The sequence below is a fragment of the Monodon monoceros genome, unplaced genomic scaffold (assembly GCF_005190385.1).
Source record: "Monodon monoceros isolate NGI ecotype Baffin Bay Population unplaced genomic scaffold, NGI_Narwhal_1 Super_Scaffold_20, whole genome shotgun sequence".
Taxonomy (NCBI): domain Eukaryota; kingdom Metazoa; phylum Chordata; class Mammalia; order Artiodactyla; family Monodontidae; genus Monodon; species Monodon monoceros.
This window is the reverse complement of record NW_021703777.1, coordinates 23,037,368-23,181,546: the sequence shown is the minus strand read 5'-3', so window position 1 is coordinate 23,181,546 and position 144,179 is coordinate 23,037,368. Positions and strand designations below refer to the sequence as shown.

At 38.0% G+C, this 144,179-nt stretch overlaps 1 pseudogene; it reads right to left on the bottom strand.

Annotated features, from left to right (window-relative positions):
* Positions 1 to 3,651: 3,651 nt before the first annotated feature.
* LOC114902356 lies at positions 3,652 to 5,268 on the bottom strand (annotated as a pseudogene).
* Positions 5,269 to 144,179: the final 138,911 nt, after the last annotated feature.

The window sequence follows — 144,179 nt, the reverse complement described above, 5'->3', positions numbered from 1 at the left end:
CTATGTTCGTCAGTGATATTGGCCTATAATTTTCTTTTTTTGTGGTATCTTTTTCTGTTTTTGTTATCAGGCTGATGGTGGCTTTGTAGAATGAATTTGGGAGTGTTTCTCCCTCTGCAATTTTCTGGAAGAGTTTGAGAAGGATCAGTGTTAGCTCTTCTCTAAATGTTTGATAGAATTCACCAGTGAAGCCATCTGGTCCTGGAGTTTTGTTTGTTGGAAGATTTCTAATTACAGTTTCAATTTCATTACGTGTGATAGGTCTGTTTGTATTTTCTAATTCTTCCTGGTTCAGTCTTGGAAAGTTGTACCTTTCCAAGAATTTGTCCATTTCTTCATGGTTGTCCATTTTATTGGCATATAGTTGTTTGTAGTAATCTCTTATAATCCTTTGTATTTCTGCAGTGTCAGTTGTGATTTTCCCTTTTCATTTCTAATTTTATTGATTTGTGTCCTCTCATTTTTTTTCTTGATGAGTCTGGCTAAGGGTTTATCAATTTTGTTTATCTTTTCAAAGAACCAGCTTTTAGTTTTATTGATCTTTGCTATCGTTTTCTTCATTTCTATTTTATTTATTTCTGCTCTGATCTTTATGCTTTCTTTCCTTCTACTGACTTTGGGTTTTCTTTGTTCTTCTTTCTCTAGTTGTTTTAAGTGTAGGGTTAGATTATTTATTTGAGATTTTTCTTGTTTCTTGAGGTGAGATTGAATTGCTATGAACTTCCATCTTAGAACTGCTTTTGCTGTGTCCCATAGGTTTTGGGTCGTCGTGTTTTTGTTGTCATTTGTTTCAATGTATTTTTTATTTCTTCTTTGATTCCTTCAGTAATCTCTTGGTTATTTAGTAGTGCACTGTTTAGCCTCCATGTATTTGTGATTTTTACCATATTTTTCCTGTAATTGATTTCCAGTCTCATAGCATTGTGGTCAGGAAAGATGCTTGATGTGATTTCAATTTTCTTAAATTTATTTAGGCTTGTTTTGTGACCCAGGGTGTGATCTATCCTGGAGAATGTTCCACGTGCACTTGAGAAGAAAGTGTATTCTGCTACTTTTGGGTGGAAGTTTTATAAATGTCAATTAGATCTACCTGGTCTATTGTGCCATTTAAAGCTTGTGTTTCCTTATTAATTTTCTGTTTGGATGACCTGTCCATTGGTGTAAGTGGGGTGTTAAAGTCCCCTACTATTATTGTGTTACTGTCAATTTCTCCGTTCATGGTTGTTAGCATTTGCCATACGTATTGAGGTGCTCCTGTGTTGGGTGCATAAACAGTTATAATTGTTATATCTTCTTCTTGGATTGATCCTTTGATCACTATGTAGTGTCCCTCCTTATCTCTTGTAACAGTCTTTATTTTAAAGTCTATTTTATGTGATATAAGTATTGCTACTCCAACTTTCTTTTGATTTCCATTTGCATGGAATATCTTTTCCATCCCTTCACTTTCAGTCCTTATGTGTCCCTAGGTCTGAAGTGGGTCTCTTGTAAACAGCATATATATGGATCTTGTTTTTGTATCCATTCAGCCAGTCTGTGTCTTTTGGTTTGGGCATTTAATCCATTTACAGTCAAGGTTATTAAATTCAATATGTATGTTCTTATTACCATTTTCTTAATTGTTTTTGGTTTGTTTTTGTGAATCTTTGTTTTCTCCTGTGTTTCCTGCTTAGAGAAGTTTCTTTAGCATTTGTTGTGAAGCTGGTTTGGTGGTGCTGAATTCTCTTAGCTTTTGCTTGTCTGAAAAGCTTTCAACTTCTCCACTGAATCTGAATGAGATCCTTGCTGGATAGAATAATCTTGGTTGTAGGTTTTTCTCTTTTATCACTTTAAGTGTATCCTGCCACTCCCTTCTGGCCTTCAGAGTTTCCGTTGAAAAATCAGCTGATAACCTTATGGGGATTTCTTTGTATGTTACTTTTTGTTTTTCCCTTGCTGCTTTTAATATTTTTTCTTTGAATTATTTTTTGTTAGTTTGATTAATATATGTCTTGGTGTGTTTTTCCTAGGGTTTATCCTGTTTGGAACTCTCTCTGCTTCCTGGACTTGGGTGACTATTTCCTTTCCCATGTTAGGGAAGTTTTCAACTATAATCTCTTCAGATATTTTCTCAGACCCTTTCTTTTTCTCTTCTTCTTCTGGAACCCCTATAGTTTGATTGTTGGTGTGTTTAGTGTTGTCCCAGAGGTCTCTGAGGTGGTCTTCAGTTCTTTTCATTCCTTTTTCTTTATTCTACGCATCAGCAGTTATTTCCACCATTTTGTCTTCCAGCTCACTTATTCGTCCTTCTGCCTCAATTATCCTGTTATTGACTCCTTCTAGTTTATGTTTCATTTCAGTTATTGTGTTGTTCATCTCTGTTTGTTCTTTAGTTCTTCTAGATCTTTGTTAAACATTTCTTGTATTTTCTCAATCCATACCTCCGTTCTATTTCCAAGATTCTGGATCATCTTTACTGTCATTGTCTGAATTCCTTTTTGCATAGATTGCCTATTTCCTCTTCATTTATTTGGTCTTGTAGGTTTTTACCTTGCTCCTTCATCTGTGACATTTTTTTGCCGTCTCTTTTTTTTTTTTTTTATGAGTGGGATGGAACCATTGTTATGTTTCCAGGTGGAAGCATTCTTCTCTTTGAAACTAAGACTTCTACAGCAGCAGAGCATAAGGTCACAGGAACAGGGAGCAAACATTTTGCAAAAAAGGTCACTAGGAGAAATAGCGAGTGGTACCCTTCCCATTTCTATCCCTTGGTTTCTGGACCTGTGAATCCTGGCTATGAGAGAAATAGCACCATGTATTGGATGCTGATTCAGAGCATATACAGCATTCTGGAGAACTTTGCTACAGTCCTGCAAGTTCTAGTCACCTAGTGGCACCGTAACTGAGTCTTTAAAAGGCTATTCCACCATTCTGTGAAGCCATCTGCTTCAGGATAGTGGGATACATGGTAAGATCAGTGAATTTCATGAGCGTGGGTCCATTACCTCACTTCATTTGCTGTGAAGTGAGTTCCTTGATCAGAAGCAATGCTGTGTAGAATACTGTGATGGTGGATAAAGTATTCTGTAAGTTCATGGATGGTAGTTTTGGCAAAAGCATTGTGTGCAGGGGAGACAAATTTATATCCAGAGTAAATGTTTATTCCAGTAAGAACAAAATATTCCCCCTTCCATGATGGAAGGAGTCCAGTGTAATCAATCTGCCACCAGGTAGCTGGCTACCACCCAAGGAACTCGTGCCATGGTGTTGGTCTCTGCTGTTGACAGGTTGGGCACTCAGCAGTGGCCATAGCCAGGCCTTGGTAAGTGGAAGTCCATGTTGCTGAGCCTATGCATAACCTCCATCCCTGTCAGCATGACCACTTTGTCCATGAGAACATTGGGTGAATACAGGGGTGGCTGGGGAAAAAGTGATTCAGTATGTAATCATATGTCTGGCCATTTCTCCTTCCAATGAAAGTGAACAACCAGGTTCACTGCTTGAAGTTCACCTGCTGGGAGGAGTTCCTTCACTACTGTCCTTCAGGGATGTCCCAGAACAAGGGGCTGTAGTGCTATAGCCATCCACTTTTGGGTGGTGCTTGCATATTGTCGAAAACCATCTGTAAACCAGTCCAGAGTCTTCTCTTCCTCTGTCAACTGATTTAGGGAACTCCCTATGAGGCCACAGATGCAGATTTATTTCTCACTGTGGCATGCAAATGTCTTACCATTAAGTCTAGAGTAGTTCCTATTCCAGGTCCATCTTTTGCTCACCAGGTCCAATCCGTATACTGTCATCAATGTACTGGAGCAGTGTGATGTCTTGTGGAAGAGAAAGGCAATCAAGATACTTGTGAATTAAATAATGATCCCCTAAGTGAGGACTGGAGAGTTTAGTCCCCTGAGACAGGAAAGTGAAGGTGTATTGCTGCTGGCCTTGCTAGCTGGAAACAAACTGCTTCTGGTGGTCCTACCAATAGGTATAGAGAAAAAACATTTGTCAGATCAGTAGCTGCATACCAGGTACCAAGGAATGTGTTAATTTGCTCAAGCACTGAAACTACATCTGGTAGAGTAACTGTAGTTGGAGTCTCCACCTGGTTAAGCTTACGATAGTCCACGGTCATTCTCCGAGATCCATCTGTCTTCTGAACAGGTTAAACAGGTGAGTTGAATGGGGACGTGGTGGGAATCACCACTCCTGCATCTTTCAAGTCCTTGATTGTGACACTAATCTCTGCAGTCTTTCCAGGAATGTGGTAGTGCTTTTGGTTTACTGTTTTCCTAGGTAGAGGCAGTTCTAATGGATTCCGCTTGGCCTTTTCCACTTGAATAGCCCTCACTACACAGGTCAAGGAACCTTTGTGGGGATTCTGCTAGTTGCTGATTATATCTGTTGCAATAATTAACTCTGGTATTGGGGAAATAACTACAGAATGGGTTAGGGGACCCACTGGGCTCACTCCCTGTGAGACAGACTTGAGCTAAAATTCCATTGATCGCTTGACCCTCATACGTTCCTGCTCTAACTGGTAGATCATAATGATGTTTTTGATCTGGAATTAGTGTCAGTTCTGAGTCAGAGTCCAGTAGCCCCCCAAATCTCTGAGTATTTCCTTTTGCCCAATCACAGTTATCCTGGCAAAAAGCTGTAGGTTACTTTGGGGAAGGCTGGGAGAAAGATTAACAGTATAAATTTTTGGCAGTTCATCCAAGGGGTTCTGGGTCTACAAACTGGCTCAAGTCTGGGAACTAAATGAAGGACCATGACTCTTTCTTTTCATGACTCAGGTTAGACTTGTCTTCATTTGGCCTAGAACTTTCCTGCTTATACAGATAAGTAAGAATTTAGTAGGCTTCCTATCTATTTCATTTCTAGGAACACCATGATCCACTAGCCAGTGCCTTAGGTCTATGCAAGTCAGACTTTTCTGGTTGCTATGTCTCTGCTGTCCATTATGGTAACCAGAGCACCTTGCCTTTGGCAGTGCCACTTGATCCCTGCTCTCTGAGATTCAATCACTCCCATTGCATTTAGCTTTTCCAATTCAGTGACTGCAGTCCCTGCTATAAGGCCTGGCCTATAAAGAAGAGCGATCACAGAGTTCTTCAGAGATGTTGGGGCTCCTCTCACAAGTTTATTTCTCACGGTAGTGGTGAAAGATATGTTTTCTGTACCCTTCTGATATGGATACATAGGTCTTAAATGACAAATCCACTCTAACATTCCAATCTCCTTAAGCCTTTGAATCCCTTCCTCCATATTAAACTGAGGCAGGTCTAGCATTTCTAATTTGCCCACTTGTGGATGATTGAGATCACTAAGGGAATTAGTGTAGATGGGAGAAGAGAAATAGCTCTAAGTTGGGCTCTATAGTATTAAGATATTTGGAAGGCTATGAAGAAGCAACAGAAGGGGCTATGAAGAAGCTACTAGTGTGGTGGAAAGAAAACCAAGTATCCTGGTATCCTGCAAGAAGAAAACAATTAGCTACATTATATATTGCTAAATATTATAATAAGATGAGGATTGCTACTGGAATTAACAATGTAAAGATAAGCAGTTGGATGGAGTGGTGTGGTGAGCGTTAAAGCCTGTAGGAGACTGAAGAGAAAATGGGAAAGAAATTGATGACAGCAAGAATAAACAACTCTTTCAAGGAGGTTTGCTAACAAGAAGGGAAAAAATGGGGTGGTAGCTATAACGCAGAGCAGGGTAAAGCGAAATTTTAAGAAAAGAGAAAAAGCATGTTTGTTCATTAATGGCAAAAAAATCTAGGAAAGGAGATTTTTGATACTGGAGAGAGAAGGAAGAATTGCTGAGACAATGACTTTGAGTAAGTGGGAAAGGATCTAGTGCACAAATGGAAGGGTTTCCCTTTGCTAGGAGCATGAACGAGTTCACTCAGTAACAGGAGAGACAGCAGCTGCAGGTAGGTGGGTGAATGTCGTTGTGGGAGTCTGCAGAAATTCTCATCTGATTGTTTCTATTTTATCAGTAAAATAGAAAGCAAGGTCATCAGTTGAGAGTGAGACTGAAAGAAGAGTTGGAGGTTTTAGGAGAGAGGTAAAGCCATGTAATAGTTGTTTAGTGTTGAGGAGAATGGAAATACAGTATGATTCCAGGCAGCATTAGGGGCCCATTGAAGTTAGAGGTCATGAATATAAGTGAAACCAGTCAGTTTGTTTATTTGTTTCCTCCAGCCATGTGTACATGCACAAGTACAACCATGGAATAGGCAGAGAGTTGGACATTACCAGGGTTGTGGTTTAGCCATGTACAGGGAGACAAGAAAAGGGCAGGAGAGTGAAGAGTGTATGCAAAGGAGTGATTATTATTGAGCGTGCAATTTAAGCTGGACAAGGACAGAAGTTAAGATATGAGGGGTGGGAGACGAGAAAAAGACGTTAGAATCAATGAACTGTAGGTTCTGGTGGGGTCAGAGGATTGTTGGATTTTTCCAGATTCTAAGTAGAGGTGGTGAGCTGGAAAAATAGGAGATGATAGTCAAAATGAGATAATCTCAAATTGAGATGATCAAGAGGCAATACAGTCGTCCTTTGGTATCTGAGGAGGTTGTTTCCCAGTGCCTCATGGATACCAAAATCCATGGATGCTCAATCCCTTATATAAAATGGCATTGGGTTTGTATATATCCTGTGCGCATCCTCCCATATACTTTAAGTCATCTCTAGATTGCTTATAATATCTAATACAATGTACAGCTGACCCTTGAGCAGTGTGGGAGTTAGGGGCGCTGACCCTTTGTGCAGTGGAAAAATCCGTGTTTAACTTTACAGTCGGCCCTCTGTATCCTCGGTTCCACACTCACAGATTCAACCAACCGTGGATCACGCAGTACTGTAGTATTTAGTGAAAAAAACCCACGTGTAAGGACCTGCACTGTCCATGTTGTTCAAGGGTCAACTGTAAATGCTATATAAATACAACGTAAATGCCGTGTAGATAGTTGCCAGTGCGCAGCAAATTCAAGTTTTGCCTTTTGAAACTTTCTGGATTTTTTTTTTCCTGAATATTTTTAATCCACGACTGGTTGAATTAGAGGATGTGGAACCCCACAGATATGGAGGGCTGATGGTAGTTATTGGGAAAGAGGAGGATTGAGGTATGGCCATGCGAGTAAGTAGCTGAGGTAAGGTGGAGAATAAAAAATCAGTGGAGGAGAGGAGGTCAAGGCACTGAGTGACAATGTATTGGGTAGATCGTCTATGTGGACACTGAAGCCCGCTGAGAATTATGACAGGAATGCGGTTTAAGACAGTGTTAGGGAGTTAAGAACTAAAATCTCCAAGGAATGGGGTGGAGAGAGACTAGCCTGGGGATTGTTTGAGAACCGCAGCAGGGAGAGGGAGCAGGGAGAGGGAGTTCGTGCGGTCGTTTGATGTCATAAAATTTAAATGGGCAGCTTTTGGAGGAGGGAAGAAGAGTGGTCTGGAAGGAACTGCAGGGAGCAGGAATGTCATCCTCTCCACCTCCAGGCTTCATAGTGGTGGAGTTTGGGAGTCTGGGCTGCAGAGGAGAGGGCTGATCAGGTTTTAAAGCAAAAAAGTGAAGGAAATGTTTAGAGAAGGTGATTTTGCTGATGACTGAGTCTCAGAGGGCCCAGTGGAAAGTTTTCAGGTGTCCGACAGGGATAAGAAATGGGTCAGAAAAGGAGATGTTCAGAGTCTTATAGGAATTAAGAGTCCTGAAGATGAGAGTTAACTTTGGCTTTTTGTGGCAACTAAAATCAACAGGCATGAGGTGCATAGTGAGATTCATCTTGATGAAAGTCTTTGAAAAAAGCTTTAAGTTCAGAAAGGAAACTATAATTAAACAAATGTGCAACCTCAGTGCCTATTCAAGGATAATCTTGGGCTTGGATTAGTCATGAGTGAAATGCCTGTTGGCCAAATGTCTGCCTTGTAAAGGGTACAGGGTGGTCTTTGGGGTTAGGAAGGAATCTGAAGACCTTGGAGATAATCAGGTTTACTATTCATTACCTTCAATTTACAAGATACAGTAATTATTGCTGCTATCTCAAAGACTTTCATCATCATAAGAGGATCTTTCTCAAAATCTAGGCAGTAAGTTTCTGCCCTCTTGTCTGAGGGGAGTTGGAATATCAGTATCATCTTGTTGATTTATAGACATTTTACCTGTTGTTACATTCAAACAAAAATTGAAACTTGAAATTTGATGTTTTAAAAATCCCAAAAGATCAAAACAGGCATAACTGGCTGAACATGAATTCAAAATAAAGAAATGGTGGGAAGATTCCAAACCTAGAAAATGGACATAAATATTTATAGGCACATGAAAAACTGTAACAGTTTTTCCTCTTCTGCCTAAAATAATCAACATGTGCTACAGGAAAAAACACTGTGTGGGATTATTAATTTTTATCTAATTCTTATTTTGGTCAACTCACTTATCTTCTCCCTAAGACTAGATCTGTGTGTCTCTTCTTCACTTATTTATAACAAGAATTCACAACTATCATTGCTACTTTTTAACGTTGAGAGGTGGAAAATTTTCTGGTCGGGGACAACCAAGGCTTTGACTGGCTCAGAGAGGGCCATGTAATCACAGGGTGATGTAAGTAGGAATGAGGTGGAGAGCAAGAAAGTAAATGGCTATGGCATAGCTGCAGTTTTACTTGTTATGTGATTGGGGTGTTTACAGAGTCTGAAAACTCAAGTTTGCTAAGAAGGGGAGAGGGCTGGAATGGATAATTATGCAGTGTTTGTGTACAGGTTTAAGATTTAGATGGAAGGCAGGACAGAGAACTTTATCATTTACTGTTTAGGTTCTTTTTAAAGTTTCTGCTGTGACAGTCAGTGTGCAAGACACACTTTGGCTTGGCAAATTGTAGAAGGAATAAAACCACGGCCCACAAATAGCTACCTCATAATTTTGTTGAAAGAGTAAATTAAATGAAATATGCAAGGTACAGAGCCCAGTGCTTGGCTTAAGTTGCATCTCCTTTCTTAAAAGTTTTCTGGAAATTATCTCATTAGTTTTGGAATGTTTTACAGAAATGAAATAACAACTTCTGGTTGCAAAAAACCTCTGTAGTTATTTAGATAAGCTCTTTAACCTTGTGCTAGCTATACACATATGTGTGTGTGTGTGTGTGTTTAATCATAGTAGATCTTCCCTGCTGTGGTCCTTTTCCTCAAGTATCACTAACTCATTCTTTCAGATCTCAATTTAAATGTCCTATCTTCAGGGGAGATTTTACCTAACTTCACAAAATAGATCAAGTATTCTATAAAATATCCTCAGAGTATCCTATTACTCTCTAACACCTATCACAATTATAATTATTTTTTCTGTAATTTTTGAACGTCTGTCTTCTACCTGAGGAGCTAAGTTCTTTGAGGCTAGGCATCATGTTTCTGTTTCTTCCTGTTCCTTGCCCAGCACCCAGCACAATGTCTCCCAGTACTCAATAATTATTAATAAATTATTAATCATTATTAGTGAATCTTGGTTTTAGTAAAAATCCTTTTGGGGATATGCTCATTTGGCATATATCAATATTTTTAAAGAGAAATTTGACAGGAAATAAGTTCTTTAGCGGTATCATAAATCTTTAGGGATTATGCATGTTAGCTTCCTCTACTGTAACTGGAAAAAATATATATAAAATGTTATATATATTATTATATATATGTTGAAGAGTTTTCTTAAGGTGATATGGACATTGCCAACCTGTAGATTATTAAATGTTTCAAGTAATGTTTTATTGCCTTACTTCTGAGGCTTTGTACATACTCTTTCTCAAAGATGTATCACCAGGGAATTTTATTTCTTAGATGAAACAAGATGTGAGTCTTTTATAGACTTCAATGTAGAAGAAATTATTTGCATTTTAGGAAGATAGTGCTTAAGTCAGCTTTAGTTATAAAGCATTTTCACATGAAGAGCAATCTAGAATGTTTATTTGAAGTGGCCCTTTTAGCTCTAAAAAGTAGACTGTTGTGGTAGCAAACAAAGAACCAGAGAATTGGTAACAAAGCAGGCCAAATAATCTTTCTGGTTTTTAATATGTTGTATGCTTTTTATTTTCAGTTGCAGATTAGTGAAGAAGAAATATTAACTGTTTTTCAAAACAGACCTAAGTAGATTGACTGTACCTCCCTCTTTTATGTTGTGGCCTTGGGTGAGGTAAATACTTGGACCTCAGCTTTCCCATCTGCAAAATGAGAATATCACTTTATTGCCAGGGATGTTCTATGGATTAAATAATCTAGTGTATATCAGATGTCTCGCAAATAATGGCACACAACAAATACTTCTTTCCCCTCATTGCTGGTGTTAAAGAGAAAAATCACAGGCCCAAAATGGTGTCACTTGTGCTAACATTTATGATACCAAACCTAGATTTAATATCTAACCTCATTACAGTTTTGCCCTTAATCTTAGTCAACCAGTCTGGAACTTTCTGGTCAGCACCAATTTGACCAGAGGTAATCTGCCACTGTGGGCCTTCTCCATCCCCCAGAGGAAGAGAGGCAATCTGCGTGATAAAACCCTTATAGTTCCCTTTCCCCCAAAAGATGTCCTCCAGCCTAAAGTAATCCCTTCCTTTCTTTTGCTAATAGCTCCTTTGCCCCACCCTTCTTCCTGTAAAAACCTTCCATTTTATACAACCCCTTGAAGGGCCCTTCTAGTTGCTAGATGGGATGCTACTTGATTCATGACTTACCTAATAAAGCCAATTAGATCTTCAAATTTATTTGGTTGAATTTTTGTTTTTTAACAGTTTTTAGGCTGAGAAAAAACAGCCTAAAAACTTTTATCTTTTAACATATCCTCTGACACTTCAAACCAGCCCCCTCCTTCCCTCCCTTCCTGTTTTTCTTCTTTCCTTTTTTTTTTTTTTTTTCAATAGAAAAGGAAAAGGTTGTAGTTTGGATTGTCATTTGTAATTATGATAAAGTTCTTTAGGGGATGAGGAGAATGGAGGGTATATACTTTCTCAACTCTCTATGTCTGGATCTTGGATTGGGTTTGAAAACTCAGAAAACTGGGGAGTTGTGTAAGTTTATTGGGAAGAAAATGTCTAATAAAAGCATTGAAGAAAACAGGTGAAGGATTATTAAATATATTTATTATTCTTGACTTCATAATATAGATGTAAATACTACTTACAGAGTTTCTGTATTACAAAGGGGCCCATGAAAAGAAGTGTGGTATTGGTAGGAAAGCTAGAAATTGTTTTTTGGCTGTTTATTGGCTTGTTTGAAGTGAAAGGATAACAAGGTATTTTTTTCTAAGCTTTTAATGGTAACTGAATGCAATCCACAAGTCTGTTGTCCCAAAGCTAAAGAAAGCCTGTTCCCTTTTAATGGCATTTATAGAGTAAAGTCAGTGCTACTGTATTTGTCTAACTCCAGATTTTTCTGTCTTAATGTATCTCATAATTAGGTCCCATATTATGACTCTGGTCAAATCATCTGGGAGTGATGGATCACCAAGATAAATTACCAATCTATCTAGTTTAGCTCGTAGCAGATGCAAATTCTAGTTATTTAAATGATTCATTTGTTCTACTCTAAGGTTTCTTGATTCTTACCAATGATATATACCACAGTAGCTTGAACTCTGTAGATTTTTGTAAGATTAATAAAAGATCTTCCTTACAGAAAGGAAAGAGTTTCAACTAATCAGTAGTCATCGGCCACAGGCATTACCTAGTTAAGTTAAATTTTTATAGTTGGATTCTAGTGCTGGGTCAGCACTATAATTCAATTCTCTTACTCTAGTTTCCCAATTGCTGAAATATTATTAAGAGTAAGTCAGGAAACCAGACTAATTGATTTTACTGCTAATTCATGTTATCCACCCTCAGTGGTGCCATTACTGTTGTTAAACAAGTTTCATATTCATCTCTAAATATTTCATATACCCCCAGAACCCAAGCATCCTATCCCTGCCTCTCCTTGGTAACATTGTTCATTCTAACTCCACTAGGAAGATTGAGGACTATCACGTCAACTCTCTTAATTTCTCTCTTCACTGGAAAAAAAAAAACAGTTTTTGTATATTAACACACATTTCCCATCTTCCTTCTAATCTCAGAGAAGAAAATGTCTTTCTCCTTTTTAATTTTGATGCTCATACCTTTCATCCTTTCTCACCTTTTGCGATATTTTGCTTCATCTATTACATCCTTATATTATCAATCAATTGCTTTACCTCAAAAGGCAGACATGTTCCTTTCCTCAATCTTATCATCTTATCTATTTGCCCTTTAGTAACTCACAATATTTTAATAACACTTCATAAAATAGATGCCTTACACTATTTAAACTGTATGTAAAAGAATGTTCATTTGACTCTCGTAACTCAGGAGTCCTGCCTTAGTTAGCGTCAGTGAGAATTACTAGCTAAGCTAGCCTTAACTATGTGGTTCACTTTGGCATATATGCTTTCAAATTGTCATAAAAAGGTTTTATTAATTACTTATATGATCAAAAGTATGATCTAATTTTAGTAATTGAACATCAAAATTATTTTCCTATAATCACATTTTAATCAGATTTTAAAGAGATGATATTGTTCAGGAAAAATTGGATATCATTATTCTTGCTGGGAGAACTACCTCCTCTTGGGTACTTTTGTATCTTCCTGGGTTCATAATATTCTACCCTGAAAAATCACTCTCATTATTTCAGTGACTATTTTTCAGTTATACATCTACTGAAATACTTTGCTATCCCAGGAACTAATAAAGGCCAACCCTACCCTACCAAATCTAGAAAGAATAGCAATATAACCTTTTGAAAAACAGTTTTTAAAAAAACCCTCAAATTGCTCACATCACTTTTAAATACCATGGTGCCATAATGAAATAGCCAAATAACTATCTTTTCATTACATGGCAGAAGTATCTGTCTCATGAGATTATGTTTGTTTAATAGAACTGTTATGATTAAAATACATCACTAATACAATCAGCAAAGCATTATTACCAAAGGCCATTTGTTGATGTATAGGAACAGCATCATTATATAGAACCAGATAGTAAATATATTTGTACCTAAATGTGTACTTTCAAGAGTTAGAGAAATAAATGTACAAAAGATACATAGTAATAAAATTCAAATGATATACGTGAAATCTAACATGAATGTTAGATTTGTAATACAATTTATATTATTGTTTGAGGCATTTTGTGGGAAAAAAATCTATAAAGTTACTAAATGTTGAAAACACATTATAGAGAATTCTGGGAAGATGGTGGAATAGGAAGTGCCAGGAACCTGTCTCTCCATCTAAACAACAATTGCACTGGCAGAATCTGTCTGATGTAACTGTTTTGGAACTCTGGAATCTATTGAAGTCTTGCAATTTCCAGGGGAAATATTGGATGGTAAATGCAGTTAATTTGGTCAATTTCAGCTCTTAGCACAGGAGCAAATACCTATTCCCCACCCCCAGCCACATGGCAGGCAGATGTGCACATGCTCCTGGAGAACCTTGCACACAGCTTGGGGGAACCAAAGTGGGTTAACAAAAAGGCTCTGTCCTCAAAATGTTGAGATCTGATTGCAGAAATGCAGAAAAAGAGGTGGGTGGTCATTGTTGTTACACCTCCCATTGTTGTAAGCCCCTCCCCCTCAAGTGACTTCCAGAAGATTTAAAGGACTGACCCTTTTTCTCTCCCATCCATTTCTCTCTTTTTACCCTTTTGGAAGCCAGACATTAAAAACTAGGACATTCAAAAACAACTGTATATACGGGGAAAGTTAGAAAATGACTATGCATGCTCAGGGGCAGGCTCAGAAAAGACCTGGGAAGACCTTAAGTTTACACCTCAGACTCATTTTGGCATAGAGACAACCTACAGCAATCAAGAAAACAAAAACAATAAACAAAAATCACAAAAACAAAACAGCAAACCCTGGGGAATGGGGAGAATTGGATTTTTAGAGTTGCCACATTATTAGATTAAAATATTTAGTTTTCAACCATAACAAAAAAAAATCAAAAGGCCTACAAGGAAGCAGGAGAATATGACCCATTCAAAGGGGAAAAAAAATGAACAGAAACTGTCCCTGAAAAACACCTGATAGCAAAAACAAACAAACAAAAAACTGCCCTAAAGATGCTCAACTCAAGAAAATGACATACGAACAAAATGGAAAAATCAATGAAAATATAGAAAACCTAAAGAAAAATTCTGGGCCTGAAGAGTACAGTTATTGAAATGAAAATTCAATAGAGGGATTCAAAGGCAGATTTGAGCAGGAAGAAGAATCAGCAAACCTGAAGATAGGACAATGGAAATTATTGAGACTGAGGAATTGAAGGAAAAACATTAAAAGTGAGCAGAACCTAAGGAACCTGTGTGACATGATCAAATGGATCAACATATGCATTGTGGGAATCCAGTTGGAGAAGAAAGGGGCAGAGAGAACATTTGAAGAAATAATGGCTGAAAACTCCCCAAATTTGATGAAAGACATGAATATAAACATCTAAGAAGCTCAGTGAACTTGAAGTAAGATGAACTTACTTGAATTCATGAACTTAAGATGAACTCAAGAGACCTATGCTGAGACACATTATAATCAAACTTTCAAAAGCCAAAGACAATGAGAGAACCTTGAAAGCAGCGAGAGAGAAGCAACATGTCACAAGGATCCACAATAAGATTATTTTTCATCAGAAACTTGGGGGACCAGAAGGCAGTGGGCTGATATATCCAGAGTGCTGAAAGAAAAAAAAAAACCTTTCAACCATGAAGCCTATATCTGGCAAAACTTCCTCAAAAGTGAGGATAATTTAAGACTTTCTCAGATAAATAAAACAAACACTGAGAGTTTATCACCACCAGACCTACCTGCAAGAAATGCTCAAGTGAGTCCTGCAGGGTCAAATAAAAGATACAAGACAGTAACTGAAAACCATATGAAGAAATAGTGATTGCAATAAAGGTAAATATATGGGCAATTAGAAAATTTAGTATTATTGTAACAACAGTTTGTAAATCCATTTTTTTTTTGTTTTCTACATGATTTAAGAGACTAATACATTAAAAGAGCTAGTATTATTGTAACTTTGGTTTGTAATTCCACATATTTTCTACATAATTTCAAAGACTAATGTATTTAAAAGAATTATTACTTTATGTTTTGGGGCACATGATGTATGAAGAAGTAATTGTGTGACAAACCAAAAGGGGTGAGGATGGAGGTGTAAAGGAGGACAGTTTTATATGTTATTGCAGTTAAGCTGATACAAAATCAAATTAGAATGTAACTTTAGGATGTTAAATGTAATCCCTATGATAACCACAAAATAGGTAGAGAATATACACAAAAGGAAATGAGAAAGAAATTTAAGCACTTCACTACAAAAAAACAAATCACAAAAGAAGACAGTAATACAGGAAATGTGGGACAAAAAAGCTGTGAGACATAGAAAATGGAACAATATGACAGAAGTACAACCTACCAAGTCTGAAACATGAAGACATAGAAAATTTGAACAGACAAGTAAGGAGATTGAATCAGTAATCAGATACTTCCCAGTCAAAGCCCAGGACAAGATGGCTTCAGTGGTGAAATCTACCATTTAAAGAAGAACTAATGCCAATCCTTCTCAAACTCTTCCAAAAAAATTTAAGAGGAGTGAACACTCCCAAAATTCATTTTATGAGGCCATCATTACACTGATGCCAAAGCCAAGAGAAGAAAACTACAGGACAATATCTCTGATGACTGTGGGTGCAAAAATTCTCAACAAAATCAGAACAAATCAAGTGTAACAGCACCATAAAGGGATCACGCACAGTGATCAAATGGTTTTTAGCCCTGGGATGGAAGTATGGCTCAATATACACAAATTAATAAATGTAATACACCACATTAATAGAATGAGAGACAAAAGTCATATGATCACCTCATTAGATGCAGAAAGAGCATTTGACAAAATTCATTTTTTTCATGATAAAAACTCTCAAAAAAACAGTATAGAAGGAACGTATCTTGGGAATTCCCTGGTGGTCCAGTGATTAGGACTCTGTGCTTTCACTGCTGAGGGCCCAGGTTCAATCCCTCATTGGGGAGCTAAGATCCCACAAGCCATGCAGCTCAGTCAAAAAAAAAAAAAAAAAGAAGGAACACATATCAATAAAGGCTGTACATGACAAACCACAGCTAACATCATACTCAATGGTGAGAGATAAAAAAATTTCCCTATAAGATGAGGAACAGAACAAGGATGACCACTGTCACCATTCCTATTCAATATAGTACTGGAAATACTAGCCAGAGCAATTAGGCAAAAAAAGAACTAAAAGGTATCCATATTGGGAAGGAAGAAATAAAATTGTCTGTTTGCTGGTGACATCATCTTGTATATAGAAAATCCTAAAGACTCCACTGAAAAACTTTTAGAACTAATAAATGAATTCAGTAAAGTTGCAGAATACAAAATCAAAATACAAAACTTAGTTGTGCTTCTATACTCTAACAATGCAATATCTGAAAAAGAAAACAATCCCATTTGTGACAGCATCAAAAACAATAACATACTTAGGAATAAATTTAATCAGGGAAGTGAAAGATCTATACACCAAAAACTATAAGACATTGATCAAAGAAATCGAAGAAGACACAGGGAGACCGTCAAGATGGCGGAGGAGTAAGATGTGGAGATCACCTTCCTCCCCACAAATACATCAGCAATACATCTACATGTGGAACAACTCCTACAGAACACCTACTGAAGGCTGGCAGAAGACCTCAGACTTCCCAAAAGGCAAGAAACTCCCCCATGTACCTGGGTAGGGCAAAAGAAAAAAGAAAAAACACAAAAGAATAGGGACAGGACCTGCACCTCTGGGAGGGAGCTGTGAAGGAGGAAAAGTTTCCACACACTAGGAAGGCCCTTCACTGGCAGGGCTGGGGGAGGGGAAGCTTCAGAGCCACGGAGGAGAGTGCAGCAACAGGAGTGCAGAGGGCAAAGCGGAGAGATTCCCGCACAGAGTATCGGTGCCGACCAGCACTCACCAGCCCGAGAGGCTTGTCTGCTCACCCGCCGGGGCGAGTGGGGGCTGGGAGCCGGCCTCGGAGTTCAGACCCCAGGGAGAGGACTGGGGTTGGCTGTGTGAAGTCAGCCTGAAGGGGGCTAGTGCACCACAGGTAGCCAGGAGGGAGTCCGGGAAAAAGTCTGGACCTGCCTAAGAAGCAAGAGACCATTGTTTCAGGGTGCGTGAGGAGAGGGGCTTCAGAGCACCACCTAAATGAACTCCAGAGATGGGCACGAGGTGTGACTATCAGCACAGACACCAGAGACGGGCATGAAACGCTAAGGCTGCTGTTGCAGCCACCAAGAAGCCTGTTTGCAAGCACAGGTCACTATACAAGCCTCCCCTCCTGGGAGCCTGTGCAGCCCACAATTGCCAGGGTCCCGTGATCCAGGGATAACTTCCCCGGGAGAATGCACAGTGCATCTCAGGCTGGTGCAACGTCACGCTGGCCTCTACCACCACAGGCTCGCCCTGCGTTCCGCATCCGTACCTACCCCCCGCCCCCGCCTGAGTGAGCCACAGCCTGCTAATCAGCTGCTACTTTAACCGTGTCCTGTCTGAGCGAAGAACAGATGCCCTCAGGTGACCTACATGGAGAGGCGGGGCCAAATCCAAAGCTGAAGCCCAGGAGCTGTGCGAACAAAGAAGAGAAAAGGAAATCTCTCCCAGCAGCCTCAGGGGCAGCAGATTAAAGCTCCACAATCAACTTGATGTACCCTGCATATGTGGAATACCTGAAGAGACAATGAATCATCCCAAAATCAAAGTGGTGGGCTTTGGTAGCAACTTTAGACTTGGGGTTTGCTTTCTGAATCTAATTTATTTCTGTTTTTATGTTTATCTTAGTTTAGTATTTAGAGTTTATTATTATTGGTAGATTTGTTTATTGATTTGGTTGCTCTCTTCCTGTTTATATATATATATATATATATATATATATATATATATGTTTCCTTTTTCTCTTTTTGTGAGTGTGTATGTGTATGGTTCTTTGTGTGATTTTGTCTGTGTAGCTTTTACCATTTGCCTAGGGTTCTGTCCGTCTTTTTTTTTTTTTGGATAGTTTTTAGTGCTTATTATCATTGGTGGATTTGTTTTTTGGTTTGGTTGCTGTCTTCTTTCTTTCTTACTTTTTTTTAAATTACTTTAAAATTTTTTATTATTAATAATTTTTATGTATTTTTATTTTATTTTTTTCTTTCTTTCTTTATTTTTTTCTCCCTTTTTCTGAGCTGTGTGGCTGACAGAGTCTTGGTGCTCTGGGCGGGTGTCAGGCCTGTGCCTCTTAGGTGGGAGAGCCAAGTTCCGGACATTGGTGCACCAGCGACCCCCAGCTCCACGTAATATCAAATGGCGAAAGCTCTCTCAGAGATCTGCATCTCAATGCTAACAGCCAGCTCCATGCAACGACCGGCAAGCTACAGTGCTGGACACCCTATGCCAAACAACTAGCAAGACAGGAAAATAACCCCAGCCATAGCAGAGAGGCTGCCTAAAATCATAATAAGATCACAGACACCCCAAAACAGACCACTGGACACAGTCCTGCCCACCAGAAAGACAAGATCCAGCTTTATCCACCAGAACACAGGCACCAGTCCCCTCCACCAGGAAGCCTATGCAACCCACTGAACCAACCTTAGCCACTGAGGGCAGACACCAAAAAAACCAGAAACTACGAACTTGCAGCCTGTGAAAAAGAGACCCCAAACACAGTAAGTTAAGCAAAATAATAAGACAGAGAAATACACAGAGATGAGAGAGCAAGGTAAGCTTTCCCTTCCCCCTCCCATAGCAGGGGACTTTAACACCCCACTTTCACCAATGGACAGAAATGAAAATAAATGAGGAAATAAATAAGGAAACACAAGCTTTAAAAGATACATTAAACAAGACGCACTTAATTGATATTTATAGGACGTTCCATCCAAAAACAACAGAATACACTTTCTTCTCAAGTGCTCATAGAACATTCTCCAGGATGGATCATATCTTGGGTCACAAATGAAGCCTTGGTAATTTTAAGAAAATTGAAATCCTATCAAGTATCTTTTCCAACCACAATGCTGTGAGACTAGATATGAATTACAGGAAAAAAGTCTGTAAAAAATGCAAGCACATGGAAGGTAAACAATGCACTACTAAATAACCAAGAGATCACTGAAGAAATCAAAGAGGAAATCAAAAAATACCTAGAAACAAATGACAGTGAAAACATGACAACCCAAAGCCTATGGGATGCAGACAAAGCAGTTCTAAGAGGGAAGTTTATAGCAATACAATCCTACCTTAAGAAACAAGAAACATCTCAAATAAACAACCTAACCTTACACCTAAAGCAATTAGAGAAAGAAGAACAAAAAAACCCCAGAGTTAGCAGAAGGAAAGAAATCATAAAGATCAGCTCAGAAATAAATGAAAAAGAAATGAAGAAAACTATAGCAAACATCAATAAAACTAAAAGCTGGGCTTCCCTCTTGGCGCAGTGGTTGAGAGTCCACCTGCCGATGCAAGGGACACAGGTTTGTGCCCCGGTCCGGGAAGATCCCACATGCTGAGGAGGAGCTAGGCCCGTGAGCCATGGCCACTGAGTCTGCGCGTCTGGAGCCTGTGCTCCGCAACGGGAGAGGCCACAACAGTGAGAGGCCTGCGTACCACAAAAAAAAAAAAAAAAAAAAAGGCTAAAGTAAGTCAGAAAGAGAAACACAAGTACCATATGCTAACACATGTATATGGAATCTACAAAAAAAAGAAAAGGTTCTGAAGAACCTAGGTGCAGGACAGGAATAAAGACACAGACGTAGAAAATGGACTTGAGGACTTGGGGAGCGGGAAGGGTTAGCTGGGACAAAGTGAGAGAGTGGCATGTACATATATACACTACCAAATGTAAAATAGATAACTAGTGGGAAGCAGCTGCATAGCACAGGGAGTTCAGCTTGATGCTTTGTGACCACCTAGAGGGGTTGGATAGGGAGGTTGGGAGAAATATGCAAGAGGGAGGAGATACAGGGATATATGTATATGTATAGATGATTCACTTTGTTATAAAGCAGAAACTAACACCATTGTAAAGCAATTATACTCCAATAAAGATGTAAAAAAAAAAAAAAGAAAGAAATGGAAGAAGACACAAGTAAACGGAAAGATAGCCTGTGCTCATGGATCTAAACAGTTAATATTATCGAAATGGCTCCAGTACCTAAACCATCTATAGATCCAGTGCAATCTCTATCAAAATTCCAATGGCATTTTTCAGAGAAATAAAAGGAACTCTCCCAGATTTCATATGGAATCACAAAGACCTCAAATAGCCAAAGCAGTCTTAGAAAGCTGGAGGCATCACACTTCCAGATTTCAAATTATATCAGAAATTTATAGTAATAAACACAGTATGGTACTCGTATAAAACAGACACATAGACCAATGGAGCAGGATTGAGAGCCCAGAAATAAACTCTTGCATACCGCCAACTAGGGAGCCAAGAATACCCAATGGGGAAATGATAGTTTTTTCAGTAAATGATATTGGGAGAACTGGATATTTATTTGCCAAAGAATGAAACTACACCCTCATTTTACGTCACTCACAAAATGTAACTCAAAATGAATTTAGGACTTCAACATGAGTCCTGAACTTATAAAACTTTTAGAGAAATATATAGAGAAATAGCTCATTGACATAGGTGTTGGCAATGATTTTTTTGGATATGAACCCCAAAACACAAGCAACAAAAGCAAATATCAACAAGCATTACTACATTAAACTAAAAATCTTCTGCACAGCAGAAGAAACAATCAGTGAAATGATAAGGCAATTAATGGAATGGGTAAAAATATTTGCAAACCATATATCTGATAAGGGGTTAATACCCAAAATACATACAGAACTCAACAGCAAAAACCCAAACAATTCAATTTAAAAATGGGCAAAAGACGTGAATAGACATTTTTTCCAAAGAAGACATACAAATGGCCAACAAGTACATGAAAAGGAGCTCTATATCACTGACCATCAGGGAAATGCAAATCAAAACCACAACGAGATACTATTTCACATCTGTTAGCATGAGTATTCTCAAAAAGACAAACAATAAATGCTGACAAGGATGTGTAGAAAAGGAAATCAGGTGCACTGTTGGTGGGAATGTAAATTTGTATCGCCACTATTGGAAAAGTATAGAGAGTTCTCAAAAAATTAAAAATACAACTATAATATGATTCAGCAATCCTACTGATGGGCATATATTGAAAGGAAATGAAATCACTATCTCAAAGGTATATCTGCACCTCCATGTTTACTATAGCATTCTTCACAACAGTCAAGACATGGAAATAACTTAAGTGTCCATTGACAGATGAATGAATAAAGAAAATGAAGTATACTTATAGAATGGAATATTATTTATCCAGATAAAAGAAGGAAATCTTGCCATTTGTGACAACATGGATGGACCTTGAAGGCATTTTGCTAAATGAAATAAACCAGAGAGAGAAAGACAGATGCTTTATGAACTCACGTGTGGAATCTAAAAATATGAAACTCATAGAAACAAAAAGTAGTATGGTGGTTGCCAGGGGCTGAGGGATGGGGAAAATGGGGAGATTTTGGTCAAACAGTACAAGCTTACAGTTAGAAGATGAACAACTTCTGGGGATCTAAGGTACTGCATGGTGACTCTAGTTAACATTATTGTATTGTACACTAGGAAGTTGCTATGAGAGTAGAGTTTTAACATTCTCACACTAACAACAACAAAGTTAATTATGTGAGATAAGGAATGTTTTAATCTTATTTCAGTTAATATTTCACAATATATATGTGTATCAAACAATCACATTGTACACTTTAAACCTACACAATGTTATGTCAATTATATTTCAATAAAGCTGGAAAAAAGTGACAGAAGTCCCTCCTTATTAGTACTTATATGTGAATGACAAACAAGAGACAGGTTAGAGGAATGGATTAAAAACATATGATCCAACTATAAGAGGTTCACTTTAGATCCAAAGGTGCAAATAGATTGAAAGTGAAGGAATGGCGATAGATATTCCATGAAAATAGTAACCAAAAGACAGCAAGGGTTGTTATTCTTCTATCAGACAAAATAGACATTAAATCCAAAAAAAAGATTACAAGAGACAAAGAAGAACATTTATAAAAGTTTAAATACATCAAGGAGATATAACAAACATTTATGCACCTAATGACATCATCAAAATATATGAAGCAAAAACAGACAGAACTAAAGTGAGCTATACATAATACTAAGTGGAATAAGAGAAAGAAAAAACTGTATGGTTTCATTTATATGTGGAATCTAAAAAACAGACTCATAGAAACAGAGAACAGATTGGTAGTTGCCAGAGACAGGGGGTGAGAGGTAGAGAAAATGGGTGAAGGGAGTTTAGAGGTACAAACTTCCAGTATAAGGTAAGTTCTAGGGATGTAATGTACAGCATGGTGAATACAGTTAACAATACCATATTGTATATTTGAAAGTTGCTAAGTTTTCATCATAAGGAAAAAATTGTAACTATATGAAGTGATGGATATTAACTACACATACTATCATAATCATTTAGCAATACATATGTCATTATGCTATACACCTTAAACTAATACAGTGTTGTATGTCAATTATAAAACCAGAAAAAAATAAAGGGAGAAACAGTTCTATAATAATCATTGAAGGACCTCAATACAGTCTCAATAATGGATAGAACAGGGACTTCCCTTGTGGCACAGTGGTAAAGAATCTGCCTGCCAATGCAGGGGACATGGGTTCAAGCCCTGGTCCAGTAAGGTCCCACATGCCATGGAGCAACTAAGCCCCTGCACCACAACTACTGAGCCTGTGCTCTAGAGCCTGTGAGCCACAACTATTGAGCCCGTTTGGCACAACTACTGAAGCCTTCACGCGTAGAGCCCGTGCTCTGGAACAAGAGAAGCTGCCATAATGGGAACCCCTCATACCACACTGAAGAGTGCCCCTGCTCTCCGAAACTAGAGAAAGCCCATGCATAGCAATGAAGACCCAATGCAGCCATAAGTAAGTAAGTAAGTAAATAAATAAGTAAATAAAATAATGGATAGAACAGACAGAGGTAAGGAAATAGAAGACAACACAGTATACTAACTAGATCATATATATATATATATATATATATATATATATATATATATATACAGAACACTGTACCCAACAACAATAGCACACACATTTTACTCAAGGTCACATGGGACATTTTCTAGGATAGACTGTATGTTAGACAACACATTAAGTCTCAGTAGTTTCAAACAGATATCATACAAGTATCTTCTCTGATCACAAAGGACTAAAATTAAAAAGAAATGAGAGATTGGGTTCAAGATGGTAGAGTAGAAGGATGTGCTCTCACTCCCTCTTTCGAGAACACTGGAATCACAACTAACTGCTGAATAATCATCGACAGGAAGACACTGGAACTCACCAAAAAAGATACCCCACATCCAAAGACAAAGGAGAAGCTACAATAAGATGGTAGGAGGGGCACAATCACAATAAAATCAAATCCCATAACTGCTGGGTGGGTGACTCACAAACTGGAGAACACTTATACCACAGAAGTCCACCCACTGGAGTGAAGGTCCTGAGCCCCACGTCAGGCTTTCCAACCTGGGGGTCCGGCAATGGGAGGAGGAATTCCTAGAGAATCAGACTTTGAAGGCTAGTGGGATTTGATTGCAGGACTTCGACAGGACTGGGGGAAACAGAGACTCCACTCTTGGAGGGCACACACAAAGTAGTGTGTGCATTGGGACTCCAGGGAAGGAGCAGTGACCCCAGGGGAGACTGAACCAGACCTACCTGCTAGTGTTGGAGGGTCTCCTGCAGACGCAGGGGGTGGCTGTGTCTCATCGTGAGGAGAAGGGCACTGGCAGCAGAAATTCTGGGAAGTACTCCTTGGCGTGAGCCCTCCCAGAGTCTGCCGTTAGCCCCACCTAAGAGCCTGGGTAGGCTCCAGTGTTGGCTGGCCTCAGGCCAAACAACCAACAGGGAGGGAACACAGCCCCACCCATCAGCAGACAAGTGGATTAAAGTTTTACTGAGCTCTGCCCACCAGAGCAACAGCCAGCTCTACCCACCACCAGTCCCTCCCATCAGGAAACTTGCTCAAGCCTCTTAGATAGACTCATCCACCAGAGGGAAGACAGCAGAAGCAAGAAGAACTACAATCCTGCAGCCTGTGGAACAAAAACCACATTCACAGAAAGATAGACAAGATGAAAAGGCAGAGGGCTATGTATATGTACCAGATGAAGGAACAAGATAAAACCCCAGAAAACAACCAAACAAAGTGGAGATAGGCAACCTTCCAGAAAAAGAATTCGGAATAATGAGAGCGAACATGATCCAGGACCTCAGAAAAAGAACAGAGGCAAAGATTGAGAAGATGCAAGAAATGTTTAACAAGGACCTAGAAGAATTAAAGAAGAAACAAACAGATGAACAATACAATAACTGAAATGAAAAATACACTAGATGGAATCAATAGCAGAATAAGTGAGGCAGAAGAACGGATAAGTGACCTGGAAGACAGAATGGTGGAATTCACTGCTGTGGAACAGAATAAAGAAAAAAGAATGAAAAGTAATGAAGACAGCCTAAGAGACCTCTGGGACAACATTAAACGTAACAACATTCGCATGATAGGGGTCCCAGAAGGAGAAGAGAGAGAGAAAGAACCCAAGAAAATATTTGAAGAGATTATAGTTGAAAACTTCCCTAACATGGGAAAGGAAATAGCTAACAAAGTCCAGGAAGTGCAGAGAGTTCCATACAGGATAAACCCAAGGAGAAACACGTTGAGACACATAGTAATCAAAGTGGCAAAAATTAAAGACAAAGAAAAATTATTGAAAGCAGCAAGGGAAAAACGACAAATAACATACAACCCATAAGGTTAACAGCTGATTTCTCAGCAGAAACTCTACAAGCCAGAAGGGAGTGGCATGATATACATAAAGTGATGAAAGGGAAGAACCTACAACCAAGATTACTCTACCCAGCAAGGATCTCATTCAGATTCCATGGGGAAATCAAAAGCTTTACAGACAATCAAAAGCTAAGAGAATTCAGCACCACCAAACCAGCTCTATAACAAATGCTAAAGGAACTTCTTTAAGTGGGAAACACAAGAGAAGAAAAGGACCTACAAAAACAAACCCAAAACAATTAAGAAAATGGTCATAGGAACATACATATCAATAATTACCTTAAACATGAATGAATTAAATGCTCCAACCAAAAGACACAAGCTTGCTGAAAAAAAACAAGACCCACATATATGCTGTCTACAAGAGACCCACTTCAGACCTAGGGACACATACAGACTGAAAGTGAGGGAAGGGAAAAAGATATTCCATGCAAATGGAAATCAAAAGAAAGCTGGAGTAGCAATACTCATATCAGATAAAATAGACTTTAAAATAAAGAATGTTACAAGGGACAAGGAAGGACACTACATAATGATCAAGGACCAATCCAAGAAGAAGATATAACAATTATAAATATATATGCACCCAACATAGGAGCACCTCAATACATAAGGCAACTGCTAACAGCTATAAAAGAGGAAATCGACAGTAACACAATAATAGTGGGGGACTTTAACACCTCACTTGACCCAGCAATCCCACTACTGGGCATATACCCAGAGAAAACCATAATTCAAAAAGACACATGCACTCCAATGTTCCTTGCAGCACTATTTACAATAGCCAGGTCATGGAAGCAACCTAAATGCCCATCGACAGAGAAATGGATAAAGAAGTTGTGGTACATATATACAATGGAATATTACTCTGCCATAAAAAGGAACGGAATTGGGTCATTTGTAGAGACGTGGATGGATCTAGAGACTGTCATACAGAGTGAAGTAAGTCAGAAAGAGAAAAACAAATATCGCATATTAACGTATATATGTGGAACTTAAAAAATGGTACAGATGAACCAGTTTGCAGGGCAGAAATAAAGACAGATGTAGAGAACAAACGTATGGACACCAAGGGGGGAAAGCCGTGGCGGGGGTGTGTGTGTGGTGGTGTGATGAATTGGGAGATTGGGATTTACATGTATACACTGATGGGTATAAAATGGATGACTAATAAGAACCTGCTGTATAAAAAAATAAAAGTAAAAAAAAAAAAAAGAGCCATCAAGCCATGGAAAGACATGGAGAAAAATGCATATTGCTAAGTGAAAGAATCGAGTCTCAAAAGGCTACATGTTTTATATTTTATGATCTCCACTATATGACATTCTGGAAAAGGCAAAACTAAAGAGAGAGTAAAAAAAAAAAAAAAAATCAGTGTTTTCCAGGGGTTTAGGGGAAGAGGGGATGAATAAGTAGAGCACAGGGAATTTTTATGGTGGTGAAACTATATGATACTATAATAATAGACACATGACATTATGCATTTATTAAACCCACAGAATGTAGGACACAGAGTAAACCCTAATGTATCAATATTGTTTCATCAACTGTAACAAATGTACCACTCTAAGTTATTAATAATAGGGTAAAATTGGGGGTGGAGGAATATGAAAATTCTTTAAACTTTCTGGGGAATTTTTCTCTAAGCCTTAAACTGCTCTAAAAAATAAACCCTATTTTTGAAACCCGAATGCATTATGAAAGATGTTATTCACCTATTCTGGAATCTGGAATCTTTATTATAGGGTCAAGCAGGGTTTTTCAGTTCCAGGATTTGATTTTACCATGCTTGCAAGCTAATAAATTAGCCTGTTACTGTTTCATCAATTCGTGAGCATCAGTATGTTTGCATTGGTTCCCCTTGCCCCTCATTTACATGGGGGTACACAGAGGGCCTAGTTGGGAGCCTGCACATGCAGTCAGTTATATTCTAACTGAATTTGGGAATCCACTGTTTTTATAGCAAGCAGTAAGCAAGCCTGCTCTTTATTTGTGATGGTTGCATTACCTTTTCTCTCAAGATTGCTCTCTGCAAGGACAAATTTCAGAAATGGCCTGGGCAGAGAGTGGTCAGGGCTTTGCTTTCATGGCACACCCTGCAAAAATGTGCAGTATGATAACTGCCCATGGCAGATTGTCTCTCCCAACAGGTCCTTTCAGTTCTGGTATCTCCAACAATACTTAAGGAAAGAAATTATTCATATTGGGGTTTCTAAAAACAACATGCATTTTTATGTACAGTTGACTTGCATATGTGTATAAAATTAAATATGAATTCTTCACAAATGGGATACTGATGTCAATTTCCATTTCCTTCTTAATAAGCATTCTTCTCTGTTCTGTTCCAATCTAGATTTCTTTTTTTTTTTAACATCTTTATTGGAGTATAATTCCTTTACAATAGTGTGTTAGTTTCTGCTTTATAACAAAGTGAATCAGCTATACATATACATATATTCCCATATCTCTTCCCTCTTGCGTCTCCCTCCCTCCCATCCTCCCTATCCCACCCCTCTAGCTGGTCACAAAGCACCGATTTTCTTTCAAGTCCTGCTGATCTTACTTTGGAGGGTTCCATTCAAATCTGCCATAGAATGGTGACATTTTTTGTATCAAAGCCTTTATAACTATTTGCAGAAATTTCTTTACCTATGCATCTGAAGTTCCTAGAGCTTACTTTAAATATGGCCTTTTCCTCATTTGGCTGCTGTGTACCTTGTTCTCTTTGCCATGCCGTTTTCTTCAAGGCTAGGGTCTGCTTCCTTTAGCAGGAAAAATTGCTTCCTGTTTGATACCTAGACTGAAAACAACCACAATGGGCAGGAACATGGCTACCATAATGCTTCTTGGGTAACATTAGATAATCTTCCGCCTTCCTGTGTCAGTGCCGGGGACACTGTTGTTTAATTATTTTATTCTCAGTATTGTGTGGGTTGTAAAAATCCATGGAAATATGATTTCATATCCAATCTATTGTGTTGTTATAAAAAAAGAATGTCCTTAATGAATAAAATAAGACTAAACTGAGTGCCCATAGTTTATAACTATCATTTATGTAATAAAGGCTGTGGAATACCAATGCCATTTCTAAATATAATTTCAAATCAAATCAAATCAATACTCTTTTACCCTCCAAAATAACATTTTAGCCATATATGTTAATTATTGCTATTAGCAAAATTGATAGAGTTAACTTATATCTCTTCTTTTGCTTTGCTTATCCCAATTGTTGTTTATAAGACGGCAATAAGGAGATAAAATAGCTTGTATAGTATGAGCACAGAGAGAAACTCACCAGATCTCTTGCTAATTTTCCTAAAACTCCAGTTTTATTTTATTGTCTCATAACTGACCATCCCTATGCCTCTTTTGGGGGCAGCACAGGGGGGTTGTGCTCGGTGGAATATCAGAGGGTCATTACATTTTGAGAAATGGAGTAAAAATAATAGTTCTTTCTGCTTTTACTTCTCCTGAGGTAACTCCCTCAGTAGGAGTCACATATATTTAGAAAGTGCATTAACATTTTAAGGCCATTTTGATGCTCGTTAATAAATTATGCTTTCATCATACTAAAATAGCACCTGGATGGACATTCCAGTGGGCTTTCAGAGACAGGGTGTAACAAGGCACTGTTATTTGGAATTAGGAATGAGAGCTCAACTGGAGAGTTAGACTGCCTGGGTGTAAAACCTAGTGCCACAATTTACTAGCTATATGACTTTGGGAAAACTAATCTCCAGGCTTTAGGCTTCTTATATAATGGTAATAAACATACAACATAGACTTTTTTGATGATTAAAGGAGATAATCCGCAGAAGACACTTAAGTGCCTTTCACATAATATTCACTCTATAAATGATAGCTCTTACTCTTTCTTGGCATTATAATAATATATTATTAATAATAGCCAACTTAATGAGTGCTTGCTACAAGCTTGGCACTGCATTTTCACAAGCATTGACTCATTTAATCCTCACCAGTGTCCTCTGTGTTAATCTTAACACAATAAGATTGCATTATCAAGTCAGACAGGAATCAGAGATCTCACTGGCATCATTGGGTGCAATGATGATTTGGCACAATTAACTTTGCTTCAAGTTTGCCAGGAGGTTTGTCATTAGCATGTTCATAAGGAAATTTAACTAGGTCAACTTCCTTCTTTTCTAGGGGCCTCCTTTCAGTCAAGGGAGAGAATGGATTATAGAAATATGCTAGCTAGTTTCTTCCCAGGCAGGCACTAGTATTTCCTTTTTAAGGCTGAAGAAATTGGGACACAGAGAGGCTTAGTTAGTTGCTTCAAGTCTAGTAATAATGGAGGCTGGATGAAAAGGATTATGGCTTATGGAATACCCCCCCACACACACAAGGCACTAAATTGTATACAACCAGACTCACATTTAACCAAACTCAATCAAACTCACATTTCATTTCTAAATAACTTAAAATTTGAAAGAATATATTCTGATAGGTACATAAAATATACAAATATACAGTAATACACTGAGGGAATATTATACAAACCTGGTCTTCTAGTTTTCCCTTTCTCAGGAATGGCACCACCATCTAACTATGCAAACCAGAAATGTAGGAGTTGTCCAAGACACTTTCCCCCTTTCCTCTTCTTCACCTTCATATCCAATACCCCATAACAAATTCTGTTGTTTTGACCTCCTAAATAGGTCTATAAGTAATTTACTTTGCTCCACTTTTTCTGCTTCCCCTAGTCTAAGTACTATCTTCTGTCTTCTGAACTACCACAATAATAAATTTCCAGGTAAGAAAATAGCCTATACCAGCACACTCTTAAAATATTGTCTCCACACCACTTGCAAATTAATCTTTGAACATGCAAATCTGATTATGTCATTCCTCTACTTAAATGTATTAAAGCTCCCCGTTCTTAAAGTAAGAACAGAAGTTTTTATTATGGTCTATGGGGCACAACAGGTCTAGCTCTCAACCATATCTCTAGCCTCTGTTCACACTATGCTTCCCCACGTTCTTTGTATTCCACCCACAGTGGCCATTTTGCAAACTCTTCTAATTTCAGTGCTTCATCCTTTCAAATAGTTTTTGCTTATGCTTTTCCCTTTGTTTCCTCCCCCTTTTGCTTGGTGGTTCTTAAAGTTTGTCCTACTGACCTTAGTTCAGTTATTTTTTTCCTCAGTGAAGCCTTCTCTCACCTGGTTGACAAGGCCAAACTCCCCAGTTCTAAAGCATGGACTTTAGGTAATTTCAATGAAAAACAGTTAACTTAGGGTCAGTTCCATGAATTACAGATTTGCTAAAAACAAAGTTGGCAAAAGCCAACTTACAGGAGACCAGTTCATCACCCTGGTCTAGGGTAGGTTCTCTGCAGCAATCTTTCTGGAAGAGGCTTAAGTCTAAAGACAGTAAACTGCATTTAAGGAGAAGCCCACCATTTGCTTACATTGGAGTACTGGATCATTGGGCTTTAGAGAAGGACTTGGCATCTAAAATGTGAAAACATGAAATTGATATCCAGCCCAGACAGACAGTCAAATTTGGAGTTAAAGAGCTGTCATGAAAGGACTGCATTGCAACATCTGTGAAATGAAGTCTTTGAAAAATCCTTAATAATTCAGTAAAGTAGTCATTTGATGAAATGATAATTTGGCAGACTACTTTTCATCAAATTGATTTTCTAGAAATTGGTTTTTGGTGAACTAGCTTTCAGTGATTTGTCTGTTAGGGAATTCAGTGAATCAGTCATTTGGAAAATTGACTTTTGGCAAATTGGCTTTCTGCAAACTGATTTTTGGCAAATTGACCTTCTTACAGCATCATGTACCTCACCTTGCAACATTTTTCATACTTAATGTTTTCCATTTGTTTTATGATTATTGGATTGGTGGTGCCCTCCCCCACTGTATGTAACCATCACCAGGGGAGGGGCTATATCTGTTTTCATTCACTGCTTTATTCTTAGCTCCTGGCACAGTGTCTCGCACATAGTAAGTACTCAATAAATATATGTACAATGAATTACAAAATAACACATTGCTATAGATCAAAATGGAATAAAAATGGATTTTAAAATACTATTTTCCTTTTTGTTCTCTAAAAAAAAAAAAGGATTTTGGGCATTACTCAGTGGGGCTTTATGACCAAATATCTAGATGAACTGATTATGAGGCAGTGCTTTTATTTTTTAAACTTTTTATTAGGGTATAATTGATTTACAATGTTGTGTTAGTTTCACGTGTACAGCAAAGTGAATCTGTTATACAAATACATACATCCACTCTTTTTCAGAGGCAGTCACTTTTAGATAAGTGCCTATAGGAATGCTGTATATATAAGATGGTACCATTTTAACTTAGCAATAGTAATAGCTAACCTTTATATATCACTAACTTCACAGCAAACTTTACAGTGATTAACTCATTCTGTCCTTGCCACAATTCATGGGATAGATTTTACTACTGTTATCCTCATCTTGTAGATGAGGAAGCTGACACATAGAGAGGATAAGAAACTTGCCCAGTGTCACACACCTGCTAGAACATAGGCAGTCTGGCTCCAGCACTAGCCGTATATTGCAGTTTTCTTGACTGAAATTTTGGTCAAAGTTAGGTGATGAGCAATGAGCAGTTTGTAACTTTGAATATTTCTTAGGATAGGCATGGAGCAATGAATCGGTTATAAGAAAGGAAGAGTATTTCAGGTGTAGTTACTAATGTGATCTAAGAATTTTGAAACGTGTCATGGAGGGTAATGTTTGACGATGGGCTAAGCGATGGCTGGACACAATAGGAGAAGGCGGATTTTTAAGGTCTTTTGTATCTCCATCGGCCTCCTGAAAACTCCCCAAACAGGCAGCATATATAAAAACAGGGTGCTTGCTTTGTATGCACAGCATCAATGCAAAAATCCCTCTATTTACTGGAACCAAAACAGTGTCCTTGCTGTGCAAATTCAGCTTCAAGACAATTTTTCTAATGTCTCTTTCTTACCAGATTTTTGCCCCTAGTTCCTTCTATATAGTAATTCTGGAGCTGACTCCAGTTCTTATAGGGTCACCTGGGTAGGAATGAAAGCAGCAGGGGTGGGAAATGGATCAGTGATAACTATGGACTGCAGGGAGTGAAATTAAGTAATTCATGGAGGCCTTGTCATCATTATTAAAATAGTAATACAAAGTATGACCTTGCTCTTCAGAAAGATAGAGAGAATGAGAACTTACTGCTTTAATGTAAGCCTTCATATCTATCATTTGGTGGGGAGGGGTACTCTGTATATATACTACATTTAATTTTTACAACTTTGCAAATGAAGTATTCTTCCTATTTTCCAGATGATGAAACAGATTCAGGGTGAGAAATTTTGCCAAGGACGTATGTCTAGTAAGTGATCTTGGGATTCTAACCAAGATCTGCCTTATTTCAAACTTCATGTAATTTCCACTACACCACACTGCCCTTGTAGGATATTGTAAGGTAGAGACAATAATGATGGTGTTGATAATTGGATGTTTGTTCTCAAGCACCTATTGCACAGAATGTGAAGAAAAGCAAAGTTTATGCTAAAGAATGAGTGTTGGTGAATGATACAAAGGAAAGACTTAGATGCATTGATGAATAGGGCCTGTTTAACTAAATTGAGTAATATGACTTCCTCCTATGGGAGATGAGGATATAGCTCTCAGATGTCCCCCTCTGTTACCCACTGCAATCCCAGCCACAGATACACACATTCCCCCTCTCTCCTTCCCATACACCCATATCATAATTTTTGTGTAAATGAACAGTAACTGTGTACATAGTTATAAACATGTCAATATTGTTCATAACTAAGCCATGTTTATATTACTTTTCTTGGACAATTTTTATCTTTCATGGAATCACTTGCTTTATTTAAAAAGTTTTACTTTGTTTTCTGCATTCCTTTTATTAATTTAGCCCCCAAATTTCCCATAGAAGTGTGAAATTCTTCTTAGAATAGTCAAATACATTGATAATTTGTCAGATTTATATTTTCCCTGCTGACACCCCTCTCAGAGCACTTGTTGATCTGCAGTTAGGGTCAACTGCTCTGTAGACCTGTTGTGACACCCCTTCAGCATCATGCTGGGAATCCTGTCTGCCTCTGCCTTCATCTGTGTCCTGCTTTCCATGTCTTCCTCCTACTTGGTTTATCCCCTTATTTTAGTGCAGCACATTCTCCAGTAGATGCCTAAGAAATGGTGAATTGGAGTAAAATTGTTGAGAACTTGCATGTCATAAAATATCTTCGCTCTTTTTTTTTTAACATCTTTATTGGAGTATAATTGCTTTACAATGCTGTGTTAGTTTCTGCTGTATAACAAGGTGAATCAGCTATGCATATACATATATCCCCATATCGCCTCCCTCTTGTGCCTCCCTCCCACCCTCCCTATCACACCCTTCTGGGTGGTCAAAAAGCACCGAGCTGATGTCCCCATGTGATGCAGCTGCTTCCCACTAGCTAGCTATTTTACATTTGGTACTGTATATATGTCAGTGCTACTCTCTCACTTTGTCCCAGCTTACCCTTCCCCCTCCCTGTGTCCTCAAGTCCATTCTCTACGTCTGCATCTTTATTCCTGTCCTGCCTCTAGATTCACCAGAAACATTTTTTTTTAGGTTCCATATATATATGTGTTAGCATACGATATTTGTTTTCCTCCTTCTGACTTACTGCACTGTGTATGACAGTCTCTAGGTCCATCCACCTCACTACAAATAACTTAATTTCGTTTCCTTTTGTGGCTGAGTAATATTCCATTGTATATATGTCCACATCTTCTTTATCCATTCATCTGTCGATGGACACGTAGGTTGCTTCCATGTCCTGGCATTGTAAATAGAGCTGCAATTAACATTGTGGTACATGACTCTTTTTGAATTATGGTTTTCTCAGGATATATGCCCATTAGTGGCATTGCTGGGTCGTATGGTACTTCTATTTTTAGTTTCTTAAGGAACCTTCATAATATTCTCCACAGTGGCTGCACCAACTTACATCCCCACCAACAGCTCAAGAGGATTCCCTTTTCTCCATACCCTCTCCAGCATTTATTATTTGGAGATTTTCTGATGATGGCCATTCTGACCAGTGTGAGGTGATACCTCATTGTAGTTTTGATTTGCATTTCTCTAATGATTAGTGATGTTAAGCATCCTTTGATGTGTTTGTCGGCAATTTGTATATCTTCTTTGGAGAAATGTCTATGTAGGTCTTCTGCCCATTTTTGGATTGGGTTGTTTGTTGTTTTGATATTGAACTGCATGAGCTGCTTGTATATTTTGGAGATTAAACCTTTGTCAGTTTCTTCATTTGCAAATATTTTCTTTTCATCTTGTTTATGGTTGTCTTTTCATCTTGTTTATGGTTTCCTTTGCTGTGTAAAAGCTTTGAAGTTTCATTAGGTCCCATTTGTTTATTTTTGTTTTTATTTCCATTTCTCTAGGAGGTGAGTCAAAAAGGATCTTGCTGTGATTTATGTCATAGAGTGTTCTGCCTGTGTTTTCCTCTAAGAGTTTTATAGTGTCTGCCCTTACATTTAGGTCTTTAATCCATCTTGAGTTTATTTTTGTGTATGGTGTTAGGGAGTGTTCCAATTTCATTCATTCACATGTAGCTGTCCAGTTTTCCCAGCACCACTTATTGAAGAGGCTGTCTTTTCTCCATTGTATATTCTTACCTCCTTTATCAAAGATAAGGTGACCATATGTGCATGGGTTTATCTCTGGGCTTTCTTTCCTGTACCATTGATCTATATTTCTGTTTTTGTGCCAGTACCATACTGTTTTGATTACTGTAGCTTAGTAGTATAGTCTGAAGTCAGGGAGCCTGATTCCTCCAGCCCCATTTTTCTTTCTCAAGATGGCTTTGGCTATTCAGGGTCTTTTGTGTTTCCATACAAATTGTGAAATTTTTTGTTCTAGTTCTGTGAAAAATGCTGTTGGTAGTTTGATAGGGATTGCACTGAATCTGTAGATTGCTTTGGGTAGTATAGTCATTTTCACAATGTTGATTCTTCCAATCCAAGAACATGGTATATCTCTCCATCTGTTTTTATCAACTTTAATTTCTTTCATCAGTTTCTTATAGTTTTCAGCTTACAGGTCTTTTGTCTCCTTAAGAAGGTTTATTCCTAGGTATTTTATTCTTTTTGTTGCAATGGTAAATGGGAGAGTTTCCTTAATTTCTCTTTCAGATTTTTCATTATTAGTGTATAGGAATGCAAGAGATTTCTGTGCATTAATTTTGTATCCTGCTACTTTACCAAATTCATTGATTAGCTCTAATAGTTTTGTGGTAGCATCTTTAGGATTCTCTGTGTATAGTATCATGTCATCTGCAAACAGTGACAGTTTTGCTTCTTCTTTTCTGATTTGGATTCCTTTTATTTCTTTTTCTTCTCTGATGGCTGTGGCTAAAACTTCCAAGACTATGTTGAAGAATAGTGGTGAGAGTGGGCAACTTTGTCTTATTCCTGATCTTAGAGGAAATGGTTTTAGTTTTTCACCATTGAAAATGATGTTGGCTGTGAGTTTGTCATATATGGCTTTTATTATGTTGAGATAGGTTCCCTCTATGACCACTTTCTGGAGAGTTTTTATCATAAACAGGTGTTAAATTTTGTCAAAAGCTTTTTCTGCATCTATTGAGATGATCATATAGTTTTTATCCTTCAGTTTGTTAATATGGTGTATCACATTGGTTGATTTGCATATGTTGAAGAATCCTTGCATTTCTGGGATGAACCCCACTTGATCATGGTGTATGATCCTTTTAATGTACTGTTGGATTCTGTTTGCTAGTATTTTGTTGAGGATTTTTGCATCTATGTTCATCAGTGATATTGGCCTGTAGTTTTCTTTCTTTGTGACATCTTTGTCTGGTTTTGGTATCAGGGTGATGGTGGCCTCGTAGAATGAGTTTGGGAGTGTTCCTCCCTCTGCTATATTTTGGAAGAGTTTGAGAAGGATAGGGTTTAGCTCTTCTCTAAATGTTAGATAAAATTCACCTGTGAAGCCATGTGGTCCTGGGCTTTTGTTTGCTGGAAGATTTTTAATCACAGTTTCAATTTCAGTGCTTGTAATTGGTCTGTTCATATTTTCTATTTCTTCCTGGTTCAGTCTTGCAAGAGTGTGCATTTCTAAGAGTTTGTCCATTTCTTCCAGGTTGTCCATTTTATTGGCATAGAGTTGCTTGTAGTAATTTCTCATGATCCTTTGTATTTCTTCAGTGTCAGTTGTTACTTCTCTTTTTTCATTCCAATTCTATTGATTTGAGTCTTCTTCCTTTTTTTCCTGATGAGTCTGGCTAATGGTTTATGAATTTTGTTTATCTTCTCAAAGAACAAGCTTTTAGTTTCATTGATCTTTGCTATAGTTTCCTTCATTTCTTTTTCATTTATTTCTGATCTGATCTTTATGATTTCTTTCCTTCTGCTAACTTTGGGGTATTTTTGTTCTTATTTCTCTAATTGCTTTAGGTGTAAAGTTAGGTTGTTTATTTGAGATTTTTCTTATTTCTTGAGGCAGGATTGTATTGCTATAAAGTTCCCTCTTAGAACTGTTTTTTGCTGCATCCCTTAGGTTTTGGGTCATTGTGTTTTCATTGCCATTTGTTTCTAGGTATTTTTTGATTTCCTCTTTGATTTCTTTAATGCTCTCTTGCTCATTTAGTAGTGTATTGTTTAGCCTCCATGTGTTTGTATTTTTTACAGTTTTTTCCCCTGTAATTGATATCTAGTCTCCTAGTGTTGTTGTTGGAAAAGATACTTGATATGATTTCAATTTTCTTAAATTTACCAAGGCTTGATTTGTGACCCAAGGTGTGATCTATCATGAAGAATGTTCCATGAGCACTTAAGAAGAAAGTGTATTCTGTTGTTTTTGGATGGAATGTCTTATAAACATCAATTAAGTCCATCTTGTCTAATGTGTCTTGTCTAATGTGTTTCCTTATTTATTTTCATTGTGGATGATCTGTCCATTGGTGAAAGTGAAGTGTTAAAGTCCCCCACTATGAATGTGTTACTGTCGATTTCCCCCTTTATGGCTGTTAGCATTTGCCTTATATATTGAGGTGCTCCTATGTTGGGTGCATAAATATTTACAATTGTTATATCTTCTTCTTGGATTTATCCCTTGATCATTATGTATGACCTTCTTTGTCTGTTGTAATATTCTTTATTTTAGTCTATTTTGTCTGATATGAGAATTGCTACTCAAGCTTTCTTTTGATTTCCATTTGCATGGAATATCTTTTTCCATTCCCTCACTTTCAGTCTGTATGTGTGCCTAGGTCTGAAGTGGATCTCTTGTAGATAGCATATATATGGGTCTTGTTTTTGTATCCATTCTGCCAGTCTATGTCTTTTGGTTGAAGCATTTAATCCATTTACATTTAAGGTAGTTATCAATATGTATGTTCCCATTACCATTTTCTTAATTGTTTTGGGTTTGTTATTGTAGGTCTTTTCCTTCTCTTGTGTTTCCTGCCTAGAGAAGTTCCTTTAGCATTTGTTGTAAAGCTAGTTTGGTGGTGCTGAATTCTGTTAGCTTTTGCTTGTCTGTAAAGGTTTTAATTTCTCCGTCGAATCTGAATGAGATCCTTGCTGGGTAGGGTAATATTGGTTGTAGTTTTTTCCCTTTCATCACTTGAAATATGTCCTGCCACTCCCTTCTGGCTTTGGAGTGAGAGGACTTCTGGAGGGATGAAAAATATTGAAAATAGCTGCTTCAGAAGAGTGTGGCTGATATTATAGATTGGCTGCCCCAGATTGTTTTGTAATCCCCTCCCTTTCTGTTCTTCTACTACAATCACTGAAAATCTTAAAGATTCATGTTCCTTGGACTTTCTTGAAGCTAGGATGAGCCATGTGATAGAGATGTGTTAAATGAAACTGAAGTGTTTCTTTTCCCCTTTCTTTCTGGATGAGATGGTTCCTAGCAGGTTCCTGCAGGTGCAGCACCATCTTGCACACATGGACTCCCTGCCAAGGATGCTGGCACAGGAGACGGAAGGAATCTGTTTGCTTGATAACATTACTGAGGCTTTCAACTGCCAACACTTAGACTTCTTGTTGCATGATATAAATTCCCATGTTTTAAATAACTGTTAGTCAAATTTTTAGTTATTTAGGGGTAAACACAATCCTAACTGATACCAAAAGAAGCTCAGCTTGTTAGATGGAAATTGTTATTATAAAATAATGTTAGGGGGACATTACCCTAGGTAATGAAAACGAAAAAGGCATTGGTTTGAAATTTAATAGTTAGAATGAATAAGTTGTATATAATGCTAAACCTTTATTTCTTTAAATGCAAGAAGTCATCGTGGGGCTCTTAGAACTTTATAATTGTAGGTTTTCCAAACTAGAGAAAATTTAAGATCTCTTCATTCACAATGCCCATCTAATACCTAGTATATATTATGTATGTCCAATAAGTGCATGTTAAATGAATAATTGAAAATGTCATTGAAGGGATAAATGAATGTGAAGGATACTTCCTGAAGGAAGTATCATAGGTGACCTCACAAGAATATTTAAAAACACAAATCAGGGAAGGTTGAGAAGTTTTTATACTATTTCCATTGATGTCAATAACTTTGAAAGACAGATGTAGAATCTAACATCAAAAAATTTTAATGTTTCAAAAAGATATGATCATGCCTAATGTGAGACTGGGAAGGACAACTTATTTAGTCTGGGAGTGTATAAACAAATGGAAACATGACCTTTAGATTTTATTATGAAAGTTGAAATTAATTTCTAAGAAGTCTATACTTGCCAAATTATTTTCTGGAACTGAAAGGGAAACACAATGTAACAGAATATTAGGAAGCACAATGACATTTTAGAATATAAAATGAGTGATACGTGGTTTTGACTCTCTATTTTACAAGTTTGGGAGGAGTCCGAGTTGTACCCTTTATTATAAAACTATAATTATAAGTATAATGCTTTCCTGAGTTCTGTGAGTCATGCTAGTGAGTTATAGAACCTGAGGGGGTCATGAGAACTGTTGGATTTGCAACCAGTTGGTCAGAAGTGTGGGTGTCCTGGGGACCCCTTGAACTTGCAGCTGGCATCTGAGGTCAGGGCAATCTAGTAGAGGACTGAGCCCTTAACTTGTGGGGTCTGCGCTAACTTGGGATGGTTTGTGCCTGAATTGTATTGAAGTACATGCAGTTAGTTGAAGTGGAATACTGTCCATAATAAATGACTGGTGTTTGCAGCCCAGTAGCATTCTCAGGTTTTGTCCTGTCTGCCATTAAGTTGACTTTCTTAGGAAATGCACTCCTTGATGGATACTAGTGTGCAGGAGGTTAACTGGGTAGTATTCTTTGGATCAATACTTGTTAAAGGGAAGATAAGGGTAGGACTGGGCCAGGGGAGAACTCAAGCTGTGATGCAGTCTTAACGGAAGACTCCCCTGTCCGTACAGAGACTTCTAAAGGTACGATGACTCCTCAAAGCTACTCCAAGTTAGGGTAATGGCTCTGGAATATGGGGTAGTTAGTTTTTATGGACTGGGTATTTTCATATGCTCATGAGTGGGAGGATTATTCCAACTATTTTGGGGAAGGGGTGGGGATTTCCAGGAATGGGGCCACTACCCACTTTTTGGCCTTTTATGGTGGGCCTTGGAACTGTCATGGCACCTGTGGGTGTGTCGTTTAGCATATGCTAATGTGTTACAATGAGCATATAATGAGGCTCAAGGTCTGCTGGAAGTCAAATCTTCCACCATCTTGGGCCTAATTGGTTCTAACCAGTTTTTGTTGTATCCTCAACAGCTGTATCATGCTTTTAATGGTTATGCCCTTTCCCCTTCCCTCCTGTCTCAAAGCCAGCAGGGGAAAGGCTCTCTCTTTAGGAAGGGCCCATTCCCTCTTTTAAAGGCTTTCACTTGATTAACTTAAACTCACCTGGATAACAACCCTTCTCTTTTTTGCTTTTGTCATCTAATGTTACCTAGTCATGGGAGTGAAATCCCATCATATCCACAGATCCTGTCCACACTCAAGAGGAGGGGGTTATACAAGGCTGTACTTCTGCATCAGGGGATGGAAATTTTAAGGGCCAGCTTAGAATTCTGCCTACTAGAGTCTTTAAATTCTATTTCCCCTCTTCTTAGTTGTTCTAGGGAAAATGGCACAGGCCCAGAGGTAGGAAGCCAAGGTTAAGTCCTGGCTCTGCCACTGACCCATTAATAACTTTGGACAGGTCATTTACCGTTTTAGGAAGGACCAGATTTCTTCTGCATTTCTATTCAGATGCTAATATTTCAAAATCCCATGATTCTATCTCTAAGTTTCGTTGTAGGAAGGAGGGACACAATATCAGACACGTTGCAATTCGATAGATATTGATTTAGTGAGGTAAAAAATTCAACCTACATTATAACTTGGGTGTGCAGAAAAATTATAGTTACTGAATGTAGTCTACAACTAATTCGGCCTTTCCATATAACCCCCATCAACTAACTGCAAGGGAGAAAAACCAACTTAATATCCAATGTAAAGCTTATACGGCTCAATAATTTAAAACTGGCTATTTAAGCAGGGTTTATTACCTCTTGGATAAAAATGTGGAGCCTTTCATACAACTTTCTCCTCTTCCCTGCCTTCTTCCTAAGACAGTGTCAGTGTCTATGGGGAAAGGGATGATGATGGGGAGGAGGATGGGTGGGGCTAAAACATCCTTATCAAGGTGGGGAAGTGCTGGCATCTTCAAGTGCCATTGTTGGCCTCCTCTGGTCTCCAGGTGATACGACATGAAGCTAATTGAGAGTAGAATAGGAAGTATAATTAGTTTGGCTTTTAGTGCATAGTATTTGCATGGTTTGTAGTCATTTCTATACTACTAGCTATCACACTGTAGGAATGGATTCTAAGAATATGCTTACTAATCTAGGGTGGCCTCGGCCTGCAGTAACTTGAAGCAGCATTTTGGTTCCCTGGCCAGAGACTGAAGTCAGGCCGTGGCAGTGAGAGCACTGTATCCTAGCCACTAGACCACAAAGGCCAGTGGCCAGTGACAAGGCCCTGGCCCAAAGGCTTTGTAGAAATGAATTTCCACAAAGAGACGGAAAGTAGTGAAACAAGTAAAGTGTTTATTAGGAGGAAGAGTGTGTGACTCACGCTGGCAGACTCAGAGAAAGAGTCGCACCCTCGTGGTAGTTTGAATCACTTATATGCGGCATTCCTTCTGGGTTTCCTCTGGCCAATCGTCTTACTTTGCCTGGCTCTGAGTCCATATTTGGTTTATGTCAGGGTCCTGCCCTGTGTGCGCACACATCTCTTAGCCAAGATGGATTCTAGTGAAGAGGCCTATGGGTAGGTTGACACCACCTATTATGGGGTGGCGTCCCCTCCCTTTTTGACTCCCCAGGAACCATTCTGAGCATGCGTAGTTGGGAAGGTCTCCTTGACCTCAAGAATGAGAAATATGTGGTCTCTTTATCTTTTTATCTGGACAGGGCTAAGCTCCTCTTCGCTCCTGCCATTTTCTCCATCTTGGAGTATCTGTCCACAGGGGACAAACTCCAGCTGCTCAGCCTGGGGCCCATCTATCTTCTGCCTCACTACCACTTGCTGTGTCAGTTAACCAATTGTTATGGTATGAAGGTATGGGACTAAAAGTCTTATTGTGATATGAATGTGTCCTGTGGGGCCAGGAGCAAAAGTAAGTGGTTAGTGGATGAGAAGCAAAGATTAAAATGTTTGGGGCCAGAAGCTTGTCTGTGGGCAAATTCTTACCTTCATCACTCCATCTCAGAAAATGAATTGTCTCAGTTTCTCCAGAGTAAGCCTTTACATTTTCACTGGATTCCATCCCTTCACACTTCTTCCAGAACCTTGGTCTGTTGTTTATACTAGTGTGTACTTTTGGCATGGTATCTGACTGTTCAGACAATAAAAAAGAAATACCGTCCAGATTTACACTAGACCATGTTGAAGGATCAACCTAGTCACTAGGCCACAGTAGCAGTATGAAGTATCAGTTCATTTATTTATTCACACAATAAATATTTAATAAGCATGTATGTATCAATTTTCTATTGCTGTGTAACAAACCACTTCCAAATTTAGTGGCTTAAGACAAAAACAGTGACTTACATTGTTCATGAATCAGGGCTCAGTAAGGATAGCTCATCTTTGTTCCACATGTTTCCATCTAGGGTGGTTTTGTTGGGAGCTGGAGAATCCGCTTTCAAGATGCTCACCCATATACCTGGGAGCTCAGCCAGCCTCTGCATCAGGGACTTTGGTACCTCTCTACATGGCTTCTCCATGGACTGCTTGGGCTTCCACAAGGCATAGTGGGTAGATTTCAAGAGTGAGATCCCAAGAGAAAAGGCAGAAATTATGACATTTTTATGAACTAGCTTCTGAAGTCACATGGTGTCATTTCCTCTATATTGGCTGAGGTAGCCGTAAAGGCTCACTCAGGTTCAAGGAGAGAGGGTATCTATGTTGTATCAGAGCTTCTGTAACGAAGTACCACGCACTGGGTGGCTTGAAAGAATAAAAATTCTGGAGAAGTCATGGTTCTGGAGGTTGGAAACCCTAAAGCAAGTTTTCGCCAGGGGTCATGTCCTCTCAGAGGCTCTATGGGAGAAACTCTTCCATGCCTCTCTCTCAGCTTCTGGTATGGCTGTTAATCCTTGGCGTTCCTTGGCTTGCAGATGCATAACTCCAATCTCTGCCTCTGTCATCACATGTGATCATTCCCTCCCGGTCTCTCTCTTTCCTTTTCTTATAAGAACACCAGTCATATTGAATTAGGGGCCCACCCTACTCTAGTATGGTCTTGTTTTAACTAATTACATCTACAACAACCCAATTTCCAAATAAGGGCACATTCTGAGGTACCGGTAATTGGGACTTCAACATATCTTTCTGGGGACACAATTCAACCTGTGACAGATGACAAATGTATCTTCTTTGGAAAAAATATAATCTTCCAAATTGTACTGACTAGCAGTCATTGGCTTATGTATAGGTGATAAATTGGTGACTTTTAGAATGTAGGCTCTATGAAAACAAAACTTTGTCCAGTACTTAGAACATTGCTGACATAAGGTAGGCACTCAACAAGTATGCTGAATAAATAGAATGAGTGAAACAGATAAAGACTTTGTCTTAATAGAGTTTACAGTAATACAAAGATCAATCAAATTATCACACAAGTACAAGCTGAAGTACATGCCATTCATTCATATTTAACAAATAGTTACTGAGCACATATATCCTGCCAGTTATTGCTCTAAGAGGTGGGTATAGAGCAGTGAAATAAACAAAGTTCCTGCCCTCATACAATATCAGAGAGTAAATAAACAAATACATAAATAAGATGATAAGAATTATGGAGGCAAATAAAAAGAGAGAAAGGGAACAGGATGGAGTTGGTAGTATTTTACATGGGATGCCCTCCAGAGTCAACATCACTGAGGAGGTAACATTTCTGCAGAGACCTGAAAGAAACCGACGAGAAGATAAGCCATATACCAATCTGGGGGAAATGTGCTCCAGGCAGAGGGCAGGTTAAGGACAAAGGCCTTGAAATAGGAAAGGCACGTTTGAGAACAGCAAGGAAGCTGAAATGGAATGAACAAGGCGGAGGAAGGTGTAAATGGAGGTCAGGGACTTGTAAGCAAGCCAGTGGAAGGACTTTGATTTTTTGCTTCAACTGAGATGGCAAGCCATGGAGGATTGTGAGCAGAGGATTGGCGTGATCTGACTTATGCAAAATCTCAGCTCAAACCTGATTTCAGCTGTCAGCTCCTATGTCATCCTCCCAAATAAAAAGTTTAGATGGTCATGAGAATATGTAGCAAGAGAATGTGATCTAGTTGGGGGGTGGGGAGTTTTGAGCTGACAAGTGGGAGATGACAATAATTTTCCAATTTTATCTCAATTTGATTTTCAACAGATAAGAAAGTTGCATTATTTAACTTTGTCATATTATATGTTAAATGATCTATAGTATTTTAAATACCTAGGTATTTGAAAAGGAAAAATATATAGTGATGGTTCTATCCAAATTACATTTTTATTTAGTAGCAATAAGTATTATCCAACTTGCAAATAGGAAATTGAAGCTTTTTCTATTATCTTGTCATTTAGAAAATAATGCTTGGCCCAAATGATAAAAAATAAAATATATGTTACTTGTTCATAGGGAGAAAGTAAATATCTAGTTTTGTATATTATGAATATTTTAAATAATGATGCTGTGGTTATAAAGTTAACATAATGTTCTTTAACAATATGATGACCTAAAATTACTTCTTTTTCATATACTACCTGTTATGGACTGAATGGTTGTGTCCCCCCAAAACTCATATGTTGAAACCCTAATCCCCAGTGTGATGGTATTTGGAGATGGGACGTTTGGGAGGTTATTAGGCCATGAGGGTGGAACCCTCATGATGGGATTAGTGCCCTTATAAGAAAAGACACAAGAGAGCTTGCTTCCTTACTCTCTGCTCTCTGCCATGTGAGGTACAAGAAGACAGCTGACTGCAAACCAGACAGAGGACCCTCACCAAAAAATATGCTGGCACTTTGATCTTAAGCTTCCCAGCCTCCAGAACTGTGAGAAATAAATGTCTATTGTTTGAGCCACCCAGTCTATGGTAATTTGTTATATCAGCCCAAGCTAAGATACTACCCAAAAATGAAGAAGTGATTTTTAAAAAATCTCTAAGTGGTAGTATGTCCAGAAGTGTTTAAAGATTACACATTGCTGGAGTATGTTGGGAAACACAGCTCTAGATCGGGGGTTTGGCAAAGTTCAACCAATGAACCAAATTCTGCCCACTGCCTATTTTTGTGAGTAAAGTTCTATTGGAAGACAGTCAAACCTATCCATTTACTTGTTTTCTAATGGCTTTTTTTTTTGTTTCTACAATAGCATAGTTAAGTAGTTATCTGGCTCTTTACAGAAAAAGTTTGTTACTCTTGCTTATGTGAGATGTATGACAGGCCTAGAGAAGAAGGTCTCTAACTTTCCCTAAATCTTAGAAAGGTAACATGATTATTGCTAGTGAGGAAAAATTAGTAAAAATGAACCTCTGGCAATTAAAATATCTATTAAGAATAAATGAGTATGGGTACCTTTATGCACAAACATTCCAAATGGCTTTGTAGATTGCTCACAAAACCATTTATACTCCTGTTTTTTATATCAGCACCACCCAGTTACTCAAGGCAGAAATCTAGCCAGTGTCCTCTTCATTCCTTCTCTGCTTCATCACCAACTCAGTCCTTCTCTCCATTCGTACTGTCACCCTGGGCCAGGCCACCTGGAATTCTGCAAACTTGCCTGGAGTAGGCAAGCATCTCCTAACAGCCTCTCCCACCGCCAGACATTCTTTTATATTCAATCTCTGTCCTACACAATGACCTTTTAAAAGGCGTCTGTCCCTATTTATACCCTTCAATTGGTTTTCTGTTGCTTTTAGAAATAAATCCAAACGCAAGAGCATAATTTTTGAGTCCTTCACAAGTGGCCTTTATTTGACGAACTTCTCTTTACCCTCCAAGCCCCAGCTTATCTATCACTTCCTCTGGGATCCTTCTCTGGTACCCAAGTCTGGTGTAAGTCATCCTCAAATGTTCTCCTAAGGCACTTTACAGTTTCTTGTTATAGAGCAGAACACATTGCATTGTAATTGTTTGTTTAATTGTCTGTGTGAACACTGTAATACGGAGGGTAAGAACCATGTCTTTATTAACTGGGGAGGCACTAGAGGGGAAAACAGACATAGTCTCTGTTGTACAGAAACTGTAGCATAGTGAGAGAAACAGATACTTATCATGTATTACTGAAATATAAGTAGCAGTATCCTACTACTACTGCTGCATTTTTTTTTTTTTTTTTTTTGCGGTACACGGGCCTCTCACTGTGGCGGTCTCTCCCATTGCGGAGCACAGGCTCCGTACGCGCAGGCCCAGCGGCCATGGCTCACGGGACCAGCCGCTCCGCGGCATGTGGGATCCTCCCGGACCAGGGCATGAACCCGTGTCCCCTGCATCGGCAGGCGGACTCTCAACCACTGCGCCACCAGGGAAGCCCTACTGCTGCATTTTTAAACTGAGCTTCCCTGACCCTCTTTACTGAAATTATTCTTGTTGTCTTATGGTTCTTCACCCATTCATTGATTTAGAAAGAAGGCAAAGTCAGGCTAGATTAATGATGTCACGATCAGTTTTGAAGTTCATAGTCCATAGGGAGACAATAGTTTTGAAGGCCAGACTTTCAACTGCAAAAATTAGTCACCTCCAAAGAGAAAAGTGTTTCCCAAATTCCAAAAGCTATCCTTTAATAAGAACAAAAGATTGGGGGGCTAAGGAAGAATTGTACTATAAGCTCCAGAGTAGAAAGGCTACAGGATATGTCACACAGGGAGAAGATAAAAGCTCTTTTGTGGCTGGGCAGAGAAGCCTGGAACGAGGGAAAGGAGTATAAGTTCCAAGTGAGAAGCCTTCACACTTTCCTGTCTCTTTCCCCTAGAGTGTAGGTCTTTTGGGGGCAACAGAAGCCCCAAGATGGGGTTGAGAAATCCAGAGGAAGACCTGTGCCCTGCTTCCCTTTCCATGACTCAGGGAAGGTGAGAGCCTCTTAGAGAAGAGGCCCTGAGTGTAGCATGGCGCTGGAGCAACCTGGCACACAGGTTGATAGCAATGCTGATACAGGTGACTCAGTGAATGGCTTGATACAGGGAAGGGTTGACCCTCCCTACCTAAAGGGATCCAGAACTGTAGACTAGGAGGTCTGGACTAGTCTAAAGTCTAGACTAGTTTAGAATTTCAGATCCCTTTAGGTAGAGAGGGTCAATGGAGAAAAACATGTTATAGAACTGAAAGAAAGTCTTGTTTATGATCGTATCCCAAGTATCTAGTACAGTTTACTGGCACATGGAGGCAGATAATAAATATTTGTTGAATAAATTGAATGAATGAAGAATGGGAAAACAGGGAGGAAATTGAGCTTTTATTTATTTAAAAGGATATTTGAAGGAAACAGTCATGTTGACACTTGACATAAAGCACTTAACTGGAAAATTAATCTTACTTTAATTTCAGGAAAGCAAATCTACAAGCAAGTGATCTGAAAAAAAGTCCATAAAAACCTTAGATCCTTGGAAAATCCACATGGCTCCAGAATCCATGGACTGTCAGTCATCTTGATAAACTGTGACAGCTTACTTGATCTAATCCTTTTACAAGCTGTTTTCATTTCTTATATTCTTAGTTTCTAATACAACTTTTACTGTCTAGAGCCAGAACAGTATGCTTAGAAAATACTTAAAACAAATTTGTTGAATGGATTGTTGAAGAATTCATCTCATCTCCATATCTGAAAACTTTGGAGGGAGGAAAAAATCCCCCCTCTCTTAAATCATGTTTGTAATAATTATCTGCATAGCACCTGGTGTAAAGTGGGTACTCAGAAATATTTGTTCAAGAAACTGAATGACCAAAGAGGAAAGAAGGGAAAGAAAATTTCAGCTCCCTTGCACACTTCTATCAGAGATCTTTCCAGAGAAGCGCTATCAAGCTTAACATCTTCTATTCCCTATTCCCTTCAATATTAATTTTTAATGTGCTTTTGCCATGAAACCCCATGCCCAATCTTACGATCATGTAAGTATTAGGAAAGGATATATATTAAAATAATTAGCGTTTTCCAATTCTGTCTTTTATTCTTTTTAAGGAGGATGGACTCTTAGAAAGAACCTTTGTTTTGCTAAATGAGATGATATTTGGGTGTAAGATGTAAACGCAAGTGAAGACTGTATTCTGAGCAGAGGGGTGGAGAGACCCAGACATCAGGGTATATGGATGTTGCCTACATGACATCCTGGCTTTTGGGTTGAAAGTCTTCCTTCCTGGGTATGGGTTGAGGCTTTTATAATGTTTGTTGCTTTAATCCTTGTGTTCCGCCTGCGTGCACTGCCGACTTCTCTCCCTGGTAAACTTGTGCTTTACTTTCTCTCAGCTTGGTCCAGTACTGATTCTGATTGCCCGTTCCTGCTGACATGGCCTCTGTTTAGCTCTTGGTACTGCAGAGGCCTGTTGGGTCTCTGCCGTATTCTCCATCTGACCTTGTCCAAGGATGTCCACCCTGCAGCAGAGGCTGTTGCTCAGCTCCCCCCACACCAACTATGGCCTGTGCATTCTCATCCCAGGAGCCCTGTTACATAGGAACAGAAGTTGATCCTGTCTCTGGCTGACCAGCCTATCCATTGTCTCGCCCACACAGGGCGTGGCCATTTGTTGGTCAAGGGCCACTCTGCATAAGAATCTTCTCCCAGAGTCCTGAATATGGGATGCTCCTCCCGGTCTATCACCTCCTGTAGAGCCTTGAAGCCGGGAGGTTGGGCACACATCTAATTGCTTATCTCCCCTACTTCTGTTCACATTTTCTCTCCCAAACCATCATATTGGAAAGGACAGACTTTCCCCTTCTCTTCCTGGCTGATCACAATACTCTGTGTCATATCCTTCACTTCCCCAAAGATCTTTGTGTCTCCATTTCTTTAAAGCTGTGATAGTGAGTGGGTGTACGGAGTTAGAAAACCTGCTTACCAATAGGCAACATACACAGGAAGATATTTTTAAACTATTGTACTTGCTGCACTCTGAGGATGGGTGCAGATTAGATTAGATTAGAGCCAGATACACTGACCTTTCTGTGGGTTCACTAGATTAAAAGAATCCGCAGTACTTCTTTGTGGAATGGAAGACTGGAAATTAATATTTAACCCAACCTCTAACGATACATGATTTCTTTAGTGATCAGAGTAATTCCTGGAAATGGAGCTATACCGTTATCATTCTGAGTTCTGCAGACACTTCCCTTAACGCTGGTATAGTAAATTTATACTTCTGTATAATAGCACTTAACTTTCCTACTGCAATTATCTCTGACTAAAAGTCTCTTTCTCCGTTAAATCTGTATGAATTGGAGCAAGGACCTTGTTTTTCTTACATCTCCTATCACTACCTCTCCAGCGGTCAGTAAGCGTAACACCTGGCACACAATGAGTGCTCAAAAGTTATTTGTTGAATAAATGACACCATTTAAACCTATGGTTTAAAAAATGTTTCACTTTAAAAGTGGCAATATTATAAAAGGCCACAAGATGGCCTCATTACACTGTAGAAGTTTGTAAAACACTCCTGAATCATGAAATTAACAATTTTTTGCAAAAAGTTAGGAAGATTTCATGCATGTTTTTGACTCTTAAAGAGGAATTAAAATGCTTTTAGTGGCAAATCCTGGCAACATTTAGTCATTTCTTTATTCAGCTAAAGAATTTTATTAAAGGAAAGTTGTGTTATTTAATTATCATTCCCTCTTGTGGGTTTGAAAAAAAGGTTTTATCTTTATCACTCTTTCCATATATTCCTCTCTATAAAATTGAAATGTCTTCCTATTTATGGAACAATAAATTACATTTCTTCTTAGAATTCAAAAAGGTGTTTTTCACTTTTTTTTTCATTCAAAAGATTAAGCTCACTAAATTGAGTAGCCCTTTTTTTCTAAACGAATGCTTCTTGAAAATTGACGGTATGCCAGGACAGTCTCCATCCTTATCTCATTTGATACTTATGAACTAGATGAGGAAACTGAGGCTCTGAGAGTCTGAGGCTGGCCAAAGTCACCCAGCTAATAACTAGAGGTACATTTTAGAAGAAAGACAGATACAAATCAAACAAAAACAAAAGCAAAAGCCACATCAGAGAAACAAGAGAATTGGAGCTTGCTTGACAAAGCATGATGATTCCATAGAGTGACTGAGGTTCTCCTGTAGGTTGGATGGCCTCTTTGAGAGGGTGACATTGATGCTAAGCCAGGGATGATAAGAAGGAGCCAGGTTTTTGTAATTCTGGGGAAAAGTTTTCCAAGCAGAAAGAACAGCCAGTACAAAGGCTGAGCTAGGGAGGTGATTGATCTCAGTCTGGAAAGAAGACAAGCTGTGTGTCACTAAAAGATTCATCCAGTATCACTCTTATGCCCTTGACACAGTTGATGTTAGACATCTACTGTCCTGGCTTCCCTTGAAGACAAGCAGACACTGGTGTGTATCTTTGCAACAACCAAGGGATTGTTGCTTATTTTAAGGGACTGGCACTCACTACCAGGAAGAAGGAAGAATTCTTCTGGAATCAACTGTTCCTGAGCTAAGGAAGGTCAGGGTTATATTCTATTAGGATGACTCCAAGCCAAACAGGACCTCCTGGCACCCGCTGAAGCCACAATGGGATTGGAATGCTCTTCATGTAGTCAATATGTATACGTTAAGGATCTACTGCTGGGCATAGAGTATAATGCAGTGAACAGAACAAAAGTCCCTTCCCTCAAGGAGCTTGTATTTGATGACATCATGGCTTATGTAACCACACATGGTTTACTTCAATTCTCTTTAGTCCAGCCAGTGTTTGATTAAGTTTAGAACTCTTTCATTTATTGGGTAGTTGAACAAAAAAGGAAATGGCACTGATTGTCAGGATTTCCATTTTCCTGTCCCAATCCCAGTTGGGCTCCTTTAACAGTGGGAATTTTCCTGAGGATAGATGTGGTGCAATTATCCCTGCCTACAAAGATTCAGAGCATTACTGCTGACATCAGAAACCCGACCGTTATAATGGCTTATTTGTACCATCCTGGTCTCTAATGCAGACCCAGACTTACATGGTGCCCCTTTACTCCCTACCTAGCTTCCATCCATCAGGTCAGGTTATTTCTTCATGATTCGTGTCCCTTAAGTCTATAATAGGAGAAGCAGAAACTTATCCCTCAAGGACTGAAATCTAAAACCCAGCGGAGTCTAATTGTTATAGACTCAATAGCTTTTTCTGAAATTTTTCCATAATTTAGGCTACACAGAAGAAAAATTCAGAAAAGAAAAAACAAACTACATTCACACGCTGACCTTTTGACACAAGGGGCAATATCACTTGTGAACATGGTGTCATTTCTGCCCTCACATCCACTGATTCATAGGAAAATCCTCTAGATAGAACCTGAAACCACCACCTGCTCCCCCTCCCCCACCAGGCACAGTTCTTTACAATTTTTCTTTGTCATTGAAAGCAAATGAGATAACAGACTATGTATATGGCCTATTCTTAAGCTTCATAGCACCTTATATTAGGTTTTATAGCACCTTATAATAAGTTTTCTCTTTGAAAACTTCTATTTACAATCGCAAATTACTACAAACTTAGTGGTGTAAAACAAGATACAGTTATTATTGGATGGTTCTGTAGGCCAGAAGTCTGACAATGGGTCTCACTGGGCTAAAGTCCAGGTGTTGGCAGGGCTAGGTTCCTTTCTAGAGGCTCTAGAGGAGCACGTTTTCTGGCCCTTTCCAGCTTCTAGAAGCTACCTGCGCTGCCTACCTCTTGGTCCCTTTCCTCCAACTCCAAGGCCAATCACTTCACATATCTCTGACTTTTCTTTCATCATCTGGTCCCTCTCTAACCATAATTAGAAAAGTTTCTCTGCTTTTAACTGCTCATGTGATTAGATGGGGTCTGCCTAGATAATTCAGGAAATCTGCCCTTCTTAGAGGCCATACCCATAACCACATTATCAAAGTCCCTTTTGCCATGTATGGTAACGTATTCTGAGGTTCTGTGGATGAAGATGCAGACATCTTCGGGGCCATTATTTTGCTACCACACCCTTTTCTTAAAAAAAAAAAAAAAAGCACTGGGAAACATATACATGTAACTCCTATAAATTCCCTGTATAGAAATCCTGCTGTTTTCAGTTAAAACTCTCCTCTCCTGTCCTCTCCTCTTCTTACCTCTTTCCTTCCCTCCCCTCCAGTTTTCTTCTTTTGGGGACAGATATGGAAAGAAAGTGAGATGAATACTGTACTTTTGTCTACTCAGCTTCTCTTCTCTTGTCACAAGCCTTTGGTAGGGGAAGCGAGTGTTCTTTTCATCCACTCGAATCCTGATGTTTTGGTAGGGTTTCCAATCATAGTACTCCTTTACTTCTTTGCCTCAGGGCCCCCCTATCCAATTTGATTATCTTATCCAGCTGGACATTGTGATTGGTTCAGTAGCAGGCATTTAACCCAAACTGGGCCAATCAGAATACTGCCTTGAGATGTTTTTTATAAGTGGCTCCATGGGGGGACATTACTCTTTCTTTCCTTACTGCAAGAAAGCTAAAAGTATATGATTCAGAGCTGCTGGTTCTATGCCTTTCACCCCTTGGAGAAACCAATAGACTGATGAGGACAGAAAGAGATGATTCTGGTAAGTTACTCCTTGATTTTATTCTTTGAGGTCTTCAAAGCTGCTTTGGTTCCTCTTTGATTCTATGAGTTACCCACGTTTGTTTCCAATAAATCTCCCTTTTGCTTAATCTAGTTTGTTTCTTACGACTAAAAGAGTCCCAGTTAAAATATGTTATTTTCCCTCCCATAATGCCTTTGTCCCCTGACCTCACTGTTTGTTTTTTTCTGGGGGGTGGGCATTGCTAACTACTACTTTTTTTTTTTTTCTTAAGGTATAGTTGATTTACAATGTTGTGTTAATTTCTGCTGTACAGCAAAGTGCCTCAGTTTTACATATATGTATTCTTTTTCGTAGTCTTTCCATTATGGTTTATCACAGGATGCTGAATATAGTTTCCTGTGCTATACAGTGAGACCTTGTTGTTTATCCATCCTATATATACTGGTTTGCATCTGCTAATCCCAAACTCTCAATCCTTCCCTCTCCCCACCCCCACTCCCCCTTGGCAATCACAATTCTGTTCTCTATGTCTGTGAGTCTGTTTCTGTTTGGAAGATATGTTCATTTGTGTCGTAGTTTGGATTCTGAATTTATATGTGATATCATATGGTATTTGTCTTTCTCTTTCTGACTTACTTCACTTACTCATAATCTTTAGGTCCATCCATGTCACTGCAAATGGCATTATTTCATTCTTTTTTATGGCTGAGTAATATTCCATTGTATATATATATACCATACCTTCTTTATCCATTCATCTGTCAATGGACATTTAGGTTGCTTCCATGTCTTGGATATTGTAAATAGTGCTGCTATGAGCATAGAGGTGCATGTATCTTTTTGAATTATAGTTTTGTCTGGGTATATGCCCAGGAGTGGGATTGCTGAATCATATGGCAACTCTATTTGTAGTGTTTTGGGGAACCTCCATACTGTTTCCATAGTGGCTACACTAACTTACATTACTGCCAACAGTGTAGGAGGGTTCCCTTTTCTCCACACCCTCCCCAGCATTTGTTACTTGTAGACTTTTTAATGATGGCCATTCTGACCAGTGTGAAGTCGTATGTCATTGCAGTTTTGATTTGCATTTCTCTAATAGTTAGCAATGATGTGCATCTATTCATGTGCCTATTGGCCATCTGTATGTCCTCTTTGGAGAAATGTCTATTTAAGTCTTCTGCCCATTTTTCAATTGGGTTGTTTGTTGTTTTGTTATTGAGTTGTGTGAGCTGTTTGTATATTTTGGAAATTAAGTCCTTGTCAGTTGCATCATTTGTAAATATTTTCTCCCAGTCCATAGGTTGTCTTTTTGTTTTGTTTATAGTAGTTTCCTCTGCCATGCAAAAGCTTATAAGTTTGATTAGGTCCCATTTGTTTATTTTTGCTTTTATTTCTGTTGCCTTGGGAGATTGACCTAAGAAAACATTGGTACAATTTATGTCACAGAATATTTTGCCTATGTTCTCTTCTACTGTCCTCACTACTTATCTTGTTGATCCATTGGGTTTAAAAGCCAAATCTAAGGTCAAGGATGTCTCCCATGGGGGAAGAAAAAAGGTCAAGAAATGATCAGAAGAGATTCTGAAATGAGTCCACATCATATTGATTTTGTTAGTTCTTAGGTCACACTTTCTGAAAACATTCACCCCCTGTTTCATTTCTTCTTGGATTATGCAACTCAGTTAATTAAAGAGGATTATGTACAGATGCCAGTAATCCTATTAATACAATGGCAGTAAGATGAAAAGCTTGAAATCTAAATACTTTCTGTTTCTATTATCAAGTTTCCATGGTGAAATTAAAATCCTTTAAGTGAAATCTTCCTTCTCATTTCTTCTTATTTTACTTCTGGAACTTATACATTCCCAACAAACCCTTCAAAGGCCAGTTATGCTAAAGCCAGCTTTCATGAATCTCATTTTTCCAAACTTCAGAATGTTATATAAGAACATTTCCATTGCAACTCCATACCCAGAATTTTCTGACCCAAATACAAGAAGTGCCAATTTTGCTTCATAATTTGGATCTTCTCAACAGCATATTTCTGAGACTTGGATATCGTTACATTTTTGTGCATGTTTTTGACATACAAGGAGAGGCCCATTGTGCACTTCCCAATGCATTGCAGACTACAGTTCCAGAAGAGAATTGGTGGGGAGAGGAATGTCCAGCCAGCATATGAGGCCAAGCTACTCACTTCACATTAAATCACAGAATGACTGCCAACTGGAGGTGCTGAACTACATTATGGAAGAAGATACCTCTTCTGCACCTGTTTAGGTATGGAAATAACTCCTCGTCTCTAGCCTACAGAGACCATCATCACAAAACAAAATTAGCATGCTGCTCAGAAAGTAGTTGTTACCACGTACTTGTAGGGCATACGCTAGGTACTGGTATGTAAAGGTGGACAAAACAGACCTGATTCCAGCTCTCAATGAGCTTGAAGTCTAGTGGGAGACATAGAAACCAAGTAAGTGACAAATAGAGTTATAATTAAAAATTACCCAAAGTGCTATAAAAGAAAAACTTCTAAAAGGTGACATTTAATCTGAGCTCTGAATGTGATGGATGGAAAGGAACTAGTCAAAGGGAAACTATTAGGAAGAGGATCCTAGGCAGTAGGAGGAGCATCCAATGAAGAAGAAATAACAATTGCATAGATCCTGAGGCAACAAATCGATTGCAGTTCTTGAGGAATCTAATGCATGCTGTGTTCTGGAGCCTGGTGGGTGATGTAGAGTGTAGTAACAGTGTATGTGTGTTTGGAGGAGAGTTAGGGAGGGCAGACAAATTGTACAGGCTCAGTTTGCCTTAAACCAGGTTAACAATTTTAAATTTTATTCTAGGTACAATGAGATGCTATTGAAGTATTTTCAAAGTGGGAGAGTCATGATCTAATGTACATTTTAAAGGGATCACATGGAACCTGTTTGGAGAATGGCTTGGAGGGTGGCCCTAGTCAAAGCAGACAGACTAGTTAGGAATCTATTACAGTAGACTACACAGGAGGTCAAGGTCATGACTCTTAGACTAGAGTCATGGCAATAGAAATGGAGAGAATCACATGGATTTGAGATATATATTTGCAAATAGGATCAACAGGTTTTAGTGATGGGTTGAATACGGTGAATGATGGCAAGAAATCTGCTTTGAGAGGCTAGATAGGTAGTGGTGGCATTTAGGGATCAGGAAAAAGACTTTTGGTGGAAGAGAGTTTGAAGATAAGGTAAGAGTTCAATGTGAGAAATTTTAAGCTTGAAATGTTTGTGGTACATCCCAGTGGAGATATCAAACAGGAAAGTGAACAAACTAGATAAACTAGTCTGGAGTCCAGAGGAGAGATCTGGACTAGAGATTTAAACATGAGATCAAAGGCGCATACTCTTTTTTTTTTTCATGTTTTATTTTAGAATAGTTTCAGACATACAAGAAAGTTCGAAAATAGTACTGAAAAATCCTGTTATACATCCAGGTTTCCTAAATGTTAAAATCTTACATGGCCACAGTACAATTATGAAAACCAGGGAATTACCATTCATACAGCACTATCTAATGACAAACATTATCCAAAGTTTGTCAGTTGTCCAACTTGTATCCTTTTTTGCATCCAACATCCAAATCTGGGATCACACATTGCGTTTAGTTGTGACGTCTACTCAGTGTCCTTTCATCTGGAACAATCCATTGTCTTCATGACCACAGCATTCTTAAAGAGTACTGGCCAGTTATGTTGTAAAATGTCCCTTAATTTGGGTCTTTAGAGAGTCCTAACTAATATAATGAGTAGAAGGGTAGCTTTGGACATCCACCGAACCCTTAGATGCTGTCACAGAAAGGCCTTCCTGCTCCGAACTCTGAGAATTCTTGGCTGCCATTGCTAGTGGGCTGTGGGGGGAGAATCTTCAGTGAGGATAGGGTGAGAAGGTGGGGAACAGAAAAGCAGCACAGACCAAAACTCTCTTTTGCACAGCAGATTCCCCTGCTGAAGCAGGCCTGAATGAGAATTGGGAATAAGTTTTAACCTTTCATGAATTTCTGAGTTTTGACTATTACATGGGGCCAACTCTTTTAAGTATTACACTTAGACTATTCTGCGGACTGAAGTGACCAGAAGACTCTTATCATTTGCGACATAGGGAAACAATTTTCCTACTCCAAAATGCATCTCTTTGGCATGAAGATAAATTTAGGCTGATTTTTTTTAAGAAACAGAAGACTCGGGAAGTCTTGCTTTTTACTTCCTCCTTAGTTGCCTGAAGAATTTAGATAGAGGGACTGTCTTCTGAATAGAGCTATCACCAGAGATATTTGAAAAGAATTTGGACTAGGTGTGGTCCATAGAGATCAGTTCTTTCTGGGTCCCATTTTCTCTGCATGGCCCAGCAAAATTTGCTTACCAAACTTCTGCTTTCCCATCTCCATGTCAATCACCTTCTTCCCCTTTGAAGTTCCAAATCACTACCCCGATATCTTATTTATTTATTTTTTTTAGCTGAAGATGGTATTTAAGGTGAGGGTTTCGGCCATGTTGGTGAGTTACTCAGTTTTCCTAGGTCTCTCCCATGTATACATGTTATTAAACTTTTGTTTGATTTTCTCCTGTTAATCTGTCTCATGTCAATTTAATTCTTAGACCAGCCAGAAGAACCTAGAAGGGTCGAGGAAAATTTCTTCCTCCCTGACAGAGATGAAGGAAAAAGTCATGAGTTCTGTTATAGAATTTACTCAAAGGACAGGAAAGAACTAGCTTAATAAAATTTCATTGGGCAAGAAGGGGTACGATTGTTTTGTTTGTACTTCAGTTTCTTCTTTAAATGTAATAAACACATGTGCAAACAAGAAGACTAAAAATTCATCAACTAAGTATTCAACTAAAATTTTTTAAAAAGAAAAATAGTCTAAGTCCAAAAAACATAGAAGAAAGAAAATAATAATGATATAAGCATAAATTAAGGAAATAGAAATCAAACAATATAAGATCAACTAAACCAAAAGCTAATTGTTGGAAAAGAGTAACAAAATAAATTAACTTTTTCCAAGGTTGAACAAGATCAAAAATAAAGAAAAAGCACAAATAAACAAGGCTAGATATTAAATAACAGGCATCACTATATGTAAAGTAAAAACTTAAAAAGAAGAGAATACTATAAACAGACTTATATTCATGATTGAAAAAGAGCTGAAACAAATACCTTTCTAGAAAATGGATTCAAAAGGAATCATAAAATCTGAAAAGACTTGTACACACTAAAAAACTGAAGGAACATTCAAATATTGACACACAACAATGGCACCCTCCTCAGAACCTTTTTAAGCTGAGTTTTATGAAACTTTTAAGGAAAAAAATGATTCCAATCTTATAAAACATGTTTACACAATAGTAAAAAAGGGTGTACACCTAAACTCCTTTCATGAGTCCAGGTAACTTTGATACCCCAAAAAAGATAGTATGAGAAAGGAAAATTGAAGGCCAGTCTTATTTATGAGCATAGTTATAATACTCTTAAAAAATATTTGCAAACTAAATCTACCACTGAATTAAAAAAAGAAACATCTTAACCAAGCAAGAATCATCTCAAGAATGTATGAATGATTTACTAACTGAAATTTTATAAAGTAATTTACCATAATCACAGGCAAAGCAAGGTTAAAACCCATACAATGGCCCCTGTATCCTGTACTGCTGCTGTAAAGAAATCACCACAAATTTACTGGCTTAAAACAACACAAATTTATTATCTTACAGTTCTGGAGGTCAGAAGTCCAAAATCAGTCTCAGTGGACTAAAATCAAGGTGTTGACAGGGCTGCATTCCTTCTGGAGCCTTTAGGGGAAAATTCATTCCCTTGCTTTTTCCAGCTTCTGGGGGCTGATCACATTCTTATGGTTTTAGGGTCTCATCTTCTATCTTCAAAGCCAGTAGTGTAACCTCTTCCAATCTCCTTCTCTCTCTCACTCTGATGCTCTTTACTCCTTCTTATAGGGATCAGTGTGATTACATTGAATGTGCTTAGACATTCTAGGACATTCTCCCCATCTCAAAATTCTTAATTACATTTGCAAAGTCTCTTTTGTTATATAAAACAAAATATTCACAGGATCTGGGGTTTAGAATGCAGCTATCTTTGGGGGCTATTATTCAGCCTGCTACATTTTAGAAAAATAATTTGATAAAATTTAACATGTGTTCATGATTTTAAAGTAAACAACCACAGTGATAACAAAACTCTTAGCAATAGAAATAGAAAGCAACTCCCTTAGCCTATGAACGGTATCTTTAGGAACATTTTCTTTTAAGATCAGGAACTATGCAAGAATTCTCATTATCATTGCTTCTGCTCAGTATTGTGCTGGAGGTCTTAACCAATGCAATAGATAAAATAAAGAAATAACTGGTAAAGCACTAGACAGAATAAAAGAAAAAATTTGTCAACAAAGAAATTTCTCCCAGAGAAAACCAAAGAGAGTCTACAGATAAATATTAGAACTCTTGAGAAAATCTGCAAGGTTGCTGGATACAAGATGAATTTACTCTTGTTTCTATATGTCAGCAGCAAGCAAATAGAACATGCAGGATGTAATTTTTAAATCCCTACTTCATGTCATACACAAATATGAATTCCAGGTAGATTAAGGACAAATATTTAAGGCAAAACTATGTAACTTTTCAAAGGCAATATGAGAAATTAACTTTATAACACTGGAGTAGGGAAGGAGTTCATAAATAGGATACCAAAAAATGCAACCCATAAGAAGAAGACTAAATTGTTCACTTTATATGATGAACTTCTCGATCAAAAGACACATAAAGGGACCATAAAGGCAAGTCACAGTCGGAAGATAATTTTCAATATCTTCAATATCAGATGTAATTGAAACGAGATTAATATTCAGAATACATAGTGATCTTCTAGAAATCAACATAAAAGAGAGATACCCAATCAAAAAATAGGCAAAAGATTTAAACAGGCATTTCACAAAAGAGGGGATCCAAATGGCCAATAGGCTTATAAAAAGGTGCTTACCTCATTAGAACTAGAGAAATACAAATGAAGACCACAATCAGATACCATTCCATACCCCAAAAATGGGCAAAAATGAAAAAGCCTTATGCCAAGTGTTGTCATCAATATGGAGCAACAGAAACTCTTAGACAATGTTGGAGTGTAAAATGGTACACTGCTTAGGAAAATAGGTTTTACATTTGAACAAAAGTAGACACAATGATTCAGCATTTCCACTCCCAGGCATAGACTTTAGAAAAACTAGTACAGTGCCTGAAGATACATATACAGCATTGTTCATACCAGCATTTTTTGTAGTAGCCCCAAACTGAAAACAACCAAAATGGCCATCTACAGTAGAATAAACAAAATTTAGCATGTTCACCATTGAAAACGCTCCACAGCAGTGACAGTGATTGAATAACCATCACATGTATCAATATGGCTCAGTTGAAAAATGTGATTTTGACTGAAAGAAGTATACAGAATAAATACGGCATGATTCTATCTATAGAGTTGAAAACCATCAAACCCTGATCAGTGTATTGTGCATAGATACATTCATAGGTGATAGCATTATAAAGAAAAGCCCTGTAATGTCTAATACGAAATTTACAGTAGAGGTTATACCAATGAAAGAGAAAGGGAGGAATAAGATCGTGGAGGTAAGATTCCACATGAGATTCTGGGTAGTCCTACTTTCTGTGGGGAAGGAAGCAGATGGTTTTTTTATGTTGCTGTTTTTACAGTGTTCAACATCTACAATGTTTCATACATCTTCTGTTTGTATATTTCGTTCTTTGTTTCTTTCATAGCCACACCCACACTCAAGAAATTCCATTCAGGTTAGCAATAAAAACTAAAAATTACTTAGGAATATATCTACAAAAGCAGGCATAACTCTTATGGAGAGAATTCTGAAACTTTCTTGAAGGGCATACAATGAGTTAATGAACAAACCACGGCATTGGAACTCAGTATGGGTGAGTGAAAAGATGACGATTCTCCTCAAATTTACTTTACATTTAGTGCATTTCTTTTTTCTTTTGGTGGATTTTGATAAACTGACCATAAATTCTGTGGAAAGGTAAGGGACCCAGATTAGCCAATATAAATTGAGATACAGGATAAAGAAAAAAAAATTCACACAACATGTATTAATATATTTTGTTTCTTTGACAAAAAAAAGACTGGGGAATGAAGAAATAGAGATAACATTTGTAGGCAACCCTTTTGAAAAGTTTGGCTGTGCAGAAGAGCAGGAATACAATTTGTCAATACTTGTTCTGGTACACAGAAACGTTTCAGCTAATGGATCAGCTGCTTCCTGTGAAATTGAGACATAGTTTATGACACAGACAATCAAGCTCAGGGTTTCCCAAACTTGCCTAGTCATTAGAATTGCCTAGGATAGTTGTTAAAACTGCAGATTCCTTTGCCACGTTCTAGACCAACTGAATCAGACTCTCCAAAGGAGGGTCCTGGGAACCTGTATTTTCCCAGTAATAAACTACCCAGGTGATTCTTCTGATTTGTCAAGGTTGTGTAACACCGATCACTTCCTTAAAGAATAATTGTTGTTAGAAAGAAACATGATAAAACACATTTTGTGAAAGATAATACATAACTTTAAAATAATAGTAATCATCTAGAAAAATATATATTTTCCATAGATGAGAATTATTTCCACGGAAGTCTGGAATCTGCCTTAGTTACTAAGAAATTCTTTAGGAGAACACTCTCTAAATGTGTCTAACTTGCCAAACTAAAAAAAGAAATGTAAAAGTCTTAATTTATAGGAGCAGTTAATATTTAATTCCATTTACTTAGGCTCTCCAATTAGAAGATCATTGGTTTAGCTATGTTTTTCTTTTCTACATTTTTATCAAAGAAGGACGTATAATACAAATTTTGGTCTGTGGTTCTGTCCGAAAAGGTTTGTGTAGAGAACAAACGTATAGACACCAAGGGGGGAAAGAAGAAGTCTGTGTGTCTTGAGTTTCAAACTGTTTTTCTTCCTCTCAAGCTGAGCTTCTTTCTTCCTCAGTTAAAGGATAATCTGTCCTCTGGTTTCCAGCCTTCAGAATCAAAACTTTGTCTTTCTTTCTCCCTTTCTCCCTTTTTCCCTTCCTTCCTTCCTTCTTTCCTTCCTTCCTTCCTCCCTCCCTCTCTCTCTTTTTCCTTGCTGTTTTTCGTTTTGTTTTGGCCTGGGCTTTCCTTCAGTCACATTATTGCCTCTCAAAGCCCACGGTCTTCCTTGGGGAAAGCAGAGGCATATCTAATTTATCACTATCACTTGTGATTTAATGCTTGTGTTACAACTTCTCAGATGGTAAGCACATGTCAAAGTTTTATTTCAAATTTGCCAGAGGGAGAAGGCTCCTAAGAAAGACAATTCAAAGATTTGCTCTTGGTAGAGACATCTTTTGGGGAAACAAGTGGTTAAGTAATCATTGTTAAATTAGCTTTCTTAAAAAAAAAAGGCATGTCTACTTAAAGATCATTAGGCTTATTGCAAGATGACTGTAAGCTGAGTGATGTGACTCTAATTTCTCAAAAGAAGTTTGAATCTCATTATCATCTATCAGAAAATTGCTCCAGCATTTTATCACGAATACCAGCTATTTGCCAGAAGGTGCTGTTAACTACATCACACCCCAGAGTTCTGCCTCAGCTCAAGTATGGGGTATTTTTCTTTTTCAGGCCTTTTTTTCCCCCACTGAGAAATTCTTTTAAAAGCACTAGTTTGGTCAAGAAAAGATTCATCTCATTGTGTTTTTATCCTATGTGTATTAATCGAGTTTGTCACTTAGTTACTTATTACATTTTTTACAAATGGTAGAAATTAGACATAGGTTTAATTTGCACCATCAACATCAGTATTTGCACTTCCATTGTTAATATTCCATTTAACCATCCCTCTAGGGAATATTTCTGAAATAAGGATATGTCTTACAACTGAACACACACACACACCTAGTAAAGCTGTTGTTGAACTGATGGTGTGTCTTAAATAAATTTAAAAAATACATGTGATATTATACAACTTGGCACATGTGGCTTTACAGTGTTAGCTTCCTGACAGTAGGCCTTTTTTTTTTGTTTCTTGGTCTGTTTAAAACCCTTTATTATGTGGCATACATGAGAAAGGTGGGGTAATACAGCCTGGTCCCATTCTGTGAGAGGCAGGAAGCTCTCACTGTTTGTTGACTCCAGTGGGAAAGTTGGGGGAAAGGCCTTTTTTTTTTTTTTTCGGTACGCGGGCCTCTCACTGTTGTGGCCTCTCCCGTTGCGGAGCACAGGCTCCGGAAGCGCAGGCTCAGCGGCCATGGCTCACGGGCCCAGCTGCTCCGCGGCATGTGGGATCTTCCCGGACCGGGGCACGAACCCATGTCCCCTGCATCAGCAGGCGGACTCTCAACCACTGCGCCACCAGGGAAGCCCGAAAAGGCTTTTTATCACCCACCCAAGGGTGGGGAGAAACAGGAGCGGCTGTGTAGTCGCATCCAGATAGTAGTCCTTTCACCAAATTTGTGACTTCCATGCTTCCATGTTGCTTGGGAGGCTCTTCTCATTATGGAGTTTTCCTCATCCCTCTCTTAGGTCTTACGTAGTTAATAATTCTGTTCAGTTTTTTTTGGGTGAGGCTACCTAGGTGTGCTTCTAATCCATGTATGTGCAGTAAGGGAAATTGCCCTCATCAGTCCAGCCTTGTGGTGAAAACATGTGTAATACAAATCAAGTTTGACCTTGCCAAAAGTGATTGCTTGTTGGTAGTGCTTCTAAGCGCTGTTATTCTGCTAACGGAGTCTCTCTTTTCTCCTGTTTGAATTATATTACAACACGTTCCCTTCTGTAATCCCCTTCAACACAGACCAGGCACTGGAGGAGAGCGGTGAAAGTTGATTGAAAACCCTGCAGAGCTACATATTGTACCCACCATAGAGTTTCATGTGGTGCTTGACACTTACTTGGTACTGGCGCCATTTTGCTGGTGGTGGGTGCTTGTGGCAGGGCTGGCTGGTGAGAGACAGGGCTTCTCAGCATTTCACTACTGCCAGGGATGAATCTTTGACCTCACAATTCTAGAAATGGGAATTTTTCAGTATATTCAGCTGCTCCACTGCTGACTCGTGTTGCCTCAATTCCCCAGATGTAGGTAGATAAGCCAGAACGTGATCTTACTAATTTACGGTCGAGTGTATGCCTGTTGTAGTAACTGGGGCGGTCACCATGGTCTCAGGGAGCCCTCCTTCCTAAGTACTGAGGAAAGTGAAAAACTGGACTGTAGCTTGTGTATGTGGAATCAGAACAGGAGCATAGTCAATATGTGGGGTGACGGGGGGCATATTTTATCTAAGCTTCAGGAAATAAAGACAAAATATGACTAGCCTACAACAGAGAGAGTTTCTTTACTGACTGCAGTTGACCAAGGTAATTAGCGTCAATGAGAGAATTGGAAGTAGGAAGTGGATTTAAAGGGGTCTAAAAGGGAGCTTACTTTACAACTGTAAGAAAAATGGTGACATGACAAGTTTTGTTAATGATTGAAATCCAGACATCCAAGACTTTTCCAAGAGCCCAAAGGAGAAGAATGTCAGTTAGCAATAGACTTTAAAAATATCCTGCCTGGGCCTCAGATTTAAATTATGAACAATATTTATTCAAAGAAGTTAATAATGAATGTGACAAGAAACTACCTCCAAAGTGGTAGAAATGTAAGAATTTTAAAAAGTGTTATGACTGAAAAAAACACGAGAAATAAAACTTTTTTTTTTAAACAAAAATAGAGACTATTGCAAGTGAAACTGTGCCAAATCTGTGTGAAATGCCTACTTAAACAGGTAGGAACGTCAGAGGGCCTGTAATTACTGTCTCTGCATTTCCTGTGGAGTCTATTTTGCAATACTTTGTTTGGAAGTCTTTTACCCCAGTTTGTGGAGAGATGAGGGGAAAGAAGTAAATTGGTATTATAAAAAAAAAAAGGAAAAAAATTTAAATATAAGAATAAGAGACCCGAGTTGCACAAACACCCAAGTTCATTAACATAAAGAGCTCTGTGCCACAAGAAGATAATGTCTGAGCAGATAAACAACACAGTTGTTTTCTTCTTCTGGCCTGAGTATGAAATCATCCCTGAGTTTAATGAAAGATAGATATTTGGATGAGCTGTATGAGTGCAAACGGAAGAAGGAAAAACAAACTAAGGCACTTAAGGGAAAACAAATCAAAATAGGCATCTCATCTTGGGAAAGAGGAATTATATAAATATACATCAAGAAATTTGGACCTGCTATTGCATTAGCTCTTTTGGATATTAGGGATATTGAGGGAAACTTCTAGTTATCTTTGGTCCCCTGTCTATAAAACAAACAAGAATAAGCATAGATCTTTTCAATGGGTGCTGGAAAGTAAATGCAGGATTTTTGGAGAAAGTTCTAAATACTTTAGAAAGGAGCTTAGAAGAGTATGATGCAATTACATTTATTGAAATAGAATGAGCACTATGGGCATGTTCATTCCGTTAATTACAGTAGTACGAACACTTTTATTTAGTGTTCACTGTAATTTTAAAAATAAATAGACTTTATTATGGTATAGTTTGCATATAATAAAATGTGGCCATTTAAAGTATTGTCCACTGTGTTTTGATAAATGCATGTACTCACCACTGCCACAGCCAAGACACAGAACATTTTCATCACCCCTCAAAGCTACTTCATAGTCTTTTGCAGTTATCAGCACTTAGTATTGTCAGGCTTTTAAATGTTAGTCATTTTAATAGAGATGCAGTGGTATTTCACTGTGGTGCTAATTTGCTTTTACTGATAATTAATAATATTGACCATCTTTTCAAGTGCTTCTTTGCCACTCATGTATTTTCTTTGGTGAATTGTTAGTTAACATATTTATGTTGGGTTGTTAGTTTTCCTCTTATTCAGTTAATGTGAGTTCCATATATATTCTGAGTATGAGTCCTTTATCAGATGAATGTTTTGCAAATAGTTTCCCCTGTATGTGGCTTGCCTTTCTACTTTTCTAAAAGCGTTTTTGAAAAAGCAAAAGTTATAAATTGCAATGAAGTCTAGTTTATCAATTATTTTCTAATTTGTATTTTGGGGGACCTATCTAAGAAATCTCTGTCTACTGTAAAGTAACAATGATTTACTCCTATGTTTTCTTCTAGAAGTTTTATATTTTGTGCTATTACATTTAAAGCTATAAACTATTTTCAGTTAATTTCTGTGTGGTATGAGACAAGGGATGAGGCTGATTTTTGTCCATATGAATATGGATATTTAATTGTTCCAGCGCTATTTATGCAAAGGAGTATTTTATGCCCCTTGAATTAGATTTGGATTGCTGTAGAGAATTGCTTGACTATATGTATGTATGTTTCTGGACACTATCTTATTCCAATGTTGTATATGTCTAGTCTTGCACCAGTACCACAATTTATTGCTTATGATAGCTTTACAGTTTTGCCTGAAATCAGAGAGTGTAGGCCCTCCAAATTTGTCCTTTTGTGGGGCTAGTCTAGGTCTTTGCCTTTTGGTATAAATTTTTAAGTTGGCTTGTCGAAAATGTGTCCTGGAATGATTTGACTGTTACTATACAGAAGCCATTGACAATTTTGTAGAAAATTGACATCTTAGCAATATTGGGCCTTCTGATCCATGAATATGGAGTATCTATCCATCTATTTGAGACATTCTTTAATTTTTCTCAGCAGTGTTTTATAGTTTCCAGTATAAAGGTCTTGCATGTATTTTTCAAATTTATATTATTTTATGTTTTTGGATGATATTGTAAATTAAATTGTACTTTCTGATTGTTCTAGTATACTGAAATTAATTTTTCATATTGATTGTTTATTCTTCCATCTGACTAAATATATTTATTAGTTCTAACAGTTTTCTTTTAGATTCCTTAGAATTTTCGACGTAGACTAACTTGTCACCTATGAATAAAGACAGTTTTGCTTGTTTCTTTTAGTCATTATCCCTTCAGCTCATTTACTTTCATCTTATTGCCTGGCTAGGAACTCCAGTACAATGTTGAAAGAAGTGAAAGTGAACATCCTTGATTTACCTTCAAAATTAGAGGGAAAGCATTCAGTTTTTACCGTTAAGTGAGATATTAGCTATAAATTTTTCATTGATGTCCTTTGTCAGGTTGATGAAGTTTCCTTTAATTCTTAATTTGTTGAAAACTCATCACAAATGCCTGGTGAATTTTTGTCAGATGCTTTTTCTGCATCTATTGAGATGAATCATGTGGCTTTTCTCTTTTATTATGTTAATGTGGAGAATTACATTGATTGATCTATAAATATTAAATCAACCTTGTGTTTCTAAAATAAAACCCACATGCTCATGATGTATTATCCTTTTTCTCTATTGCTGGGTTCTTTTTGTCAATATTTTAAAAGAAATTTTATATCTATATTCAAGAGAAATATAGGTCTATAATTTTCTTGTTATTCCTTTGCTTTTGGCATCAAAATAATACTGACCTCATAGTATTAAATGAGTTGGGAAGTGTCCTGGGGATCCCCAAGACCACCTTCAGGCTTGATGACTCACTAGAAGGCTCACAGGACTCAGAAAACTATTATACTCATGATTACAGTTTATTACAGTGAAAGGATACACATTAAATTCAGCAAAGGAAAAGGTCCATGGGTTGAAGTTCCGGAGAAACCAAGCTTAAGCTTCCAGGTTCCTCTCTTAGTGGAGTCACATGATGTCCTTTATTCTTCTCCTAATGATGTGTGACAACATGTATGTTACCAACTAGGGGTGTTCACCTGAGTATTGGTTTGAGACTGCAGATCTTCAGAGCAAAAACAGGTGTTCATCATAAATCACATTCACATGAACTATCTGATCAAGCTGGTATCATGTGGTCCAAGACTTCAGGCATACAAACACATTCTTATCAGTCAGAATATCCCAAGGGCTTAGAGATCATATCCCAGGAGGTGGCCAAGGGGCAGTACGAGAGGAAGGACACTCTTGAGAATGTGCAGGTTTTGAAGAACCCAGGCCTGCTGCATTAGCCCTTTCCTGCACAGGATGTGTGTCTGTAGTCTCTATTTTCTGAAAGAATTTGTGTAAGATTGGTCTTATTTCTTATTAGATGTTGACTGTAATTTATCAGTGAGGCCATTTGGACCTCAGATGTTCTTTGTGGAAAGATCTTTAATTAAAAACGCAATTTCCTTAGTCGATGTAAGGTTATTTATGTTGTCTATTTTTTCTTGTGTCTTATTTGTAATTTGTATCTTTCAAGAAATTTGTCCATTTTGTTTAGTTGTTAATTTTTTGACACCACTTTTTTAATGATATTCCCTTAAGTATGGTAGATTGAAAACAGTTTCCCAAAGATATGTCCATATCCTAATCCCTAGAACACATAAATGTTACTTTGGAAAAAGGTAAGATGTAACTAAATTAAGGATTTTAGATGAGGAGATCATCTGGGATTATCCAGGTAGGTCCTAAATGCCATACAAGTGTCCTTATATGAGAGAGGCAGATTAGAGAGATACACAGAGGAGACACTGATGTGAGGATGGAGTCAGAATGGGGAGTAATGGAGCCACAGGACAAGGAACACCAAGGAATGCTGACAGCCACCAGAATCTGAAAGAAACAAAGAAGGGATTCTCTCCTAGAGCCTTTGGAGGGGATATGGCCTTGCTGACCCCTTGAGGGTTTGCTCAACCACTTTATACTATGGAAGCAATAAAGAAAGGTCATTTATTAGAAATCCTATTCACTATATTTTAATTGCCTCTTTTCATGCCTGCTCCCCTTTATTTCACTATAAGCTCTTGGAATGTGGAAACTGTATCATATTCCATGTTGCACCCTCAGCACCTAGAGCAATACCTGGGGCCAAGCAGGCCCTCCATTAATATTTGTTAACTAAATTAATAAAATTCTAGCAATGGGTCTCACCTGACATCTTCAGAAGACTGGCAGGATCACTATGTTACATATGCCCAGAAGGATGCACGGTTATTAGAATTATGTGAAGAAATTTCAAATATGCAAATAATATGTAAATGAGGAGTCTATTAGCGATGAAGCCATGGCTCAGTGGTAAGGGAGGTGGGATGCCAATGCAGATGAGGCTGAGCAGGTCAGGAAACAGGTATGATAAAACACCTAGGCAGAGAGATCACTGAGAGGCTCCTCATTAACACATTTAGGAAGCCTACATTTGTGTTCACAGTGAATATAGAAACACTAAAGTGATCTTTATTTCTCTGGGAACAGAAACATAGGCTAGCAATTACTATTTAAAACAGCAAATAGACAGCATTTCTGTATTCATGGTTGTCAAAGAGCAGCTTACCTATATTAAAATATTTATGCTCTTTTCATTGCTATAACACTGTCAAACCTTATCACTTGTACTGGCTTTGAAAGAGCAATAAAGCAAGAGTGAAATGGCTTTATTTATTTTTGGATACATGCAAAAGATATTTTTATCTTAGTCAAGGACTAATTTAAAAGCATATTATGAAGTAATGAGAAGACTAAAAGTTTCTATTTTTTCAGTTAAATATTAAAAGTGTACTAAAGTTACAGCTTATGGAAATGTAATAAGAAAATACTTATCTAGGGAAAAGAAAAGAAGAAACTCCACACAAGAAGGATTAGGAATGCTTGCAGGGGGACAAATTTCCATCTTGAATGGGGCTGTCAGATAACATTACTGGTGAATCGGGCAGGACAGAGACTAAATGGAGTCTGGATATATTTCTGTCTAGAGCGGCTGAAGCTACTCAGTACCAGTTCTTTGTTCCTATGGAGCCAGAGCCTGTGTTACCAGTTCTTCAATTTGTTTTCCGTTCTGCTCATGGTTTTGGACGTTCTTCAAAAGTTCCACGTAATTCTCTTTTGATCTGTCTCATTTCCAGTTTGTTCCTGGCCTGGCATCCTTCCTGAGTTTCCCTTCTCTCTTCAGCTGAACCACTTAAAAAAAAATTTCTTTTTATTTTATATTGGACCATAGTTGATTTACAATGTTGTGTTAGTTTCAGGTGTCCAGCAAATTCAGTTATACATACGTATGTATCTATTCTTTTTCAAATTCTTTTCCCATTTACGTTATTACAGAATACTGAGCAGAGTTCCCTGTGCTATACAGTAGGTTCTTGTTGGTTATCTATTTTACACATGGTAATTTATATATGTCAATTCCAAACTCCCAATTTATCCCTCCCCTCACCTTTCCCCTTTGGTAACCGTAAGTTTGTTTTCTATGTCTGTGAGTCTGTTTCTCTTTTGTAAATAATGAACCACTTTTCTAGCCTTTGAAAGATTCCTTTCTTTCCTCTTTCCTCTCTCTCTTTCTCTCTCCATCCTTCCTTCCTGCCTTATTTCTCTTCCTTCATTCTTTCTTTTAAAATAATTCTTTCTCAAATAGCTCTATTAAATGGAAAAATCTGCTTCCACAGTCCTTTAACCTTGCCTAGAGGTGGACACACACACACACACACACACACACACACACACACACACACGAAGCTTAGCATTTTAAGATTTGACGTACATTTATCTTGGGTTTTCAATGAAGTGTTCACAAATGCTTTCCAGCTTCCTGTGGGTTGTTGAATTTTTAAATGCTATCATTCAATATCCCCCTAACTAATCTCTACAGATTTTTCTAGTTTTTTCCCTAAAATTGAATAACTGGGATGGATTTTTCTTTTGTTTTGTTTTCTCTCTTTCACTGGCATGCTCAACTTAATTGGCATCATCACAAACATTTACTGAGGGCTGCACCATAAGGCACTGTGCAAAGGAATGGGGACCCAAAAAATATGGCATGCCTCTCTATTTGCTTATAATCATGATGGGGGAGATAAGGTATCACATGAAAAGATAAATAATGATGGAAGGTCATATATGGTAGGTAACAGAAAAGTAATGTAAACAAGTGCTATAGGAATTCAGGGATAGGAACAATTATTATGGCCTGAGATAGAGAAAAAAAGGGTAGAAAGGAACACTCATTGAGTGTTTATTATGTCGAGGCATTTCACATGTGCCATTTTCCTTTATTTAATTATTTCAAGAAAATGGGAGGTTTATAATGTTACCTCTTTTCAAAAGGATGAAACTAAGTGTCAGAGTGGTCAAAATGATATTCCCAAGAACACAGAGATAGTAAATTGCAATCCAGGATTTGAGATGAATAGTCATGATGTGTTTCAGAAGTAAAGAGTCTGGGAGAAGTGGAAGGCTCTTACTAGGTATAGTAGAGAAAAAGGTCTTTAATGATAAAGACGAGATCGGGTAATGCTTTGATGTCAGCTCCTTAGAGTGTACTTAATGCGTTCTAGAAGACTGTTTTAATACAATCAAATATTATATTTTACTTTAGAAGGGTAGCGATAAAATATTCTTAAACAGAATTTTATTTTTAAAATTTTTATTAAAATTTTTTTTATTGAAGTATAGTTGTTTTACAATGTTGTGTTAGCTTCTGGTGTACAACAAAGTTAATTCAGTTTTTTATATATATATATATATATATATGTTTGATATATATCTATCTATATACATATAAATATCCTTTTTCATATTCTTTTCCATTATGGTTTATTACAAGAGATTGAATATAGTTCCCTCTGTTATACAGTAGCACCTTGTTGTTTATCTGTTTTATATATTGTAGTTTGTATCTGCTAATCCTAAACTAATTTATCCCTCCCCCTCTTTTCCCCTTTGGTAACTATAAGTGTGTTTTCTATGTCTGTGAGTCTATTTCTGTTTTGAAAATAAGTTCATTTGTGTCATTTCCTTAGGTTCCACATATAAGTGATGTTTTGTGATATTTGTCTTTCTCTGACTTACTTCACTTAGTATGATAATCTCTAGGTCCATCCATGTTGCTGCAAATGGCATTATTTCATTCTTTTTTATGGCTGAGTGATATTCCATTATATATATATGTATACATATATGTACATATATACATATATCTATATATTATACCTTCTTTGTCCATTCATCTGTCGATGGATATTTAGGTTGCTTCCATGTGTTGGCTATTGTAAATAGTGCTGCTATGCACATTGGGGTGCGTGTATCCTTTCAAATTAGAATTTTCATCCTTTCCAGATATATGCCCAGGAGTGAGGTTGCTGGATCATATGGTAACTCTACTTTTAGTTTTTTAAGGAACCTCCATACTGTTTTCCATGGTGGCTGTACCAATTTTCATTCCCACCAATAGTGTGGGAAGGTTCCCTTTTCTCCACACCCTCTCCAGCATTTATTATTTGTAGACTTTTTATGATGGCCATGCTGACTGGTGTAAGGTGGTACCTCATTGTAGTTTTGATTTGCATTACTCTAATAATTAACGATGTTGGGTGTCAGCCATCTGTATATCTTCTTTGGAGAAATGTCTATTTAGGTCTTTTGCCCGGTTTTTGATTGGGTTGTTTGTTTTTTTGGTTATTGAGTCGTATGAACTGTGTGCATATTTTGGAAATTAAGCCCATGTGGTTCACATCGTTTGCAAATATTTTTTCCCAGTCTGTAGGTTGTCTTTTTGTTTGTTTATGGTTCCCTTGGCTGTGTAAAAACTTATGAGTTTGATTAGATCCCATTTGTTTACTTTTACTTTTTTTCCTATTGCCTTGGGAGACTGACCTAAGAAAACATTGCTATGATTTATGTCAGAGATTGTTTTGCCTATGTTCTCTTCTAGGAGTTTTATGGTGTCATCTCTTATATTAAGTCATTTTTAAAACAGAATTTTAGAAAATATCTTTTACGTATCTTCTTGCCTAGCAATTCCTGGTCTAGATATCTATCCTACAGAAATACTGACATAAGTGTGCAAAGATGTATTTAGAAGGTGTTTATTATAGCATTGCTTTTAATAGCAAAAAAAATGAAATTAATCTACGTGGGAGAGACTGGCTAGATGCTTCTTCCACTTCCTGCTCACAAATTCAAACAAAGTTTCCAGCCTTCTTGGTGGACTACACGACTAGTTCTTGCCAGTAGAACATGAGTAGGAGAAATAAAGCACTTCTATCCATGGCTGTGAAGAGTGTTGTGCCTTCACACTTTCTCTTCCTCCTGTCTGCTGGGTGACCTTGAAGAAGAAAGGAACCTGATTCTTGTAGGACCATGTGAAAGAGAACATCCGTTACTGATCCATTGGACTGTGACCTGAGTTCAGCCATAACCTTTAGTAAGGTAAACTGTTGAAGTTTCAGTGTTGTTTGTTATAGCTCTTAGCCTATCTAATTAATAAAATCTGATATACATCTAGGGGAATGAATTAATAACTTATGGTACTTCCATATTATGGATTGCTATGTGGTCAGTTAAAAGAATTGGGAAGATTTTTGGTACTGTCATAAAAACACCTCCAGGCTATGCTGTTAAGTGTGAAAAGCATTTCACAAAATAGTATCTATAATATCCCACTTATGAATATCTGCCACCCCAAACTCTGTTTGCATGTGCCTGTGCACAAATGCATAGGGAAATGGTTGAAAGGATACTGGGCTTTATCGACGGGGTCCATCACAGTTTTCTCTATGTACTTTATTATTTGAACTTTTAACAATAAAAATGTATGTAGGATTTTTATAAATAAAAAAAGAAAAAGAAAGAATCTGTTCAGACTTTTTTACAGGCTTGGTGTAAGACTCAATTAATGTAATAGTTGTAAAAATTCTTAGGAGATAGTGCTAAATATATATGAGAAGTTTTATTATGACAAACCTCTTCAAATATATATTGTTAAGATGTCTAGATTTCTGAGCAAGTTATAATTTTTTTGTACCATAGGAACGTTTTAGAGTTGCAGGTTGCTAGGCTATCTTAGCTGCTTAATAAGGAATCACTGTGACTACAATTTGAGATGCTTCCTGTCCTCTTATGCTTTTTTCCACATGCATCCTCCTCTTCTATCTAGTTCTTCTGAAGGTAAAATACTGGGAGGAGGGGGAGAGTTCTCTTTCCTTTTAAAGTAGCCTGGAAACATTTTACCAATTAGATAAAAAGATTCATAAATGGGGTGAGGAGGTGCCCCCACGGCAGTAATTTTCCCCTCTCTGCTTTGGGAAGAGAGGTCGTAAATAGTGAGGATGTAATACTGTCAAAAGAAGCAGTAGATATAGAAATAAAGCTAATAAGGTTATCTGAAGGCAAGCTGAGGTTGTCTCTTTAATTCGCTTGAAGGGGAATTAATTCAAAGGCATCACTACGTAGACCAGTGCGTAGACAAGTCTTCATGATGAGAAAACAGAAGCAGCACGCTCTGCTTCGGGCTGAGCTGGGTTGGAATGTTGATTTAGCTAAATACATCATGTGCAATTTGGCAGAGTGAAAAGTTTCTCAGATATCTAGGGCGGTGTTTGATGCGTTCAAGGCACTCCATCAGTGTTTTTAAAAACAAGTTTTTAAGAAGTTATTTGAAGGAGCACAACACTTAAAGTAATTATTTTTATGTCATTGTTCTGCTGAACCACTTTTCAGTGACGAGAGTCATTCTACTGTATAGCTCATTTTACTTGGTAGGAAACCTTTGGATCTGAGAAGAGGAGGAGTAAGGGAGATAGAGAAGAAGTAGGAGGAGGAAAAAATGGAAGAGGGGAACCGGAGGAGGGGGTAGAGGAAGAAGAGGATTGAGTGAAGGGGGACAAGGAGGAGGAAGAGAAATATGATGAGTCACTTTTAGTTACGTGTCTAGATCACAAAAATGTTCTTTTTTTTTTCAGTCAATGAACTAATCAGATACAATCCTTCCTCTTTTTAACATAAAATTTTCATGACAGCTTTTACGTCTACAGTAATTTCCACTGACTGAGTAGTTGCTAACTTGTTACCAGAAGTAAACTACCAGTAGTATTATCTTTACTGCTACCTATTTTATTAAAATCTAAATCTTTTTTATTATAGTGGCATTTATATAATCACATAGAAATATCTATGTATCAACTGTTTTCTGCTAGAAAATTTAGAAAAGCTATGGTTTAAATGTATTAGTGTATTGATAAATAGAAATTAGTTAAATTATTAAAAGAGTAAGTTGAAATTTATATTGCTGGAATTGTTGGTGATAGAATATATGGATCATATAGATCACCATGGAACTCCATGGTGAGTGATTTGTAGGTTCCACTGATTAGTTCTCATTGTTTTCTCAATGTCCCAAAATAAACAAAGAACATTTTTGAACATATGTTAATAATAATTGTGACATTTCTGATTGCTACTTTATGTACTTAGGTTTGTTGATTAAAAGTTCAAGAAATTTCTTCATTCTGCTCAACTTGATCTTACAAATGAAGATTACCAGAAGGCGGTTAAAATATGACTGTATAACTTTTAAATTCTTCTTATAGAGAAGAATACACAATTATTCTTCATTAATAGAGTTAGAAATATTAGTATTAATAATCATCACATTTAAAGACAATATAAACAAGGACGATTTAAGGATGTAAGTCTGTAAGTTCAGTTGGGGACCATTCTTAGCAACCTTTACTATTAGACACCATTTGGTGTGGAACTTAAACTTCTATCTTGGAGTCAAATAATTTCCTTGCTTACAATGCATCTGCTGGAATACAGCTCAATGTCTTTTGGGCAACTAGCGTATTGTAGAATGAATAGAGAAAAGAAAATCCACTACTACTCTGCCTGTCAATTCTTTCCATTGTAAAATGAGGGTAATAATATCAGCACATAATGTTATTGTGAAGCTCAAATAAGAAAATGTGTGTGAGGACTTCCCTGGTGGTCCAACGGGTAAGACTCTGTGCTCCCAATATAGGGGGCACAGGTTCGATCCCTGGTCAGGGAACTAGATCTGGCATGCATGCCACAACTAAGAATCTGCATGTCGCAACTAAAAAGATCCAGTGTGCTGCAACTAAGACCTGGTGAGGCTGGAAGGAAAGAAGGAAGGAAGGAGGGAAGGAAGAAAGAAAAATAAAATGTGTGTGAAAATATTTTGAAAATAAAGGCATTATTATAAGAATTGCCCAACAGGTGTGATGGGAGGTGTTTCTCATGGCCCACTGGCAACTCGGTTCCATTCTTTTTCTTCTAGGATATTCCCTATATTATGAAAATTGGAAGCCTGGTAACTAAATTTCACAGAATCCAAGCTGGAAAGGTTCTGAGTTAGATTCTGTCAAGGAGAAGCACCTGTATGTAATTTGGAAGATTGAGGAGACGCTTCTGTCCTCTTGCTACTTCAGCAGTAGAAGGAAGATGCATGCATGCATCATCATATTCTCTCAAGTTCTGCTTTGAATAACAGTGCCTGCCAACACCCACGCTCTATCCCCAACCTGTGGCCTCCAACATCACCATATTAGTATAAAGCAGACGAATGAGGTTTATCTATAGTCAAGATTCATGAATATGATTTGATTCCTAGTTCTTCTTTTCTAAGGAAACCTGCCTCCTCCTTTTATACCTAGGGCAATTGACAGTGATGACATTAAATTACAACACTTGTTTTCACATCTGGAAAATTAGGAGATGAACTTCTTTTCTACTCTAAGATAGACAAAGTGACAAGCATTCAAAAATTCTTGTGATGTAGTGGGATTATCATAGATATTTTAAATTTCTTTCCTGTTTCAATGTCTTTGTTATATCTGGGACCATTTCTACTGTTTTTTCCCTCCTGGTTAAAAGTCAAACTTTCCTTTTGCTTTATATATCTAGTAATTTTTTTACTGTATTCTGGACATTGTATTTTTTTTTTCAGTATTTGTTTTGTTTTTGTTTTGTTTTTACATCTTTATTGGAGTATAATTGCTTTACAATGGTGTGTTAGTTTCTGCTTTATAACAAAGTGAATCAGTTATACATATACATATGTTCCCATATCTCTTCCCTCTTGCGTCTTCCTCCCTCCCACCCTCCCTATCCCACCCCTCCAGGCGGTCACAAAGCACCGAGCTGATCTCCCTGTCCTATGCGGCTGCTTCACACTAGCTATCTACCTTACGTTTGGTACTGTGTATATGTCCATGCCACACTCTCACTTTGTCACAGCTTACCCTTACCCCTCCCCATATCCTCAAGTCCATTCTCTAGTAGGTCTGTGTCTTTATTCCTGTCTTACCCCTAGGTTCTTCATGACATTATTTTGTTTTTCTTAGATTCCATATATATGTGTTAGCATACAGTATTTGTTTTTCTCTTTCTGACTTACTTCACTCTGTATGACAGACTCTAGGTCTATCCCCCTTATTACAAATAGCTCAATTTCGTTTCTTTTTATGGCTGAGTAATATTCCATTGTATATATGTGCCACATCTTCTTTATCCATTCATCCGATGATGGACACTTAGGTTGTTTCCATCTCCGGGCTATTGTAAATAGAGCTGCAATGAACATTTTGGTACATGACTCTTTTTGAATTATGGTTTTCTCAGGGCATATGCCCAGTAGTGGGATTGCTCGGTCATATGGTAGTTCTGTTTGTAGTTATTTAAGGAAACTCCATACTGTTCTCCACAGTGGCTGTATCAATTTACATTTCCACCAACAGTGCAAGAGGGTTCCCTTTTCTCAACACCCTCTCCAGGATTTACTGTTTCTAGATTTTTTGATGATGGCCATTCTGACTGGTGTGAGATGATATCTCATTGTAGTTTTGATTTGCATTTCTCTAATGATTAATGAAGTTGAGCATTCTTTCATGTGTTTGTTGGCAGTCTGTATATCTTCTTTGGAGAAATGTCTATTTAGGTCTTCTACCCATTTTTGAATTGGGTTCTTTGTGTTTTTGTTATTGAGCTGCATGAGCTGCTTATAAATTTTGGAAATTAATCCTTTGTCAGTTGCTTCATTTGCAAATATTTTCTCCCATTCTGAGGGTTGTCTTTTCATCTTGTTTATGGTTTCCTTTGCTGTGGAAAAGCTTTGAAGTTTCATTAGGTCCCATTTGTTTATTTTTATTTCCATTTCTCTGGGAGGTGGGTCAGAAAGGATCTTGCTGTGATTTATGTCATAGAGTGTTCTGCCTGTGTTTTCCTCTAAGAGTTTGATAGTTTCTGGCCTTACATTTAGGTCTTTAATCCATTTTGAGCTTATTTCTGTGTATGGTGTTAGTGAGTGATCTAATCTCATACTTTTACATATACCTGTCCAGTTTTCCCAGCACCACTTATTGAAGAGGCTCTCCTTTCTCCACCATATATTTCTGCCTCCTTTGTCAAAGATAAGGTGACCATATGTGCATGGGTTTATCTCTGGGCTTTCTATCCTGTTCCATTGATCTATCTTTCTGTTTTTGTGCCAGTACCATATTGTCTTGATTACTGTAGCTTTGTAGTATAGTTTGAAGTCAGGGAGCCTGATTCCTCCAGCTCCATTTTTCGTTCTCAAGATTGCTTTGGCTATTCGGGGTCTTTTGTGTTTCCATACAAATTGTAAATTTTCTTGTTCTACTTCTGTGAAAAATACCAGTGGTAGTTTGATAGGGATTGCATTGAATCTGTAGATTGCTTTGGGTAGTAGAGTCATTTTCACAATGTTGATTCTTCCAATCCAAGAACATGGTATATCTCTCCATCTATTTGTATCATCTTTAATTTCTTTCATCAGTGTCTTATAATTTTCTGCATACAGGTCTTTTGTCTCCTTAGGTAGGTTTATTCCTAGATATTTTATTCTTTTTGTTGCAATGGTAAATGGGAGTGTTTTCTTGATTTCACTTTCAGATTTTTCATCATTAGTGTATAGGAATGCCAGAGATTTCTGTGCATTAATTTTGTATCCTGCTACTCTACCAAATTCATTGATTAGCTCTAGTAGTTTTCTGGTAGCATCTTTAGGATTCTCTATGTATAGTATCATGTCATCTGCAAACAGTGACAGCTTTAATTCTTCTTTTCTGATTTGGATTCCCTTTATTTCCTTTTCTTCTCTGATTGCTGTGGCTAAAACTTCCAAAACTATGTTGAATAAGAGTGGTGAGAGTGGGCAACCTTGTCTTGTTCCTGATCTTAGTGGAAATGCTTTCAGTTTTTCACCATTGAAAATGATGTTGGCTGTGGCTTTGTCATATATGGCCTTTATTATGTTGAGGAAAGTTCCCTCTATGCCTACTTTCTGCAGGGTTTTTATCATAAATCGGTGTTGAATTTTGTTGAAAGCTTTCTCTGAATCTACTGAGATGATCATATGGTTTTTCTCCTTCAATTTGTTAATATGGTTTATCACATTGATTGTTTTGCGTATATTGAAGAATTCTTGCATTCCTGGAATAAACCCCACTTGATCATGGTGTATGATCCTTTTAATGTGCTGTTGGATTCTGTTTGCTAGTATTTTGTTGAGGATTTTTGCATCTATGTTCATCAGTGATATTGGCCTGTAGTTTTCTTTCTTTGTGACATCCTTGTCTGGTTTTGGTATCAAGGTGATGGTGGCCTCATAGAATGAGTTTGGGAGTGTTCCTCCCTCTGCTATATTTTGGAAGAGTTTGAGAAGGATAGGTGTTAGGTCTTTTCTAAATGTTTGATAGAATTCGCCTGTGAAGCCATCTGGTTCTGGGCTTTTGTTTGTTGGAAGATTTTTAATCACAGTTTCAATTTCAGTGCTTGTGATTGGTCTCTTCATATTTTCTATTTCTTCCTGATTCAGTCTTGGCAGCTTGTGCATTTCTAAGAATTTGTCCATTTCTTCCAGGTTGTCCATTTTATTGGCATAGAGTTGCTTGTAGTAATCTCTCATGATCTTTTGTATTTCTGCAGTGTCAGTTGTTACTTCTCCATTTTCATTTCTAATTCTATTGATTTGAGTCTTCTCCCTTTTTTTCTTGATAAGTCTGGTTAATGGCTTATCAATTTTGTTTATTTTCTTAAAGAACCAGCTTTTAGGATCTTTGCTATCGTTTCCTTCATTTCTTTTTCATTTATTTCTGATCTGAGTTTTATGATTTCTTTCCTTCTGTTAACTTTGGGCTTTTTTTGTTCTTCTTTCTCTAATTGCTTTAGGTGCAATGTTAGGTTGTTTATTCAAGAAGTTTCCTGTTTCTTAAGGTAGGATTGTATTGCTGTAAACTTCCCTCCTAGAACTGCTTTTGCTGCATCCCATAGATTTTGGGTCATCGTGTCTCCATTGTCATTTGTTTCTAGGTATTTTTTGATTTCTTCAGTGATCACTTCATTATTAAGTAGTGTATTGTTTAGCCTCCACGTGTTTGTAATTTTTACAGATCTCTTCCTGTAATTGATATCTACTCTCATAGTGTTGTGGTCGAAAAAGATACTTGATACGATTTCAATTTTCTTAAATTTACCAAGGCTTGACTTGTGACCCAAGATATGATCTATCCTGGAGAATGTTCCATGAGCACTTGAGAGAAATGTGTATTCTGTTGTTTTTGGATGGAATGTCCTATAAATATCAATTAAGTCCTTCGTGTTTAATGTATCATTTAAAGCTTGTGTTTCCTTATTTATTTTCATTTTGGATGATCTGTTCTTTGGTGAAAGTGGGGTGTTAAAATCCCCTACGATGAATGTGTAAATGTCGATTTCCCGTTTTATGGCTGTTAGTATTTGCCTTATGTATTGAGGTGCTCCTATGTTGGTTGCATAAATATTTACAATTGTTATATCTTCTTCTTGGATCGATCCCTTGATCATTATGTAGTGTCCTTCTTTTTCTCTTCTAATAGTCTTTATTTTAAAGTCTATTTTGTCTGATATGAGGATTGCTACTCCAGCTTACTTTCTTTCTTTTTTTTTTTTTTTGCGGTATGCGGGCCTCTCACTGCTGCAGCATCTCCTGTCATGGAGCACAGGCTCCGGACGCGCAGGCTCAGCGGCCATGGCTCATGGGCCCTACCGCTCCACGGCACGTGGGATCCTCCCGGACCGGGGCATGAACCCGTGTTCCCTGCATTGGCAGGCGGACTCTCAACCCCTGCACCACCAGGGAAGCCCTCCAGCTTTCTTTTGGTTTCCAGTTGCATGAAATATCTTTTTCCATCCCCTTACTTTCAGTCTGTATGTGTCTCTAGATCTGAAGTGGATCTCTTGTAGACAGCAAATATATGGGTCTTGTTTTTGTATCCATTCAGCCAATCTGTGTCTTTTGGTGGGAGCATTTAGTCCTTTTACATTTAAGGTAATTATCGATATGTATGTTCCTATTCCCATTTTCTTAATTGTTTTGGGTTCGTTATTGTAGGTCTTTTCCTTCTCTTGTGTTTCTTGCCTAGAGAAGTTCCTTTAGCAGTTGTTGTAAAGCTGGTTTGGTGGTGCTGAACTCTCTCAGCTTTTGCTTGTCTGTAAAGGTTTTAATTTCTCCATCAAATCTGAATGAGATCCTTGCTGGGTGGAGTAATCTTGGTTGCAGGTTTTTCTCCTTCATCACTTTAAATATGTCCTGCCAGTCCCTTCTGGCTTGCAGAGTTTCTGCTGAAAGATCAGCTGTTAACCTTATGGGGATTCCCTTGTGTGTTATTTGTTGTTTTTCCCTTGCTGCTTTTAATATGTTTTCTTTGTATTTAATTTTTGACAGTTTGATCAATATGTGTCTTGGCGTATTTCTCCTTGGATTTATCCTGTATGGGACTCTCTGTGCTTCCTGGACTTGATTAACTAATTCTTTTCCCATATTAGGGAAGTTTTCAACTATAATCTCTTCAAATATTTTCTCAGTCCCTTTCCTTTTCTCTTCTTCTTCTGGAACCCCTATAATTGGAATGTTGGTGCGTTTAATGTTGTCCCAGAGGTCTCTGAGACTGTCTTCAGTTCTTTTCATTCTTTTTTCTTTATTCTGCTCTGCAGTAGTTATTTCCACTATTTTATCTTCCAGGTCCCTTATCTGTTCTTCTGCCTCAGTTATTCTGCTATTGATCCCACCTAGAGTATTTTTAATTTCATTTATTGTGTTGTTCATCATTGTTTGTTTCATCTTTAGTTCTTCTAGGTCCTTGTTAACTGTTTCTTGCATTTTGTCCATTCTACTTCCAAGATTTTGGATTATCTTTACTATCATTATTCTGAATTCTTTTTCAGGTAGACTGCCTATTTCCTCTTCATTCGTTAGGTCTGGTGGGTTTTTATCTGGCTCCTTCATCTGCTGTGTGTTTTTCTGTCTTCTCATTTTGCTTATCTTACTGTGTTTGGGGTCTCCTTTTTGCAGGCTGCAGGTTCATAGTTCCCGTTGTTTTTGGTGTCTGTCCCCAGTGGCTAAGGTTGGTTCAGTGGGTTGTGTAGGCTTCCTGGTGGAGGGGACTAGTGCCTGTGTTCTGGTGGATGAGGCTGGATCTTGTCTTTCTCGTGGGCAGGTGCACATCTGGTGGTGTGTTTTGGGGTGTCTGTGGAGTTATTATGATTTTAGGCAGCCTCTCTGCTAATGTGTGGGGTTGTGTTCATGTCTTGCTAGTTGTTTGGCATTGGATGTCCAGCACTGTAGCTTGCTGGTCGTTGAGTGAAGCTGGGTGCTGGTGTTGAGATGGAGATCTGTGGGAGATTTTCACCGTTTGATATTATGTGGAGCTGGGAGGTCTCTTGTGGACCAGTGTCCTGAAGTTGGCTCTCCTACCTCAGAGGCACAGCACTGACTCCTGACTGCAGCACCAAGAGCCTTTCATCCACACGGCCCAGAATAAAAGGCAGAAAAAGTAGAAAGAAAGAATTAGTAGAAGTAGAAAGAAAGAAAGAAAGAAAGGAGGGAGGGAGGGAGGAAGGAAGGAAGGAAGGAGGGATGGAAAGAAAGAAAGAAAGAAGATAAAGTAAGATAAAATATAAAGTTATTAAAATAAAAAAAATAATTAAGAAAACAAAACAAAACAAAAAAAACCCGGATGGATAGAACCCTAGGACAAATGGTGGAAGCAAAGCTATACAGACAAAATCTCACACAGAAGCATACACATACACACTCACAAAAAGAGGAGAAGGGGAAAAAATCATAAATCTTGCTGTCAAAGTCCACCTCCTCAATTTGGGATGACTCGTTGTCTATTCATGTATTCCACATATGCAGGGTACATCAAGTTGATTGTGGAGCTTTAATCCGCTGCCCCTGAGGCTGCTGGGAGAGATTTCCCTTTCTCTTCTTTGTTCGCACAGCTCCCGGGGGTTCAGCTTTGGATTTCGCCCCGCCTCTGCGTGTAGGTCTCCGGAGGGCGTCTGTTCTTCGCTCAGACAGGACGGGGTTAAAGGAGCCGCTGATTCGGCGGCTCTGGCTCACTCAGGCCGGGGGGAGGGACGGGCACGGCGTGCGGGGCGGGCCTGCAGCGGCAGAGGCCAGCGTTTCGTTGCACCAGCCTAAGGCGCGCCGTGTGTTCTCCACGGGAGTTGTCCCTGGATCCCAGGACCCTGGCAGTGGCGGGCTGCACAGGCTCCCCGGAAGGGGGGTATGGATAGTGACCTGTGCTCGCACACAGGCTTCTTGGTCGCGGCAGCAGCAGCCTTAGCGTCTCATGCCCGTCTCTGGTGTCCGCGCTTTTAGCCGCGGCTCGAGCCCGTCTCTGGAGCTCCTTCAAGCAGCGCTCTTAATCCCCTCTCCTCGCGCACCAGGAAACAAAGAGGGAAGAAAAAGTCTCTTGCCTCTTTGGCAGGTCCAGACTTTTCCCAGACTCCGTCCCGGCTAGCCGTGGTGCACCAACCCCCTGCAGGCTGTGTTCACGCCGCCAACCCCAGTCCTCTCCCGGAGCTCCGACCGAAGCCCGAGCCTCAGCTCGCAGCCCCGCCCGCCCTGGCGGGTGAGCAGACAAGCCTCTCGAGCTGGTGAGTGCCGGTCGGCCCTGATCCTCTGTGCGGGAATCTCTCCGCTTTGCCCTCCGCACCCCTGTTGCTGCGCTCTCCTCCGCGGCTCCAAAGCTTCCCCTCTTCGCAACGCGCAGTCTCCGCCCGCGAAGGGGCTTCTAGTGTGTGGAGATCTTTCCTCCACGGCTCCTTCCTACTGGTGCAGGTACCGTCCCTATTCTTTTGTCTCTGTTTATTCTTTTGCCCTACCCAGGTACGTGTGGGGTTTCTTGCCTTTTGGGACGTCTGAGGTTTTCTGACAGCGTTCAGTAGGTGTTCTGTAGGAGTTGTTCCACGTGTAGATGTATTTCTGGTGTATCTGTGGGGAGGAAGGTGATCTCCGCGTCTTACTCTTCCGCCATCTTCCCGGAAGCCTGTATGCTGGACATTGTTGATGTCATGTTGAGAGTCTAACTTATGTTATCTTTCTTTATAAAGTGTTGATTTTTGTTTTGGTAGGAAGTTAATCTACATATGATTCAGTTTGTTTCTTTTGAGGTATTCGCTTTAGCATTCTTTGCAAGGTCCATAATAGCTACTGCAGCATGGCTAGATATGCCTTACTCCTAAGTTGTGGCCTTTCTGAGGTCACACAAGGGAAACCGTTGAAAGGATGTTGAATACTTAGAGAGTTGTGTAAGATATACAGGTAAGAGTCCCAGCATTGTGTGATCTCTGGATTTCCCACTCAGCTTACGGGCTCCCAGCAATTGACCTCTGCCAGGCTTGCAGATACACAGCTAAGGATCTAGACAAAAAGTCAAGAGAACTTGTACATAGATTTATATGTTTATTTCTCTACATAGCTCTCGCCTCTCTGGCACTCAGTTGAGCAACCACATACTGTCTCAGCAACCCCTAACTCTAATATTTATTTTCTATACCCAGTAAAGTGGATAATAAGCTCTACTTCCCTGTAAGTCAGTTTGAAAGTGTACCGACAACAAAAGCCAGGGTGAAAGTAGAACTTGCCTTATGTGTTTTCCTTGTGTCTAGGATCACAGATCCATGCTTTCTTTTGTTTAATGTTTGAAAACTTTTACTGCGTATATTTGTCCTGCTTTATTGTTATTGACTGCAGGAGGGTAAATCTGATACCTACTACCTCATTATGGCTGAACTTGCAGAGAATTTTTGGAAGTCAACCATTATTTTCCCTTGTGCCATTCTCAGATGTGAATGTGGTACAAGGAACCTCTGCATCTTGGACTGAGCATGGTGGACTGTGGTCTTCAAGGAAAAATCAAGATGCTATTATCAGAATTGGGGATGAGCTGGGGTGAAGGAAGCAGAGCATTGGTTGCTGGGCAGACAGACCCCAAGGCAATGTCCAGCCTACACACCCGTGTCCATGTGGATCAGGTGACTTCTAATCTATGACCCTTCAACAGGAAATGGAATGCTTTGTATTCTTTTTTCTCTCTTTTTAAAAATCAATCAATCAATTAATTAATTAATTTTTGGCTGCATTGTGTCTTTGTTGCTGCCTGCACTCTTTCTCTAGTTGCAGCGAGTGGGCTTCTTATTGCAGTGGCTTCTCTGGTTTCAGAGCACGGGCTTTAGGTGCGTGGGCTTCAGTAGTTGTATCAAGCGGGCTCAGTAGTTGTGGCTCAAGGGCTTAGCTTCTTCGTGGCATGTGGGATCTTCCCGGACCAGGGGCCGAACCCATGTCCCCTGCATTGACAGGGGGATTCTTAACCATTGTGCCACCAGGGAAGTCCCTCTTTTTTCTCTTAAAGGTGAATTTATCTACTAAAAATAATAACATTTGTCACACACAAGTAAAAACATATTAAATTTGATTGGAAACTTTTTTTGTAGTTGGGAGAGTACACTATATAAAAGTTCGTTATATGACATTTTTAGAAGAAAGAAAATTTGTTTTATTAAATAAGTTCATAATTCTATTTTATGGTAGAGAAAAGGAGGAATTAGGAAATACATGAGGAGAGGGACAAACACATAAAAGGAAACATTGATAGAGATTGGGAAGTTCCTCTCTTAGGGAGAGGGAGTGCACATTGGTAGAGATAAACTATTCTTATCGCATTTTATATTTTACTTGAACTTCTGAGCTAGGTATTTCAACTATTTTTGCCCTGAAATCTATGGATCAGGATCAGAAAATATGGGATATTTAAGTTGCTATTTCCTCCTTTCTGAATCCATCATAGACATTGCTAATCTATCTTGGCATTGTTCCTCTAAGTGGCCTTAGAATGTTCTAAAGAAGTTACTCTAGGAAGCCATCAATCAGAGTTCACATGCAAATTTACACCTATTTACCATCCGGGTCTTAGAAGTTCATTATTACTGAGACATAGGACTATATATGGCCTGGGATTCCTTGGCAGTACCCAGCGCAGTATTATTACCTTGAAAACTGGATACGTTGGGCCTAAAGTTGGGTCCAGCCCATAACCTGGTACTTCTTCATTCATGAGTTCTAAAATTGTGACATGTATCCTGAGCTACCTTGGAGCAGCTAGACTATTCCTTTCCTCAATTATGCCAGCAGGCCAATGGGATAGCCAGCATTTTTTGCCTTTTCCCATTCCAACTGAGTAGCATTCAACTGCCTGATTCTGGAAACTGCACAGTAATCATTGGAATTTCCTGACTTTGAACTAAGTGCATGCTGTTAAAATTGATTAATTTGAAATCAGAAGGAAAAGGATATTACCCAAATTTCTATTTTTTTGGTAAAGATATTGATTAAATTTTGTAGAAGAAGGCTTCATTTGGAATTACAAAAGCAGCCACAGAAGTATGAGGCAGAATACTTTTTAATCAATATTTATTTAGTTGGAAAACAGAAAAAAGTGATGACCAAAGGAAGTCAGAGTTACTTAAATGATAAAAAGAATGAAACTGCAAAATTATTAGATGTACATAATGAGTCTTTGTCTTATTATCTTTCTATCCTTACTTAAATGCTAATTTCAGGCAAAAATTTTCTGCCTCAAGATTTGCACCTTGGGTCATGCATACTCCATTTCCTCTAAATTATACTAATTAGATAACATAACAAAGATATTAATTTGATTCTTCACTTACATAAAAATCCATTTACTTTAGAAAAATTAATACAGAAAATAGAGCATGCCAGTGTTCTGTTAAAGGAATGTGACGAGCAACAGATTGTATAAGAAACTTCTATCAATATTTGCTGGTTATCTATAAGAACATTTTTTTAAAAAGCAAAAAATTATTTTCTCTAAAATGTTCAATGGATTTTCATTTCTCAGTTGAATTTGGAATTGGAAATTAAAACTATCAAGTAGCTTTCAGGAGTAGAGCCTCTGTCATTTTCAGCAGTGGAAATATTAATACTAGGTATGTAACAAACATAAAAATAGCTAAATGTTTACACCAATGGTCAAAAAATAAGCTTACACTAATAATAAAGCTGAAAAGACAGATCATCTCCTGGCAGCCTCCTTTTTTTTTTTTCTCCAACACCTTTATTGGAGTATAATTGCTCTACAATGGTGCATTAGCTTCTGCTGTGTAAAAAAGTGAATCAGCTACACGTATACATGTATCCCCATATCCCCTGCCTCTTGTGTCTCCCTCCCACCCTCCCTATCCCACCCCTCTAGGTGGTCGCAAAGCACCAAGCTGATCTTCCTGTGCTATGCAGCTGCTTTCTACCAGCCATCCATTCTATATTTGGCATATGTATATATATGTCCATACCACTCTCTCACCTTGTCCCAGCCCACCCCTCTCCCTCCCCATGTCCTCAAGTTCACTCTCCACATCTCTGGCAGCCTCCTTTTTTTTATTAAAGCAAGACCTTGACTGAAGTGTGTGTGTATAATAACTTCTATTCAGAAATCAAAGATAACCTATAATATTAGAAAACTGGACCTTGTAATTTTTCCTATGTTGTGTATGTTCTTGATTCTTCTTTTTCTGTAGGTAGGTTCTTTGAGAATCATAACATTGTTTGTGTGATGTTCATAGAAACATCGCCAATGTCTGGAGAAATGAACAATTATTCCCATGCTGCGCCTTTAGCTTGGGTGATGCATCCATACACCATGTACCCAATACACAGCAAAAGTCTGAACTTTTGCTCCTTTTCTGCATCTTGCTCAGTTTTGCACTTATCTGATTCCTGAACTTTTGGCTTTATGCCCTGTTCCTTTTCTTGCACTTGACCTTGGACATGACATGTGATTTGCTTCTTTGTGTGACTCTCAGCACTCTGCTTGGACATGTTTTATAAAAATTTGCTTCAGGGTCATTTAGCTTCCAATTATTTGATAGCCAAATCACAGAATATCCAACTGAATTACCAATAAGACTGACCTTTGTCCTGATGGGCCTGAATAAACCCCAGTGAGGTGTAAGCAAAGAGATTGCAGTTTTAGGTTCTGGTGGTTCATTACCCTGGTTCCCTAGGCACAAACTTGATAAAGAAGATGAATGAGGCTCTCCCCTATACCTGTCAACATGAATTTGTGAATAACCATGAAGACATATGTTCTAGGGGCCATTGTCAGATACATACCTAATATGGTCATATGTATAAATCCCTTGGAATATGAGATTGTATAAATATTGTTATAATTTGAGAGGACCTTGTTTGGAAAGAACTGAGAAAATGGAGTGATCTGCAGCATCTTATAAGGACTATATTAAAAGGGGCCATATTATAAGGGCAAATAGAGCTTACAGGAAAACCTTACATTTTACTTAGTAGATTCGTTATGATGGTGGTACTGTAGTAGTTCCAAAATTATTATAAATTGAGTAAATGAATAAATGTTGATATTGTTAGGAATCAGAGTTCTCACTGTAGAAGAAGGGTGATAAAATTATGGATTAGAGGCTATAAAGGAAGATCCCTATGGTATTACTTTGGAATGGATATACCAGAAATACATATATTCATTCAGAAGAAGTGATTTCATTTAGAAGAAGCCCTGTTCAAAATGTGTATCTGGGGCTTCCCTGGTGGCGCAGTGGTTGGGGGTCCGCCTGCCGATGCAGGGGACGCGGGTTCGTGCCCCGGTCCGGGAAGATCCCACATGCCATGGAGCGGCTGGGCCCGTGAGCCATGGCCGCTGGGCCTGCGTGTCCGGAGCCTGTGCTCCGTGGCGGAAGAGGCCACGGCAGTGAGAGCCCGCGTACCGCAAAAAAAAAAAAAAAAAAAAAAAAAATGTATATCTGAACTTAATCTATATATGTTTGAAGTAGTAACTAAACACTCCTGGAGTGGTGAGAAGGATTAGATAAGAGGAGAAAGGCATTACTTGTTAGTGCTTTACTGTGAATAAATTGTATAAGCTTTTATTGATACCTAGTTAATAAACTCTATGTCAGTTGTTCGTAACAGGGGATAGTGAATTCTTTAATTTTTCCATCAATAGCAAAAAAATTTTTTTGTTACCAGTTACTGTGAATATTATATGTCAGATGTAAAATCGATTGAGTGGGTTTCTTGAGACCATCTAGAATGGGTTAAAAGCTCTTATGCAAATAAGAAGTTAAAAGCATATTTTAAGACCAAATACTGCCTGATAAAGATAGTGAGTTTACTGTGATGTGTGAGAATTTTCCCTCTTGAGTATCTAAGCAAGTGTGGTCAGGGTACAAAATAGTCCCCTCAAATGACAACTGAATAGTGAGATAACTAATTGAAGATGGTTAAAGATCCATGTGACATTATATGACAGTTATAATTAGAAAGTATATCTGTTGTGAGAGTAATAAACAAATAAAACATATTTATCCAAGAGGTTTGTTATTTATACTTGGAAATAATCAGCATATAATGGAAATACAATAGAATGGAAGGCATCTCATTAGTGGATTTAAGAGACCATGTCTTGGTCAATAAAGTATATAAAGATACAGGAGACAAAGGGAAGAACTCTAGAGTTGACATTCCTGTGATCATAGAATTTAGGTGAGTCAGAAAAACATTTGGGATTCTTCCAAGTGGAGCAAAGTAAACTGTCTAAAACTAAACTGTGCTGACATCACTGCCCTGCCACCTGGTGGTGGGAAGCCTCCATCTCCACCCCGTTTATCAACCCGTAATAAATAAAGCAACATGCAAGTACAGAAAAATGTAGCTAAAGGCAGAGCAACATATGGTCTTCAGAGCTTCACATTGAAGGAGAAGAGATCGCTGGGGAGCTTGGAAAGGTTTTAAATGGAGGATAAAGAGTGAGTACTTTGGGGAAGGAAAAGTTCAGGTAGTACATAAGAGGCTGACTGAGTCTGCCAAGAGTATCCTGGGTATGGTGTCTGTCATCTTTCTTGCTGGTGTGGTCGGCCAGAATGTTCACCTGCCTATTACCAGGAAGGAAATCCTAGGGAGTAGAGATGCCAGCTATAGGAGTGATTGTGTTATTGCTGAGATGTTAGAATTGAGTAGAGTCTTTTAATCTTTTTAAATCACTGAACTGCCAAAACTTCTGATTCTAAAGTGCTACAAACTAAAAATTTTGAGAACCATTGCTGAATGAGCTTCAAAGATTTGTGACCAATTTTCTTCCCAGTTGACTTGTGGATATATCTCATTTGGATTGTAACTCTGCATGGGGAATTTCATAAATTCAGTTATGGTGTGCTAGAGGCAGAGCAAGTGAAATTCTAAGGAGGAAGAGGTCTGAGACTTTAGTGGGGTCAGAGTCCTGGTTTTCCAATCCAAGGGAGATTTAGCTGAGAAGCAAAGGAGAAGTGAGTGGCACTCCTTGTCCAATGATTCCCACAAAGGTCTCCTAATCTGTGACTGTAGACCAAAGAATGTATTCTGGTATCAAACTTAGAGAAGTAGGCAATCATGGTGGGTGAAATATGAGGACTACAACAATGTGACTGAATTAGAGTTTGTTCCTGGAGTGTTTCCAGAGCTGAGTAGATACTTGTAGTCATTTCATATTAGGTTTCTGTAACTGCCATGTGGTGGTATGTCCTTCATGGTAGAAATACCAATAGGAGGGAGAGTCATTTTTAAAACGTGTGAAATCCAGTGGCATCCAGGGTTGGAGGAGCTCTGAAGTCTGGCTTGTTGGGTAAGTTGGTGTCAAATAAAACAAAGAGAAAGCTATGAAGTAGAAGGAGGCGTGGAAATGAATAGAGGATTAGGGTTTAGAAAGGAAGATGCTTAAATAATCTTATCTAAATGTGCTGGGCAAAAAAAAATGTCTGAGTAGGATCTTTTATGATTTGTATAGCTGTGAAAATCTTAATGAGAGTTATGATCACACTTACAGATTATTTGGGCAAAAATATTTTTTGCCTTAATTACCTAAATAATTGAGGAAATGTCTAATGATCCCAATTAGCTATTTAAGATACCTCAGGCCACCATATAATGTAATCCTCTATTATATTTTGTATCAGTGAGCTCAGGAGAGATCTTTAGTAGAAAGATTTTCCCATTTCCAGTCCTTAAATCTGTTGGTGAAATTGGTCCAGCCTGTATAATTTCTGATAATTGAAAATAAAGACATTGTAGTGCACATCCCTTATTCACTATTTGCTAAAGAATTGGCTTTTGTTTTCTTTTAAAACATTTTGGAATATATCCAAGATCTCTTTCCTTTCTTCTTTTAACTAAAGGAATCTTAACCAGTTGTTCTAAACTTGCATAAATTTGAATACTATTTTGCATTGAGTAGGAGGAGAGTGCCTCTCTTTCTGTGTTTTCTAAGAACACAAAGTTTGATGGGAATAGAATTGAAATGTAATGACTATGAATTTCAAATATCATTACAATGTCAAACAATTGGTAATTGTAAAATTTGGCTATTAGTCCTATGTTCCAGAAAACGGAATCACTCTATCAATATCTTGATTTCAGAGATGATAGCATTTCCGTCTTCCTTAAAGGGGGTCATTAAAATTAATAAATAATGCCAATGAAATCCTTGACAAAAGTCAGAAACTAGCATTACACAGAAATCAAGATATTATTTATTTAAAAATTGATTACTTATTGTTTATCTTCATATTTTAATTATGAGGTGATAGCAATATATTATTTTAAAATTTAAAATACATCACTTTGACATATTCCTCAATCATTGTCTATGTTTTTTTCTATTTTTTTGAGAAATTTCTTACTTTCTGGAAGTACAAGGTACTACATGCTTATTTTGTATATTTCCTGTACCATCTCATTCCTCTAAGGAGCCCTGATTCCCTTTACTGGGGAATAGTATTAGAACTAAGAACTAAGAGCACTAGACATGCTCTTTGGTGTGGGGCTGGTGTTACTTCTTGGCTCTCTCAGCTGGCCAAGCAAGGAAATATATGGGTGTGTATTAACCTGGGCATATAGGCATGTCTATAAATACCCACAAATTTATATACAAATATGGAAATATGGAAATGTCAAGAAATATAACTCTTTCTATATGTAGCCATCTGTGTCATGTTAAACTAACATCAGTTCATACTTATGTCTCCAACCCTGGTTCTTTACCATGTGGATCCTTCTAGCCTCCTCCCCTTGCTTATGTGTAAACTTCTACTTTAACAATGAGAAATCTGGCTTCCACCATCTGCTGTCTCTTTACTTAATTGCTTAATTTTAGTATTCATGTGTAGCAGTATCAGAATTGTTAATCTGTACTTCTGTGGCAAACAACATTATCGACTAGAGTACAGTGCTTATGTAGATTTATTCTGGCTTTTACTTTATAGCCTCCACTTGTTTCCAAAGTTACTTAGGTCAACACCTTTTCTTCCCCAACCTCTTAAGTGAGGTTGTTTCATGCATTTTTATTGCTGTTAGGTTGTTTTGTCACATTCTGCATTCCATTGTGGGATTCTTCCAACCTTCTAAATGATTTTTTTTAAATTTGCACTTAAATGTCCATTGACAGATCAATGGATAAAGAATGTGGCACATAGATACAGTGGAATATTACTCAGCCATAAAAAGAAATGAAATTGAGTTATTTGTAGTGAGGTGGATGGACCTAGAGTCTGTCATACAGAGTGAAGTAAGTCAGAAAGAGAAAAACAAATACCGTATGCTAACACATGTATATGGAATCTAAAAATAAAAAATGGTTCTGAAGAACCTAGGGGCAGGACAGGAATAAAGACACAGACGTAGAGAATGGACTTGAGGATACAGGGAGGGGGAAGGGTAAGATGGGACGAAGTGAGAGAGTGGCACTGACATATATACACTACCAAATGTAAAATAGCTAGTGGGAAGCAGCTGCATAGCACAGGGAGATGAGCTTGGTGCTTTGCGACCACCTAGAGGGGTGGGATAAGAAGTGTGGGAGGGAGACTCAAGAGGGAGGGGATATGGGGACGTATGTATATGTATAGCTGATTCACTTTGTTATGCAGCAGAAACTAACACAACATTGTAAAGCAGTTATACACCAATAAAGTTGTTAAAGAAAACTTTGCACTTTTTAAGTTTCACTCTCTGTGCTGTAAACTTCTATGGGATTAAGTTTCACTCTCTGTGCTGTAAGCTTCTATGGGTTTTGATAAATGTATAGTATCATGTATTCACCACTACAATATCATACAACATAGTTTCAATGCCCTAAAAAATCTCCTGTACTTCACCTATTTAACACATCTCCTGTGTCCCCAAACACAAAGCAACCACTGATTTTTTTTTTATCATTTCTGTAGTTTTACCTTTTCCAGAACATCATACAATTTTTCATTATTTATTTTTTTCAGATTGGCTTCTTTCACTTAGCAATATATATTTACAATTCATCCATGTCTTTTCATGGCTTGGTAGCTCATTTCTTTTTATCACTGAGTAACATCCTATTATTTGTATGTACCACAGTTGTTTATCCACACCTGTTGAAGGAGAAGTTAGTTGTTTCTGGCTTTTGACAATTAAGAGTAAAGCTGCTATAAACATTTGCATGCAGGCTTTTTTTTCCCCCCAAGATTTTTCTTTATCTTTGATTTTCTGTACTTTGAAATTGATATGCCTCCATATGGTCCTTCGGCGTTTATTCTGCTAGCTGATCACTGAGCTTCCTGGATCTGTGATTTGGTGTCTGACATCACTTTGGGGAAATTCTCAGTCATTATTTCAAATATTTCTTTTGTTCCTTTCTCTCTTCTCCTTCTGGTTTTATCATATATGTATGTTATACATTTTATAGTTGTCCCACAGTCCTTGGATAATCTGTCCTTTTTTTGAAGTCTTTGTTGGTTTTGCTTTTCAATTTTGAAGGTTTATATTGAGAATTCCTCAAACTCAGATTCTTTCCTCAGGGACTTCCCTGGTGGCACAGTGGTTAAGAATCCGCATGCCAGTGCAGGGGACATGGGTTTGAGCCCTGGTCTGGGAAGATCCCACATGCCGTGGAGCAACTAAGCCTGTGCACCACAACTACTGAGCCTGCACTCTATAGCCCGCAAGCCACAATGACTGGGTCCACTCACTGCAACTACTGAAGTCCGCACGCCTAGAGCCCGTGCTCCGCAACAAGAGAAGCCACCACAATGAGAAGCCCATGCACCACAATGAAGAGTAGCCCCCACTCGCCGCAACTAGAGTAAGCCCGCGTGCAGCAATGAAGACGCGTGCAGCAATGAAGACCCATCGCAGCCAAAAATAAATAAATAAATAAATTAAAAAAACCAAAAAAATGGATTCTTTCCTCAGCCATGAGCAGTCTACTAATAAGCTCATCAAAGGCATTAGTCATTTCTGCCACACTGTTTTGACCTCTGGCGTTTCTCTTTGGTTACGTCTCAGGATTTCCACCTCTCTGCTTACACTGTCCATCCGTTTTTCCTTGCTGTCTACCCTATCCATCAGAGTCCTTAGCATATTAATCATAGTTCTTTCAAAATGCTGACCTGATAATTCCTACGTCCCTGCCGTGTCTGGTTCTGATGCTTCCTGTGTCTTCAAATTGTGTTTTTTTTTGTTTTTGTTTTTGTTTTTGCAGTACGCAGGCCTCTCACTGTTGTGGCCTCTCCCGTTGCAGAGCACAGGCTCCGGACGTGCAGGCTCAGGGGCCATGGCTCACGGGCCTAGCCGCTCCGCGGCATGTGGGATCTTCCCGGACCGGGGCACTAACCCGTGTCACCTGCATCGGCAGGCGGACTCTCAGCCACTGCGCCACCAGGGAAGCCCCCAAATTGTGTTTTTTGCCGTTTAGTATGCCTTTTAATTTTTTTCTTTGATAGCCAGACATGAACAAGGAACTGCTGTACATAGGCCTTTAGTAATGTTGTGGGGGGAGGGGCAGGGAGAAGCGTTCCATAGCCCTGTGATTAAACCTGAGTGTCTTAGTGAGCTCTGGACTGTGGACTTCACAAATGTTTCTCGGTTTTTCTCTTACCTTGGGTGGATGAGGATGGCTCCAGTGGGCTGGAGTTGAGTATTCCCTTCTCCCTCTTGGAAGGCTACAGCTGACTCAGCTGACTGGAGTTGAGTATTTCTCAGGTAACTCTCAGGTGCGTTAGGTTCTGATAATAGCCCAGCCAATTAGGCTCAGGTTAATTCATTTCCCTTGAGGGCAGGCCTTAAGAAGAACGGAGTGCTCTGGTGTATTTCAAAGTGGTTCCCTTTCCCCTCCTGGTGCTGGAAGCACGAGGGGATTTTTCTCTGATATTTACTGTGAGAATCTGATTGAACTGAAGGTAAAACTCACAAAAGTGTAGGACTTCCCCCTATGACTGGTTCCCCGCAGAGTTTTTAATTGTCAGAGTTTTCTACACTGAGCCTCCAGCAATTCACCAATTACGGTGTAGGTCTTCTAGTACAGCACTGGTGCTCTTGGCCGTTTCTGCTGTGAGTCTCTGCTCAGGTAAGCCATGACTCCTTGTATTCTCCTGCCTGACTCTCCAGTCTTGGGAACACAGAGGTTTACTCTGTGTTTTCCCCTCTCTTATGAATTCTAGAAGAGTTGTTGATTTTTCCTTCTGTTCAGATTTTTACTTGTTAGGATGGAGTGGTGACTTCCAAGCTCCTTACACAAAGAACCAGAAACCTGAAGTCTGCAGGTTTTTTGGTGAATATAAGTTTTCAGATAAGTTGGGTAAATACCTAGGAGCGTGACTGTTGGATTTTATGGTAAGAGTATATTTACCTTTGTAAGAAATTGCCAGACTCTTCCAAAGTGGCTGAACATTTTGCAATCCCACCACCAATGAATGAAATGAGAGTTGTTTTGCATCCATGTCAGCAATTCGTATTGTTTAATTTTTGGATTTTAGCTATTCTATGGTTTGTGTAATGGTATCTCTTTGTTGTTTTAATTTGCAATTCCTTAATGACAAATGATTTCGTGAACATTTTCATTTGTTTATTTGCCATTTGTATGTTGTCTTTGGTGAGGTGTCCAAGCATTTTGCCCATTACATTTTTTTATTGCTGAGTTTTAAAATTTCTTTCTATATTTTGGATACAAGACCTTTATTAGACATGTGTTTTTCAAATAGTTTATCCGACCCTGTAGCTTGTCTTTCTATTCCCATTAAAGTTTCTTTCTCCCGCCGCGGAGCACAGACTCCGGACGCGCAGGCCCAGCGGTCATGGCCCACAGGCCCAGCCGCTCCACGGCATGTGGGATCCTTCCGGAGCGGGGCACGAGCCCGCGTCCCCTGCACCGGCAGGCGGACCCCCAACCACTGCACCACCAGGGAAGCCCCGGAAACTTTACTTTTAATAAAATCCAACTTATCAAGTTTTTCTGTCATGGAATGTGCTTTTGTTATTGTATCTTAAAAACATCACAAAATTCAAGGTCACATATATTTTCCCTTACTTTAATTCATAGTGATACATTTCAGCATCTTCTTGTTTGCAAACTTTCTTTATAACCGTTGCAATTCAGTAAAAGCGCCAAAATCTGAAGATTTTTAGCCTGCTAATTATTTAATCTCTAATTATTGATTTCTAAGTCACTCTGAGCAAGATGCAATTTAAATGTAAAGGACTTTCTAACAAAAAGTTTCATGTTTTTTCAAGACACTAATTTGTTTTACAATTTTTTTTCAAAGGCTTAAATATTTGAAGAGAGGTAGCAAAGAAAAATTTTATACTACCATTTGGAAGCTCTTTTTCCTTCTTTTTTTCTGTTATTGTATTTTCACATCAGTTTTGTTGCAAAACTTTGTAGTCCGTTGTAGTGTATATATAAAATATTTGTAAATTTTTAAGACCTCTGTTTTTTAACTGGTGGACTATCATGACATATTTGAATTTGGTTATGAATTATGTGTGCAGCACAATTAGTTCTAAGTATATTTATCATATTTTTTCAATTTAGTAAGAACATTGTTCTTACCATGATGATGTGCTCCATCAAAATGTATATATATCATTACTGGAAAAACAAATCCTTTTTTTTCACAATAACATTCATAATAATGTCAGATGTTTCACCTTAAATAGAATGAATTTTTTAAAGTTTCACTTTGATTCCATAAATTGTATGAAAAAAATCAAACATTATTAGAATTTTTCTATTTGAAGCATCTGATGACATAGATATGAAACTGGCATAATTAATAATTTGTTACTTGCTAATGCAGCCAACAAATTAACACCTATCACTTCACTTTTTATTTACATACAAGAAAATATGGAATAGAAAATTAGCTACATTAATATAAAAGCCGTGTCATTTGATCTAAATGCAAAGTCATGTTCACAGAATGATAAGTAATCGCACCTCTGTAGCTGCATTTTCTATTGTCATCTCTGGACACAGAGATGTTAAAATAAATACCTAAAGTAAGATAGATGCTGGAATTTCTTCAGATTTCTGACTACTGGTTTTTATATAGCTACTGGTGTCTCTACAATCCTCATGGCATGGTAGATAGTAAATATTTTAAATAAGGTATATATTTATCATCACCTTTTTGAGAGACAGAAATTTAGTACATGACTTTTCATTAAATAAATAAATACAGTTTTGAGGTCATAGCTGCTGAGAGCGTGTGTAAAATAAGTGTTGCCAAATAAGCTAAATAGTTGTATACTTACATCATATAATAAATGGCTAAGCCACTGTAGCAATAGTATTCAGGCTATTCTCTATATACTCTACAGAAGAAGTGCTCTGCTATTTCTTGCATATATTTCATGTGTACATAGCTGGTAAGTTCCCATGTTTCACACTGATCTATTCCTCTGACCCTGACTGGTGGTCTGATGGTCTCATGCATCTTACGGACCAGGACATGGACCATGCACGACTAGCAGTTATACCAAATGACACACAGGATAGCAGCACAGAATATTTTTTCTGATGCCTACCTGAGACTTGAAAGAGATGGTTGTCCTAATCATTTGCATCGAAAGACAGTCTATTTCATAAGCAAGAGCTGTCTGGAAGAGTGGTGTTTTCTGAGTCTGGAAATGCTCAGTGAAGAAAGGCAGGTTATCTCTGATTGTCCTTCAGATTTAACTACACATTAAGCTGAGAACTCCATTTAGTGCACATGAATCTTGTAGTAGTATGAGTTAAAACCACGGCAGAAGTGGAAAGGTCAAAGTGGAGGTCTGCTAAATGCAGGCATCTTATTTTAATGCAACCGTTACAAATAAAACTTCGTTAAAAGTGAATAATCAAGAAAAAAATTGTTAAATTGGACAGGATGCTGTGGAAAAAAGCCCCATAAACTAGGACTATCATGGGCAAACCAGAATATATGGTCAGCTTACTTATAATCCCAGAATCTCCAAAACATCCTTGTATCATTTGCCCACGTCCTTCATTTTCCAGTTTCCTATCCTTGGGGCAATTACTTTACATTTCTCAACTTCTTGGGCATTTATTTCTATATTTTTAAATATGTGCAAACTGTTCTCTTAACTTTTAAAACATTATCGCTTGACTTCCTGTTACAGTAGATGAGGATTTTTCTCTCTTTTTTATCCTTTTCCTACTCCCCAATATAAAATCACAATATTTGGTTAAATCCATTTTTGCTGTTTTCATTGTGTGTCTGTGTGTGTGTGTGTTATGTGTGTGTGTGTGTGTGTATTCACTGCTGAAGTCAACTATTATAACATGAAAACAGTTCGTTGTTAGACTTCCATCTGAAGTTGATAATTGCCTTATTTTTTTCCCATTTACTTAGTTTTCTTTAAAGTAAAAGCTGTCTTTCTATACTCTAACAGTTCTGTAAAATATTTATGAATATAACATTCTAAGTAGTCAGACTTCTAAAATCTGCCAGTAACTTCACCGTCATCTTTTACTTACTTTTTGCTAAAAGCATCCTTTCTGGAACCTTCCATTTTCTGTTCCATGGTGGTGTGTGGTGTAGGCTACCTGCATGGCTCTCATCTTGGGACTTCCTTTTGACAAGTTCATACAAATTCCTTTCATCTCTTTCCTCTGTTGGATCCTTGTACTGGAATCCATATCTTGTTTTTGCCTATTTACTTAATTTTATTGTAATATATCCTTCAGTAGCTTCTTATAGAAAGCTACCTGGGAAGTTAAATTTTTCAGAGACTTCATTTTTCCTGTTAATTGTGCTCCATTGCTCCATTTTATTAGCATCCCATTTTCTATTTGGAAATCCAGTGCCATTCATATTTCTGAGTTGGTGGAAATTAATAATAAGAAGCATTTTAATTGCTATTGAATGTATACATGGTGATATGTGTGTACTCTAGGTATTGCCTTGTACTGTTATTAATGAAAAAAAGAACTATTTTTTGGTGTTCTTATATACAGTCGTATTCTTTTCAAGTGGCTCAATGGTTTGTAAAATGCTATCTTTACAAGTAGGTTTTTGATCAAAGTACCCTGGAATATACCCAATATACTACAATTATCAAATTAGATTTCATTTCATGATGATTGTACTTAACATTTTGTAGAAAGAATTAATGATTTCATTGCCTGTTTGTATCTTGAGTTTATTTAGAATCTTTTGCAGATAGAACATACACACCAGTAAAGATCACCAAGGTATACATTGTGTCTTTTTATAATTATAAGATCTCTCAGTTCAAAACAAAAGTAAAATCATTAGAGATGACAAGATACTAATAAAATCTGACACAAAGAGTGAACTTTATTTAAATCATAAAACAATGAAAAACCAGTTGCACTGACATAAAGACTCATAGGTGAAATATAACAGAAAGAAATGAACATTTTTTTTCTTCACATCACATCAAGATGGCAGAGGTAGGGACTCCATGTGATTTCAAGTTACTAGTATTAGAGTCAGTATTGTTTCAAAGAGCCTCAAATAAAGAAAGCTTGCAATGTGAAGCCCAGTTAGAGCACAGTTCCCCAAAACCTGACCTGGAAAATATTATGTCCCCAAAGAACTGCTTGTGATAAATTTAACCTCAATGACATTACAAAAATATCTGAATACTGATTAATATCTTGTTTGTTAAGTTAACTTACTCTCAACAAAAATGGACATCAGTCTTAAATATTTAAAAAATAAAAATGTAGGTGTTCTGCTGAAAGTTTTGAAATGGTGTCATCATTTTAAGTGCAGTGATTGGTTTCATAGAGCAAGTGGCATAGAAATTTCTGTGTCTTAGTAAATATCTCATATAGACTCCTAGATAATGAAATACAAAATAATGGATAGAAAATAATGGCTTAACTACATGTACATTTATAGTGAGCAGATTAAGCATTCCCGTATGCATATTAATTTAACAGGAATTATGAGAAAATTACAGTTAACAGTAATGACTCCTGCTTCTTGAAGTAGCAAAGGACTTAGAATCTGAAGCCTGAGGAAGATATTTGAATTTTTTTTTTTTAATTTAGCAAAGGCAAGTAATATTCCATTATTAAGTATAGGGGAATAAAGTCATTTCATTCCATAAATGAATGTTTACATGACTATCTGAGTCTCACTGCTGACTGCTACTTCTAGGAAGTACTGGATAGGTTTTCAAAGAAATGATTTTAGTCTGCCATGACAACCCCTAACTAATGTGGACACATAGGATATTTCTTTCCCACTTGCTCTTCCACAGTAATCCTTTCAATATATTATACTTTATAATATTGCTGGTTGCAACACTTACTTGTTGATAGTTAATGAATTTTCGATGCTTTCTTGTTTCTAAACATAATGCCACTGTTAAAACTCTAATTTTTCATTTGTTATAAGAAATATCAGGTGACTAAGAAATATTAAGTTCCTTTTATCCAAATTTGTCAAAGTGATTTCAGTACTTTTGTGCTTGGACTGGAAAGTATATAAACTTTATTGAGTCTATGGCTTTTTGCATTCTGGTGATCAGTTCTCCACTCATTTCTCCAAATGGGAACAAACAGACAACTTATTGGAGAACATTCTGCCCCATTTTTGTTTTTGCATTTGTTTCTTCAGCTAAGAATATCCCAGTACCTCATTTTCTTTCCTTTATTGCTCTTTTGCATGGGCTGATTGTTTCAATGGTTTCTGCCACAGTAACAGTCAGATCTTTTCCCTGTTCACTGTGCTAGATGATTGTCCCATTTAGCACTTATTTGCTATCTTGATTTCTTGTTTCTGGACTAATTATTCTACTTTACAAGGGGCACTGGCAAATAGAACAGACCGTTAGTCTAAACATTTACTATGAGTTCTATTATCTTCTCTTTCTGTTTCACCAACAACAAATACAACATTTACTTAACAGCAACAAAATCTCGAAGTTGTCAAATCACATGGCATATTTTCATGCTTGGAACATTTTGAACTATCTCAATATTAAATAATTTTTTTACTCGTGGGATTGCTTGCCTCACTGAGTGACCTTGGAGCGTTCATACCTGCCCCCGCCCCCGCTGCAACACACACACACACACACACACACACACACACACACATGCTAATTCAACCTACACAGTTATAGAGAGAAAAGCCACGTTAATACAACAGGACTGGCCTCTTGGTCATACCTGTGCACCACGCTGGTCCAATCAGAACCTCTCTGAAATTAATTAAGTTTAGGTCTTACTCTGACTTGTCTTGAATTTTCAACACTAGATTTTTTTTTTTGTGTGGCTGCGTTGAGTCTTTGTTGCTGCGTGCGGGCTTCCTCTAGTTGTGGTGAGCAGGGGCTACTCTTCGTTGCGGTGCGCAGGCTTCTCATTGCGGTGGCTTCTTTTTTTGCGGAGCACGGGCTCTAGGCGCATGGGATTCAGTAGTTGTGGCTTGTGGGCTCTAGAGCGTAGGCTCAGTAGTTGTGGCTCGCGGGCTCTAGAGCGCAGGCTCAGTAGTTGTGGCACATGGGTTTAGTTGCTCCGCGGCATGTGAGATCTTCCAGGACCAGGGCTCGAACCCGTGTCCCCTGAATTGGTAGTCAGATTCTTAACCACTGTGTCACCAGGGAAATCCTTTTTTTTTTTTTTTAATTGGCCATGTTTTCTGCCAAAAGGCAGAGAATGCTTGACTTGCCAAGATTAAAAAGAAGGCTGGAGCTGATTTTAACGAATAGCAGTGGTGAAAGAGGGAGAAAATCACGAAGGAATTTAAACTCTTGCTTGCCAGCTGCATCTGTCTTTGAGATACTCTTATGGTCTTATGATAAAGTCCCCTTTTAAAAATTTATGCTGCCCTGGTTTGGGTTTTTTTACTTGTTAACAAAAGCATTCTAAGAAATATATTTCTCAAGACCCAAGATATTTTACCTTTAGATTGTCTATACTTCTCTGTGTTATTGCAAAACAAAACGTAATATAAAAACAAAACATAAAAACACGATCTCTCACTTCTATCAGGCAATAAAGGAAAGGTTTCTGGGCTATGGTCCTTCTTAGATGATATCAAACAGCCCCAAACCCTTGGAATTTCATAACTGAGTGTCATCTCGGTGATGATATATCAGTGTTTTCCTGCAATATCAAAGATAATTTTACTTTATTCTGTAACAAACACTTTACATATTTTATTTATGCCTCAAAGACCATATTCATATATTGGATCGTATTTTCCTTTTGGTTTTCTTTATATTTTGGCTATCTTTTCTCAGGGGAAAAAAGTTAGCTTTATTGCTTTTGGATGTGTGTGTGTGTGCATGTGTGTGTGTGTGTCTGCACATATACACATATGTATGTATATAAGTATATATAGGTGTATTATCTATAACGCATATATACTCACATACATAAAGTTGTGTGTGTGTGTGTGTATATATATATATATATAAAACTTGATCTTTGTTAAAGCATTTATTTAATTTGCCCCATTTACTCTTGTAAAGATTAGTCAAAGAAAGTTTTAACCCACATTAAAAAGTGCATATAAATTAAAGCAAAAACATTTCATTTTACTGTGAATCTTCATTTTCTTCATAGGTCACAGAAATTTAAGCAGCCATACTAACTACTTTCCTTCTTTCTTTAGAAAATTCTAATGGAAACAGTTATGTAAAAATACTTTTCAGAGGTTTCCAGGGACTGCAAGCCTTCTTAATTTGTAGTTAAACGTAAGTTTCAGGGTGATATCAGCAAGATGGCAGAATAGGAAGACCCAGACCCTGTCAACAGAGACATCCACTCAACCATACATGGACCACTTCCCTTTTTAAGAAATTCAGAACCAGTTAAGAGACATCTGCTCCCCAGGGGAGCAGTGAAACCAGCCAGCATCAAAATCAGTAGGAAAATTTATGGCACCCACTCTGCCTGGCTGGATCTGGAGAAAACTCCCAGCTCTTGGCTTCTCTCTGGGGAGGGAAAGAGGAAAATGAAATATATATCCAACTGTTCAGACTTTTTTGGGGGGGGGGTCAGCCTGAAGGACTGGTTTCTGTCATACCTGAAGCTAAGTACTGACAGGAAATGGTGCCAGGTCCAGGGCAGCTGAGAATTAGGTGATGATTTGGACTAGTCCTTCTCTCTAGCTCAGTGCAGATAAGACCCCCTACGCCTGGCTTCTCCCTGGGGAGGGAAAGAGTTGGAGCATGTGTCCAGTGTTCAGTGTTTTTTAAAATTAATTTTTATTGGAGTCTAGTTGCTTTACAATGTTGTGTTCATTTCTACTGTACAGCAAAATGAATCAGCTGTACACATACATATATGCCCTCTTTCTTGGATTTCCTTCCCATTTAGGTCACCACAGTGCCTTAAGTAGAGTGCCCTGTGCTATACAGTAGGTTCTCATTAGTTGTCTATTTTATACATAGTATCAATAGTGTATATGTGACAACAATGTTCAGTTTTGGGGGGGAGAAAGGAGTTCTCTCTTTCTTTACCTATAATTTTTCTTAGATTTTAAAATCATCTCTTTATTGTTTACTTCATGCTTTTTTTTTTTTATTGTGGCAAAAGAACATGAGGAGCACAACATGAGATCTACCTTCTTAACAGACTTTCACATATACAGTAAGAGTAATGTTAACTATAAGCATAGTGTAGAGGACATCTCTAGAACTTATTCATCTTGCATAACTGAAATTTTACACCCATTGAACAGCAACTCCCCATAAGGCATGCTTGTCGAAGATCATTTGACTGTAAATGCCTCTATTCTTCTTTCTCAAGATTGTTTTGGAGACTTCCCTGGTTGTCCAGTGGTAAAGAATCTGCCTACCAATGCAGGGGACACGGGTTCAATCTCTGGTTGGGGAACTAAGATCCCACATGCCTTGGGGCAACTAAGCCCATGCACCACAACTACAGAGCCCACACGCCCTGGAGCCCATATGCCACAACTAGATAGAGAGAAACCCACAGGCCACAACTAGAGAGAAGCCTGCGTGCTGCAACAAAGAGCCCATGCCACACAACAAAGACCACGCACTGCAATGGAAGATCCCACATGCCGCAACAAAGATCCCACGCACTGCAACTAAGATCTGATGCAGCCAAATAAGTAAATAAATAGAAAGAGAATATTTCAAAAAAAAAAAAAAGATTGTTTTGGCTATTCAGAGTTCTTTGTGGTTCCATATGAACTTTTTTTTTTTTTTTCTATTTCTGCAGGAAATGCCATTGAGATTTTGATAGGGATTGTACTGACTCTGTAGATTGCTTTGGGTACTATGGACATTTAAAAATATTAAATCTTACAATCCATGAACACAAGATGTCTTTCCATGTATTTTTGTTTTCTTCAATTTCTTTCAGCAATGTTTTGCAGTTTTCAGTGTGCAAATCTTTCATTTCCTTGGTTAACATTATAATTATTTTATTATTTTTCATACTATTGTAAATGGGATTATTTTATTAATTTCTTTTACAGACTGTTTGTTGTTAGTATATAGAAACATAACTAGGTTTTGTATATTGACATTTGTGTCCTACAACTTTACTGAATTCGTTTATCATTTCTGATAGTCTTTTGGTGGAGTCTGAGGTTTTTCTAAATATAAGATCATGTCATCTGCAGACAGAGACAGTTTTACTTCTTCCTTTCCTATTTGGATGCCTTTTATTTCTTTTTCTTGCCTTATTGCTCTGACTAGAACTCCCAGTACTATATTGAATAGGAGTGGTGAGTGAGAGTGAGCATCTTTACCTCGTTCCTTATCTTAGAGGAAAAGCTTTCAAGCTTTCACCACTGAGTATGGTGTTAACTGAGGGCTTGTCATGTATAGCCTTTATTATGTTGAGATACATTCCTTCTATAACCAAGCCTTTTACCTCTCTTCTCTGCACCTCTCAACCATCTAGAATATGCTGGGTCCTGGCAGTACTCAGTGACAGGCAAGACAGAAGTCAGTCCCTTGGGCAGCCCCCAGAAAAGGGGGGATGTTGGCTGCACAGTCGAACTCTTTCCTTTCCCGGGGAGAAGCTGGGATTTGGGGGTTTTCACCCACTTGCTCAAGGCTAAGTTACATGAGTGTGTGCGTGCTATTCTAAACTGCTGCTGTTCTCAGGAGCTCCCAACCTGTGAACCTTTCAGTGCTCAGATTCAGGCAAGGCAGAAACAAGTTCCTCAGGCTGTCTCCAGAAATATCAGAACTTTGGGTGTATGGTCCAGTCCTTTCTTTCCTTCCCCAGGCTGAACTTGGAAGCTGCGGGTTTCCTCCTGATTGTGTGATGCTATGTCGGGGAGGGCTTATGGTGACAGGGAGTCTCAAATTTTCCTACTGGCTTCAATAAGGCTATTTCACACTTGCTAGGAGCTTCTCAGTTGGTTTCTGGATTTCTCATAGAGAAGTGGGCCATGTGTTGTTGTTGAGAATCATTGTGTCCCTGGCAGGAAGGAGAGTAGGGGCTTCTTATTCTGTCATCTTCTTGACATCATTCCTCTTTGCCTTAATTTTAAAAACATTGATTAATTTGCTTCTGCATGTTGGGAGTCTAAACTCTGGAGATTCTGTAGTTAAGTTTCATTATACAGACTGCCATAGGTGCTTTGTTCTTGTAATTCTGATTTTCTTTGTTCTTTCTTTGTTTTCAGAATAATGATTTGTTTCTTCGTCTTCAAGCAGTGACCAGTTAGTTCCTTTTCCTTTTGTTTTATAAAGCACTGAGGATTGGAAGATGTTTCAAACTGTTATAGTTAATATTCCTATTGATGCTCAATTTATTCCATGTGTGAACAGTGGTACCCTTTCAAGTTGGCCCTTGAATCCTTATGATACAACCCTAGTAGTAGTCTTTGATAATTTCTTGTCTTACGGATAAGATGTTTCAAACTCATCCTGTACATTTCTTCCCTAGCCGTGGGATCAGCCATTTCTTCAAAGATCTCTATTCTTTTTGGTGGGTAATTGTACTTAAAAATTAGTATGTTGGTGTTATTCCTTAGAATTTTAAATCTTTGATATAACATTCTCTCTTTTTCTTATTCTCATAGTTAAACTGTTCTGGTATCTGTTGCTGTGAAACAACCCACCCTAAAGCTTAGTGGCTTAAAGCCACAATTTGTTGTTATCTCTCAAAATTTTGTGGGTTGACTCGACTCATCTGGGCACTTATTCCTTAGGGAGTCTCATGAGGCTGCAGTTAGCTGGTGCTCCAGCTGGAATCATTGGAGGCTTGCATGGGAATAGATGTACAAGATGGCCTCTTCACTCATATATGTCTGGCACCTCAGCTGGGAAGGCTGGAGAAGCTTGGGACCGGCCTGCTATCTATCTCTTTCTTCATGTAGTCTCCCTACGATGCTAGATCGAGCTTCCTCATAGCATGTGGATCTCAGAATTGTCAAGCATTTTGCTGTGGTGGCTGGCTTGCACCAAAATAAGTGTTCTAAAGCCCAAGGGAGAAACGGCAGGTTTTTTTCTGATCTAACCGCAGAAATCACACAGGATCACTTCCACCACAGCCTAGTGATTACAATAGCCAGCCTACATTCAATGTAGGAGGACATTAGACTTGTCTAAAATGGATTCGTATGGTACAGAATGGCCGTACTTGGACATTATCTTCTAGGTATACCATCTCCGTTAATAGCATCATTTAAAAGCGTGCAGTGGTATTATATCAAATGTTTATTTTAATTACCTAACTATTCCTATTCTAGTATGCGCAAGGCACTGTTCTAGGAGCTGAAGATACAGTTGCCAAAAAAGATACACACACACACACACACACACACACACTCACAAACGTATTGACTGGTCTCAGTTTACATTTATGACCACCAACAATAAATTCAATATGGGGCAGAACTAGAGAAGGACATACGTACCGGGAGGCCTGGTTCATTGTGGGACTATATGTGTAGACTAGCTACCACATATACCAGTAACATCACCCAGACACTGAGAATTATACAGTAGCGTTATATCAAATGGTCATTTTATTTTCTCCTTTATTATAGAATCAAACTTCCACATCGCCTCTCCTCACTATTATTTTAGCAAAAGCTGATTAATACAACTTTTACAAGATCAGTCGGGTTTCTGTGTTGAGAATTGACTGGAGGAGAGCAAAGACAAGAGCAGGGAGACTTAAAGAAACTGATTGCAAAGATCCAGGAAGAAGATGATAGTGGTTTGGACACGGACTTCTATGAGATTCTGACAATCTCCATTCCTCCCCTTTGAAGACATCTCTGTCAGGTCCCATGGCTTCCTAGTCATTCACAGACAAGAACAAGTTCATTTTTGAAATATACCATTCAGTCTAACTGTATCACAAAGTCATAGCTCTTTCCCCTCTGACCACTGCCTTGAGCCCAATCCCAGGCATGGCCTGTGGCTGGAGACTAGTGGTGAGAGCCAAGGCAAGGTCTGATTTCATGCTGCCTCCTGTTTTCCCCTCTCCTTTTCCCCTTTCTGCTGCTCTTGGCTCCCACAGGGTTGGGATGGGATGTAGGGGGATTAGAGGAGGTAGCAAAAGTCTCAATGATTTAACTGTTATTGTCATTGATGTCTTTGTGGACTCAAGGATGCAGGGATTAGTCCTTTGGGACACTGTAGGGACTTCTTTGCCACTCTACCAGCACACCCGAAGTCCTCAGGTTGCCCTCTTGCAGGACATTTTTAAGACCACAGTACCTACTGTAAACGTTGCAAGTGAAGGCTCTCCTTTGCTGTTCTCTCTCCTTGTCCCACTCTTACCATCTGCTCACGTTAGCTAAAGGGGATATGTGTCAGGATCCCCCAAGAGCTGCCTTTCTTTAACCCACCCAGCACTGGCTGTACCAGGGTCTATATATTCCACAGAGGTGAGGGTGCCAATTTCCTCTTCTTCCAGGCACTCCTGAGCTCTATGACTGGTTCTCTTGGAGACTCTCAACTAGATCAAATTGGGGGAATAGTGGGGGAAAACCACAATACTCTTCTCTCTAGGCTGACAGCTCACATCTCAAGATAATTCTCTAGTACAACAACTTTCTTCAGCATTGCTTTCCCTTTAAATCTGCTTGAGGTGGATATATGGGGGTGAAGGAATCACATCTGATTTTGATTTCTTTTAATAAGCCCCAGAGTGGATATTTGGCAGCTCCTGGGTGTTCTCTTTAAAGTGAAGTCTCTTTGAACATTTATCCAATATTCTCAGACCATAGAAAAGTCTAATTCAAAACCTTATTTAAGTTTTCTGTTTCTTGATTTAATTTTTAAAAACAATAATTTTCTTATAAAATCATATATCTTCTGGGGTTTTTTTTGTTTCATAGTCATGTTCCATAATTATTTAGTAAATTTAATATATTTTGGTTTCAGCTCTTCACAGTTGGCCCCTAAGAGCCATGATATAAGAATCTTGAATTTTGCTGGAATAAGAATGAGGACTGAGCCAGGCTGGGTCTGAGTGCAGCACTGATATCTCTGTGTGGCTTTGTTGTTCTCTGCTTGTCAACAGTAACTCTGTAAGTGACGAAATGTGTGCTTCTTTGTGTAAAATGGCTATTAGGTGAGAGAAAACTTTAGCACAGGTGGAAAAGCCTGCTAAGTTGCTGGATAAGTATGTGTTAGGAATCGCATGACTTTTTATTGAGGTGCAATGTAGAGGAAAGCCAAACAAATTTTAATTGATCACATATACACTCAACTAGAGATTTTAGTTCCTAATCTCCCTGTAGCTAAGTGAGGCCACGTCACTAAGTTTTGCTCAGTTGGATGTATGCAAAGTTATGTGTGCAAATGCCAGATTAATTTTGTGTAAGGAAATGACTTGCTTTCCATATCTTCTGTTTCCCATTTTCCATTGCCTAGAACACGCACACAGTTGTCCTCACCAGCTTTAACCATGTACGTGAGGACAACACTCTAGGAGATGGCAGAAGAAGATAGAAGGGATCTGGGTCTGCATATGACATAATAGACTGTTTTCCTGCCTACCAGGGGCTGCATTTCCCATCTGTACTCTTATAAGACAGAGAAGTAAACTGCAGTCTTATGTGAGCCACTGCATTTTGGAAGTCTTTTGTTCTAGTTTCTTAACCTCTTCCCTAACAAATACATCATATTTTCAGGTTTTTGTATTTTAAATTGCTTGACGTAGTCCTTTTATATTTCTAGTTTCTCATGCTTACTTTTAAATTTTTCTCTTAATACAATGAAGACACTTTTGTGTTTAATTTTTCAAGTAGATATAGATGGACAGTATATTCCTTAAACCATTTCATCATGTTATCTTGTCTGGGTATAAAATAATTGCCACATCATTTTTCTCCCCAAATTCTGAAGACAGTTCTAGTTTTCTGGGTTCAATGGGGAGACAGGCCTGACTATTTTTGATTCTTCAAAAGTAATCTATTTCTGCCTGAATTTAAAAAAAAATATTATTTTGGAATTAAAAATTTTGTTTAGTTTATATTTAGCCTATTTTATATCAATTTTGCCTGGAATTTGACCTATCAATGTCAAACTTTTTGACTTTTTGACCTATCAGTGTCTATGCTTTTTTATGTTTCGACTTCAGGATATTACTATTTTTTCCTTCTAATAAATCTTGACAATTACTTCTGTTCCATTTCCCAGTGGTGGTGACTATTAAAATGTTGAATTTTCTCTTTCACTGTAGCTGTCATTTTCTTAGAGAATTTCTCTAGGTTGTTACTGCTTAGATTTTATGCAGTCTTAATTCTGTACTTTACATGTTCCAGTGCATATTTTAATTATTTCATATTTTATTGTGCTGTCTTGAGGGCTTCTTTGCATTTTAATTTTTCTCTGCCAGCTCCATATTCATTGTGTCATATCTCATTTCACTGAGTCCATGATTTCTTGTATTTCATTGAGATTAAATAAAGGAACAATATAAACTTTCCTTTTATTTCTTGGATGAATATTATTTAGAGGTAGACATCTGTATATACTTCTAAGGTAATAGCTAAAGTTCTTTCTTATAGATCACAGAGGGTTTTTATTTTAAAGCTCCCCTGTTTCCCATTTCTTTCTGATTTTTTTAAACTTGAATGAGGAATTACTTCTCTGGGCCTAGTATTTGTCAAGTAATGTGATAGTTTCATTCCCTTTGAGTTTATATATTATCCACACCTTTATTGCTAGAATTCCCCATCAGCTCTTAAGCTGACAACCAACGTCATGAACATAACCTCCAGCAAGTTTCTGGTGTAGAGCAGACGTTCACTTAGGATGGCTTTGTTTGAGAGACCGAGAAATTTCTTCTGCTCTTAGTTTTTGATTCTGAAATTGTGAGGAAGTAAATTTACTTTGGGAATTAAAAAATATTTTGAATTTGGTTAATTTGTTATAGATAATACATGATGGGTATAATCTCTGGAGGACATTCTTCACTCTGCTCTAACTGAAGCCTTCATTTATCACCAAAGGGAAAACACCGCCCTCCATCTTTCACTAAGGGTTTGGCACGAGACATTGATGCTTCCTGAATGGATATAGAGAGAGGTAAAGAAAAGCATGCTGGGAGATCTGCAGTGTTAAGTAAACTGGTATGTGAGGACCTTTTCCAACCATTCCTGTAAAACTGAATAGCTGTTTCAGAGGTCTTGTCAATGATTATTTTACAATCTATTGAAGCTATAATTAGGGGTAAACCATTAATCAATAATTGATTTTTTACATGTTTCTTTTGCTCTTACAACTCTCATCACTTCTTTTTCATTTATGGGAAGATAAGGAAATGTGTGTCAGTTTCCATTAGTCAGCATCATCATGACCTAAATGTTGTAATATTTCACCTCAGTGTTGTTTGAAGCCTCTTTATGCTTTGGGGAGAAAAGTTCTTATTTTTGAGCTAAACAAAACATGAATAGATGTAAACTTCAAGCTCAAAATTGTGCAGAACTGTCGTTGGCCTTCCCAAAGGTGCATAATTGCCTGTGGGAAAGATTTGTTTTGTATGAAAATCCTCTGAATGTTCATGAACATTTATAGAAGTCAATTTTGCATCTCACTCTGGGTAGTGGGACTGTTTTTTAGGTCTCCCCAGAAGTAAGTAATGTGTGGAAATGGTCACTTAGAGAGTCTTTATAGAAGTAGTCCTACAAAGGCAAAATTGCACTAGAAGCTTATGACAAATACAAACATTTCTAGCAAGCGGCTTAATCATAATGCATATCCACTCTCTTCCTCAAACTTTTAAATGCTTCTCTCACAAAAGCACTTATAGGCTTTGCAGAACCTCTTACAGCCTTTGCAGAAGATTCCCAGGAATTGAGAGGGTCTGTTCACCTGGCTTTGAATGCCTCCTAACCATATTCTTCATCTAATAAGATTAATCCATTTAGCATTTTTCAAATGTGAATTACCTTCTGGTTTTTTTTTTTTTTTGCGATACGCGGGCCTCTCACTGTTGTGGCCTCTCCCATTGCGGAACACAGGCTCCTGACGCGCAGGCTCAGCAGCCATGGCTCACGGGCCCAGCCGCTCCGCGGCATGTGGGATCCCTCCCAGACCGGGGCACGAACCCGCGTCCCCTGCATCGGCAGGCGGACACTCAACCACTGCGCCACCAGGGAAGCCCTACCTTCTGTTTTTAGGCCCTGGACTGTCACATTGTGGCACTGGCATTTATTCTAGCAGAACTTCCCTCATTGATCTGCTTCTAGTTCTCTCTTCCCTATCTTGATCTTTCGTACTCTCATAGGTCCTTGTTCTTGATGCAATGACTTTTTCTAATCTTTGGCACCTGTGTTCTCTCCAATCCTTATTTTGATCTCTAGTTCCAAGTTGGTTATCAATTTCTGGCCTTTTCGAGTACCTGACCTCTAAATTTTGTCCAAGCTGTACCTTTGGTTATCTGAATTTGGTTCCACTCTTAACTCTGTGGTTTCAACTGTGGAAAGTCTTGGAATAAAAAACCACTGGCAAATTCATATTTAATATGTGTGTGTGTGTGTGTGTGTGTGTGTGATTATAACACAGTTTAACAAAATGTAGATATTACAAAACATCCTAAACTGTGTCCAAAAAATAACTATTCAAATTTAAAAAAAAACCCAAATACAGATGTACTTTTCCATCATGCCCTCCTTTTTCTGACTTCCCCAAACTGTAAATTCTTTAAAAACATCAGTATTGCAGAAATAGAAGACTCTGCATTTCCAACTGCTTGGGTTGCCTCAGGATCTAAAGTTAGACCACATGGTCATGCATCTCCTTCCTCAAGTTAGGGGTTATTTAAGAATATTTCATCCTTGTTATATTACACCCCCCACTGCCTGAGAAGTAATAAAACTACCAAATAAAAAATATCATCAGGTAGAGGAAAAGGGGGTAGGAAGGAAGAGGATTGGAAGGTATTATATTTATTATTGGGAAACTGATGTATTAAAGAAATTCAATTCTTACTTTGATAAACTTATTTCCCCCCTTTTTAAGATAAGGGCATTATCTCAGCTTAGATGGTCTCTGGTGACTTGAGGACAGGATTCTTTTTAGCTAACTTACTAGTAATTACTATCCTCATAACATTTTTTACTCCCGTGAAAAATACATAAAAATCATTTTGTCCTTGCGTGTTTCTTTTTTGGAATGTTGATGATATATTCTAGGGAGAAAATGAGTCATGAAGGTGCAGGGGCATGACATTTAATAACTGATGACCTTCATCTTCAATAGTCAGCACTTACTACAAATATATAAGGGAAAAAGTGGAGTAGAAAACCTTAACCCAGGGAAGAGAAAGAGTGACTACTAGCTACTAGGTAACTATCACTGTGATTTTAATTTAAATAAATCTTAACATATTTATAGGAGAATTTCTAAGTATTTTTCTGTATTTTGTTTTAAATAAAATTCAGAATCTTCCTTTCTTTGTGTGAATTTAAATTCTTCTAATTTTGGCAGAAATATTATTCTTCCTGGTCTCATGTTTGAAACTCCTTGGTGTTAATATGTTGATAAGTTAGCTACTTTCTGTTGGATCAACTGTTAGCTATTTACATTACAAATTTATCATTTTTTTGCCACAGGATGTTTTTCATTTGGCTTTTGCTTAGTTTGTCCTTTTACTTTTCAATACTCCCTGTTGTCTCAGTTATCATGATTTTACTCATTTTAGTTGATTTATCATTGATCTTACAACTTTTTTTTCTGTCACTCATTATTAATGTAGTGCCAGAGACGTACCATGTGCTTTATAAGATTGTTGAATATGAATAAGATGGGTCCCTGCTCGGGGTGGAGCTTTCTCAGTTAGGATACGATGTTTTCACAGTACCTGTGATACCAAAATCGCTATGACGTTCCTAAGCGCGATTGTGATGAAGCCACCATACCCACCTCACGCCGCGGTGACAAGCACATTGAGGCTAGTATTAGCTTTTTATCATTTGTAGAGATGTGGATGGATCTAGAGACTGTCATACAGAGTGAAGTAAGTCAGAAAGAAAAACAAATATCGTATATTAACACATATATGTGGAACCTAGAAAAATGGTACAGATGAACCAGTTTGCAGTGCAGTAATTGAGACACAGATGTAGAGAACAAATGTATGGACACCAAGGGGGGAAAGTGGTGGGGGGGTGGGGTGGGGGGATGGGATGAATCGGGAGATTGGGATTGACATGTATACACTGAGGTGTAAAAAATGGATGACTAATAAGAACCTGCTGTATAAAAAATAAATAAAATAAAATTCAAAAAAAAAAGAACAGGGCTTCCCTGGTGGTGCAGTGGTTAAGAAGCCGCCTGCCAATTCAGGGGACCCGGGTTCGATTCCTGGTCCGGGAAAGATCCCACATGCTGAGGAGCAACTAAGCCCGTGGGCCACAACTACCGAGCCTGCGCTCTAGAGCTTGCGCGCCACAACTACTGAGCATGTTGCCTAGAGCCTGTGCTCCGCAACAAGAGAAGCCACCGCAATGAGAAGCCCGCGCACTGCAACTAAGAGTAGTCCCCTCTCGCCGCAACTAGAGAAAGCCCGCGTGCAGCAACGAAGACCAAACGCAGCCAAAAATAATAAATAAATAAATTTATAAAAAAAAGAATAAATAAATAAAATAAAAAGGCTAAAAAAAAGTGATGTACCTTCTAATCCCTTCAAATTATATGTCAGTATGCATTGATAAACATAGGAAAATATATTTATAATCTCATATATTTCCTCACCAATTAATAGGGTAGTCGAAAGAAAAATCATTATAGCTCGAAACCCCAGGGGCAGCTAGCAGGGGAACATAAATATTTGATCTGCAGAAAAGCTTCCAAGCTTGCTTCTATGTACAGTAAAATGTTTTACTGAGCAAAGTAAGGATTAAGAAACATAAAATGAGATCGAATACATATTAAGATTCTAAAGATGTTCTTCAGCATACAACAGGATCAGACACAACCTAAATGATCTAAATTTATATTGCTATTTATAATTTTTTTGAAAAAATTAACTCAGTGTTTAGTTCCAGAATTGAATTAAGGTATCTATACATGGCTGCAGTCTAAGTAGTCTCCTGAGAGAGAAAATAAAGTCACAAAATAAACCCACACTTTTAAACATACAGCCAAGCTGTCGCCAAGCACTTTAGCTACAGTATTCACCTTCCTTAAGCAGCTGAAGCCCTTGTGATTTTAAATCCAAGATTAAAAAATAATGTTTTGGAACTCTTCCTACTGTGTGAAATTTCTTGATTCTCTCTCATTATCTTTGCCCAGTAATCCCACAGAGTTTTTTTTACTGTGTCCTTGGGTGTGTGGAAAGAGGAAACCATTAAATAAAGGTGCAATCATTGTCTAGTAATGGATGCTGGTCCGGCAACTAGCTCAGTTCAGAAAGATCATCACATTAGCTTACTAACAAACGATTTTTTTTTTAATCTGTCCTCAACATAATGGTTTTATATTTAATGTATCCAACTCATAGTCTCATTCAGGGCTGTGAATACAACATGGGTGTTTGTGGAGCCTGCATTAAACTCTGGTTTAATCAGAGTTTAACGGAAGGTCTTGCCGTTTTCTCTGCATTTTAACTCACTGTTGCAATGCTACCACTGCAGACCTGCTGGTACCTTTTCAGTATAGGGAGGGGGATGTTCTAGAGGTCTCTCCCCACAGTGTTAAGTCTATCTGTGGTCACATTACTATTCTCATTAGTGGGGCTACATTGATCAATAAGAAAGTTTTAAAGCAATAATAACCTCAAAAGAGATGAGGTCATGAACTCGATGTCCGTGTTTCCGGCAGGCTCTTTAATCTTAGCTTCTATGCAATTCTGGCCACACTTCCTCTGTGGAGAACAGCTTTCTACACCAAAGGACATTAGTAAGGGTGGCGTTTGTCTGTTCACCTAAATGTAATGCTGTACCCTTCCCCCAAGGCGTGGTGTACTCACTTGCCTTGCATCTACATTACTAAGAAATCCACCCAATGGAAAAGATATGCTCCAAGTTTACGTATTTATTAAAAAGGAAATCCATGCACTGGATTCAAAATTCAGAAGGTCCCAGAGGGTTTATTTTGAAAAGCAAATTTTTGTCTCATCCTGTTTCCTGATCATCTAGTTCCTCTTTCTAGAGGTGTGTATATTCTTTAACGATACTATATACATATACATAAACACATGCTACCATCCTATACTTATAATTCTATACTTTGAGTGGCATATATTCTATCATATGCATGCAGTATGATTTATTTAGTCATCCTTCTATTAATAAACATTTAAGTTTGCCAATCTTTTGCTATTATAAACAATGCTGGAATGTGTATCTTTTAAATATATCATTTAGTACAGTGTGTTTAACATTTCTATAGAACAAACTTCCAGTTGGGCAAGAGAGAATAATTAATAATTTGCAATTTTGTATACATATTGCAAAACCCTTCTCCATAGTTGTTGAAGTAATTTACACTCACACACATTGTATGTGAGAGTGCTCATTCTACCACATCTTTCCTGACCCTGTATGTTAACAGTTTTTTTAATCTTTACTAACTTTTTGGTGAAAAATGAAATCTAATTATAGTATGTATTTATGTTTCACTTAGTAGAAATGAGGTTGAGCATTTTCACATATGTTTAAGACTCGTTTCTATTTCTTTTTCTGTTCTATTTTTTTACTGTCTGTTCACAGCCTTTGTCCAGTTTTCCATTAAGTTATTGGTCATTTGCTGTTGGAGTTTAGGATCTCTCTCTCTCTCTTACACATATACTATAAAAGAAATTAATATTTTGTTTGTAATATGAATAACAACAAATACTTTTGCATCTTTATTTGTCTTTAACTGTTTTGGGAGGACACAGGGAGCTTTGTTTTCAGGATAATTAAATTTATCAATCTGTATTTTCATGGCTTCTAAATTTTGTGTTCTATTTAGAAAGTCTTTTCCCACTCAGAGACTATGAGACTAACATTGTGCATCCCACTGCACATATGTCTGTAGTCATCTGTAAGTAAGCCACCTGTTACTTTAGATGACATGAGTGAATTTCTGTTTCTTGTGACCTAAAAAAGAATAACTTAAACTTGCGAGACAGTCAGTAGAACAGAAAGAGAAATTTAAAGGTGCGTTGAACCATGATTTCCAGCAATGATATAGTCAGCAGGCCGGTCAACCTAGTGTGCAGGACTCAGAGAAGTAGCAATGCTTTTTTGAGCAAAGGTTTGAACTCAGACACTGAAGCTGAGACAGAGTCTCAAATAGTAATAGCTCAGAAGCAGGGACTTATTTGTGGGAAAATAGATCTGGGAAACATTAAGGAAACATATATATTTTTTAATTTATTTTTTATTGAAGTATAGTTGATTTACAGTATCCTGTTAGTTTCAGGTATACAGCACAGTGATTCAGATATATATTCTTTTTCAGATTCTTTTCCCTTGTAGGTTATTGCAAAATATTGAGTATAGTCCCCTGTGCTATACAGTAGGTTCTTGTTGTCTATTTTATATATAGTAGTGTGTATATGTTAATCCCAAGCTCCTAATTTATCCCTCCCCCACCCTTCCCCCTTTGGTAACCATAGTTTGTTTTCTGTGTCTGTGAGTCTCTTTCTATTTTGTAAATAAGTACATTTAGGTTCCACATATAAGCAGTATCATAGATTTGTCTTTGTTTGGCTTACTTCACTTAGTATGATAATCTCTGTGTCCATCCATGTTGCTGCAAATGACATTATTTCATTCTATTTTTTTTGCTGAGTAATATTCCATTGTATATATATATATATATATATATATATATATATATATAGCACATCTTCTTTATCCATTCATCTGTTGATGGACATTTAGGTTGCTTCCATGTCTTGGCTATTGTAAATAGTGCTGCAATGAACATTGGGGACATGTATCTTTTCAAATTATAGTTTTCCCCAGATATATGCCCAGGAGTGGGATTGCAGGATCATATGGTAGCTCTATTTTTAATTTTTTAAGGAATCTCCATACTGTTTTCCATAGTAGTTGTACCAATTTACATTCCTATCAGCAGTGTAGGAGGGTTAGTTTTTCTCCACACCCTCTCCAGCATTTATATTTTGTAGACTTTTTCATGATGGCCATTCTAACTGGAGTGAGGTGATACTTCCTTATAATTTTGACTTGCATTTCTCTAATCATTAGCGATGTTGAACATCTTTTCATGTGCTTGTTGGCCATCTATATGTCTTACTTGGAGTAATGTCTGTTTAGATCTTTTGTTTGGGTTGTTTGTTTTTTGGTATTGAGTTGTATGAGCTGCTTGTATATTTTGGAAATTAATCCCTTGTTGGTTGCATTGTTTTCTCCAATTCTGTAGGTTGTCTTCTTGTTTTGTTTATGGTGTCCTTTGCTGTGCAAAAGCTTTTAAGTTTAATTAGGTCCCATTTGTTTATTTTTATTTCCATTACTCTAGGAAATGGATCAGAAAAGATAAGCAAACATATTTAAAGTGTGGACAACAGCAACTCAGACACATTTAAGTCTAAAGTCTCTTTCCATCACATACTCCTGATTCATGTATCCAATAAATAATACATGTAATTTCTACGTACATTAGTTTTTTAGGCATCAGAAAGTGTAAAGAATTAAACGCAGTTGTCCTTGACCTTTTGAAACTTGCAAGTTCATGTGAGAATTGATGAATCAAGAAAATACGTATGTGTAAAACCAAGAAAGTATTTGTGAGGATATGTATCAACTAAATCATTGAAAATTGTGTTTATAAATATGTAGAGGTCAGTGGGTTTTTAAAAGTGGAAAGTAGATTAAAGAGTAAAAATCACTCTTTTTACAAAAACATTTATCATAGTTGAAAGTTTAGGAAACAGATAAGCAAAAAAAGAGAAAAACTTAACAGTACGCCTGAGAGATCCACTCTGAGCATGTAGCGTTCCTTTCCTTTCTCTGACTCAAATTATACATTATACATACTGTTTGATAACCTTTTTTCACTTAACAATAGACTAGGGACATCTGTCATTGCATGTTCATCTAAAACATTTGTGGTGGTCTACCATAGAGCTATACTGTACTTAACATTTGATATAGCTATACCAAGCTATGCCATTTTCATATTGTTGGAATTTTGAATGGCTTCTAAATGTTCAAGATGATTAACAATGGTGCTAAATGTTTGTGTGCATCTTTATTTTGTTCAGATACATTGAATAGCTAGAATTGATGAATCAAGAGCACCTTTTTAAAAAGGGCCTTTGATATTTACTTATTCATTCATTCCCCATGCAGAAATATTATTCCAATTTATACTCCCACCATGGCCTCACCAATGCTAGATATCGTGATTTATAAAAATCTATGTTAATTTGATGTCCCCAAATAGTGATTCACTTTAATGTTAATTTTCCAAATTGCTAGTGAGACTAAACATCTTTTCACAAATATCTTTGCCTTATATATTTCTAGGGGCATCTTTTTAAGGGAGACAGTTCTTGAGTAAAGTGTTAGAGGAAAAATTGTAATTATTTTGAGATCACTAAATGATTAAAGTTGTTTATCACATCAGTAAATATGTTAAAGCCAGTTCTGATTTGCAATTTTTAGTCACATCACTTTTCTTCACTGGATAATCCCTATATGTTGCAATGAAATGGAAAATACAAGAATAACAAGAAGAAATGTAGTTCTAGAAAATTTCAGTCAGAATTATATTTACAGGACATTGGTGACAAAAATAAAGCAGATTGGGTTTCAAATTTTAATCATTTTCACCATCTCCTTCCCCAACAATATCTCATAGAGATAGACAGCATGTAGTACAATTCTGATCATTGGCAGGTGGGGTGTGCTCCAGACCTACACACCCACGGACTTCCAGCGTGGAAAGAAAGCCCCTTGCTCTTATTCTGCTTGATAGCCTGAAAGAAAATTCAGGGAGAAAGGAGATTGTGCTGGATCCCCGTATTTATATCTTAAGAGTGAAAACACATCCCTGTTGAGTTTGGGATTACTCATTTTAGGTGAAAATTTTAGGGAGTCCATTTTGGTTTCAGATGTTTCTGAGAGACTGAATCAAAATACTCCTGGTCACCCCAGTCCATAGGACTAAAGGGACAATAAATTGAGCCAGGTTAGAAGGTAGTAAATGGGGAACTGAAGTCACCTGTGTCTGCCTGGAAAATGACCTGAGAAAGAACTCTTATCTCCTTTATGTCTTTCATATTAAGGGTTGCTATGGACTGAATTATGTCCCTGCTACCTTTATATGTTGAAGCCTTAATCCCCAATGTTGTGGTATTTGGAGATGGGGCCTTTGGGAAGTAATTAGGGTTAGATGAGGTCATGAGGGTGGGGCCCTCATGATGGAATTAGTACCCTTATAAGAAGAGACACCAGAGAGCTTGTCCTCTCTTTCTTTCTTCCTGTGACTTCTCTGCAATCTAGGAAGAGAACTCTTCACCAGAACCTGACCATGCTGGCACTCTGATCTCAGACTTCCTGCCTTCAGAAGAACTGTGAGAAAATAATTTTTTTTGTTTAAGCCACTCAGTCTATGGTATTTTGTTATGACAGCCCTACTAGACTAAAACAAGGGTTGACTTCCTGGGTTCTACTCTGGAATGGACCCCCCTCATCTCCTGATACAAGTTCACAATTCACTCTGTTAAAGCTGAAGTCTAAACTGGCCTCTCAGTGAGCAGTAGGTAACCACTGCTTATTAAAAGACAGTAATGAGATAACAGAATGCTTCTGAATACATTTCAGTTGCTCTTTTGATAGTGCAATTAACAGCTCAGATCCTGAAAAGTTTAATAATTATAGGAGTTTTAAGGTTTAGAGCTTTCAAATTTAGTTAAGTTAGAGGTTCAAAAATGCGGGCATATTGTGGTCCAAAAACCATTGAACAAAAATGGGGGAAGACAATGGAATATAAAATAAATAAATACCCATATTTCTCATATTTGAGAAGTAATAGATTTTTTTAAAGTAAAAATACTCTTGGACCCTTAATGTTGGCTTAAATTATTAGGAGTATATTTCTTAGCTGAGTATATGTATATTTAAATTTTATCAAAATGAAAATCTAAAAGTTTAAGTTTCTCTTGGAAATTCATTAGATTCATTGGAATACAATCATTTATCCTCTGGTGTCTGTGGACTCCCATTTGAGAAATAGTGATATAAAATAGAATGCTTGGATAAACTTGTAACAAGTGATATTTGACATAGCAAAATTTAAAAAAAATTATCTTTCTCTACGAAAAATGAGTTAGAACTAAGTTCACTGTCCATCGTGCTACTCTCCCCACACTTCCTCAAATGTGCTACCTTAGAAAAAAAAATTTTTTTTAAACATCTTTATTGGAGTATAATTGCTTTACAATGGTGTGTTAGTTCCTGCTTTATAACAAAGTGAATTAGCTATGCATATACATATATTCCCATATCTCCTCTCTCTCCCACCCCTCTAGGTGGTCACAAAGCACCCAGCTGATCTCCCTGTGCTATTTAGCTGCTTCCCACTAGCTAGCTATTTTACATTTGATGGTATATATATGTACATGCCACTCTCTCACTTTGTCCCAGCTTCCCCTTCCCTGTGTCCTCAAGTCCAGTCTCTATGTCTATGTCTTTATTCCTGTCCTGCCCCTAGGTTCTTCATAACCATTTTTTTTTTTAGATTCCATATATATGTGTTAGCATATGGTATTTGTTTTTCTCTTTCTGACTTACTTCACTCTGTATGACAGAATCTAGGTCCATCCACCTCACTCCAAATAACTCAGTTTCATTTCTTTTTATGGCTGAGTAATATTCCATTGTATATATGTGCCATATCTTCTTTATCCATTCATCTGTCGATGTACACTTAGTTTGCTTCCATGTACTGTCTATTGTAAATAGAGCTGCAATGAACATTGTGGTACATGACTCTTTTTGAATTATGTTTTTCTCAGGGTATATGCCCAGCAGTGGAATTGCTGGGTCGTATGGTAGTTCTCTTTTTAGTTTTTTAAGGAACCTCCATACTATTTCTCCATAGTGGCTGTATCAATTTACATTCCCACCAACAGTGCAAGAGGGTTCCCTTTTCTCCACACCCTCTCCAGCATTTATTGTTTGTAGATTTTTTGATGATGGCCATTCCTTAGAAAGTTTTTGATATTTCTTTTCTCCTTTCTCTCCGCCCTCCTTCTCCTTTCATCTTTCTTCCCTCCCTCCTGCTCTCTCCTCTGCTTTCTCTCCTTCTCTCCCTTCTACCTCATTTTCTTCCCTCCTTCCTCTCACATACTATGTGCCTAAAGGAGCTTTCATATTAGTGGAGTGAGTTTGACAATAAACCAGTGAACAAGCAAATAGTAAGGTGTCAGATGGTGATAATCAATGAAGGAATATATAGCAGGGTATAGGAGAATAGAGAGTGCTGGGGTTGTTATCTTATAATTATGTATTTTATATAGGATGGTCTGGGAGTGTCTTGGATTAGGTGACATTAGACCAGAGGTACAACTAAAGAGAGTGAGCACTATATATATCTGGAAGAAGAGTATTCCAAGTGTAAGTTTAGTTGGGAGAGTACTTGGCATCTCTAAAGAACAGCAAGGATTACAGCATGGCTGGAGCTGAGTGAGCAAGAGGGAGAGTGGTAAGAATGAGGTCTAAGAGGGAGCAGGGTCATATCACATAGGGCCCTGTAGGCTGTCATAGGGAATTTGGCTTTTAGTCTAAATGAGGTGCCAACCTTTTAGAGAGTTTTAAGCAGAGAAGTGATTGTCTCCATGGGTCCCTCACATTTCTGCATACCTTCAAATGTATTAACAGATAATTTGCTCTGAACTGTCTTTTTAAGGATGTTTGCGTAGCAACCAGCCTTGGAAGATAGAGTTGTTTCCTTTCTTGTAAAGTTTTGTTTATATTGCAGAATAATAAAGGTAGAGATATCACTCTCTGGAGAGGAGGATAGGCAGGTTTAAAGGAGACAGGTATATAACATCAAAGCCTCCAGACTCCTATAACCCAACCCACTGCATATACTGGCAATAACTGGTCCTCCTCATAACATCCTGTGAGAACTGGGGCTTATACAACAATGTTGCATTAACTAGTGTTATTACTGTAGGTAATGAATTGTCTTTTGTCTCTGATCCAGTATTCTTGTGTCTTCTGCCAGTATCTACGAAACTGTAGCAGGCTACTTTATTAGCTTGCTAGTAGGTAAGAACTCAAAAACTTTCATAGTTCCTGTCCTGGCTGTGATATGATCTGACTTACATTTGAAAGCACAGTTCTGGCCCCTGTGTGGAAAATGGAGTGTAGGAGACCAACAGTAGAAGCAGGGAGACTGGTAGTAGGTTCTTGCAATAATCTTGGAGAGAAATAATGGTGGGTTGGACCAGGGGGTAGAAGTAGTGATGTATTGATAAATAAAATGTTAAACAATAGTATTTGGTAAGGAATTGGATGAAGAGTGTGAGAGAAAGCAGAATGCCAGGGATGAGTCCAAAGTTCTTGGTCAGAGAAACAGGAAGAATAGATGGGAAACACTGCAGAAATCTTGAGGTAGAGATGGAAGGGAACTAAAAAATTTATTTTGGTTGTTATGTTTATTTCATTAAAAATTTTTTATTTCCCCCCACCTTTATTGAGATATAATTGACATATAACATCATATAAGTTTAAGGTATAAATGTGATGATTTGATATAGGTAATATTGTGAAATGATTACCACAATTAGGTTAGTTAACACATCTGTCACCTCACATGACTATAGTTATTTTTGTGTGTATGATGAGAATACTTAAGATCTACACTCATAGCGACTTTGAAGTATATAATACAGTTAACTAACTAGAGTCACCATACTGTGCATTAGATCGCCAGAACTTATCTTTTGGCTAGAAGTTTGTGCCCTTTGACAGTCATCTCCCCATTTTGACAACCTCCCAGTCCTTGGCAACCACCATTCTACTCTCTGTTTCTATGAGTTCCCATAGAACTCCCATTGTCTTTGTTTCTATGAGTTCTTTTTTTTTTTCCTTTGATGTCACATACAAATGAGAGCATACGGTATTTGTCTTTCTTTGTCTGACTTATTTCACTTAGCATAATACCCTCTAGATACATCCATTTTGTTGCAAATGGCAAGATTTTTTTTTATGGCTAATATTCCATTGTATATCTCTATATGCCACAACTTCTTTATCCATTCATCTGTTGATGGACACAAGTTGTTTCCATATCTTGGCTATTGTGAATAATGCTGCAATAAGTATGGGAGTGCAGACAACTTTTCAAGATAGTGACTTCCTTTCCTTCAGGTATGTACTGAGAAGTGGAATTGCTGGATCATATGGTGGTTCTATTTTAATTTTTTGAGGAGCTTCCATACTGTTTCCTATAGTGGCTGCACCAATTTACATTCCCAGCAACAGTACACAAATGTTCCCTTTTTCCACGTCCTCACCAATACTTATCACTTATCTTTTTGATAAAAGTCATTCTAACAGATGTGAGGTAATATCTCATTGTGCTTTTGATTTGCATTTTCCTGATGATTCATCATGTTGAGTATCTTTTCAGGTACCTGTTGGTTATCTGTATGTCTTCTTTGGAAAAATGTCTATTAAGGTCCTTTGTCCATTTTTAAATTGGATTATTAGAGGTTCTTTTTTTCTTTTTTGCTATTGTGTTGTATAAGTTCCTTATATATTTTGGATATCAACTCCTTCTTGCTATATGGTTTGCAAATATATTCTTCCATTCTGTAGGTTTCTTCTTTATTTTGTCAATTGTTTCTTCTGCTGTACAGCAGCTTTTCCGTTTGATGTAGTCCACCTGTTGATTTTTGCTCTTGATGCTTATGCTTTTGATGTCATATTGAAAAATTGTGGCCAAGACTAATATCAAGGAGCCTTTTTGCTATGTTTTATTCTAGGAGTTTTATAGTTTCAGGTCTTACATTTATGTCTGTAATCTATTTCAAGTTAATTTTTGTGAGTGGTATTAGATAGGGGTCCAATTTAAGTGGTGAAAGCAAAAGACAGTGTGAACTAGATTAAAGAAAGAATGAAATTCAGGACAGAAAATTAAGTTTCTGAACAGTCTGGAGTAGAGAAAGGGGGCAATAACTGAAGAAGAGTATGGAGGCAAGTTTTTTTTGTTTTTTTTTTTTTTTGCGGTACGCGGGCCTGTCACTGCTGTGGCCTCTCCCGTTGTGGAGCACAGGCTCCGGACGCGCAGGCTCAGTGGCCATGGCTCATGGGCCCAGCCGCTCCGCGGCATGTGGGATCTTCCCAGACCGGGACACGAACCCGTGTCTCCGGCATCGGCAGGCGGACCCTCAACCACTGCGCCACCAGGGAAGCCCTGGAGGCAGTTTTTTGAAGATGTTATGTTTGTATGCCAGTGGTGAAGTGAAGAAAAATGATCATGGAAAAGAGGGAGGAGGGATAGATGTTGGAGTGATGTCTTTGAGCAGGTAAGAGGAGATTGGCCCTAGAGACAAGAGGAGGGGTTGGAGAAGAGCATGGGTTGTTCATTTCTAGCATCAAGAAAAAGATGACGTAAAAGCAGATATGGTGATAAGAGCTTGAAAATTTTCTCCTGTGATACCATCATCTCTTGTGATGCTATTGGAGATTTGAGGACAGAGAGAAGGCATGGAATAATTATCTAAGTGTGTAGAAGAGCGCATGGAGCAGGAAGACAGATTGCTGGGCAAGGGTCCTCTTTAGGTTAGCGATTATGAAATAGAAGGGAGAAGGATAAGCATGGTTGTGTCTTTTTCTTCAGCTCCATTCAGATGTCCAGGTGCAAGGGTGAGGAGGGTGGGGCTTAATAAGCACTAGGATTTAGCTAGGTGAGTATCATGGAAAGGGTGGGGTAGGGAGTTGGGAGTGAAAGGGAGTGATTTTAATTATAAACAACTTTATTTAAATTGTGTAGGTAGTGTATTATATGTCCATGCCACTCTCACTTTGTCACAGCTTACCCTTCCCCCTCCGCATATCCTCAAGTCCATGCTCTAGTAGGTCTGTGTCTTTATTCCCATCTTACCCCTAGGTTCTTCATGACTTTTTTTTTTCTTAGATTCCATATATATGTGTTAGCATACAGTATTTGTTTTTCTCTTTCTGACTTACTTCACTCTGTACGACAGACTCTAGGTCCATCCACCTCACTACAAATAACTCAATTTCGTTTCTTTTTATGGCTGAGTAATATTCCATTGTGTATATGTGCCACATCTTCTTTATCCATTCATCTGTTGTTGGACACGTCAAATAGCTAGCTAGTGGGAAGCAGCCGCATAGCACAGGGAGATCAGCTCGGTGCTTTGTGACCACCTAGAGGGATTGGATAGGGAGGGTGGGAGGGAGGGAGACGCAAGAGGGAAGAGATATGGGAACATATGTATATGTATAACTGATTCACTTTGTTATAAAGCGGAAACTAACACACCATTGTAAAGCAATTATACTCCAATAAAGATGTTAAAAAAAAAGAAATGTAAAAAAAAAATTGTGTAGGTAGGGAAGCGAGAACATCATGGAGATGAGGGACAACGAAAAGGCTTATTGGGATCAACAGATTATAAGCAAAGGATTGATGGAATGTTTACTTGACAGCAGGAGAATAAAAGATCAGAGGTTTTGGTTGAAGTGTTTATGGAAGGAAAGCAGATCTAAGTGCAGGTCCGTTTCATCTAATTCACTTTGAATTTTGTGTGTTGGTCTTTTTACATACATTACCCAATCTGGGTACTCACTTGCCTCATGTTCGAATTTTTTTTATCGCCTTCTCTGTTCTGTAAACTAACCTACTTACAGGAAGAAACATCTTTCTAAGAGTCATTTTGATCTTGCTGTTCAAATCCTTAGAAGTCTATAATAACTCCAGGCCATTTTAAAATCAAAAGTTGATGTTCTTAAAGGTAATATCCCCATAACATCTTACTGTGGCCCTTTCTACTCCATTATTATTATTTTTTTTTCATTTTACCCATATGAACACAGCATATTTCCCAGCAGTTCTTTAAGTAAAAAAGGAAGTTTTCTCCCTTTATCTCCCACTGATTTCATTGTCTCATGAAAAAGGAGGAGCTTAGGTCTAAAGTTTCTCTTTTGGTGTTCTATGGCTCTTTATAGTACCTTTTCACCACCTCTCCAGAGTAATTGCACCACAATCCCAGACCTTGATCTCTAAATTTTGTTTTATTTCCTCCTGTGATATAGGCTCAAAGCATAGAGAGTTGGGTTGTTTTTTATCCAAATGTATGGTAAGATTCAAAAACAGTCTTAAAACACAGAGTGGGCCTTGTCCTTTCTGGTCCCTCTGGCAGTCCATGCCTATGTGATTCTTTTTGATGTGTTATCAAGGAATTCCAGATGGAAACCTAACACTGTTTTTTTTTTGTTGTTGTTGCTTTCACCACTGTACCTTGCTCCAGGCTCAGTTTTCTAATTGAGTTTCTTTCCTTTTAAAGGGATATGTATTAGGGCCTTAGGCTATTATTTTTTCTCTACTGATTGGTTATTCTGAGTGATTAGTTCTCATTCTCATTTGACTGACCTCTATCTGTAGAACTTTGGGACTAATGGCGCTTGGGTAATTTTTTATGTAATAGATCTTAAAGTGCTTTTTTTTTTTTTTAACATCTTTATTGGGGTATAATTGCTTTACAATGGTGTGTTAGTTTCTGCTTTATAACAAAGTGAATCAGTTATACATATACATATGTTCCCATATCTCTTCCCTCTTGCGTCTCCCTCCCCCCCACCCTCCCTATCCCACCCCTCCAGGCAGTCACAAAGCACCGAGCTGATCTCTCTGTGCTATGCGGCTGCTTCACACTAGCTATCTACCTTACGTTTGGTAGGGTATATATGTCCATGCCTCTCTCTCGCTTTGTCACAGCTCACCCTTCCCCCTCCCCATATCCTCAAGTCCGTTCTGTAGTAGGTCTGTGTCTTTATTCCTGTCTTACCCCTAGGTTCTTCATGACTTTTTTTTCTTAAATTCCATATATATGTGTTAGCATACGGTATTTGTCTTTCTCTTTCTGACTTACTTCACTCTGTATGACAGACTCTAGGTCGATCCACCTCATTACAAATAGCTCAATTTCATTTCTTTTTATGGCTGAGTAATATTCCATTGTATATATGTGCCACATCTTCTTTATCCATTCATCTGAAGATGGGCACTTAGGTTGTTTCCATCTCCGGGCTATTGTAAATAGAGCTGCAATGAACATTTTGGTACATGACTCTTTTTGAATTATGGTTTTCTCAGGGTATATGCCCAGTAGTGGGATTGCTGGGTCATATGGTAGTTCTATTTGTAGTTTTTTAAGGAACCTCCATACTGTTTTCCATAGTGGCTGAACCAATTCACATTCCCACCAGCAGTGCAAGAGCATTCCCTTTTCTCCACACCCTCTCCAGCATTTATTGTTTCTAGATTCTTAAAGTGCTTTTTTCTCATGTCTGTTCCCCATCGTATTTTCAGGGCTTTCAGATAAACCGTACTCTGTTTACAATGACAATTTAAGAACTGATATTTTTTTCTTGATGTTTCTGGAGAGAGATTCAGGCTCAACAAAGCTAAGTTCTGGTAGAAAATGGTACTTTTGATTTTTACATGATCCTTACGAGGTCTAATAGAGGAAGTACCTATTAGTCATGGGACTTAGCTCCTTATTTCTTTTTGGTGGGTATTATTAGTTTTCTAGGACTGCCATAAAAAAGCACCACAAACTAGGTGGCCTAAAACAACAGAAATTTAATCCCCCATGGTTCTGTAGGCTGGAAGTTCAAAATCAAGGTGTTAGCAGGGCCTGCTTCCTCTGAAGCCCATAAGGGATGATTCTTTCTTGTTTCCCCCAGCTTCTGAGAGCCCCAGACATTCCTTGGCTTGAGGCAGCATAACTCCAAACTCTGCCTCTGTCTTCATATGTCTTCCTTCTGTGTCTGTGTCTGTGTCCAAATTTCCCTCTTTTTAGGGGGCACAAGTCATATTGATTAGGGTCCACCCTAATCCGTTTCACAACCTAGCTTAACTAAGTACATCTGCAAAGACCTTATTTCCAAACAAGGTCACATTCTGAGGTTTGGGTGGACATGAAGTTTTGGCAGACATCATTCATGCCAGTACAGTGGATGTAGAATAAATCTGTGAAAATTGCATTATGATCATTCCTTTGGAAGGTGAGTGTTTCAGAATGGTGCTGTGCAATTTGGTATCCCTTCTGCCACTACCAGCATTTATTCCTTTTATAAGCAGAGTTGATACTAAGAAGTGGAAATGACTCATTTCAGTCATTCAAGATGCTTTTCACCAAATGTTAGAAGAATGAATGCTTTGAGGAGAAAAGTGGATTTGATAAAATATTATTAAGGTGGAAACAGTAATAAATAATGCCTTTTACTGGATAAATTCACTTTACCTGTGAAAGAAAAAATAAACTGTGAAATCTTTAATTTTACCCATTTCACTGCCCCTCAGTATTTGATTTAACCTACTGCTTTACTAAAAAGCCAGCTTAAAGGAGCCCTGTCACAGGCAGTGTTGCCTCAATGTCTTCATTTCTTCACCATCCCACCCGCCTTTTTTCTCACTTCCCTCCATGAGGAAAGTGCATCTCTCTTCCTGGCAGAGCCTCATCCTTGCACCTGGGCTCTTGATCTAACCTCTTTTGCTTCCTCTGAGATTTCATTCCTTCGATTTTTCTTTCTCCTTTGTCAATTTAATCTTTCTCTCTACCGGTTCTTTCCCACTTGTTGATAAACACGTTTCAGTCTCCATCTGCTGATAAGCTCCCTTTTTTTTTTTTTTTTTGCTCTGACACTCAAATCAATACTGTTTTTCTCAGATGGCAATTCTTTTTTTTCTTCCTTTTTTTTTTTTTTTTTTTTTTTTGCAGTACGCGGGCCTCTCACTGTTGTGGCCTCTCCCGTTGCGGAGCACAGGCTCTGGACGCGCAGGCTCAGCAGCCGTGGCTCACGGGCCCAGCCGCTCCGCGGCATGTGGGATCTTCCCGGACAGGGGCACGAACCCGCGTCCCCTGCATCGGCAGGCGGACTCTCAACCACTGCGCCACCAGGGAAGCCCCTAAATTCTTTTTTGTCCTCTAAGAAGCCTTTGACATGTTGACCATCCTCTCTTAGAGTTTTCTTTTTCCCCACCTATCATTTCTTCTTACCTCACTGTTATTTCCTCCTCTGTCTCCTTCACTGGCCCCCTTCTCTCCTACAGTGTCTTAGAATGGAGGTATTTCCCAAGGTTCTCCCATTAAAACCTTTTCTTTTTTTTTTTTTGGTTGATGATTTCATCAGCTCTTACATCTTCCATATATATACATATATATATGTATATATATATATCATGCACACACACACACACACACACAGAAGCCTTTCAAACCTATACCCTTTGCTCTCAGTTTTTCATAATGTCAGGAGAAAAAGCAGCAACAATAGCAACAAGAATATTAGCTACCATTTAGTGAGTGCCTACTGTGTGCTATCTACAGTGCTATGGTGCCAGGTGCTATTTCTTTCCTTTCTAAAAAAAAAATTATCTTATTTAATTCTCCAAACAAGTCTATGAGGGATGTTTTTATTCCTATTTTTCAGACAAAAAATTTGGAGACATTAAACTATTTTCTTGAAAAGGCACATAGTAAGTTATGGAACAGAGAAAGCAAACGTTCTCTGCACAAACTCTATCAACATCTCAATAAGCCCAGGGAACATCCTTGCCTCCTTTTCCTTGTTGTTGTTAATAACAATACCTAACTCCTTATTTTGCTAATTTCAGGGCTGAGATTCTAAACCTGAGCGTTATTCCCCCATTCCCTTTTTCATAGGACTCTTCACATCACATAATTTCTTGCCAAGTTCTTCATAGTGTCTTGAGTCCAGCCCCTCTTTTCCAGGTTCAGTGTTGCCACACTAATTCAAGCCTTCATCTCTTGCCTCGTCTTTACAAATATATATATATTACACGTATATTCTCACAGCTCCCCTTGGCATCCTGTGCTCCACACTGCTACATGGTGAGTAGCCCTCCTGAAGCCCAGCTAGAGAGTGTCATCCACCTTCTCATAGTTCTTCAAAATTTCCATTGCTTGCTGAATTAGGTACAAACTCCTCACACTAGAAGTGCTATATAAAAGATTAGAGTTTGTTTTGATGATCAGCTGAGAAAGTACACAAAGCCCTTATAGAGCAATGTTTGTGTATGGAAAGAGCCATAAAAATACCTATTTTATAATAATTCAGTGCTCTTCACAATGTGGTTCTAAACTTACTCTTGTAGCTTACGTGTTCCGAAGCCCCTCAACCTTACCCTCCATTCTAATAGGACGCGTGAACATGTATCCAGTTTTCTGCTGTAGTGCTTTTATTCATACTGTTTTTCTTTCTTAACATTATTTATCTCTGCTTTGGAGATCCTTTCAATTTTAGGTCCTCTCAAAGGCCATTTTCCTGAGGATTTTCCTGACTTGAGATTTCCTGGTGCAAGTTGATAGAATTGTTTCTTCCTATAACCCCATGACACCTTGTTTATAACTCTCAGGTGACAAGCAACATAGACTGTGTGGTAATGTAATTGTCTGGGTACTTGGCTCATCTTTTCTGGATTATAAAGTCTCCGAGGGCAGAACTTGCATCTAATTAATTCTGCATCTTTATAAAGCCTGACATAGTAATTTGTCCAACACTTGCCCTCAGTATAGGTTTGAATTTAATTTATATTATCTTTCTCTAAATTTATTAAGATAATACTAGGCTGCTACAACAAAAAGACTCCCAAGTGCTCTAGCTCGAATGAGATAGAAGTTAATTGCCTCGAGGAGAGGCATGGGCTCCACGAGAGGTAGGGCACCCTGCTCCCTCCATGAGTTGACCTAGGGACCCAGTTTCCTCTGTCTTTTTGTTCCATTTCCTTGGTTGCCACCTCATCTGCATGGTAGAAGCTAGCTTACCTGCCTCATGTTCTCAATACAGCTTGTGGGGTGCGGAGGAGGAAGTGGAAGGCAAGCAGTTTTCCTATAAGGAAGCACCACATAAGTGATACAATAGATTCCATTGACATTCCAGTGAGAAGAGGTTAGTCACATGCTCACACCGAGCTGCAAGGGACATGAGGACATGTAGCCTCTAGATGAGTGGAGAGTCACGTCCCCACATACTCAGGACGTTTCTATGTCCAAAAGAGAACTCGGAGAAGGAAAGTTTCGGGGATAATTAGCTGTCTTTGCCACACCTCCTCATGAAATCATTTGCTACGTTATATTTTGATTTTATTCTCTCTGTATCTTCTTATAACAAGATCACTTAGATTAAATCATTCTGAGTAACCAAGTATTTTTGCTAGCTGAGTAAGTATCTATTATGGCACTAAAATATTTTATTTGACTTTTTTTGAGCAGAAATCTTTTGTATTACAGCTTCAAGGAAATTACTGAGCCTATTGTAATCATTTCTTAGATACTCAGGGTTATCTTTATAAACATTAACTATTTTACTGAGCTGAAATAGAGGTCCTCGGACATGATGGTTCAGGCTGCTCTTCATAAACACTCACTGCTCTATTGTGATGTGCTGCCCTTGGATACTCACCAGGCTTTTACTCCCATACTCAATGTCCCAATTCTTACGTCTGTTTTTAAGCAATAACCCCACCCCTTCCCTTTGCTACTAGACTTTAAGTTGATAATGCTTGATGGTGTCAGTGCAAATGCCCTCAGAAGCCCTTGTCTCTCTTCTTTCTGGCTGTTTATAATAGTTTATGGGCTTAGACATCAAACAAAAACTATGCCTGGCACAGTTCTAGGTGTTTTATATATTTTAATTAATTTCATCCTGTAACAACTCTGTAAAAAATAACTGTTTTCCTCATCTTATCGGTGATCCAACAGAGCACTGAGTTGAAGTAACTTAAGGTCATAGAGTTAATAAACAGCAGAACTAGGATTCAGCTCAGACTGTCTGACTCCAGCGTCTGTGCTCTTAATAATTACACAGTGCTGCCTTCAGGCTTCTTCACATTCTATTCAAACTAAGAAGAAATAGATTCTGAAAGCGGGTGAGAGGTACTCCTGTAAAAATAGCATTTTTGGTCATTAGGACATTCTCTCCTTGCTCTATTACATGCAGATGGAATTGAAAGGTAGACAAGTTCCAAAAAGGTGAGGTAATATGCCAGCTGTAGTTTGGGCAGTTGTGTCAGAAAGCAGTGAGAGAGCTTATTCCATACCGTGCAAAGTAAGTCAGTTATAAAGCAGGGATTCAGAGGTGAAATCAAGTGTTTCTTCCCTTCTACATTGACATCACTGTAGTTAGAAGCCCATTGACTCTCTTTTTCAAATTGACCAAATAGTTTGCTGGCTCTTGATCTGTAATCCATGTGAGACTGCTATTTCACATACTGACCCTTCATGGCACCAGGATGTCAGAGGGAAAGTTTCAAAGGAAGGAAAAAAAAGTCTAGAGAATGTCACCAGTGTTTTCCTTTGGTGCTTTAATATAAAAGTTAGTTTCCAAACATGACCGACTTAAAGAAAAAAAGATCCTCTCTTGGTCAAGGAAAAAAGTGTTTATCTTATGCGGAAAATTGGTACTTTGGAAGGAAATGTACATTTGACAAATACAATGTAAAGTATCTGGACAGTGTTTTTAACGTAAAGTGTCAGAGAGCATCTTAGAGTGAGGAGATACTAGCTGGGAACAATGCCAATAACCAAGAATATTAGTGAAGTGAAAAAATGTTCTATAAATACTGATGGTAGAGTAGGCACTATTTAAGATTGTTATAACCTCTACAAGATTTGATATTTTCTAATGACTTTGAGGCTTTTCTAATTTATTTTGATGACTAACAGTTTTTGGAGTGTTCCATGGTTGTTTACTCATTTTTCTGCTTCAAAAACCACTGAGAGCATTTTCTTTTATAGCAGAGGTGACTTGACTGTCACTGATTGAAAAGTAAGAAGTCTCTTCTCTTAGATACAGCTGTGAATGGTTTTATTATGACAGCAGCGTGTTTCAGAGGCCTGCAATTTGGTTTATTACAAAACAAGTATGATAGTAGAATTTTCTACCATTTTGCACTCCTGGACCTCATTAGCCTGTCAAAATGAGTACATTCATTTTTTATATAACAATACATATATTTACAAGTTATAAAGCTCAGACTGCAGCGTATAAAGAAAATAAATTAGCCTATACAGCACCAAAACGAGTATGAAGGGTGTAGTGGTCCCATAGTAAGAAATTTTATATATTTTAACCTGATATTGGCAGACATAAATATTTCTACCTCAAACCATCAGACATCCCCATTTGCTTCTTCTACTCCCCATCTCACTCAGCTATAAGAACACAGGAATAGACTGATAAACACTGAACCCCTTGAAAAGTAAAAAAAAAGAAAAAAAAAAAAGGAGTATATTGACAATGTTGGCCTACTGCCCAAGTGCCTGTTAGTTTATACAGATTTCCTTCAATTCAAGCAATAGGGGCCAGTGCCTATTTTCAAGGCTGTGCTAGCTTCAGGTATTTAAACCTCTTTAGGGATTATACCACTATGCTAGATGGGTATAGGAAGAATTAGTTGCCCAAGATCAAAGGTGAATTTCTTGAGTTCCTATTAGGATTTTAACCTGGTTTATTTAGCCTTGTCTCTGAATTTGGAATAGAGCAATGTCCTGTACTATCTTGAGCATTTAGTTTTATAACTTTGGTTTGATCTTTTGGATAGAATCATTTTCCATGTGATCTGATTCTTCGTATCAGATTCCCTGGAAGAGGCTGAGGTCACACTCCGGCTGCCACTTTCCTTTATGGCGAGTCGAATTACTTTCACTGTAACGTGTGACTGTGAATGTAACCCCAGATCCGCTTGTTGCCCTGTCCTCTTGTTGCAGGAAGGGAAACCCCTTCCAGAGTGGGCTCTTGTCTAACACTTGGAAATGAAGTGTCCGAGGAGACACATGTGCAGACAAAGCAAAAGACTTAATTGGAAAGGGGTTCCCAGGGCGGAGAGCAGTGGGGTAAGGGCAACCAGGAGAACTGCTCTGCCACGTGACTCACAGTCTCAGGTTTTATGGTGATGGGGTGAGTTTCTGGGTTGTCTCTGGTCAGTCATCTCACTTGGCCCGTGTTTGGTCTGACTCAGGGTCCTTCCTGGTGGTGCATGCATCTCTCGGCCAAGATGGATTCAGCGTGAAGGATTCTGGGAGGTTGGTAGGACGTATTATGGGCTGGCATCTCCTCCCTTATTTTGGCTCCTCCTGAATTCTCCCAGTTAGTTTTCAGTGGCAGCACCATGTTCCTTATCCAGACCTCATGTTGTGAGACAGTTCATGCAAGTGGTTATCATCCCGCCTGGCCAAGGTGGGCAGTTTTGGTCAACAGTTCCCTAACGCTCTGGCTTTTGTGTCCATGAGTTTTGTCTCATTTTTATCCCATGTAAACGTAGATTCTAAATTCCATCATTTCACTGCATTGCAAGAATGAAAATATCCACTCACGCCAAGATTTTAATGCATCTCCTAGAACTGATCGAAGATTTGAAAGTCATGGTGGTGAGTGCACTGTCCTGGTTCTGTTTGTCTCATTTTTTCTCTCTGTGTCTCACTCTTATTTTGCCTTGGAATTCTCCAGACTCTGTCTTTTTTTATTATGTAGAGTATTCCATATTCCCTCCAAGCTTTCATTGATTGATAAGTAGGCCCTGAGGGGCTTAACTTTTACTCCAAAAACCTTTCATAAGTCTTTCCAGCATGAAAGAGCTGTCTGCCACAAAAGAATTACAGCCTCAGCTGTCAGCTGTTATAAACTTTATCCTATTATGAGTAATAGCTCAGTCATTTTATTAATTGCTTTCCTCCTTACATCTCTCTCTTCTCCTTTCATTTTCCTTTCATTATTCCTTTCTTCTCTTTCTCCCTCCTTTCCTTTCTTCTCTCCTTTTTTCTTTCTTACCTTGTACACCTGATATGTACTCGCTAGTCTTCTAGGCACTGAGATAAGGAGGATGAATACAACAGGTCCTTACTTTCAAGAAGCATCACTTAGAAAGGGGAGACAAAAAACAAAACAAAACAAAACAAACAAACTCACAATGTGAGTGGGAGGTTGAGAGGGAGGCGGAGGAACTTAAGGTCATTTCATTGTTGCTAATTTAGAGGATTGGTTTGATAAGAATGTCATTAATAGAAAATACAAGAAAGGGAGGTTTTAGGCAGAAATGGTAAGTTTGGTTTTCAACATGATGAAGTTTTATGAACCCGCAAGATACCTGAGGAGAGGAAAATTCAGTGGAATTTAGGAAAGAGCTTAAAGTTGGAATATAATTTTAAGAGTCACCAGCATGTGTGGGTGAGATTATGCAGGAAGGAGAAAGAGAATAAAAAGAAAAAGGGGTCAAAAAAGATGTAGTTTTAAATAACATCCACATTTTAGAGCCGTCAGAAGCAGAGCCACAAAAAGGAAAAGCAAAAGAACACAGTAAAAGTAAAAAATTATGTGAAGACTAACGCTATCCATTTCCAAACTCTTGCCTTCTTTTTATGACCTTGAAACCTTGGAGACCATGGATACCAAAAGTGACTATCAAGGTAAGAGAAGAATAAAGTTGTACTTTAGGAAGGAGAGGAGACTCTTCATAAGGGAGGGAGCAACTGACAGTGGACAATGTCTCAGAAGAATAAGTTCACTAAAGACTGAAGACAGGCCACTGAGTGAGTCCTTTATCATCTTTAACCTATCGCTGTGGATCATTCCATCTTATTCTGTTTCAATGAAGCTGGAGGGCAGATGGTCACCATCTTTCTCACTTTTCTTGTCTACTGTTTTTTTTCACTGTTTTCCATTAAGTTCCATTCTTTTAAGTATTATTTTGTGAGCCTTCTCAGAAGTGTATTCTAGTCTTTTTAATTTCTCTAAAGTCCTTATTGAATCTTTACCTTGAGTCACACTAAATTGAGTTAGTGCTTCATTTGATTATGCTTTTATTAATTCACTCCTAGACAGCACTTGTTTACTTAGAAGTATGTTGAATTCCTGATCACATTCAACCTGTATTGCCTGGTAATTTCTGGATTTCTTTTGTTTACGTTTTTGCATAGACAAAAGTTAGTAGACATTAGTATGCCATAATAGCAGCTGGTTTCAAAGGATGTGGTTATAGGAAGCCTGAGTACTTTGTTTGTTTGTTTTGTTCTTTTGACTGGTGTGGATGGATACAGTCTGAGTAAACATAATGGAAAAGACAAGACAGAGACTATTATTAAAAAGGTTTTTCAGTTAACAGAATTCACACTGAAGATTCCTATAAGCATGGACAATGGTCAGTAGAGTTTTTTCAAACTGACAGTAATAAATGCCTTCCCAGGCCTGTAGGGACACAAGAAGCTGAACACATTAGATGCTTAAAGACAGCAGAAAGTTGTCTTAAGTCATACATTTCTTTGGATTGGACATCTCACAAAAAAAGTGATTTTATTCTGCTATTTCCTATAAATATATGATTGGTTTTATGATCATTTTATGTTACTTTATTACTTTTATAAGGTCCTTGCAGTAAATTTCAGTGTATTTTTTACAAGGAGAACAAAAAGGTAAAATTGCAGTGGGGCTGAAATCATTGTTTCTTTTTATACCTAAACATTTGTAAATATGAGTTAAAACTTTGTGATCACAAGGGCAGCGAGTCTAAAGATCTATTTAGAAAGTATATTTCCAGTCAAAGTTGGATGCTAGGGTTCCTATGACCGAGACTTGAGTTCAACTCTTAAACAAGTCATCAGAGATGGGAAAGAAGCTGCTGGAGGTCCTGGCCAGGAAGTCTGTCTTCAGGCTCATCCATCCTAACAAGATTCATTAATCACAAGGTTCACTGATCCAGAGGGGTTTCTCTAATCAGACTTGGTGGGAGCTGAGATTCTCCTGGATGTTGCTAGTTAAAAATGAAATATATCAAAGAAAAGCAGTGTAACAAACACCTACCTTTTTGTAGCAATAGCTACAATCTATGTTAATCATTTATTCATTCAACAAGTATTTACTGATGGCGTACAATGTGCCAGGCAGTGTTTTTGGGGTTAGTGGTACATCAGTGAACAAAACAGAAAACAAGCTCCCACATAAAGTTTACATTTTGATGGGTGGAAACAAAAAATAAATCAACAATTATTTAATATGTTATGAGGTGATAAGTGCTATGGAGAAAAATAATGTATGTGGTGGGTGAAATATTAAAGGGATGGCCTCATTATGAAGAGAGCATTTGAGCAAGCATTTGAAAAACATAAGGGAATAGTAAACCATGTGGAAATCTGAAGTAAAATTGTCACAGGCAGAGAGACATGTGCTTATAGGAACAACTTGGAGACCAATGAGGCTGAAGTGAGGTGAACGGAATACAGATAGTAGATGAGAGCAGAAAGGCAGTGGAGGTCCAGGTCCTACAGGTGTCTTGTCCGCTGTTATAAGGATTTTGGAGTTTATCCTCAGTGAGCTATTTATTCTGTCAGAGGAGTGACATGATTGGACATGTCCAAATGGATCACTCTGTCTCTTGGTTGGGAATAAATTGAAGGGGGGCAAGCATGTAAGTGGGGATATAATTTGAGCATGAGTAGAACCTTCTCTGTGACTGGAAGGTACAAGAATTTTGAGTGTAGTACAAATAGAGTGGGCCAATAGGGAAACTACAATTGAAAAGATAACTGAGCATTTCTTTGTGAAAGGCTATGGTGTGTTTGTGTCTGCCTTGGTTGTTGGTGGTGTTGGCTGAGTCCGTAAGCTTTTTGTATGCTTATGGTGACTAAATCTGCAACTGCGAATTATCTTTGCCCCTGAAATTCTGTTCTTTGCAGTTCTGTCTGTACTTCAAAAGTACTTCTTGCATCAGTTATACATGGTGGCTTATCTCAGTGAATATTTGCCCAACTGTCTCTGAAAAATATTATAACTCTACACAAGGACAAAAGCTTCCCCAAAACAAATAATAATGAACCTGGGAAGGTATTATGTCAGGGGCTCCTCCAGGAGTAATGGACTGGACAATCTCAGGAGTGTAATATTTAGAAGAGTCTGAGGCAATACAAATTAACTATGTGTTTAAAATAGTAAATATTTTATGTCTAAGACAAATTGGATTTTAAAAGTCATCAAGACTGTGGAATTGAAGCAAATAATAAGGTAGTTCATTCTTTGCTACGAGATTCTAAGAAGAATATAAAATTTCAGGAAAAATGAAATAGTAGACAGAAAAATTACTCATCAGAGTTAGCTATTCCTGAATAGTGGTGTATGAATAATTGAAATGATCAAATCAATAGGAACGAAAGCTTAAAGTAATTATATATGTATTAATTTAATTTCCCACAAGTTTAGGAGTTCCAAAATAGAATTTTATTTTTCTACAGCTGAAATTAATTTCCATCCTATCCCATTCTGCCTAGTGGCACAAATTTAACCATTGTCACTTTAGTCAATTCAGTAATTTCTCAATCCATTCAAGATTTTCACCTTTCAATTATCCCTGAGAGAGTATATGTATATTCTGAGGGGCTTTCTCCAGCACCCAGCACCAGAGGGGCAGGACATCCATTCCTCAGCCATTGATTGTCCTTGTCGGCATCCGTTACCACCTTCCAGTGGCTGTTGGCTGGCGGCCACCCTCAGGTCACAGAGGCCACTTGTAGTTCCTGGAGGCTGCCTGCAAGTTCATTGTCTTGTGGGCTTCTTCACGTGGCTGCTGACTTCATCAGGCCCCCAAGGACAGTCCCTCTATTAAAGGATTTCACCTGATTAAGTCAAATCCATATAGGATAATCCCTCTTTTGATAATAACTTTAAATCAAATTATTTGAGACTTTAATCACATTGGAATACCTTGCACTTTGGCCATATTCTATCAGTTAGAAGCAACTCACAGGTCCCATCCACCCTCAAAGGGGATGACATGGGAGCTACCCTAGGGTCTGTCCAACAGTCTGGAAGACTTTCTTAATGTTATCTTCTAGAAGTTTTACTATTTTACATTTCATATTTAATTTCACATTCTACTTGGAATTGAATTTTATGTGAGGTAAGTGTTAAGATTTATTATTATTTTATGTGGATAAACAAATGACCCAGTATAATTTATTTGTCATACATCAAATGAATATGTTTGCTTATTTTTCTAGACTCTTTGTTTCTGTTCATTGACCTATTTATCACTACTGCGCCCAAACCATACTTTTTATTAATATTTCAGTTTATAATGTCTTGATATCTGAGTAAGTGTAAATCCTCCAAATTTGTTCCTTATTTGTCTTAGCTATTCTTTGTTTTTTGTATTCCCATATAAATCATAGAATCAGCTTGTCAGTTTTTACCAAAATCTCTAGTGGGATTTTTATTGGTATGTCATTAAATTTATGAATCAATCTGGAAGGAATTAATAAATTTAAAAATTGAGCCTTTCAATTAATGGAATCTCTGTCTCTCTGTCTTTTAAAAATTATCTTAGTACCGTTTTATAGATTTCTGTATAGAGTATTGCACGTCTTTCATTAGGTTTATTTCTCTAGGAAGGGAACCAGTAGTTCTCTATATGGTTCGAGCTTTTCATTAACAGCAGAAGAGCAAGCATTTTTTAAAAAAAATATTTATTTATTTATTTTGGCTGCACTGGGTCTTAGTTACAGCCTGCAGGATCTTTTAGTTGCAGTGGCATGTGGGCTGTAGTTCCCTGGACCAGGGGTCGAACCCGGGCCCCCTGCATTGGGAACACGGAGTCTTACCCACTGGACCATCAGGGAAGTCCCAGATCAAGCATTTTTGAACCAAGAGACAGGACTGAGAAAAGACATAGCTTCCCTAAATTCCTCAATCAGAGATTTAAAATATAATTTCATTAATAAAAATTCTGAATGATCAGAGAAGTAGAGACCCCAATATTCAAATATATGGAGAAACTCAATTCCAAAACCAAATCTAACAGCAATTCCACTGACAACAAGAGAATTAACGTGTTTTTTAAAAGTCTATACCAGGGGTTGACAAACTTTTTTTTTTGTAAAGGGCTAGATAGTAAATATTTTAGGCTTTATTGGCCATAAAGGACATTTTCTTAAAAGTACTCAACTCTGCCTTCATGGCATGAAAACGGTCATAGACATGGCTATGTTCCAATAAAACTTTACTTACAAAACAGGTGTTGGCTGGATTTTGCCCAAGGGCTATATTTTGCTAGCCTCCTGTTATAGGGCATTGGTTAGAAATTATTGAAATATACATGTAGCTCATTTAATTATGGATATGGAATGGTTAAATGGCAAGCCTCTGAGTCATTGCAACAAGGAAGGATGTTTAATGTAATTTAAGAAGTATGAAAACATCTATATCTCTGCCCAAAGGGGCAAGCTGCTTCCTGACCTCATGGCGTTTGCAGACGAGTCTAAAGGAGAAAGAAATCCCAGAAAGAACAGAGGATAATTTCTTGACCATATTGCACTAAGGATTTTAAATGACTCCTTAATGAGGAAGGAAAGGAAAATCAGATCCCTAATGTATATTCATATTCATATGTAAATGTATGTATATGCGTATATTTGTACTTGCATTAATATACAAGAAATTATCTTACATATTACACATACTTTTATTTCATTTATGTAAACACATGGGGAGCTAATTCTTCTCTTTGAATGTAACTCTAGAATACGTTTATTATATTTAATTTGACTTATTTGTGAGTATAAGCATTGTTCATCAGCATAAATAATTTGAATTATGGGAATTTTGCTGCACATTTTTTTGGTGTGCAGTGTTTTAGTATAATTACATCCAGAAGATACAGAGTTCTGAACTTGAAAGTTATTGATCTGAAGCTTTTAAACATAAGGAGGACAACTTTATTAATCATTTAAAACATTATAGATGTTTTAATAACCGATCATAAAAGAGGATTAACAGGAATGGGGGAAGGACTCCCCAAGCCCAGATACAGCTGAGGTAAATAAAATGTGAATCCAAATATCTGGAGAACAGGTTAGGATGAATAGGTAGGCTATTTTTCCCCAAGAGTTTATAAAAATCTTCTGCTGCCATTTAGTCTAAGGAAACACATGGTGCAATCTATCTATGGTCTAGATTTATTTGGTTAACTAAGGAATCCGGGGTACAATTTATAATTTCTATTTTTGGAACTAAGTATTTTAAATTTAGCAACATCCTTGACATGTTGATAAGCATTTTGCACAACATGAGCTGTTAACAGCTATCATGGAAAAAAGGGATTTGGGAACAAATCAATGTGAGATGCACTGGATAATCTCTCTCTATGTTACAGATTCACCACCTGCATGAACATATGTTAAGGGCTTCAAGAAGTCTGGAAGTTACAAAACATGTTTGTGCTTAGCCTAGATTTCTCCCAAACTTTTTGGATGATGAAGCAGTTTGTTTCCCCTATAAAACACTTAAATTCTGAAGTACAGGTATTTTAAGGCAAAAACTTTGGGAAACAACTATTTTAATCCATAATTTATTTCCCCATTGTTTTTTGGAACCACTTCTCATTGTTTCTGACATTTCTAATCGAAATAGTTGTATTTATTTCTGTCATTTCGTATAGACTTCTAGAGTTGGCTAACTTGAGGATAACTTAGGGAGAGAATTTAATTTTCCTCTGCATGTTGATTCTTGCTTAGTTTGAGATATTAGAAGCAACATTATATTCTGTCTTTTTATGAGAAGTTTTCTTTTTCATCTTTATTGGAGTATAATTGCTTTACAATGGTGTGTTAGTTTCTGCTTTATAACAAAGTGAATCAGTTATACATATACATATGTTCCCATATCTCTTCCCTCTTGTGTCTCGCTCCCTCCCACCCTCCCTATCCCACCCCTCTAGGTGGTCACAAAGCACCAAGCTGATCTATGAGAAGGTTTAAGAAGCATGTTGACAGAGAAATTTACCAATCCAGTAAAAATACATTGATTATTAGTGGCTTAGTTAAGTACTATGCAGTACTTTTCACTTTTGTTTAAAATTTACACAAATAATCCATGAAACTATACTTATTATTTAAAAAATGAAACAATGCAGGAATTTTAGAGTAAACATAAAAAAACATAAAAATTTCAAACTCATAAAGATTATTTTTGTAAACATTTTGGGTTCTTTGGGGGCCTTTTAAAAATGCATTTTATTTATTTATTTTTTAACATCTTTATTGGAGTATAATTGCTCTACAATGGTGTGTTAGTTTCTCCTTTATAACAAAGTGAATCAGCCATACATATACATATATCCCCATATCTTCTCCCTCTTGCGTCTCCCTCCCACCCTCCCTATCCCTTCTCTCTAGGTGGTCACAAAGCACCGAGCTAATCTCCCTGAGCTACGTGGCTGCTTCCCACTAGCTATCTGTTTTACATTTGGTAGTGTATATATGTCAGTGCTACTCTCTCACTTCGTCCCAGCTTACCCTTCCCCTCCTGTGTCCTCAGGTCCATTCTCTACATCTGCGTCTTTATTCTTATCCTGCCCCTAGGTTCTTCAGAACCATTTTTTTTTTTTTAAGATTCCATATATATGTGTTGGCGTGTGGTATTTGTTTTTCTCTTTCTAACTTACTTCACTCTATGACAGTCTCTAGGTCCATCTTCCTTACTACAAATAACTCAGTTTCATTTCTTTTTATGGCTGAGTAATAATCCATTGTATATATGTGCCACATCTTTTTTATCTATTCATCTGTCAGTAGACACTTAGGTTGCTTCCATGTCCTGGCTATTGTAAGCAGAGCTGCAATGAACATTGTGGTACACGACTCTTTTTGAATTATGATTTTCTCAGGGTATATGCCCAGTAGTGGGATCACTGGGTCGTATGGTAGTTCTATTTTTAGTTTTTTAAGGAACCTCCATACTGTTCTGCATAGTGGCTGTATCAATTTACATTCCCACCAGCAGTGCAAGAGGGTTCCCTTTTCTCCACACCCTCTCCAGCATTTATTGTTTGTAGATTTTTTGATGATGGCTATTCTGAACAGTGTGAGGTGATATTTCAATGTAGTTTTGACTTGCATTTCTCTAATGATTAGTGATGTTGAACATCCTTTCATGTGTTTTTTGGCAATCTGTATATCTTCTTTGCAGAAATGTCTATTTAAGTCTTCTGCCCATATTTGGATTGAGTTGTTTGTTTTTTTTTGATATTGAGCTGCATGAACTGATTGTAAATTTTGGAGATTAATCCTTTGTCAGTTGCTTCGTTTGCAAATATTTCCTCACAATCTGAGGGTTGTCTTTCCGTCCTCTTTATGGTTTCCTTTGCTGTGTAAAAGCTTTGAAGTTTCATTAGGTCCCATTTGTTTATTTTTGTTTTTATTTCCATTTCTCTAGGAGGTGGGTCAAAAAGGATCTTGCTGTGATTTATGTCATAGAGTGTTCTGCCTATGTTTTCCTCTAAGACTTTTACAGTGTCTGGCCTTACATTTAGGTCTTTAATCCATTTTGAGCTTATTTTTGTGTATGGTGTTAGGGAGTGTTCTAATTTCATGCTTTTACATGTAGCTGTCCAGTTTTCCCAGCACCACTTATTGAAAAGGCTGTCTTTTTTCCAATGTTTATTCTTGCCTCCTTTATCAAAAATAAGGTGACCATATGTGCATGAGTTTATCTGTGGGCTTTCTATCCTGTTCCATTGATCTATATTTCTGTTTTTGTGCCAGTACCATATTGTCTTGATTACTGTAGCTTTGTAGTATAGTCCGAAGTGCAGCAGCCTGATTCCTCCAGCTCCATTTTTCTTTCTCAAGATTGCTTTAGCTATTCGGGGTCTTTTGTGTTTCCATACAAATTGTGAAATTTTTTGTTCTAGTTCTGTGAAAAATGCCATTGATAGTTTGATAGGGATTGCATTTAATCTGTTGATTGTTTTGGGTAGTATAATCATTTT